Genomic DNA, 124,660 nt, shown 5'->3' with positions numbered 1-124,660 from the left:
CCACTAAACCATATATATATATGGTTTATATATATGGTTTAGTGGAGGAGTGGGATAAGTGGGATGTATATATATATATATATATATATCCCACTTATAAGCTGCCCCGCTTAGCTGCTCAGAGCTGGGAAATACCCTTCGAAAAAAACCCTGCAAAAAAAAAAACTTCGAAAAAAAACCCTACCCCCCAAAAAAAAAATGGGAAAAACCCTACCAAAAATAACAGTAATAATAATAAAAAAGCATTCGAAAAAAAACCCTACCAAAAAAAAAAAAAAAAAAGGGAAAAACCCTACCAAAAATAACAATAATAAAAAAAATCGGAAAAAAAAAAAACTACCAAAAAAATAATAATAATAAAAAAAAAAACATACAATAAATAAATAAATTAAAAACTTCGAAAAACTCTTCAGAAAAAGCCCTTCTAAACTGCTGAGTCCCTCATGACAGGCTGGCCAGAGCATGCACCAAGCGCCCCAATAAAACGTTTCAGTGCAGGGAGGGTTGGATGCCACTAAGCCCAGCACGCCCTTATATTGTGATATTCTAATATACTGTACAATTCATTTCTAGGTTAAACTAAATAGCCTACTACTAACAGAAAAAACAAGAGTGAATGGAGTAGATGAGGTAGGGGAGGACTTCAGGTGGCAAAAAAAAAACTAATGGCGTGGTTGTATCCAATCATCCAACCATTAGGGTTGGAAAAGCCCTACAAGACCATCTGATCCAACCATCCCCCTACCACCAGTGTCACCCACTAACCATGTCCCCAAGCACCACGTCCAACCTCTCCTTGAACACCCCCAGGGACGGTGACCCCACCACCTCCCTGGGCAACCCGATGCTACGTGCAGAAGAAATGGCTGCCGCAGAAAGGGCCTGCTCTTCTGGATGCTTCACAGATACATCCACGATGATAATAAGGCTTCAAACAACTGAGGCAATTCCTTCAGAAAGATGAAGGATAAAAAGTCCAAGTACACAACCACACAGCTTACACAGAGGGAGTTTTTGTCAGTGAAGGGTCTTTCCATGGTTTCTTCGCAGACCTGTATCTAAGACTCATTTATTCAAATGCATGAGCTCTGATTTTTCAGTAGGGTGTCTGCCACAACTTGAGTGTCCCTAATAATGTTTACACCTTTAACACACAAAGCACACAGAAGGAGACTAGTCAGGCACATTAAAGATACCTTCTTAATTGTCTTCGAGTGCCTGATTGCACAAATCCAAGACCTGTTAGGTTTATGAGTCAATGTTTAAGCTGATAAATCAGAAAATTGGATACTGCTGAGACAGATTATCTGAACGCAGAACTGGATGAGCAGCTATGTAAACATTTAGCTGGAGTAACTAGAATGAGCTATCTTAGGATCGTCGGGTTTTATTTTTTGCCTCAATCTCTGGGATATGTCTAGATTTCAAAGTTCCACAAGTAAACATGCCTGAGATTTTGTCTAAATAATAGATGACCATTTTCTAAAATAAAATATGTTATTGTCAAAGCACTCTTATGTTAGTCCCAATTCTGACAAGAAAGATGATTCATCTACTGAATTCATGGCTGCTTAGATATAAAATGTCACAATTCAACCACTATTTTTATGTATATTTCCTATATATATTGTGCAGCTTTGCTAGAAAAGGGTCAGTTTTCCAAATCTGAAGAAAACTCTGAATGATACCTGTATAAGTGGAGATAGATGGGAAAAATAAATCAAATATGGGCAGATTATTTAGGAACACTGCACAGGATACCCAAAATACGACATTACCACAGTCATCAAAGTTGTGGGTTTTTGTTTTGTTTTGTTTTTTGTTTCAGTTTTTTCAGCTGAATGCATTTAGTTGAAGATAGAAAATGAAAACAAAGATTCAACAATTAAAATATGTATAAAGAAAATGAAAGCAACAATTAAAATATGTATAAAGCACACAGAAAGATGTGAAACTCGCAAAGAGAAATTATAAGTTAGCATTTGGGAAGCAATGAGAGTGAATATTAGAAGCTAAATACATGAATGAAGTCTTGGTTCATTGCCAAATGGCCAAAGGAAATATTTTTGTTAAGTGTCAGAAAGAAAAAATCCTAACAGTGTCATACTTTCCCTACTGCTTTGAAATATTACAATTTTCAGTAGCAATGCTAATTTACAAAAGCATTTATTTTCTTTGCTTAATAGAAAGCTGGGTAATGTAGTAATGTTTTATGGATCTAATTGCACATCTTTTATTCAATCATTACCTAGGAAGAATGCTAAATAGCAACAGATAAAGGTAAAAAAAATTAAACTTTCAGGACCAATTAAGTCATGTCCAATAATTTTACAAGTATTGGCTCCAGGATTCTGAGTCATTCAAACTGAAAATCAACCTATCTGTTAGGTCCAGAAAAGGAAGCAAGAAACTGATTTTGTGCCCAATAGAAATGTAAAGCAAGAGGTTATTAGAGCTAAAGTCACATGATGGGAATCTTTGGCAAAATCATGGAAAGTCAAGCATAGGAATCACATGTAAGAATTAAAGAATTGTTGAGTGTCTAATTGTTGAACTGGATTTACTGGAATTTAGGCCTATTGCTTACTGGGGTCAGCATTTTGCCTAGCAAAGTAACTGTATAGATTTTGAACAGCCATGAAGACATTATAAAATTATAGAAGTATTAAAAATAAAAAATCTGCAACAATTATTCATCTGAATTAAAAAAAAAATAGCCAGTAGATCTCAAAAGTAATTATATCTTGAAAATCATCATTGTATGGAGACCAGTTTAACAAAAGGCTTCGATTTTGTTACAGTCCTCATTCCAATCATTCATTGGTTGTAATGAATCAGTCAGTCAATGTTAGCTTATTTAAAGAAAACTTAAAATAATCCCTACTAGATGTTCGTAAATGTAATAACATGGATAGAACAGTAAATATGTATTGGGAGATGTTACTTTTGAAGCACAGCCTCCTTTCTTGAGGGTAAATGGTCTTACTAAACTGTTTATTTTAATGCAAATGAGTGGAAAGGCATCTAAGTACAAAGAATATTTTAGGTCAAATTATAAAGATATTGTAGTGTGGTTATGAACAGCTCAAAAAGATTTGTGCTTATGGTACAAATCTGGAAGTATAGAAGCAGAGGAATATGATGAAACAGTAGTAACGCTGTTATATATGGCATTCATAGAGCTATTTCTGAACTAGTGGTACCACATTCCAGCACAAATAATTGACAAATTGGAAAAGCCAAGAAAATCTGCCTGGCAGTGAGAGACTGAAGAAGCATCTGTTTAGCTTACACAAAAGCTAGATCATAGTGTGCTAGGATTTGCAAGGCAAAAAGATTTTTGAATATTAAAAGGCTTTTTAATCTGTCAGATGAAATGACAGTGAGAACCAGTAACTGGCAGGTGAAATTATACTAATTTGGCATAAGCGTAAGATCCTTTTTCTTTTAGCTGCAAGAAGAGTTGTTTGGTATAATATGACTAAAGACCCACCCCACTCTGTCTCCCAAATTCTAAATTAAGATTCAGCATCTTTTCTAAATCCTGGGCTCTTAGTCATTCCTCAAATTATGGACTCAAAGCAAAGTTCTCTTTATAAAATTTCTTGGCTTATACTGCCATGGAGGTCGTGCTAGAAGATCATAACGGCCTTTCTGGTCTTCAAATCCATTCAATTAAGAAAAGAAAAGAGCTGACAAGCTAATGGCCACAAAATCATAACAAATGATGTGGGCAAAGTGCGAAAAGAATAGAGGAGGTAAGGGAGTACTCACTAAACATTAGATACACAGACACTCTGGGCGTTTTACAGATAATCAGCAACTAAAAGCTGGCTCTTAAAATGCATTCCTTTCTGTGCTCTAAAAGGCAGAAGCATGAAAAGCTACACTTTGATAGTGTTTTTCAGCATTTTGATTTAAAATGAGCTACTAGTTCTGTATACTCATAAAATTAAAGTGAAACAATACTGCTGATGGATGGCTTTCTTAACATCTTCAAACATAGTAACCCATTCAACGATGTGCTGAAGTAGGTTCATTTGAGCTTCTTTTTAATATTCTCCCAGTGCCCAAAAGGCATAATGGAGTGGTTTTTCTGCATCTGGCTAAGACTGACTTTCTTCCAGATACAGCTAATCTGTCCTTCCCAAATGCTATGCAAGCAGCTCATACAAATAGTTCTGAATAACAACGTTTAGTTCTTTTTTATTTATATATTATTTTTTTTTTAGCTGAATATAGCAGCATACTGAAGTTTGTATACAGAAATGTACAAACACATCCATTTAGAAATTACTTTGATTATGCAGTACTGATATACCCCATGAAACCAAAATAGCCACTCTTAAGAATGCATCATTTTTTAATCAGATGGTGTCCCCAGGTCTACAAAGTCTTTAATTCATCTTAATTTCAAATACCTGAACCAGCTGTTAAGGGTAAGAGGAAATTTGTATTTCCAGTGAGCAGATGCATTGTAACGGCCTTTGATGTTGTTTCCTTTGATTATATTAGCAAGAAAGAGCACGTATGTGGGGGAGATGCCTCTGTTGCAAAACAGAAAAGCAAAAATATTCTGTTATCCCTTACTGGGAAAACTGGGTATACCATGCCATGAAGGCCAGGAAGAATTAATGGAAGTTTCTCAGTGATGTGTTGGCAGCACGTTTCTGTTCCTAAAATGATATGAATGACCTGCTTCATGGAATGATGCTATCCATTTCAATAGAAATTGGTGTTTTAAACTAAATTATTGCAGTCCTGCCAATAGGAACTTGAGGAAGAATGAAGTAAATGCATTGCAGGGTTTCAACCCATTCAGATGCAGTTTTAAAAGCTCATTTTTCCGATTATATTTTTAATGTTCAGTGGCAGTATTGAAGGATTAATATAAACAACTACATCTTTCTCTGCATTGATTCACTGCATAAATATAGCCTTTTTTTCTTAAAAGCAGAATCATAGCATCAATCACAGAATGGTTTGGGTTGGAAGGGACCTTAAAGATCACTCAGTTCCAACTCCCCAGCTGTGGGCAGGGACACCTCCCACCAGCCCAGGCTGCCCAAAGCCCCATCCAGCCTGGCCTTGAGCACCTCCAGGGATGGGGCAACCTGTTCCAGTCCCTCACCACCTTCAGAGTAAAGAATTTCCTCCTAACATCTAATCTAAATCTTCCCACTTTTAGTTGCGTTTCCCCTTGACCTCTATCATTATCTGCCTGACTAAAAAGTTGCTCTCCATCTTTTCTGTAAGCCTTGTGAAGTACTAAAAGGCTGCAGTAAAGTCTCTCCAGTCTTCTTATGGGAACATCCCCAGCTCCTTCAGCCTGTCTCCACAGGAGAGGTGCTCCAGCCCTCTGACCACCTTCGTGGCCCTCCCCTGGCCCCGCTCTGACAGCCCCACGCCCTCCTTGTGCTGTGCCCCCAGGCCTGGACGCAGCCCTCCAGGTGTGGCCTCCCCAGGGCAGAGCAGAGCAGAGGGGCACAATCCCCTCCCTCCCTGCTGGCCACCCCTCTGGTCGGCCTGCTGGGCTGCAGGCACACACTGCTGCTGGTGGCGAGCTGTTTGGCCACCAGCACCCCCACGTCCTTCCCTGCAGGGCTGCTCCCGGTGAGGTCTTCTCCCAGGCTGTGCCCAGGTTTGGGATTGCCCCAACCCGGGTGCAGGACCTTGCACTGAACCTCACTAAGTTCACATGGGACCACTTTTCAAGCTTGTCTGCATCCCGTTGGATGGATCCCTTCCTTCTGCTGTATAGACTGTACCACTCAGCTTGGTGTCATCTGCAAACTTGCTGAGGGTGCCCTCGATCCCACTGCCTATGTCATTGATAAAGAGCACCAGTCCCAGGACAGACCCCTGAGGGACACCAGTCATCACTGGCCTCCACCTGAACATGGAGCCATTGACCACCTCTCTCTGGGTGTGACCTTCAAGCCAACTCCTTATCCACTGTATGGTCCACCCTTCAAACCCATCTCTCTCCCATTTGGAGATCAGGATGTCATGTGGGAGCATGTCAAAGGTCTTACAGAAGTCCAGGTAGATTATATCAGTCAGTCTTACCTTGTCAACTGATGCAGTCACTCCATCATAGGCCACCAGATTGGTCAGGCACAATTTGCCCTTGGAGAAGCCATTCTGGCTGTCTCAGATCACCTCCTTGTCCTGCATGTGCCTTGGCATTGCTTCCAGGAGGATCTTTTCTGTAATCTTGCCAGGCACAGAGGTGAGGCTCACCAGTCTATAGCTCCAATGGTTTTCTTTTCTACCCTTTTTAAAAAGGGGAGTGGTGTTTCCCTTTTTGCAGTCACCAGGGACTTTGCCTGACTGCCAGGACTTTTCAAATATGTCAGTGAAGAAGGAGGCAGAGAAGTTGCTGAGTACCTCAGCCTTCTCCATGTCTGTCCTTACCAGTTCACCCTTCTCATCCATCAGACGGGGTTCACTCTCCTTGGCCTTTCTCTTCAGGCCATTGTACCTATACAATCCCTTCCTGTTATTCTTTGCACCCCTTGCCAAGCTCAGTTCCAGCTGTGCCTTGGCTTTCCTGATCCTGTCCCTGCACATCCGGACTGCATCCCTGTGCTCTTCCTAGGCCACGTGTCCCTGCTGCCACTGCCTGTGCATTTCCTTCTTGCGCCCCAGTTTGACCAGCAGGTCCTTGCTCAGCCATCCCATTCTCCTTGCTCGCTTTCTTACACACAGGCATGGGGAGCTCTTGCACTCTAAGAAAAATGTCCTTAAAGAGTCGCCAGCTCTGATCAGTTCCTCTGTCCCTAAGGAGTGTCCCAGGGGATCTCATCCACTAGGTTTTCAAACAGCTGGAAGTTCGCTCTTCTGAGGGTCAGGGTCCTGACCCAGCTCTTTGCCAGGCCCATGTTCCTCGAGATCACGAACTCAACCAGAGGTGGTGCTAACTCTCATGCCCTGGCTAACTTCCAACTGGGGTAATTATAGTTCTGTGTAAATAAACTCCTGGGCAAGTTCAGTAGGATACAGAATCATTCATTTCCTTTTTTTTTTTTTTTTTTTTTTCCACTGACTCATAAGACAATTATGACTCTTCTTTCAGTAATCAGTTTAATTCAGGCTTCGGGGATAATCGGAAAGTAAGATCTTACCAATGAATGTTACTAACATCTTCTGGGGAGTTAGTCATGTAAACGAAGCAGAATTCCACTTATTTTTCATATATTTAGGACTGTGTACAACAAACGTGATTGTAAACCTGTAAGAAATGGATGCACTTCCAAGGAGGTACTCTGAATTTGTTTTAGATTGCGTACCTTTGTCTGAACTGATTTAAATGGTTTGGGTTAAACTGAGGTAATGGAGGCTACATTTTACAAAAGTAAAAAATGGATGCAATGGGTTTTGTATCAATTTAATTTACTCAGGTTTTTAAACGACTTAGAGTTTAACTTGTGCAATTTTCATTTTTTATTTATTTTCATAGCTTTCATTGAACTGCTGTCTGAACTACTGCACACTTTTAAGTGAGGCCTCACATCACATCCTGACCACCACCAGCAGCTTAAGTGGATACCAAGGGACACATCTTTCTGTTATTATTGGCGTAAGCGTTGTTGTAGCCTTTAGAAGATGATTCCTGCTCAGTAGTGTTGGAGATTTCCAGCTAAAACAGACTATATGCCAATTCCTTGATTTCTTATCTATAGTCATAGAATCATCAAATATTGCAAGTTGTTAGGAACCTAACAGGATCATTGAGTCCAGCTCCTGGCTGTGCACAGGGCCACCCAAAAATCAGCCCATGGATCTGAGAGCGTTGTCCAAACGCTTCTTGAACTCCAGCAGGCTCAGTGCTGTGACCACTGTCCTGGGCAGCCTGTCCCAGTGCCTGACCACCCTCTGGATGCAGACCCTTTCCCTAACCCCCAGCCTGACCCTCCCCTGTCCTAGCTCCATGCCGTTCCCTCGGGTCCTGTCGCTGTCCCCAGAGAGCAGAGCTCAGTGCCTGCCCCTCATCTCTCCCTACTCAGAGGAGTCTTTCTTGATGTTATCAGAGATGTTTCCATTGAAACAGCAGAAAAAATCTGCTACTTTTTCAGGATTCAAGTACAATATTCATTATTGCAAGACTACCTCCTTACTACACAAACCAGTAATGTATTTCTTGCAGTGCTAATGTTGATGACTCTTCACCCACTTTAAGAACAGTGTGAGAAGATGGCTGGTATCCACCTAACGCATGAAGGTACTGACAAGGTCTCCTGCAGGCACTGTAACTCATAGTCTTTATGACTACAAATCCTCCATTATAGACTTGGCTGTCCATTCACTTAATTTGGCATAGCTTCCATTTCTTTCACGCTGAGTAGGTAACTTCTTGATACACTTATAATTTGGATAAATGTTCCTCATTTCAAGGCCAGTTTATATGCAATTCCGAGGCAAGAGCTGAGAAATAAGTCATATGAAGTGAGATGTATTCAGCTGAAATGTTCAAGCAGTGATTGTTTATAGCGTATGCGAATCCAAAAGCTCACAGCTCTTATCTCCATGGCAAAATAACTGATGCAGCAGAGATCTTTGCTGGCAAAAGGGATCAGTTTTCACTATGTGCTGTTCACAAGAACAAGAGGAGAACAGATTTTTTTATATAGCTCATACTTGTCCATTATCTGTTGTGGTACTGTATTTAGGAACTTGTTACCCCAGTATAAATATACGGCAAAATAATAGACTTGCAATGGCAGCTATGCTTTCTTCCTTGCCAATTCATCTGGCTGTCATGTAAGATAATCATAACAGTTATACTGTCATAAATGAAACAATGATAAAACAATCTATACAATATTTTTTTTTTATTTTTCTTAGCTGCATAAAATCTAATTTATACAGGCTAAAGCTCTGACAGTTATCTGAACTATTTGCTGTCCTTCAGTTGACTTAAAGCAATTCAGTGGAAGCAGATGTTAAACTTTTTTAAGCTCTTCTTAAATAGCTGCAGGATAATCTAAAAAATAAAAACCAACAAAATGCAAACCCCAAAAAGAATACATACCCAGAAACAAAAGAAATCTTTTAAAGGATTTGAAAGTTTCCTGTCCCTTTATAATTTTTGCATATTTGCAGACTATGATGGTATACCACAACAATAAGCCTCATTCACATGGGTTACCACAATGAAACTACTAGAAATAATCACATGAGGAACAGCTGCAAGAGTGAATTTGTGGATGTGGTGTAAATAAGAAAATTGTAAAACAGAATGCTGGAGTTATTATGAATAATACAGAACTAAAGTCAGACATGTTTCCAAGAAATAAAGTAAACATTTCATGACCAGTCCTGGACTATACAGCAGGCTTTTGCATTTATAACTGGACACAACACTACGTAAAGCCAACATCTCCTAATCAAAATGTTTATTCACATGATTATTTAAAACCTCTCAAATGTGACCAGTGAGTGTTATGACAAAACACACATTTCGTAGAAGCGCAGTTAGAATTTGCTCAGCTGTTAAGCACAGTGGTCTTGTCAGAGGAGCCCTGCACATGAATTGATGCAGACCAGCTCAAGATGCCTACTGTCTGTTGCTTGTTTTTCCTATGAAACATGACAAATGGAAGTCCACGAGTATTTGTCAAACATCCTTTGCATAGCCAAAGGAAAAATGTAATTTTAGACTTGATTTCCTAGGTTTTCCAGATGTGCTGTTTAGTGTGTATTTATATTGTTTTAAATATATATATACTGTCACAAAAGGAAATGAAGCTTGCATTCAGACCTGTTCTTACTTGCTAGAGTATTTATATCTCTTAGATTTCACTCTTGTCTCTTCTAAAGCCTACCAAACAGTCCTTACTTACATTTAACAAACCCAATTTTAATTGCATCTGCAAACAAAATAAGTTGTCAAAAAAAAAAAAAAAGGAAGTATTTGTCTGTATACAAGCTACAGCTGGAAAGCTACACCTTGCATTGGGTTATCTGTAGCAACCGTAACATCCAAGAGCCTTCGAGAAGCTTGCTCAACAATGTGACTAACATGGTTCTTTTCTCATGGAAAAAAAGTGTGTTTGCTGAAATGTTTTGAATTTTTTCTCATAATATGTATTCTATCCATTCATCCATCCATCGTATTTTTTATTTTTTTTACATTAGACCAGAAAAATTCAAAGAAAGAAGCCCTCACATCCTGTGGGACATGAAATGGTATGGGGTGGGGGTGATCATTCCAGGAGGTCCTGTCTCTTCCACTTAGAGTCTTTGCTCTTCGTAGAAAAATCTCATCTGTCGGAAGACGGAATAGCCAAGCACAGTTTTATTTTAGAGAACTTTGTCCTTAGGTTCTCTCCTAAACACAGTCACAGCTGTCTGCTAAACTGATAAATCCTCCAGAAGCTACCATGGCTTATACTCCAAATATACAAGCAGCTGTAAGGAGATTCGGGGCCACAGATTTACTGACGCATTCCAGGGGCTACAGCAGTGACAAATTGTCTGTAAACCTTATGTTTGTTATACAAACAACTGTGTAAACATGTACATCATTTTTGTATTGTACATATAAAATATGTATAAGCAAACATATAAAGCTTTCTGTGTCATTTCTTGTGATGCAAGTTTCGCTTCCATTTTCCAGTGCAATTGCTCAATCCTATGATAACAGGGAGTAAAATCCCACTAAATGCAAATGCTCTGGCTTTAAACAAACCTTGCATTTATTTTGCAAAGAACTTTGTAACGTGTAGGGCGGTGACAAATAGGTCTTTGGTCCTTATCAGCTTTCAGATCTATGTTCAAATAACTGCCAGATAGGATCAAACAAACTGTTCGCTGTCTCTGTTGCTGGCTCAGCCAGCATTCCAGTTGTGTGCTTTCTCACTTTCTCACTTTCTCAGGGTCATCTGCTTGCATCCTAATTTTTAAGAACAGGGGTCATCTGAGTTTATGGAGTACAGATCTGTTTGGGATACCATATGTTGTGCAGTGTCATTCCTATAGTCGTTATTTTCCGAGCCTTCTTAAATCATGCTTCCATTTCTTTCTTCAGATTTTGCATTGTGCTCTAGTTATCTGCATTCATAGTTTCTCATTGTCTACATTATTATTTTAGGGGAAAAAATATAAAAGGAAAAAAAAAACCACCAACATGTATTTCTTCCAATTGAATCCACCCATCATGTTCTTTCCTTCTCTTCCTTTAGTTTGCAAAGTCTGCTTCAACTTTGTTCCTTAGAGCAAGCACTGTTTTTATTGTACTTATTATAGACTTTCCTTCTTGGATTATTGACCACGTAATTAGCCAGCCGGAAATTAATATAAAAACTGTCTGTAACCTGTTTTAAAGATTGGGCATATCACTAATAAATGTAAAGAAGAGAGCCTGATAACCTGGAAGGATTTAGGGAACACTGCTCTAAGTAGATAATCCAGCATTAGGTAAAAGAAACAGACCAGAGAACAAAAAACTGGAGTTTAGGATCAGGAAGAAAAAAAAAAAATCACATACATGCCAAAACAATGTATCAAAAAAAAAGAAAAGAAACAGTATTTAAGCCAGCCCACTAAGTGATAGCCAGTTAGGACTAGGCATAAAAGGAATGGTGTAAAGGAAATTCTGACTTCCAGTTAACAATTCTGCTGCAGCAGTTTTGACTTCTTGTAATTGTAACCTAATAGTTTCCTGGAAACTCCTAGCACGGAAACACATTCAGCCTACTGAAAGGCAAGCTTTGCAAGCCAAACATTCTACTTGCTGCTAAAGTGAACTTAAAATCTGAATTTAGTCCATTTTTAAAAAGCGTATTGCACTGGGTTTCATAGAGATACAGTGAAGTGAAGTAAATGGTCATAGAACTCGGAAATGTGAGCTTAAAAATGAGCAAATTCATCAAGCAGTAAAAAAAAAAAAAAAAAAAAAAAAAGGAATATTTCATAATATTTTGTTCCACCAGCCAGAGGACTTGCTGAAACATAGCAGTCGGCTCCCTCAAGACAGGGGTAGGCACCACTGCTGGTGCTGCCCTATAACAACATGTGTCATACCCACCAGCTCTCCATGCAAGCTGCAGTGCTGGCATGCCATTGCCAGCCTCCGTGGCCACTGCATGCCCCTTCAAACACCGTACAATGTCAGTACAATCAGAGACCATTTTGGCTTTGGCAGTAGCTGGGTGGTGCTATGTTAGATGACGCATCCAGTTGTTTGTTTACGCTGAGTCCTGGAGATGTATCTCTGCAGCCTTGGCAGGCCACAAGTTTCCAGCAGCCTTGGGTGTTGTATGTGACTGCCACATGTACCCCAAGGTGTACCCCTACTAAATTGTACCCCCAGGGACAAGGGGCAGCAACAAGAGGGCAGATCGTTTGGTGTACTTCAGCCTTAGCATGAGGGGATTGCTTCCTGGAGGGGTCTCTTAATGACCATCAGCACTAAAGGAAGCACAGTGCAGCCAGAAGATACAGGTATCTATATTTTAGATACCCAACTTTCCTCTCTGCCTTTGTCCTGCTTCTCTCTCAAGTTGCAGACTGAGGGAGGGTAAAAGTATAACACTGGAACTTCAGCAACGATACCGATCGGATGTGTTTGCACCACACAATCAAAATTAATCTTAGAAATCTTCAAAATCAAGGTGGCTTTTAATCTTTCAGTGAGTTTTCAACAGTTGTGTCTCCACAATGCAAAAGCATCTGTGTTTCATTTTGCGGTTCTCCTAGCTATTGCCAAAAGGTTGAAGTTTAGTTGGTCGTGGAGGTGAAGCTGTCCTCTTATCACAGAATAGCTCTGCTAGCCAGTATAGCCATGTCAATCAGGTCACTGCAACGTATGCAATCCATGACTCTTGCAAGACAAACAGGATTCTGACTTGAACTTTCCTCAATTAGTAATTTCCTTTGGCACTTTGGGATATAGAATCATAGAATCATTAGGGTTGGGAAAGCCCTCCAAAATCACCTGGTCCAACCATCTCTCTACCACCAGTGTCACCCACTGACCATGTCCCCAAGCACCACGTCCAACCTCTCCTTGAACACCCCCAGGGACGGTGACTCCACCACCTCCCTGGGCAACCCGTCCCAGTGCCTGACTGCTCTTTGTGAGCAGAAATGTCTCCTCATTGCCAACCTGAACCTCCCCTGTTGCACCTTGAGGCCATTCCTTCCAGTCCCATCACTGGTTACCTGCGAGAAGAGGCCGACCCCCAGCTCCCCACACCTTCCTTTCAGGTAGCTCCAGAGAGCAATGAGGTCTCCCCTGAGCCTCCTTACAGTCCTCCTGTGGGAGACAGTGTCAAAGGCCTTGCTGAACTCTAGGTAGACTACGTCAACAGCCTTTCCCTCATCCACCAGGTAGGTCACCCAGTCATAAAAGAAGATGAGGTTGGTCAGGCAGGACTTCAAGATGACCTCTTCCATCACCTTTCCTGGCACTGAGGTCAGGTTGACAGGCCTGTAGTTCCCCGACATTTTTCATTATACTTTTAATTCAGACATGCAGAATAAAATAGACCTTTTTCTGTTTCGTACTCAGTAGTCTTTGTTTGGGATTCCCTAGATAAGATGTCCATGTTTCATTTACTTAAAATAAATTATTTTTAATTTTTTTTTTTTTTTAAAAGGAAGGAAAATTACCTATAATAATATTTTAGTATTTGCATTAATAGAATTCTGGGGATTTTTAACACATTTTGCACAGTTAGTTAAGTAATGTTAGGCTCCGAAGTATATTACACATTTAAATTTTTCAATTTTTAAAATGAAACTTAGGTGTTTATATAATACAGCTCAAGATTGTTGCAGATTAGCTCTCAATGGAGTTGTAATAAAAAGATTTATCCCTATTTCTAGTAAATACATCAAAGACTTAGCAGGAGTTAAGCCTACAGTGTGGGGCATCATGTATAAAAATAACCTGCTAAACGTTATTACATGAATAAATCAAACATCGTACAATCATCATACAATATTCAAAGAAATCTAGGAAATTCAGTGATTTGATTGCTACTAAAGTCTACCTTAAAAGTGTTGTCAGTTCTTATATATTGTCAGGGAGTACCTCGCTCCCTGAAAAGTCCTCTTGAGATTAAAAATACAGTAAATATAGTAAAATGTACTGGAAAATACAGTAATAATTGTAAAAAGATATAAAGTTAGGTTATTGGAATTACTAGCAGAATCAGGGTTGACTTAACAATAAATATATCTGGAAATGTAAAATTAATTAACCGTTCAAGTAGTATTTTACCTATAGATGATGTGCTGTAGTTATCAGTCACCTAGAAACACATAATAGGCAAAAATATGTGTTTTTTGTTGTTGTTGTTCTGGATTTTGTAGATGGATTTTGTAAAAGGAGCTGTTTTCCATGGAAAGATTGGTTTAACTACAGTGGATTCTGTAGTTAACACAGAATTTGAGAGAACACCTGCTGTGATGAGAATAACTAGTGCTGGTATTGGAAAACTGTTTAAGTGTAAGCTAAGTCATGTAAAAATTCCAGTTAAGTACATGCTTAATTGTGTGAACACAATTTCTTTCAAGCTGAGTCTTTGCTTATCCCTCTAATTCTAGTTTAAGCATTGTTTTTCTAACCTTGCCCTTCTCAATAACATTCTCCCTTTTAAAGCCTGCAGCACCCATAATATACTTCTCAGTTCTCATTGACTCAGCGGCTGTTAGGGCTGCCATCGAATGTCAGGGTTGCCATAACTGTGGCAGTTCAATTACTTTATTTTCTGCCTACCATTTCCTTTTCTCATTAAAGCTGAGCACGCAGCTTTCAGAAGGAGCTTTTGCAGCAGGCTCTCCGTGGTACTCAGAGGTATGAATGAAATAGCTGACAATGGCAATAGTCCCTGTGAAAGCTTTGCATTGATGCTTGAAAGACTGCAGTGGTTTCCTATTTGTCACTGTTTGTATATCAAAGTGTTGCAATTGGATCTTTAAAGTACTATGTGCTCTGGATCCTATCTATTTACAACACCACTTCCGTCCCGGTGACAGCTGAGATAATCACATCTGCTTTGGTTTGCAGCTCAGACACCATTAGGTGACTAAAATAGTAAAAAGAGAAGGAAAAAAAAAAAGCCAGAAAGCCCACCTTCAGGCTCCTGTCAGGTCCTTGACTCTGTCAGCAGCCGATCCAACAGAGTCCAAGGACACGTCACAGAAATGAAAATAAAAGTGTTTGAAATTCTTTGTTATCGTATTTGAGAGTGCATGACTTTAGCCAGGGCTTCGTGGGACAAGTTGTTTTGTTGCAGGTAACAGCTGAGGCATTGTCAGCTGAGGCTTTCACTCCCCCCCTGAACACAGGAGTACACAGAGCAGGCTGAACCATCATCTAGTGAAGGATCCCATACCTGCAGGAACATATGGCACGAGGAAAGAAACGAGGACTGGCGACTTGTGTGGGTGTCGCTTCTCAAAATGCTACCATTACTTTTTCCTCCGTTAAGAAACATTTTCAGAAACCTTCTGTTCCTAGTGGTAGCGCACGATCTATCTGATGGCTTATAGCAGAGCAACAGATAGCCTACGTCATGCCTGCAAGATGTTCCCAAACGCTGCCTTCTGACATGAAAGGCTGTGCCGAGGAGTAATGCCTGATAAGTGGGTGGGTTATCATGGATAACCTCCAAAAGTTTCCCCTTCTCTTATTATAGGAATAGTACTGGCATATCCTTGGATGATTTTTTTTTTTGCCTCAGCTGAAGACCAAACTGAAGAGCATTTATTTGAAGTCTTCCTTTTCTGGGGTGAACCAAAGTTTGGGAAAGTAAGACAAAATGTGGAAGGGATGGATTTTTCATGGAACTTCATGACAGCTGGAGATGGGGTTAAGCAGGACTGACCATCTCCATGAAATGCTGCATACTCAAAACCTACCATGAGACCCTGAATCTTCTTTATCCTCCAAGGGGATGTGAAGGTTACCAGAAAGACGTTGAACTTAAGAGCTGACTTCTCTAGTAACATACCTCTGGCCCAGAAAGAAAAGTCCAAAACGAGGCAAAGGAAACATGTTGCATAGGTCTGGCCTGAGTGGCATCTGTTTCATGTTCACAGCCCCCCAGATACTTTCCAAAGGACAAACCTTGGCTTCCACTAGAAACTGAAAGTTCCAAAATGGGATGAACACCTCTTAATTTTCACCCCTGTGAATATACTGTGAGCCAAGCTTTATACTCAAGAATGTCATAAAGATTTTGGAGGCTCAAGGCAGTGCAGGGAGGGCTTCTGCTCTCCTTTGTTGCAAATTTAGATAGTTTACACAACACTCATTGGGATCGAGTCAGGGAGTGCAGTGGGATGGAGAGCCATCCTGTGTGACCACAGTCATCTAGCTGCAGTGACTGTATGGGTCGGGGTGAATGTAGTGTTGGAGGTATGGCTTGCATACAGTTTATACATTTACGTGCAGAGGTTGCTTACTGACAGTCCCCGAAATTAGCCAGCTGCCAGGGAAATATCAGAAAAATCCACATCTTGTGTAGAGCAGTGCCAGAGGTGCATAAAAAAAATAAGCATACCGTGGCCTCAGCCCTGGCTGGTTGTTCTCAAACTGAGGTTGCTGTTTCTGCAGCCTCACAATCCTTTAGAAAGGCACCTTTCTGATGGCAGGTTTTTCTGCATTCCCATCTCCAGTGGTAATCCTGTAGCGTTACTATTTTTGGATTCAGCCCCGAAATGCCAGTCCTCTCGCCCACCCCCAGCTTTGCGGATGTGTTAACTCGCCAAGGCCGATGCAGCTGGTAGTGTTAGATATTTCTCTCTAGGAATCTGTGACCAGAGTCTTACTGGAGTGACCGAACATTTCCCTTCACCTAGCTGGACTGACAGTTCACCTGGAGGTAGGGTGAAGGGCAAAAATCAGAAGACACACTCCTGCCTGACACGTTTCAGTGCTTGCGGCCCTCCTTCAGCTTCCCTCCAGCCCTCCCCTGGTCCTGCCTCATCCTCTGCCACATGAGGCCTTGAGGAAGTTCACCTCCTTTGCTGGCAATCAGCCAAGCCAGAGTGAGAGCAGATTTTCCTTTTGCCAACCTTTTACTGCTGTAGATTTTCCTGAGCGCGTACCAGTGCCATTCATTGCCTGTGGCATCGCGTTGGCCTGCACACCTGAGAGCAGGCACTCCGTGTCTTCTCAGAACAATGCTTCCTTCTTTCCCTCATTGTTTCCCTGGGTCATTCATTCCCCCGTTGTGCTGGAGCCTGTTCTCTTACAAAGAATTCCTCAGAGCTGGTGGGGCTGCTGTCATTCCCTCCCAGCCTGCTGTGCACAACCTGCTACTGCTGGCAAACCCTGCCCGAGTGATGTAATCCTTTTCAGATCTTACACCACCATTCAGATGCCAGACATTGTGTCGGCTCCTGTTGTTTGTTACCCTGTGTATAGCTCCTTAATTTTTTGTTTTTAAAGGATTTGAAATTTGATCCACGCTTGTCTTTCTGCTTCTGGGCTTTTCTATTGGAGAGCTCTGAAATCTCTGCCTTGGCCTCTGAGCTAGACTATTGTCCTTCCTACTCCAGTTCCAGCTGGGCTAGGTAACTTCCTTTGTTTCACAAATTCTGGTTGTTTTCTTAACATTTAACCCAAGTCCTCCAACTTTCCAGCTCTGAATCTTATGTTCTGGATCCAACCAGGCTTGGCTCTTTCAAGTCAATTGCTAAAACCCATAAAACTGGCTACTCAGCCCCACATCAGTCAACCTTCTCCAGCACTTCACGCTCTTTATCTACCTCCTAATGAAAATTTCTTTCTTATATGTTTCAATTTACTTTTACCTTTTCACATTTTGTAAAATTCTTCCATAATTCATCTGCCTGGTTTCATGAAACAATATCAAAGGTATTAAATGCTTCGGCTCTGTGCCAGAAACAAAACTACGACCTGGCTGTTTTCCATTTCGCTGTAGTTGTAGTATTGTTGTAGTCATTATGTTCCAACTACCCAGGCAAAATTAATTTTGTAACTAGCAAAATATCTTTTAGTGGCTTGTCTTTTTCAGTGGAACCTCTCTGATTTCTTTTCACAGCCAAATGTCGAGAACTTTTCTATGTTTCCAGGGATTTTTAGCATTAGAGGAGCAAAATACTTCTCCACTGTCCTGCTCTTTCCTTATGTCCTGCCATTTCCTTAGTTTCTTTTCGTGTTTTTCAGTTTCTGTTCATGACAGTGTTTGTTTGCTCAGCAGTGACTCAGAACAGAAAAGTGTGAAAGAGGTCAACCTATTTCAGGTCCTCATCCTTGGAAGGGTGCAGTTATCCACCCCAACAGGAAATTCAAGGCTTCTTTGTGGATGGATGCTATGGAGGTATAGAGGTTATAAAAGATGCAGAGACTTGGGCCAGCATGCATGTGAGGTGGCTTGACCTAAATTAATTAATTTAATTTGGTGGAGGTAAGACTCATCTTTGAACTAAATGCACTGAAAAGAGAAAGGATTTTCAGGCAGTCCTAGGAGCAACCTGGAAAGGGTTTGCCCCTCTTTCTGTACCCTAAGACTCAGTGCATCGGTGGCCATAGCCTGGAAGGATCTCGTGCAGAAATCCTCTCACCAGACCCATGCTAACCTGTGACAGGTTAGAAAAGTGATTTGTTCAGACTCTAGGTGGGTAAATAGCTCCAGATGTATAGCTTGTATGTTATCAAATGAGACAATATCAAGCAGTCAGTTGTCATGTAACACCTGGGAAACACACAGATGTTCCAGCTGTGCTTGTAACACACCTCACACACAGGAGGTCTGAACACTGAGGAACGCTGGGGAGATTTACTGGAATCGTCCTCTGCCCTCTAAATGAATCTGGTTGAAGCAAAGCTCGATAAAGCTGATGATGTGTGCTTTTCAGGATTTTACATCTACCCTCTGACTGCACGGTCTCAGTGATGACTCAGCCTCCTGTTTGCTTCCTCTTGGATTTCCCCATCTTTCATGCTTTTTTTCTCTGTATATAGCAGGGATGAGATGTTATAAGCAGGAGTTTAGATCCTTTTAAAAAACATTGCTTTTGAGTAAAATTCTGGATTAACATGAATTTATAGCATCATATTAATTGGTCATTAACAGTTGATTATTTTTATTTTTTAAGATTTTTTTGTTTGTTTTTCTTGAGAATTGACACTGGTTCTCTTATTCCTATCTGGAAGATACATAAAGTCCTGATTCTATGTTATCAGCAGCCCTTTGGCAGCACTCTCTTCATGTTCGTGCATCTTACTGTGATAATTCCCTTCTTGCAATCTGTTTTGCAGTCCCTTACTCTAAAGAAACAAAAATCAGATTCCTTTAACTTTCAAAGAACAGTCATGAGTCCCTGTTTCCTCACCTGTGCCACTCACTTATGAACAGAATATGGAAAATGCTGTAACAAAATTTTAATTTCAGTCTCTTTCCTCAGGTGACAAGTGACAGGACGTGAAGTTCCTGTCACTTGTCCCTTGGAGCCTCAAGTTGCGCCAGGGTAGGATTAGGTTGGATATTAGCATGAATTTCTTCACAGAGAGAGTGGTTAGGCATTGGAACAGGCTGCCCGGGGAGATGGTGGAGTTCCCATCCCTGGAGGTATTTAAGAGACGTGTGGATGCAGCATTAAGGGACGTGGTTTAGTGGTGGGACTCGGTAGGTCGGAGTGATGGTTGGACTTGATGATCTTGAAGGCCTTTTCCAACCTTGATGATTCTATGATTCTGTGATTCTATGCCTGTTTCATGTAATATTCATAAGTGCCTAAATCACACTTTAAGTGTTTCAGGTAATTTGTCAATTCCACTAATAAATCCTTACGTGACTCTCATTGAGTGAAGAAGAGGTAGGGTAATTTGCCTGCAGTAACACAACTCATGGGTGGAATGAGGATTACAACACAGGATTTCCTGCCTCCCAAATCCGTTCTGGTTCTTCCAGATCAGGCCACCTCCTGCCACCTAAGCAGGTAATTACATATATATCAGTCACACCTCTTATAATTTTCTTATCTTTATTTACAAGCTGTGATTCTACTACTTAACTCTGCTGTACTTCATGCATTAATTAGCTTTGCTTTACAAAAAAAAATAATCTGAGAATTTTTTCCTTTACATGTTCATGAAGTCTACTCCAAGAAAGGTGTTAACCAACCCTTTCACAAGGCTAGACCAAAAAAAAAAAAAAAAGCTCAGTTATCTCAGTTATAATATAATTAAAGGAGTAGCTCTTTGCAGACCAAAAATGGCAAAGCATTTGATCGCCCACAACTATGAGGTCAAATTAGTCACAAGAAAATTATAGCTGCTGCATATATTGTTTGTGTTCAGGCAAGAGAACTGCATGCTTAAACAAAATGAACTTCAACACATTGACATAAGCTCTCACAATTTGTAAATGAGATGCCTCTGCATAAAGTGTTAAGAGGAAGCTGTATCTGTGCCCGGTTGTGGAGGAAGAAGAAGCCAGATCCTCAACTGCAAAAACTTCATTTTGGTTCAAGGGAATGAATGGATGAAGCTAGGCTGACTTAATCCATCTAAAGATCTGTATGAAATATTATTATAACTGTGAAACTTAGATTTGTTTCACTATTTCATTTCTGTGTCATTTTGCAATTCTACCCTCCATGCTAGTCATGCAATATTTCATTATTTGGGTTTGATTTTTCTTTTTCTTTTTTTTTTTTTTTAATTATTATTATTATTTTTTTAAATGCCTCATCCTTTTGACAGTTTGTCCAACCCAAATTGCCCATGTTTCTGAAGAGATGTTGTCTCTCTGCCTCTGTTGGAAAAGGGGCAGATAGCAGTAGGGACGTCAGCTGTGTGCACCAAGACAATGGCTAGCTAATATTCCTCAGATTATCTAAATACGCGCACATGAAGTCTGAACACAGAGTTTCTGTATGGTTTCGACTACTGTGAAAGTGTACAAGACATTTTTCAAATTAATCACTTTTTCATCTGCTGTCTCTGACCTCTTCTGATCTCCACAGAACAGCTGTGTTTTAAGATCGCCAGGAGGCCTGGGCAAAAAGTTCAAGAAAACACAGTAGGATCACTGCTCTATCATTTGTGTTGCTGGTCTGGACCAGTGGGCAGAGCACACTACTAAATAAGAATAATAATGCTGTATAATTGTTTTATTGGTACGGGTGGTTGCATAGGTGAAGTAGGGCAGAGGGTGGCCCTGCACAACACGGCTAATTCCAGTTCTGAAAACATGTGAGTCAGCCTCCCCAGATAATAGGACTGGCTTATGGACATTCCTGAAGTACCTTTTATGATTTTTGGTGTTTTCTTTCCGAATCTCTGCAGCAAACTTGCATTACACTTCTCACATCTTCTTCGCAGTGTCACGGCCTCAAAACTTTTCCTTGGGAAAAAATCAAAGCAGAGAGTCTCAGGAAATCTCAGGATTTCAGTCCTTAGGTTTAAAAGGAGACCACAAAAGATATTCAGTCTCTTAATAAAATTACAGGACACTGCAGTACAACTAGGCTAATATTTCATCTTGCAGCCTCTCCAGTTCCGAGGCAGAATGAGCAAAGGCGGGTGCTGAAACAACCCCTGCTGCCAGCCTGTTTGCACATGTACTGCAGACACGTAATTTCATGCTCCAGGGCTCTAAGTCATGATGAGCAAAATACGTGTGTGTGTGTATATATATATATTTATAATGTAAATTTGAATCTGAATCGGAGTTCACATGAATGTGAAACATGAATGTGAAAGGAGAATCAAACCTGTACATTTGCATAATTTCAAAGTGCCTCTCTACACAAAGCTGAAACTGAAAAGAAAAGAAGCCGAGTCAGCACATAACCTGGCCGTGTGGTTTACAGGCAAGGGGAAATTCTGGTAGTCACCTGAACTGTTGACCTGATGCACAGAAGTAGCATGTTCTGAGCTCTGCCTTTGCAGGTCGGGCGTTGTTTGGGTCTGCATGTGAATGGGATGAAGTGGATGAGCCTCATGGCATCTCAGAGAGAGGCCCAGAGCTGATGCTGCCTAAGGGCATGCTGGTGAGGAAGTGCTTTAGCCCCCTTAGTCACCTGGACAGGTTCCCAGCGAGAGAGAGAGAATTTGATTCTCATTTGCACTCTTTTTACTGCCATTGCCTGTAAAGCTTGTTCTGAGCATGTTCTTGGGATCCAAGCAGAGATACCCAGGTGCCCTTTGGTTTCTTTTTGTCGCTTTTGGCTGGCTAGCATCCGTGTCTTCAGACTCCTCAGCTTTTCTTCTTTACATAACTCCTGTAAATGCCAACACCTCAAAATCCTTCCTAAAGCAGACATCGCAAGCAAGACAGAGTCCTGATTCAGTCACTCTTGAGCATACTGCTTCCCTTGTGTAAATCCTTCTCTTTTTATGAGTGGTCTATTGAGATTATAATTCCTCTGAGACTGGTCATCCACTGTTTCCAGCATCCATTATCATTATAATTAGGGTTTACGTTAAGTGTCTGAAAGATCTAAACATCGCTGGCTGATGAAAATGAATTATGAAGAATTTCACCAAACATGTTTTCATGAAGGAAAAGCCTGAACTAACCACTGATTAAAGTTGCTGCTCACCAAATGATAGCGTGGACACTCTTGCTGATGTTTTGTGTGCAAAAATTATTCCGTGTTAGATTATGCTAAACCTCCAGGCAGCTTTTCTTGCAAAATAGGAAAGTCCATGCGGAGGGCAGGTATAAAACTGTTATTAAACTCTAATTGTGCCTCATTTCTATTGCACAAGGGTTTCTCCACAGAGCTGAGCCTGAGGAAAGGCCACCTGACATAGAAGGAGGATGGATGAGGCATTTGCCCCTGGCGCTTTTGTCACACAGCATACGAGGCCACACCTCCATTTACAGCCTCGTGAACCCACAGCATTTAATTAGGCTCCTCTCTTGCCATAAAGCAGTGTGACTGATTGAAAGACTAAATATTTGGGCAAAGAAACTGTGGCAGCAGGCAGGTCCCTCGTGCCTGGGAAGCAGGAATATGCAGAAGGAATCAACTGAATCACGAGCACTGTCATGGCATGGAAGAGACAAAATAATCCCTGCTGGGTCAGAAAACACTTTGGTTGTGAAAGCAGTTCGTCTGTCAGCAAGTCTTCCTGGGCATAGAAATGATTTAACAGATACACTGCTTTGCATTTTTGTCATGCCATGAATAAAAGTCTGAGTGCTCATTTGTACACTCTGATTTAAGGGAAAAGGGTCAGTTGTCAATAAACCTTTGTAGGAGACAAGAACAGCTGGTGTTGAGTCATCCCCTCAAATAGGTCAAAATCTAGAGTCCCTTTCAAATATATATATATTTTTTTCTTGATTAAATTGTTATTTGTAAATATATTCAAATGTCCTTCATTGCTAGGGTCCATGGGAAATCAGAGAGGATGCTGGCAGAGGGGCCATCATTGCTGCCAAGGCAATGTCGGTACCTGGGTTTTGGTAGCATTGTCAGCTGGTTTCTCACACACTGATTTTCCTGCTGGGTTTGAAAGGATACTGCGCTTCCACCTTTATCTCTGTCCACCGCGAAAAGCTTTCAGATTTTCCCACACTCTAATTAAATTCTTGAAGGTCTTCATTCAGCAGCGAGTGATCTGCTATCCGTTTGGATCTCAGTTCTGCTTCTGAAAGGTCTAAAACACTCTTATCTTGAACCCAGGCCAATGCCTTATTAATTATGCCTGTGGCTGAGAAGATCATCTCGGCTGTTACTATATCAGCAAGGCAAAATGAGGAAATACAATATGTGATGAAAGACGCTGCTTTATGATTTTCCATCTCGGTAAGGAGTTTCTCAGGCCTCACCCTGAATTCTTACCCGAGGTGGTTGCACGATTTCATTTGAATCAAACGATCCACTTATCGATTTTCTTCCTGGAGCTTCTTTCAGAGAAGGCAGGAGAGAGGTTGTATCCTATGAGTGTTTAGAAAGCATTAGCCTTTATTTGCAAAGAACTTTGCTACTTCGTTCACGTTGCTGTTAGCAATCGCCAAAACACTGATGAGTCATCAAGTTCCAGTTCAAAGCCTACACAAATGAGTTTTGCATTATATTAGAATTTGTTCTAGCAGCACAATTAGATCTCTTCCCATTTGCTGCTGGTGTCAGGTAGGGGCTCATCCCATCAGGCTGAAGCTGCTGATGTGCCTTATCTGCACGTGTCATTACTTCTGATTCCGACGGAACAGCCGCTTGATGATCAGTCCAGATGTCCATTAAGCACTTGCTACAACGCAAGCACCAATAACAGACAAATTTATTTCCTAAAACTCTTTCTTCTTGTTGCCAGAGCAGTGCCATGACCTCCAAACACCTCCTTGGTTTAGCTCAGGGACTGTGAGTCACCAAACACGGGCTGGGAGGGTTGCAGTGATGTACGTGCACACACACCATATTTATTGACAAACACACCCCAAGAAAAGCTACTTATCTGCATATAATTGGAGGGTTTGGGCACGTGTTGCCCACACACACACACACACAAACTCGGCAGGTCCTGTAACACCAGGATTTTCAGAGGTACATCTTCATAACCTGTGTGGAGCACAAGGGTACTCGTGACACAGGACAGCCTGGCTAGGTAACACAGATCAGAAAAAACTTGCATGAACTTACAGAAGAAGAGTCTAAGGATACAAGGGATCTGGAGTTCTTCAGGATAATTCACCAGCTCTTCTTTCACTATTTTTTTAACCTAATTTCCTCTATTTTTTTTTTTTTTTTCTTTTAGCCATCGTTCTGCTGTGCACACACCGCCTGGGCTCGAGCCCACTGCTGTTATCATTTCTGCCAACCACCTTTGCCGTGTCTCATCCCCGGAGCTTTTTATGGGCTCTTCCTCCGTCAGTAGCACATTTAAGACCTGACAAGTTGTGTAACTCCAACTGTGCCTCTGTTTTTCCCCTCATCTCTTGCTCCACCCCGTGCTAATTCCTCGCATTCCACTCAGCCTTCTCTTATGACCACTCCCTTCTCTCTCTCTCTTTTTTTTTTCCCCTCTCCATTTAATATCTCCTTCCGTGCCATTGCCCCACACGCACAACAAACACAGCCTCCCACTCCATGTTAACTATGCGTCCTCCCGCTCCTGTTTCAAAACAAACCCAAAATGCTGCAGAGCCCATCTGTGCCGTGAATCATCCCAGCTATAACAAGCACTTTCCATCTGCCTCGGCTCAGCCTCGCACTCGCCGCAGTTTTAAAGTTCAAAGTGCACCATTCATCTCCAAACTCCACTGGGACCAATGGCACCCCCTCTGTTGAATTCTTTGACTCAGGCTATAAAATGTACCAGATACGTTTTTTGCTGCATTTTTTCCCCCATTTTACAGTGTAATTTACTGACACATCCTAAGTGTTGCATAAAATGCAGGTTCTTGAGTATTAAGCCCCAAATTCCCGGGGGAATTGCTCCAAATTGGTGCTTTTCCTGGACATACTGTTTATCTTTCTATGCTGTGACCCTCAGAGGTGGAAGCAGTTTACCTACAAGTAAGCACTGGGTTTTGTATGACATCAAAAGGCAGCCTAGGAAGCCAAGGCTTAATTTTTGCCCACAGATCTACATGTTGCCAGCGAGAGCACTGATGCTGAGTTGAGCCCACAGGCTGCTTTTCCTGCATGGACAAACACACAGGTGCTCACTCATACTGACTGGATAATGGGTTCAAATCATAAGTTATTGAGCCCCCAACCATGCGATTGTGGAAGGACTAAGCTGTGTTGAAGTTTGGAATCAAAGAAATAGGAAAAGGACTGAAAGCACTTTCCTTTCAATATGCTCTCACATATAAAATTAATCGAGTAAGTGTTTTGTCTGGCATTCTTGAATTAAACCAGTATTTGTACCAATATATATATATATTTTTTGTCACCTATATGACATGATTTGTAAATACATACTAACTGATGTATATAATCATGGGCCAGACATCTTCTGACTGAATAAATGTTGCAGCAAATGCATATTGTATATGTACAAATGAGTTTATTGCCTTGGCAGTTTTATTTTTCTTCTCCAAGAGAAGCTTGCTATCAAAGTTTACAGCAGGGACAAAGCAAGACAATAAACTTGAGTGTTAATATGAGCTGATTTGGTATCCGATGATGACTTCCTAGCTTGATTATGGTGCAAAAAATGCACTAGTGCAAGCGGTCGAGCAGCTGTTGGATCAGTGTCCCAGCAGGTGAGCCCTCGCTCAGGCTCTGTCCCTCTTCCTCGGGCTGCTGTCCCTCCTGCTGCAAGATCCACAACAGATGTGTGTCATCGCAGAGAAGATGAATGTTGGGTTTTGTGCTCCCTTTCAGGCAAGGCCTTTTAATTCCTCCTCCCCCTATCAATTTCCGACTGTCGTCTCGTTTTCTTTTGGTGCTGACGAGCGAGCATCTCTGAGTCACTCCTCTGGGCCCCGGCCGGGAGCCGAGACGTGAAATCAAGGCTCTTTGGGCAAGGCTTCAGGCAGCACACAAACACGTCTGGGAAGCTTCATTACCCAGACGTTTGGGGTTTTACTTCCAAGATTATGATGGCTTGAAATTTCAGCACTTGTTTCTCCGGTTTAACGTCCCGCTGAATTCTTTCCTGGTGGCTTAGTGTAAAACCGCCTTGAATTTTTGTGTGCGTGCGCGCCTGGTAACTGCAAAATAGCATCATCTCCCCCTCGTGGTGTGGGGAGAGGCCTCAGCTGGAAGAGAAAAAGCCCAAAATGGCAGCGTAGCTGAATGCAGGCCAAGGAAATCACCATCATGCCAGGAAAGATTGCTTGGCCCCAGCTGGTGATGTCTGCTGCAAGCGGCCTCACGAACAGAGCTCTGTGGTGACACCCCAGCTTGGTCTGGATTTTGCATTCAATTGCTCCTATATTTGGGGTTAGAGCAGAGGTAATCCTGTGTTAGACATCTCACTGGCATGATGGGGTTAGCAGCAGGAGACAGAAAACAGCCCACTGTGGAACAAGTATATAACACAGCAGCAAGAACAATTATAATAAGCCGTATTTCTTGTGGTTCTAATAATTTTGCTGAATTTAAATTGGATTTATCAATACACTGATTTTTCTTACAACAGTTCATCTTTCAAGAAGAGAAGTTTATTATTATTATTATTATTATTATTATTATTATTATTATTATCTGACTGATTGCAATTTAAAGGCTCTAGCTGGGCAAAATTTTATACTATCATACGATACAGATTTTTTTTTTCCATCAAACTTGTCCATTGTTAACATTTTTAGAGAAAAAAAAAGAAACTCAGGAATGTCTGTTTCCTGGAGGCATACTGACTTCTACTGTACGTATCATGCAAGTACATTTCTGGGGTGAACATCCTTTAACTTTGTACGAGCTCTTCTAAGGGATCACTGTATGTCAGTGGAATTACATGACCACAAACATCCTTTGCTATGGGTAATTGCAGCTGGGGGAAAAAAGACCTCATGTGCCAGTTGAAATAAATACAGACAAAGTAATGATACTGGGGAGAATTTCTTAAGGCTTTATTGTCCCTTTGAATCCATTAGTAGAGTTATGCTACCAGCCAGATAACATCGTGACGTGGGTGGCCACGTATTCCCTCAAACACAGATTTGGCTCTGAGCGTAAACGTGGGAGTTTAATAACCTTTACACCGTGGGGAGATACACAGAACGTGATAAGTGCATGTGGATGTGGAGCAAGAGGAGGAAGGTGTCTGGGAAATATCGATAGGTATCAGGGAGGAAAAAAAAGATCCATTAAATAGCCTGGTATTTTTTTTTTAATCTAATTTTCCTAACAGTCAATTTCAACACAGCCACACTAGCAGGCAGCAATGTAAGTTGTCTTCTGCATTTTAAAGGCTTCTATTTTTTGCTATCACCGAGAGTTAGTTGTCTTGGGTAATTTAGCATGTACTCCGCATCACAAAGCTAATATTTGACATAAATTCAATCTGAAAAAGATGACTAGTGCATGGTCTCTACTGTGCATGAAAGGGTACAGGCTGCTATACATAATATGATTTATGCTATAGAGCGCTGTATGTGATATTTTGCTCTTCTAATAAATTCCTTAATTGGGTCTCCTCTGCGCTATGCTTAAATCTCATCATTTCATTGATGCTTACTGATCTTTCCCAGTTTTCCGTGTGGTAAATTAATGCCCTTCAGCTGAATGAGCTAAAATCCAGTGGCAGCTGCTCAGCCAAGGGCAGTTGGACGAGTGTATTTCCCATACTTGAAAGAATTAAGTCTCACCTAAGTCAAGTAAAACACTAACATGGAATATTAAAGAAAAGCTGAGATCAAAGTCAAAAATTAAGAAACACCAAAATCAATTTGCCTATTTTTTTTTTTCTAAGATGTTTGCATTAGGATCTGGTTCCTGGTTATGCTACCATATGCTCTTGTTTTTTTCACAGGATCGCAGCCTTCTTTGAAATAAGAAGCCTGGTTCCTGTGACAGAGGCTGTAAGGATGACATATTTGAGGGAGTGTTTGACTAGTGTTCAAAGACAAAGCTCTCTGATCAGATGCTTGGTGCTGCCCCTTAACACAGAGATGCCAATATCTGTGTGCGTGACGTTTCAGTGCTTAGGAATTGCATGACCAGCTACTAAACTAAAAGTGATGGTTAAGAGTTGGTGTAAAACTATCAGTGTGTTATGTTCAGCCCACAAAGATAAAATGTGAGGAAGAAAGCAAGGCTGCATCCGCAAGTCCAATTAAGCACTTGTTCTCAAACTATTTTTCCTGTGCTTGCAGCATGCATCCCTGCAGGATGTACTGCACCACTGTTGTCTCACCCACGTTCAGAGGGCATGGCGTAAATCTAGAAGGGAGCAGATGCAGCACATTCCTGGCCATTTGCTGGGACAAAATTGGGATAATTGGTGGTTAAGGTGGTTAAGGCTGAGCGGGACCTAGCAATGAAGGAGACATGAAAAGGCCCTGGCTGCAGATGGAGGTGAGCAATGCAAGGAGCAGGAAGCTGTGGCTGCTGGTGGCCACCAGCTGGTGACTTGTCTCTGCTCCAAGTAAGCCAGTCCCATCAATGCTCTGTACTGTGACTGCCTCCCATTCTGGGGTTCTGGCTGAAAAACAAGATGGTGACGTTTGAATTGTGTTTGAGTTACTGAAGCAACAGTTACACACATATTACTATAACTAGACACTGATATGGAGCTCAGTTTTAACCCTGTGTTTGGAGTTTTGCAAATCATCTTACTGACATAGCTAAGTCCATAATAAGTAGAAAATGTTTGAACACTCTAAATTTTTGTAATAGTGTGATGCAAAATCAATTGACAATATCAGAGAAAAAATAATATTCTTGCCATTTTTTTTCCACTGGCTTTCTTTCCTTTACTTTGCACACCCCTCAAGAAATACCTAAAAGTTCCTTCTCTAGCCACTCTCAGCCTCCTCACGCTAATTCTAAGCCTACCAGCTGTACATGGAAAGAACTCATCTAGAAAATGTTCTGTATCTTCTACCTATCATAAAACAAACAAACAAACAAACAACAGTGTAATATGATGAACCCTGTACAGCTTAAGAGAACAGCAGATCTGCTGCGCTACAAAGCATTATTCACTTCTGAGGGAGAGAAATTCTCTAATCCTGGAAAGGCACAGGACCAATCAGTCTGATTTCAGCCCAGTGAATCTCTCTACCTTCTGCCTTTCCTCCTCTTCTCATGCAAGCTGCTATCAGCAAGCTGTGCTGCCACACAAGTCTCCCTTACAGGGGATGGATGGTGCACAGCTTTCTTCTTTACATTCTTCTGTGGCCGAAGACAAGGGTTGGAAACTGTAAGAAGTTATTGAAACCATTAAGGTTAACACTTGTTTATTTCCAGGTATCTGCTAATATTGCTGGTAGTTGTAATAGCTGCATGTGCTACTATGAATGACACAGAAAACCACAGACATCAGGGAGACACACGGACCATCACCCGTGAACCCGCAGAGTCCTGATAGCACTAAGTCAAGACAGCAAATTCCTGAGTGAGGTGTTACATTTCCATCCTGTTCTGCCCTGCCGCTATCCTTCATTCTTTATGGCAGGGGAGCATCTGACTCTCAGAGATTAATTAGTAATTAAGAGTTGGTTCAAAAACACTGCAAGTTCAGAGGAAAACAAAACAAAACAAAACAAAACAAAACAAAAAAAAAAAAAAAAGCAAGCTAATCACATTAGAAAACAGTTAGATATATAAATTCCAGTCTGTTGGGATTTTTTTTTTTTCTTTGGGTAGGAAATTTAAGTAAGTTTCTTTTGAACACACCTAACTGACCCCACTAACTAGATGTAATAAACAAATGCAGATATTTAAGCTGACATTTGAGCAGTGTCAAAGCCTTCTAAGCTTGTTCTAAGTAGATTAGCAGATAAGTGCTAGCTTTCCTATTCTGGGATATGTTCCAAGGCAAACATGAAGACGGACGATTTCATTTAACTCCAGAGTGGACAACACTTTACGTTTAAATAATGCAAATCATTTTCATAATTCTTATGACAAGCTATCAGCTGGCACTGTAAATTGCTGGCACTGTAAATTGCTCTCTCCTTTAATGAAGTCTCTGGTTGCCGCTGTGTCTGAAGGCAAAAACTACATTTCCTTTACTGTTCAATCAGAATGTGAAAGTCTAATTATTAGCACTGGGTATGTAGTTTTCTCAAAAACACACAGTGTATCTCATCTGATCTAATCTGAGACAAACTGACTTAATAAATCTTCTTTGAAACAGGGATATTAGATATTAGACCTTTGGATATTTCATAGATTCAGCAATATGTTTGCAGGCTTACATAAAATAGTGGCAAATAAATCTAGAGCCAGCTTCCAATATCCCAGCAGTATTGACAAATCTGCATATACGTATTTTAGTATGTTGTTTGGAGAAGCTTGCCAGCTACTGCCACTCATTCAGTTTTGTTGTATCTGTCAAGGATAACAAGTCCAAAGAGCTGCTTTCAAAATAGCAATTAAGTATTTGCCCAAATGCATCCTTACTCAGCAAAATACATGCTTGAGTCTCTTGGATGCTCAGTGGTTCTGACTTCCATCTCATACTGGTGCTGAACACTGCAGAGAAGAATCTCTCTAATATGATTACCTTGTGGGAACATAAATCACGGGAAATCTTTGAAGCTGAGGCTCACAGCTGAGTGTGCTAGATGGGACTTTCAGGCTCTCAGTTCTGCTGAGTGCACAAACTTCATCCCATTTCTTCCCGACACACATCTGTGACTCAAGCAGAGCAGAGCATCATCACCTCTCGAGTGCCTAGTATGATTTATTTCAGTAAACTCTGACTTCTACATGGACTTGAAAATGTCAGTGAAATTTAGTGGCCCAATAATTTCAGCCATATTATACCAAATCTGAATGAAATCAGAGGTGGATTTTGGCTCAGCCTATCTTAAATGTTGATACCTACGTATGAGCTAGGTTTCTAACATACTGGTACAGCCAGAGGCCATCTGTTCAAGAGTTGCTGGACTCTAGGGAGCAATTCTTTTCATCCCAAAATAGACCTCATCTGAAAAGCTCTCTAGTCTCCACTGAATGTATGGACTACACCTCTATTAGCTCTAATGTGCATGTACACATGGCTCCTGTGTAGACTCTTACCTTGTGGACTCCCAAAGCTGGGGTGAGCCAGTTCTCCCCTCAGGTCTCATAATTTTCCAAAGGGTAAGGAGTCAGGTGTTCTCCAAGTAATTACAGATTTCAATTTTAAATCATCTTTAGAAAGATGACAGTAATTACATACTACATACCTGGACTAACATGTTTTACATCTGTATAGCTCTACCTGCAATGCCTGAGTGCTGGCTGTGCACTCTGACGAGACCAGTGATGAGCAGCTGCCCCTCAAGCCCCATGCAAACAGGGTGGCCTTCTTCTGCGGCCTCGAGGCATGCTAACATGCATCTTGTGGTCTGCCCTACACACACGCCTTGTGAATCTGCCTGCTTCTGTGCCGCAGCTTGATTACAATAATGTATTTGGCCTGGTTTGGTTACTGTACATTCCCCTTTCACAAAAAGGAAGATATATAAAGGGGGTGAAGCTCTGGGGCTGGCAGCACAGGACGGACATGGGCTTGTTGGAGCGAGTCCACAGGAGGACCACGAGGATGCTCAGAGGGCTGGAGCATCTCTCCTACAAAGACAGATGGAGGGAGTTGAGATTGTTCAGCCTGGAGAAGAGAAGGCTCTGTGGAGACCTTATGGAGGCCTCCCAGTACCTACAGGGGGCTACAGGAAAGCTGGGGAGGGACTCTTTGTCAGGGAGTGTAGGGATAGGACAAGGAGGAATGGCTTTAAACTAAAAGAGGGTAGTTTTAGATTAAATTGGAACAGGCTGCCCAGGGAAGTGGTGGAGTCACCATCCCTGGAAGTCTTTAAAAGATGTTTAGATGTAGAGCTTAGGGATACGGTTTAGTGGGGACTGTTAGCGTTAGGTCAGAGGTTGGACTCGATGATCTTGAGGTCTCTTCCAACCTAGAAATTCTGTGATTCTGTGATTCTGTGATTCTGTAAATATAAGGAGAAAATTCTTTACACTTCTTTTAACTGGGTCCAAGGACACTGAGGCCCCGGAGTGTGTCCAGATCAGTGCTACGAAGCTGGTGAAGGGCCTGGAGCACAAGGCCTGTGAGGAGCGGCTGAGGGAACTGGGGGTGCTTGGTCTGGAGCAGAGGAGGCTCAGGGGAGACCTCATTGCTCTCTGCAGCTACCTGAAAGGAAGGTGTGGGGAGCTGGGGGTCGGCCTCTTCTCACAGGTAACAAGTGATAGGACTGGAGGGAATGGCCTCAAGTTGTGCCAGGGGAGGTTCAGGTTGGCAATGAGGAGACATTTCTGCTCAGAAAGAGCAGTCAGGCACTGGGACGGGTTGCCCAGGGAGGTGGTGGAGTCACCGTCCCTGGGGGCGTTCAAGGAGAGGTTGGACGTGGTGCTTGGGGACATGGGTTAGTGGGTGACACTGGTGGCAGAGGGATGGTTGGACTAGATGAACTTGGAGGGCTTTTCCAACCCTAATGATTCTGTGATCTGGCTGTGAGGGTGGTGAGGCCCTGGCACAGGCTGCCCAGAGAAGCTGTGGGTGCCCCATCCCTGGAGGTGCTCACGGCCAGGCAGGATGGTGCTGTGGGCAGCCTGGGCTGGTGGGAGGTGTCCCTGCCGTGAGGGGCACCCCAAACCCACCCCAGCGCCCTCCTCCGGCCATGCACACGCTGCTCCCCCCCCCCATCCTCCTCCTCCTCCTCCTCTCCCTCCCGGCGGTCCCGACAGGGGGCGCCGGCCGCTGTGTGTCGGCGGCGTTTGTCCCCTGGCGGCCGCCTTAGCCGCGAGTCCCGGGGCCGGCCGCGGCTCCGGGGGCTCTGCCCGGCCTGCGGGGCGCCGCGGGGCCGGGCCGGGCCGGGCTGTGCCGGGCAGTGCCGAGCCGAGCCGCCGCCATGTTCTCCAGCACCGGCTCCAACGGGCTGTGTGAGTACCGGCACACACAGGGGGGCCGGGCCGTGATGGGGCCGTGCTGGGGCCGGGCTGCCCGGCGTTTCTTGCAGGGGAGGCGTAAGGGAGGGGACGTGGGGTCGGGTGGGCTGTGGGGTCGTCTTGTAGATGGTTGTGGCTTTTGTTATGTGACAAAATGTGGCGGAAGAGACGGCTGAACTTTGGTGGACCGATGCTGCTGAGCGGTGTACTGACTGTAGGAAACGGATGAGGAAGGCAGCGGAGCTCCCTTTTATCAGTTTTTAACGTTTCTGGGTGCAAATCTGTGGCTGCATGCATGGACAAGACCTCGAGTGCTAGTGAGTGAATCAAAAACTGGAGTATTTTCAGTATTTTGATTTCACCAGTAAAAGGAATTCAGCTTTGTGTCTGCATGTGCAGGCTACCGAGCAGCTGCATTTCCAGATTTCTAGACCAATGCTGCCAGGCTCACTTCATCTGAACGCTCTTTGATTTTGTATCACAAGGTGGCCTGAACAGACCACTATTGACCTAACAATAAGTCAGTATTAACAATCTGCCAATGGACAGAGCAGTTTTAGCTCAGCTAAGCTTTTCTGGAGTCCATGTACACACTATAGATGTCCTGGTTGTTTTGTTCTTCATTCAGGGTAAGGCCGTTGTTGCATTATTTAGAGTCAGTTGTTAAAGCTGTCCTAAAAATCATATCTAGATCTAGCTATGGTTAGAGAAAATAGTTCTTTCAGTTACATGGATCTTCTCGTCGTTGGTGGCCAAATTTTATTTCTGCTGAAGTACCACTGCTGTGCTGAGCAAACAATGTTTGGCTAACTATTTCTCTATTCCTTGCCTTGAGATGAGTGAGGATGGTCTCTGTACTATGTATGGGTGCTGGCAGATGCTACGCTCTGGTCGGCGGCAGTGCAGAAAAGTTCCTCTCACGTCCTGGCTCCAGAGTTCAGGGAGGTGACGATGGCATCAGCATCCAGAGAGCATTCAGAGCATGCAAGTGCTTCGTCACAGATTCGGATTCACTTTCAAGCTTGACCACTTGTGACGAAATGAGACTTTCTCATAATAACGCTTGAGCAACTGGAGCTGTGTGGCGAAGTCCTTGACCCCGTCCGTGCGCTTTCTAAGGAAACGTCTCGTGATTTGGAGCAGTGTGGTTACGATGAGTTCTTTTTTGAAGTGTCTCTCTAGTGTTTTAGAGCCTAGTTCACTGCCCTTTAAAGTCACGTGTGTAAATAGAGGGGTTCTTGAAAAATGGCACAGGAGACCTATAAAAGTAAACCCTTTCTGCAAGCAGGTGGGCCAGCTCTGGACACAGGTGAGCCAGCTCAGACAAGTAGGTCCTTACTGGGGCTGCTTTGCTGAATTGCTAACAGGCAGTACCAGGTACAGCAGATGACTGTGCTGGGAGCCGCTGACACCTACACACACGATTTTGGTTGAGGAGGTGTAAAAATAGACAGAACTGGTGCGTGCTACAGCTACGAGAGGTGGGAATCGGGAAACGAGAGAGCACCATTTAAAGGGACAAGGACTGTTTGCCCTCGGTAGGGGAAGCTGCTCTGGCTATCTGAAATAACTGAAGGAACTGGCACGCCCTGGGAAGAAAATAACGCAACGTGTGCTTTTACCTCTCTGACCCTCATGGCGCAATGCTGGCGGTGTGCCGAGTGTCCCCGAGGCAGGAGCTGCTCCTCTGCTTGCGTAACCTGCGGGACTGAAGGGTGCTGTGAGCAGGCATCAGGGAAATAATGTGGGACAGCAGCTGTGATATGGCTGAAGGAAGGATGTGTCACAGCATCATCCAGGTTGGAAGAGACCTCCAAGATCACCCAGTCCAACCTCTGACCTAACACTAACAGTCCTCCACTAACCCATACCACTAAGCTCTACATCTAAATGTCTTTTAAAGACCTCCAGGGATGGCGACTCCACCACTTCCCTGGGCAGCCTACCTGTTGAACGTATCAGGCTCGTGTGCACGACAGCATCAGGCAGTACAATACCATCTGGGAAAACAAATGGGCTTGCACATCAGCCTGCTACAGCGCGCCGTGGTTCGAAACGCTGGCTCCAGCCCTGGGAACAGTGCAGCCACACGAGATCAGCGAGCCAGCCGCTGCATGCCGCAAAGATGTGGCTGTGGTGCTGCTGCTGCTGCACAGCCAGCTCGCGTCGGGCTCGCCTGGGGATCTCCGCAGCGTTGTGGTGCAGCCATACCTGACGTTTCCGACGGCGTGTGTGCTAATAGTAGTATGGTAATCGGCGCTGCGGGTGGGAGGAAGAGGAGGCTGCTCGGCTAGATGAATGTTTTGGTTAACTTCAACCTGTTTCACTTTCTATTTTTTTCAAATGTTCCTTTTAAAAACCACGGTTTTCTTTTTTTTTTTTTCTTTTCTTTTCTTAGCTGCTGTAGTTTGTGACCTAGGATACAGCCAGCAGCTACTTAGCAGCAGATGTGTAGGTAACTGGTTTGATTACAGGCTTACCTGCATCTTGTCATAATAGATTTGTCATAATAGGTTTCAACACGATCACAGTTGGTTTCTTTACGGGCTTTCTTCCTGCCAAATGTGCTTCCTCTGCAAGACTGAAATCCTTTGGTCTTGGGGACCTTTAAGCCTTGACCAAGAGTATAGGCTAGCTTTCTTGTGTCCTCTTAAGTGTATGTAGTAACATGACTCACCCCACAACCTCTGCATTAAGTTTATAAGCTTTGTATGAAAACTCATCCCTGCAGCCACACTTCTTGCTGTGCTGTCTTGCAGGCACCACAATGATGAGCCACCAGAGCACGGTGTGAAGCGACAGGCTGAACGCAGCATCCCCTTCCTGTGTCTGTGCTCTGGGTCTAGACCAGACACAAGAGTTGCTCTCCTGACCCAGAAAAGTGTTTCATTCAGTCATGTTACACTTCCAGGCAGCAGTAACATCAGGGTTTTTGCAGGGTCCTCTGGTATTGCTTTTTTTTTTTTCCCCCAAAGGATGAAAAACTGGAAAAAAAGGGGATCAACCAAACTCTGAGAACTCATCACGTGGTGAAGTCCCATCCTTACAGCTGCTGTGCACTCTTATGGCATCTCCCACATTCCTCAAACAGTGTTACAAGTGTTAGTGTCTCTTCTTGTCCTCCCTCCGTAGCGTGCTCTGATTTGCCCCCAGTGTGTGGTTACAGTAAAGACAAGCTTTGCTCCTCTGATCTGGTACGATTGCTCCACTCTCATGAAAGCACACGGTGTCTAGGAAAGACTGAGAAAAGTTATTTTTAGATATGAGTAGTTAATGGTGGGTTTCAGCAACCATTACAATAAAGGCTGAGCAAGGTTTCCATGCATTCAAAGGAAGTGTTTACGCTCTTAATGGTATTTCTGTTTTGATGTGCTAGCAAGCTTGCATCTGGAGGGAAAAGAAACAGGCAAGAGTCCTTGAAAACTCCAACCATTTTGAAGTCTCTCTTCAGGCAAGTGAAGCTTCTTGGAGCTTCTTGGCCAGATCTTGGAGTACAATAGATGAATATCTGCGTGACAGCTGAATGGAGGAAAACCAACAGAGTACAGGAGGGTGCTTTTCTAGGTCGTTCCCTTAGTCGAGATCTCAGGACTCGTGTTGCAGCAGCAGTGCTGTGGTTGCCTGTTGCTTGGGCAAATCGTCACTGAAGAGGTGCTTTGGGACTGGAAACGTATTCCAAGGTCTTTGAAGATAACACTTGATGCATTTTAACTCTTTGGGGTCAAAATGAGTTTATCCTTTTGTTGTGCATCCTTTCCATGGCATGGAGGCACTGTGGTTTTTTTCTACTTGCGTGCATTTGTATTAGTATAGGGATCTGAGTGCTCCTGAGTGGCAAAGCAAACCACTGCCTCCCACCCTGAAACACCTGAAAACAAAACATTTCAGGAGCTGCGCTGTGTATCCGAGAGTGTGTATCGTTCTTCATGTCAATGGACAAGAATAAACCCGTCAACCACGCTGACATTTTGAGAAGCCTGAGAGTAGAAGTTTCCGTTACCCATGTGATGTTCCCTGTGGGTGACTGTCACATTAATGGCTCGGTTGCTTCTGTGGCTTTTCACTTGGTGACGTGCTTAAAAAAATAAATACCTCTCTGCTGTAACAAGGTTTAAAGTGTCTGAGCTGGCAGCTAAAAGGAGGATTGTATCCGAAACGTGTTTGCGCTTTGGGGTTGGGTCCTGGTGGTGGTGTTTGAACAGAATTAAACTGGGAATGAATTTGATGTGATAAAGTATTGTGATGTGTATTAACTGCAATGTGATAGAATGATATGGAAATTGCAGTGAAATCTAAATGCAAGCATAAAAGCTATACAGAAATATTAAGTCCTGGAAGGAAATCCTATGATTTGCCTAACATGTGGGATTTTTTTTTTGTAACTTGATCATTTTGTGAAAATTTTGATAGGATTAATGAGTTGTTGTAAACAATACTTAAACTCGTGAAATAATGTAAATATATTTAATAGTAAAACACCAAGTTTGATCAAACTTTGGTTCAGAAATGTCTACCACTGTTTTCTGTAGGGGTTGCTTTCAAATACCTGTTGTATCCAGGTTAAAAAGCTGACCTTTTCACGTGAAGAAGTATTAACTAAGTTAAGTTAACAAAAAGAGCATTGGTTTTCAAGTGAGTTGTGTTGTGTGCACAGTAACTTTCACAGCTGGAGGCAGCTCCAGCTTGTTTCCCCACTGTGTTTTCAGTACTCTGATGGCTTCACACTTTTTTTTTTTTTAAGCATTAAACTAAATCAGACAAATGAAAAATTGGAAAAAAATAAATAATAAAGGACATCTAACGACTATAGACCTTATTTCTGAGAGCAAGAAAATGCAAAGAAAGAGACTAAATAGAAGGATGGATACTTTTCTTGCATTACAAAAAATCAGCCAGGCTTGCTGCCCTCCCGATATGACACCTGCAGCAGTTCCTGAAGTCACCAGTTAGTGCTTGGATGAGGATCGTGCTTAAATTACATAGCAATAACCCGATTCTTGATGGCAGCAGGATTGTGCCGTGATTAAAATCTTGCCTTTGGTGGCTATTACCATCTTCCTTGCTGTTTTGTTGCAGCCACTATGCCAACAGCTGAGGATGAATGGCTGAATATCTATTTACAAGGGAAGTTGATCAGATAAAAAATGAAGCAATGCACTACTGTTTTCCAATCGCTTGTCCAAATGTCAGAGATTTTTCTCTAAAATGGCTCCTTTTTGTTTGTTTTCTGTCTTTAAGATAAAGCACCTTTATCAAAGAGCCTGTTATTAGTCCCAAGTGCCATCTCAATCCTGTTGACTCTGCTCTTCCAACATTACCAGAAGTTCTTTGCATACAACCTACAAGCTATAAAAGAGGATTTTCAGGTAAGGGTCAGTTAATTTTGTGTGGAAAGAGACTGCAAAATACTCTCTTCTGTGCCATTTTCCCCAGTCTATTTCCCAACTGGTTCTTTATCTGTGTTTACTGTTGCAGAGCAGCTCTCTCTTAGCTGTTATTATGTCACCCCAGTAGGCCACTGCGTGTAACAGGCCATTACCTACTTTTGGTTGAAGTGAGAAAAACTGATCTGAAACCATCAACATGGCCTTTCACTTCTCGCTTTTGTCTGCAAAATGCTTGTTTTTCTGTCGTCTCTCCTTCCAGCCACTGCCAGTTGGGAAGCTTGCTGTGAACCAAGCGTGACTTAACCTCTGTAGTAATATAAGAGTTTTGGTATGAATGACAATATCTTCTTCTGCTTAGTTTTTGAGGATATTGTATTCAGCTGCTCTGGATAATACACCATTTATTTTAGCATCAGAGGCCATAACTTTCACACTGTAACTTCTGCTACAGTAAGTTATGGGAAACTAAAATTTTCCTGTTGAGGAGAACTGCTGCTTCTCATTCAGGAATCCCACGTCGGAGAATTTGTCACGCTCCAAAGTAACCTGCTGATTTGGTTAGCTGCCTTATTGGGTGTTTGTAGCTTATTCCCAGTTCAAACTGGGAAACCTTATCCTTTGGGCATTACACCTTGTAAGACTTTGTTCTGAGCTTAATTAAGGGATCTTTGATACCTTAATTGGAATCCTTAATTGATGTTATGTCAGTTGTAGCATATAGAAGTGACTAGATAAAGTGTTTTAAAAGGAAATTTTGTGGTTTGGAGTTTGTTTTTTGACATTTGTCTTTAGAAGTCTTCTCTTTCCATTTGTCTGAGCTGCTGAAAAAGATTAGTAGCTGTGTCTTATTCAAAGAAACCATCTGCATTGTGTCTTAAAGGGTAAACTTTTGTGAGTATCTTTTGAAGCTATGATATTTTTATTGTGATGCTTTGGGGAATTTATAGTGTGTTGTTTTTTCTTTCCCGAAATAACTGTTTGATTTATTGTCGTAGTAGGCTATCTAATGTGTAATTGTGTCTGTGCATCTCCAAGATCAGGGAAAAAATACCACTAAGCTCCTACCTGCTGCTAATATTCATGATTCAGCATATCAGATATTAACACCTGTTAAAGCTGGTGCAGAGCATAGGAAGTAAAGCCTGCAGTTTGAGAGCGCTTTTGGTTTGGAAGGCGAAGCATGATGCACTGTTGAAAACTAGAAGATCTTTATCTCCATAACGGAGACCCTCCGGAGCAGTGAAGAAGCTGTGTGTGAAATGAAGTTACGTTAGGGTGAGGTATTTTTTAGGCTAGCTGAAGTAAAGAGGAATTAGATGTAGAAGCCTGGAGGTCTGTGAGAGGGCAGGTCAGTTAGTGTGTCGTGAAATGTTCAGCTGGAGGGATGCGGCCCTGCCAGTTTGGTGTTTAGGAGAGCTTCTGGCTAGGTTTTAATGCTGGCCATCTTGACATGGGATGACTGGAACTGTGAGGTCCCACCTCTTTCTTCTTGTTCAGTCCGTTAATATACTAGGGAAATTAGGAGCAGAAGTGTTGGTTGAGGGTTAAAGGCCTTGAGTGGAGAATGCCTAGCAGGCTGTGACTTAGAAACAGGAGTTAGGAGAGCCAAACCTGAGCTGGAAACCAGCAAGGAAGATGAAGCTCAACAAGGATGGTTTCTGGACGCACATCTGCAGCAAAAGGAAGGCCTGAGGAGACTGTCAGCCCAGTCCTCATTGTGGCACGAGGCTGAGGTACTCAAAGAGATACTCAGGCTGATGTATTTAATGGTTTCTGCTAGTATGTTTTGCCCTCGGGCCTCCAAGGCCTCTAAGCCTCCTAGCAGAGTCTGTGGGAGCAAAGGGGTATCCATCATAGAGACAAAGAGTTAGGGGTCACTTACCCAACCTGTATTCTTACAAGCTGATGGGATGTCTCTGAGGGTGCCAGAGGAGCTGGAAATGTAATTGCAAAACCTTTTTCTAGCATCTGGGGAAGTTCATGGCAATCGGTGGGGGTGCCTGATGACTGGAGAAAGGCGTCTTCAGGAAGGAGGATCCAGGTAACATCAGGCCATTTGTCCTTACCTTGGTCCCTGTGTTTGTGGCACTGTCTCTGAGGATTACTTGGAAGAGGTGGAGTTCACCTGACCAATTCCAAGCCTCTGAGACCAGCGTGAAAGTCTAGAGCAAGAAGGACTAAAACTCACTGGAGGAGGATCAGGCTAGAGAACAATTAAACTAATTGCACATGTGCAAGTCCATGGGACTCGGTGGTGTAGTACATCTACAAGTTTTGGAGGAGTTGGCTCATGTCACTGTGAGGCTACTCTAGACTATCTTTGACAGGTCATTGTGATCAGGGAAGGTTCCTGGGGGCTGAAGGAAAGCAGGTGTTATTCCTGTCTTCAGGAAAGGAAAGAAAATAAATTTGGGGAACTACAGGTTCTACCTGTAACCTACCAAAGGAACTACCAAATTCCCTGGGAAGGTGATGAAGCAAATCCTCTTAGAAATCATTTTCAGGCACATAAAGAACAAGCTGCAAGGTTGAGCAGCTGGAAAGCAGTTTTACAGAGAAGTCCCTGAGAGTCTCAGTGGAGACCAAGATGAACACGAGATAGCAAATGCAGCGCTGTGGCTAGAAGGGCTGACAGCATCATGGGCTGCCGTAGGAAGGCCATCACAAGGAGGTCAAGTGGAGCCATCCTTCCCTTCTAATCAGCCCTCGTGAGACCATATCTGGAGTGTTGTCCTTTGTTTTGGGGTTGTGAGCATGAGGTAGAACCGGGTATTACAGCACTTGACTTACAGGAATGTCCTTTCCCACCTCTGCTGCTCTGTGTTTCTGTGAAACTGGAGTGTGTCCAGCAAGACAGCGCTGGAGTATGTGACACAGAAGGAGAGACTGAGAGAACTGGCTGTGCCCAGATCTTGAGAGAAGAAGGCAGAGAGGAGACACCTTATTGCTGTCTTACAGGTAGCTGATTGAGAAGCTGGAGCTGGATATGACTTGGAAGTGCACTGCTGTAGAGCAAGAGGTAACAGACACAAGTTGGAACATGGGAAATCTTGCCTAGATAAAAGGATTTGGTTTATTTTTTTTCTTAACCATGAGGATGACCAAGAACTACAACAGGTTGCCAAGAGAGGTTGAGGAACCTCCATCTTTGAAGATGTTCAGGACTTGAATGGACGTGGCCTCAAGCAAGCTGATCTAATTAGTTCAACTGAGGGCAGAACACTGGATTAGATGGTCTCTGGAGCTCACTTCAAAAATATTTTTTTCTATAACTCTGCAATTTACGTGTTATTTTCTTTTTTATTTGCAAATGTGAAGTAGGGACATGAAAATTTGAGTTGATTAAAATTGCAGGTTTGTTTTAGCAGGTAGACATCTTTCTTGAAAACATTTTATTTTTGAAAAGACTTCCTGAACTCTGTAATGTTCAAGTCCCTTATTTTCCTTCTTACGTGCTGCACTACATTTCTGTTATTTTGACTTCAGTATTACATGTATATTCACTCTGAGCACAAACTCTCTAAAGAATTCTGCGAGGACAGAGAGACTTAACATGACAATGTTTAACCTTCTAGATTTGGAGACTTGTATGTGGGAGAGCAATATGTCTTGATCTGAAAGACACATTCTGCAGCAGTCTGCTCATTTACAACTTTAGAATTTTTGAAAGAAGATACGGCAGCAGAAAATTTTCGGTAAGTTCCAGTTTTGTTTTGTTTTAACAGAAATTGTTTTCTGCACTGTTCAGAATCTTGTCGTATTGGATTAATATTGCAATTTTTATTATTAATATTCTGCATGGACGTATATGCTAAGACGTTGTAAAGTGAATTGGGTTTCCTTAAGTCAGAATTTATATTTGTAACATGTTATGATCAGTGGTTCATTCTAAGTTTGTATCTATATCAGTTGCAAGTTGTCAGACCCATAGAATTTGATTTTGGAACCAAACTCTTTTTTATTTTTCAGTACCTAAACAAATATCAGCATATAACAGCAAGTATCTGGAAATATGCTGTGCTAAAGATTATGTTTGTGTTGATAGAACTAGTGTAGTGCATTTCTTATTTATTAAAAGATATATTTAATTCTTGTTTTTGAACTGTTGAATTCATTCAGTTCAAACTTTCTCTTTCCAGTCCTTTTTACTGGGTGCTTGGATGCTCTCAGCTTTGTTTGATCTTCTCCTGGTAGAAATTGCTCAGTATGTATTTGGCATCACCATCAGCAGCTTGCCTTCTGGTTTGTAAGTAACTCCTAATGAGCTGGTTATTTGAAGCATGGTTTTAAGGGAATATTTGGTGCACATTTTAATTAAAAAACTTTCCTTGTGTAACCTAAACGTAGTCCTCTTTTGTACCAGTTATACCACAAACATTTTCCAACATTTGTTTTGCAGTTGTGGTTAACTTGTTCAAAACACTTGATGATGTATCCATTCTGTTAGGCCCAGATCTACTGTCAGCATGATCGGAAAGTGGCTTACAACGCACAAATTATTGCCATAGTTACTTTTGTTCTGTTCAGGAAACCTGAAAACTGAAATCAGTTTGGTGCTGATTTCTTTCTTAAATAAAAAGATAACTCTAATTCATATATTTATGTTAATTTTTAACTGCATATACAATTATATGCACTTCATACAGGTATTTCATATGTGTGTTTCAAAAACCTGAATGCTGGAGCACATGATTTCATTTACTGTTTGCATGTGAAGTTCTTAAAGCTTTAAGGTGCTTAGTGGTTGAGTTTTGTGTAACCTATATTTGACATTTCTGCAGTTAATAATAGGAGGTGTATGTGCTATGGTAGAACCATAGAGCTTGCAGAGCCTTTGTGGTTAAGTTTCTGATAAGCAAGATGAGCCTGCCTCATAAGACTTGAGTTCCCATGTATTGCATACTCTGAGGTAGCAATAAAAGCTCATGGGGCAAGATTTTTAATACTGAACACTATACAAGGTTTTCTGATCTTTACTTTTTTAGTGTGACTCTTGACAGTAGCTAAAGGCTGATTTAATGAGGAAGAAAAAACATGTGGTTGGTGTTAGAAAAATACATTTCTTGTAGTATGTGAGTATTCAAAGGGAGTCTAAAGCTTGACTAGTGCTGCAGTTACTCACCATGTTTGCTACTTTGATGGTTTTTAGCTGGGACGTAAGCTACTAGTATGTCTAGACAAAGTCAGTGTTTTCATCCGTGTAAAAAGATACTTTGTGCAAGAGCAGAGTGTAATTAATGTGCACATCACACCCACAGGGAGCTAATGAACAGTTCAACTACCATGCTTTTATCTGTGACTGCCAGAGCTGCTGTCAGTTAGCAGAAATCTGTGTCAAAGAAAATTTTAGGTGAAAGAAATGTTTCCTCCATGTTCATCCTCTTTTAATCATACTGACATACTGATCTTGACAGAATGAAGCTGATTTTAGGCGTGTGGGATATGCAACTGTTTTGTGATTGTTAGGCTGTGCAAATATAACGATATATGATACATTGCGTCACAGGTTTTCAGTGTTGTCTGTGTTTTATTACATTAATAGTCACTTTTTGTTGTCTGGCAATATTCACAGTTTTCTGAGATGACAGAAGTGGTGGACAGTTTCACACAGCTACTAGGTTTTAATTCATTTCAGGTTTACAGAAGCTGTTGAGCAAATATGAAGAGGCGCTGTTATAATTCTACGTCTCTCATACAGTGCAACAAACATCTCTTATTTCTGACTACAGAACATTTTTCAGCGTAGCCAAAATGCTAGAATTTGAGAAGAGAATCACTTGTTTATGATACAAAACTCCCCCAGTTTTCCTCTCTTTATATCATTTCACTATTCACATTACTGAGTGACCTTACACTTGCAGTTCGAAAACTCTTCCTGCGCACACTTCGAAGGTAATTGCGATACAGGATCACACTGATGACTCTAGCCTGGAACTGTTTGGAAACAATATAGTACAGTATAACATCCAAGCAGGTACTGAGATTCATGAGGAAGGTGGTGAAGGCTGCCCAGGGGTTGTAAGTTGTGTCTTCGTTCTGTAGCATCATGAAGGCGAAGCAAATGTGGAAGGGCACAAAGCAGACGAGTACTTGAGCAATCAGAGTAACTATGATTCGTATGGATCTCTCCTTGGCCTTAGGCTTCAGTTTGGAAGTCTTGCCACGGATAAAATTGTAAATAATGACGAGGTAACACCCCATCATGATGACCAAGGGAATCAGAAAGAAAAATATCAGTCGGGAAAAGTTCAACATATTTATTTCCCTCAAATGGATGATATCGAGCATTTTCAGGCAGGTGGTCGAATTCGAGGCTTTGTCTGGGTCAGAATGTAGAAACAGCAGTGGGGAAGTTGTTGCAAGGGTCATTATCCAGATGCCAGTGCAAGCCAGCAGAGCTTTTTTTGTGTTTTTCAGTTCCTTGACATGCTTGGGCTGGACAATAGCCATGAATCTGTCAACGCTTATAAAAGCAAGCAACCACAGAGCAATGGCTGGGTAAAACACAGTCAAAGCGCTGATGAGCCGACAGAATGCGTCTCCAAAAGGCCATGTTTCTTTCCCATGGTAGACTATCCGAAAAGGCAAGGAAAATATAAAAATCATGTCAAGCAGTGCCACGTTGATCATATATACAGTTATCGTCGTTCGCTTCTTGGTAGTGCAGCTGAAAACCCATAGTGCGGTGGCGTTCACCAACAGTCCCACTGTGAATATAAAGCTGTAGAAGACCAGTGATGCAATCCTGTATTCTTCAGGGTGGTGATCTCCAGGCATCATGTTGTAACTGAATTCAGGAACAGTTGTTGCACCCCATAAGAACCCTGAAAATAGATCGAGTGGGAAAAATTATGCTCAGACAAGCGGAAACTGTCTTTAAAAACAAAGGGGGATTTTCGTAGGATGGGGTTTAACAATGACTACAGATCCATACCATGCCATGAAGAAAGTTTGTGTACTGCCAGGCTTGTGAGGAATAGTATGGATAAGCTGCTTTTAATGAAATATGCTGAATTCCTTCAGAGGAATGAGAAAGTCAGGATTGCCCAACTATTTAGAATGTGCTTCAGTAGCTGATAATTAGATAGAAACAGCTGTGACTGAAGTAAGAGAGCTATTTTCTAAAGAGACTGTTTTTTTCCAAGTTGTCCCTCTTGAAAAATTAATGACTAGTTACGGAAAGAAATAAGGGAGCGTGGCATGTAGTGACATTTGGATATGCAAAATGAAGTATTTGCTTTGCATTTTATTTGTGTAGGAACTACTTAGATCCCAAAAGAATAGGTGCATGCTGTTGCTCATAAAAGCCATTGGAAAGCTATCTCAATAGCTCTGTAGGTTCGAATAAAGTATTTAATCCCAGGGCTTCAGAGTGAGCCATCTGACATACGGATGAGATGAATGGGTTTATAGCCTTCCCATTTAAAACAAAATAAAAAGATGGGAAGCAGCGCAAACTCCAACCAGCGCCTGTGTGAGCAGCACTTTTTGGGAAGAGTTGTTTGCTGAGGTAGGTATTTGCCAGCTGCCCCAGAGGCAGCAGCGTTGCTTCCTTCAGCCAGGAGTTTGAAATCTGTCATTGTGCAAGCTCAGCTTCTGAGGGCAGAAAGAGCTTGTCCCCTGGTTTACTCTGGAGCTATTTGAGGATGCCAGAACATACTTGGTGGTTGCATGGGTGCTTTTTGTTAACCCACCCTTCCTCCACTTTCCTGTCTCTCGGTTTTATCACCATTCTGTGCATTTGCATGGGAGGGTTTGTCCTGTTTGACCCTTTACCCAACCCTGCGGCAACTTTGTGAAGAGGAGAAGGAAAGAGTGAGTTTGTTTTTGTCCGACCTTCCTACCTGTGACAAACAGCTACGTAACTCCTATAGCAGCATGTAGGCACCACAGCTTTCTCAAGAGAAGAATGATGCATGGTTCCTGTGAGCTTCACCCCCCAGAGTGGAGAATGCATTAAAACAGAAGCTCACTGTTACACCTCCTGTGTTCTGTGCTTTCATTGCAGTGCCTACCAGGTACCTTACACAGTGCTATAGGAACTTCTATAATGGCTTGAACCAGCATCTGCTTGGGATATAGCACATGCTGGTAGCTCTGTTGAAATATTATCGATCATACTGTCCCACTTTTATTACTGTTACTTAAAATTGTCCACATATTGCTAGAAAAAAAATCCATTTAAACTCTTAAAAATGCATTTTAAGAGTTTGGCATCGTTGGAAATGCTTGAGAAACTTCATTTCAAAACAGCATGGCCCCAGCTATTTCAGCAAGGCTGTGTGCCGGCATATAGTAAACATGTGCTAATGTTTAATGCGAAAAAATCTTAACTATGTGTATAGTTAAAGTCCTCATAAACTTAAAAACAACAACAACAGCAAATCCTCACAATCCTCTTCTTCTCCTCGTGATTTCTCTTGTGATTACTACCTATATCAAGATCCTGATGGACTTAGCAGGTAAACTGAGCACTAATATTAGGATAAGTAGAAGAATTGACTCTTTATAGATGAGTGTTAATAAGTAACGTGGGTTTTGGTTTTGCTCTTCTTCTCTTTGGACCTGCAGCGACTGTAGTCGTTTTTAGTCAGGTCCTGCTCCTGAAATGACCTGCAGGTTGATGTTGATGGGAAGAGGGGAAGCTGAATCTGACTCAAGCTTGTAACAGGAAAACCTGTGGCTTATTTGCAGGTTATTTCAAGGTTGTGCCAATTTTGAGATGCATCAAAGAATGGGCATATTGTAACAGCGAGGTCTTACGATTTGGTTTAGTTGTTGAAGTCAGTGTTTCCAAACATTGTGGGTTTAAATGCATGTCAGCATTGGCTTAATGTTTTTATCCAAAATGAACTTTTTAAGAATATATAAATAAGCATGTAGATAAGAAACAATGATGTTGGAAAAAGAAAGGTGAATACTTAGCTATCTGCAATTATACACACAAATGCAACTAGTCAGTTTTGTGTTTTTTTTTCCTCTTTTAGTACTTGTTTGCATGGATTGCAGGTTGATGTCTTCACAGATCAGCCCAAGCAGATCTTCAGGTGCCTGTGGCTGGACAGTTCTGCTCTAGATGTTAGATTTCATAATGGGAACACTTCTATTGATAAAAGCACTTGCTGAAGTCCCTGGAATTGCTGGTGTCCAGGTGTCTGGGGTAGTTTTGAATGACTGACCTGACGTTTGTCCGTACGGTTTCTCAATTTCTCAACCTGCTCTAGTTTCTCAATTATGGCTGAGGTCCTTAATGACTAACACGAATTGTAAAGCCCCTATGGGTGCTACGTACAAGAACACAAACTTTCAGGACAAAATCAGAATTAATTCTTTTCCTCTAGATTTTTACTATGAGTGAGGGAACAGCGATTCTGTTTAAAGGATCGTCTGTGTACCTCTTTGTCCAAACCTCCCATCCCCTTTTATTTTCTCTGTGTATCCCTTACACTTTCACACATTTCCATGAGGAGGATATGGCCTTCAGGGAATCACAGAGAGATCAAGCAACAAGATTATAGTTTAATAAGTGACTATGTTTAATAACTAAAAGCGTAAATAAGTATATTACCAGTAAATAAAAATATTTGTTTTCATTAAAGATTTTTAAATCTATTGTAAAAATCCTGAACAACAGCGCTTAAGGGACTGTTTCTGCAAATGCATTCATTTTGCTTTAAATGTTATTTATAGAATGCTGCTGATAATTCAGAGGTGTTAAGTGCATTAACGACTTACATTTCTATTCGTTAGTCCTACAATATGTGCCTGTGTTCAGCCTCTGAAGAAAGGAGTCTACCTTAGCCCCATACAGAAACATCCGAGTCACTTTGCTGGTACAACATAATGGTTCGTTACTTACCTTTTGTGCACTACAGAGTTTCTTCAGCGATGCTCGTCTCATAGCCCCGAATCTGTAGAAGGTTTGGACTTCCTCTTCTGTGCTCAGCTTCACTATGCTAAAATAGCTCTTTGCAGGCAGGAAGCAGTGACGCAGTCCAGCCAGTTCAGAGCTTTTTTTATTGGTCATGCATAAATGTTGCTTGTGAATATTTCACATATATACGTATGAACTTGCAGTATGTGTGAACTAATAGTTCTGGTGCCTTTTATAACATTTCCAGTGTAGTCAGGTTAGGCTTTTGTACTATATATCCTTTAAAAATTTTTAATTATTTGTGGTATAATGCAAGCATTTGGGGGGTTGATGCTTATACACAAAGGCAACTGCAAGAATATACATCTTGGTTATGTAAAAATTTTGAATAAGCACAGCGTTAAAGTATTCTCTGCAGACTGCAGTCTGCTTTGTGGAAATCCCCATTTTATTTTTATTGCCTTGAACAGCAGTCAGCCTGAAAGTGACAGCAACTCCCTACTGTTGAAATGAGAAGTTTGATTCACTTGAATACATAGCTTGGTTTGTATCTGTACTGACCACGTGTTACCAACATAACAGCAGTGTTTCTGTATTTTATTTGCTCTCTGAAATGTGAACATGCCTATTTAACAGCTTTGCAGAAAAATGCCGTATGAAGAGGTTTTTTAGTTGTTACTAAAATGGAGTAAGATCATTAAACTGTGTCACTACAATAGACATTGGTGACGGGATGGGAATATTCACAATGGCTAACAGCTAAGGAGGGCTGATTCCCTGTGTTTTCTCTCTGTCCTCTCAAAAAAAAGACCCAACCTTTCAAAAAACCATTCAGAGAAGGAGATACTCCAGGGTTTTTGTAGAGTGCTCAGTAGCAGCAAGTCTCTTAGTCTTCAGGACATGGCAGCACGCTATGCTGAGCTCGTTACCTCTGGCTGCCTCTGTTTTCCCCCGCAGATGAAGTGAAAAGAGATGTGTGTTGAGAAAGGGGGCAGCGATGTTTCAGTTTCCCCCTGACGTGCAGTCAAGAATTTTCTAGCATGTGCACGTGGTGCCAGAAGTAACCAAGTCCAGCAGCTCAGAGGTAGCCAGAGTCAGGTTTGTTTGTGGGGCCGTCCTCTTCACTGACTGTAAGAGGGATGTAGGCAGATGATCCTCACCTAGTGCTTAAAGTAACTTTTGGGAAAAATACCCTCTGTCCTGGAGTCATGTAACTTATCTCTGTTGGATGGGTTTGTGGTAGTGCACGGATCGTTGTAACAGCTGAACTAGCCGCGGGGTGGGATTTGGTATAGTTTTCAGTGTGTAGATTAGTGATATCTTTAAACATTTGGACTTTACTTTTCAGGTGAACTGATACTTTACTTTTCACGTGAACTCGGGTGAGGCCGCACCTCGAGTGCTGTGTTCGGCTTTGGGCCCCTCAGTACAAGGACACTGAGGCCCTGGAGCATGTCCAGATCAGGGCTACGAAGCTGGTGAAGGGCCTGGAGCACAAGGCCTGTGAGGAGCGGCTGAGGGAGCTGGGGTCGTTTAGTCTGGGGAAGAGGAGGCTCAGGGGAGACCTCATTGCTCTCTGCAGCTACCTGAAAGGAAGGTGGGGAGCTGGGGGTCGGCCTCTTCTCACAGGTAATTAGTGATAGGACCAGAGGAGTGGCCTCGAGTTGCTCCAGGGGAGGTTCAGGCTGGCAATGAGGAGACATTTCTGCTCAGAAAGAGCAGTCAGGCACTGGGACGGGTTGCCCAGGGAGGTGGTGGAGTCACCGTCCCTGGGGGTGTTCAAGGAGAGGTGGGACGTGGGTTAGTGGGTGACACTGGTGGTAGCGTGATGGCTGGACCAGATGAGCTTGGAGGTCTCTCCCAACCCTTATGATTTTATGATTCTGTACCAAACTTTATTTTTCTGTTCATTTGTTCATTTCAAAGACCTCTCAATGAGTGTTTGGCTGGGCAATCCTGCCTAGTCCATCCTATAGAAATATAAATAGTTCAGGATTGCTTGATATTTTAGGCTAAAGGACTATCTTAAAAAGCTGTATTTTACAGAGAACATCTGAAGGTCTAACCAGTGTTGAAAACTGTTAAGTGGCTTTACCGTTAGCATAACAACTGTGGAGCATGCTCCAGAAGGGTGAGTCACTCATACTGTTTGCAGGTTTAGTGAAAGTTCATTGAAATTCAGTGACACGGATATTTTTAAAAGGTTTAAAAAAGAGCGTGTAGCTTCTGAAAGAAAATAACTAGGCTTTTAAACTCTTGCAGATGAGAGCATTTTATTTTTTGATAACTAATCTACACAACTCCTGATGTCCTTTCAACCTGAGCTGCACCAGGAGTGTACGTGAACAAGCAAATGGCGAGACAGCAGCCCCCAGAGCTAAAGAGGGAGTACCAAATTAATTCCAGGTTTGGATCAAACTAGCCAGATGTTGAGGCTGGGAATGGAAAAACTGTATGCAGTGAAGTCCCTCTTTTCTTGGGGGAGGGCTGAAAGGAGGACATTTTATAGCTGTGCCTAATTTTGTCTGAAGAGTGTGGCTCAATTCTGACTTCTGAGCTCCCTGCAGTGGAGGCAGTGCCTTGTGAAGGCAGCTGGATGTAACTCGGCGGTTTCCATACAACAGCCACGTTGAGATTAGTGGCACCTCAGCCATCTGGCTGATGGCCCATAGCATGTGAACTTCCCTCAGCTTTCCACTCGGGCTTTTCACAGCCTGCAGAGGAGCAGCAGGCACAGCCACCTGGCTCAGGGTGGCTGCAGCTGCAAAGGAGTAAGCACTGGGACAGGAACACCCGAGTGAAGAGTTGCACTGACTGTGGTTTGAGAGAGGTAGCTGGCCCCTCTGCTGCGTTACGTTCCCCTGGTGCCTTGGTGGCTGTTGTAGGAAGCACCTGCTGCTGTGCTGCTGTTTGTGTTTTCTGCTCATTCTGTGCTCGTTTGTCAGCTAGAGATGAGTGTCTGGCACTGGTTTCCCTCAGCAGGGTGAGTACTTCCACTGCTCCTGTTTTTACTGAACTAAACGCTCGGTTCCATCCAGAATTGTTTTTTTTTGTTTTGTTTTGTTCTGAAGTTTGGGGAGAAAAGGTGGTTTTCATTGCATTATTTTGTCTTAAAGCTACTTCTCAGTATTTCAAAGCCAAGCCAACGTGCTTCATGTCTGAGGATAAGGTGGGGTGCACATGTGGTCTGCCACCCTGACTTCACCAACAGGTTATAAGCGTTAAAAGAAATCAGCTTCATCACTTGCAAAGATGTGAAAGTGCAACGCTGCAGGCATTGTCTTCATGCTGTTGCTTTTACAGGAGCGATGTAGTGCTTGCTTTATCTTTCTTGGTGCTTTACTCATGGTATAGCAGTGCGTGTGTTGCCTGTCCACTTCCCATGTAAGTAAGCTTTATCCATCTGATACGGAAAAGTTCTGCACCTGAAGGAGCAGAAAAAATCCTCTCTTTTTCAGCTCGGTATGAAGAGCGGGCTTAAGCTTCTGTTCACCTTTTCCTTCTGAACTTTGCACCCTTTGGACCCACAGAAAAGCAAGAACTGAAGCTTCTTGCACAGCCAGTGGTACAGGAAGAAGCTCTGTCCCATGTGCCAGTTTGTTCACTTCCCAGCTTGACATTGTGGGTGAGCTCACAAATGCAATTTTGGGTTGCCGCTCTCTACCTTGATGAAGTTGTGCCTCGCTTTTAATTCCCATATTGTGTAGTATGGTGAAGGTTAGGAATAGACCACTGCTTAAAAGTTGTAGTGGCACTAAATGCGTGCATTTGTTGCAGTTGTTTCCAGATTTGCCATATACGTGTGACTTTGAGGCTGGTTCGTGCCGTAGCTATCCCTCCTCCTTCATTCAGCAACTTGTGAGTGAGTAAATACTGCGTGCAGCGTTGCTGATGCGATGGGAAACAGAGCTGAAGAGGGCTGCAGCCTGGTTAGCTCTGCCTGACATCATCTGGTTACTGTCAGATATTGCTTTTTCATCTGTATTTAGCTGGAATTTGGTATGATTTGAGGAAGGAGTTCCTGATTTTTCCTTTAAAAAAATCAATAATGAAATCGTCTCTCCATATTTCTCCTAAGGTTTTTGATTTTTTTTCTTCTCCTTTTCTCAAAGAACCAGGATACATCCCGTGTCACTAAATACCCTAAAAGTACACAGTGCATCAGACCTGCAGTCCCTCTGTTCAGCAGTGCCAACCTGTGAAAGAAGCAGTGCTTCCAAAACCTACTGAAAGGAAAATTGCATCTCTTAGCTGTCTGATAGTGTAGTAGACTAGAGACAGCAGTTTGTTGCACAGCAGCAATCTCACCATGTATATAGTCACATATTACCTCATGGCAAATACCAAAGCAGCTCCAAGCTTGTCCATGAATTCACGTTGCTGTTGGCAAGTTTCTTAAATTATTGTCTTTGTGTTCTGCTTTCCACTAATTCTCTGTTGCAGTAGTAACCTTTTCTTTTTCCTTTCCAAATTTTACAGATTTCTCATGACAAATATTTCGTAGTTATTTAAAATCTGCCTGAATATTCAGCTTTTCGGAAAATCTGTGTGTATTGTCAGGAGCTCTGCAGTAGGTCAGTTCAGCACTGTCTTGAAGACCATTTTCAATTTTTCTTTCCGGATTAAGTATATGGGGTGTGATGTTTTTACTCTTAAACTGCTCTTAAAAGTCTCAGGTGCGTAGGAATCCTGTTTTGAGACTTGCTATGCCTCCCAGGCGTAGAATTAATGCTTCAAGAGAAATTTGTTTGTGGAGAGCTGCTTGTGCTCGGATTTTTTATGGAGGCTGGTGCAGAAGCAGGGAAAATCGTTTTGACTCCTCCGGAGTTCAGGAACTCGGACAGCCTCTGCTCAGTTCCTACCCTGGGTACGTACAATCATAAATTGAATGATTTATAAGTGCTACGTATGGTTTAGCGTGTCAGTGAAGCATTTAACCCAAAGTACCTGAAGTCAGAGTGAGCTGCATGAGCTATTTGAATTAGGGTGAGCCCTGTCCTTTCAATGCAAGGACACCTCGCTCCGTAAGGCATTGCCCAGCCCTGGCAGGTAGCTCGCTGTCGTGAAGTGACAGTCTGCCAGCACTTCTGTCTTCCTCCGTCAGTGCCACCTGTCTCTGGCAGAGATTAAGGAGCACGGTAACGCATCGAGGTTGTGGAGCTTGGCGTGCTGCTGTGGGTGGGCTGGAGCTGACGTGAGAGGTGTTGCAGAGGGTGAAGGGGCTGGTGCTGATGGCCCAGACGAGGCAAAGCAGCCCAATTCCTGCCACGTAGCAGGGGGGCTGCACGAAGCAGGGTTGTGCAGCGCTGTTCTTGGAGGGAAACGGAGGGAGAGGTGAGTGTGAACGTGCTCAGAGCAGGACCTGAGCGCTGGGACAGATCCAGCTGATGCTGGGAGCTGGCAAAGGAGGACAGCAGAGCTGGTGCTAGCAGGTGATGTCCAAGAAATGACTGACATTGCACCTGGCTTGCAGACCTGCCCTTCTGTCATATCATTTTGTTTTGTGTTAATACTGTGTGAAAAATACCAGTGCAGGTGTGCTACACAAATACACGGTGAGGGCTGATGACCAGTGTGCCATTCTTTGCTGCTCATTTAAATGCATTTAAGCTTTAGGCTTGGACAACATCGATCATATCCCAGGTATGTTCAGAGCCAGGTCCTGTCAGAGGACTCAGTACTTGCTTACTAACTCTACAACTACAAATCTCTCTCAGTAAGGCTCTGGAACTAACGAGATTTATCCCAACAAGAAGCCTAGCAGAATAAGGCAGGACATGGGTTTGAAATTCAGTAATGTAAGCATTCAGTTTCTGTGCTGTTACAGATGGCATTACGAGAGGAAGAGCCAGTAAAGCTAAGTCTGAATACTTTAATCCTGTACGTCCAAATCACACTGGGTGTGATGCATTTTATTTTTGTCCTAGCACATCTGGTAAATTGTTAAGCAGGAGATCCTGAGTTGTGCCCAGTTCTGAGCTCAAGGGAGCCCAGTGCCAGGACAAGAGGCAGGGGGCACAAACTGGCCCCCAGGAGGCTCCCCCTGAGCCCCAGGCAGCACTGCTGTGCTGTGCGGGTGTGGGAGCCCTGGCACAGGCTTCCCTGAGAGGCTGTGGGGTCTCCTCCTTGGAGACCTTCAGAAGCCACCAGGACAAGGCCCTGGGCAACCTGCTCTGGACGAGGTGCAGTGGAGGAAGGAAGGGCAGTAAAGGCCGAGGGGTGGGGGACAACTCCGTGTGCCGCCTTCTTTCTGCTTTGACAGCATGTGCAGGTAACCATAAGAAATAGAGCAGCTGCCCATAGCTCACGGTGCTCATTGCTGGCTGATGATGGAGTTTATTTCCAAGATGAAAGGGTTTGAAGCATCGTAATTACCGTGTGAGCACTTGGCACGCTACCTTCTGGTAGTGATCTCAAACCTGGCTTTTCTTTCCTGCCAGGCAGCTCATGGCCTGATTCATACACTGCCAGGTGCTGAGATCTCTGGCGTTTGGAAATGGGGTTTAGCCTCCAGTAAGAAACAAGTTATGTGAAATGCATTTTGGCCGATGGTGTGGTGAAGTTTAGTTACTGCATCAATGCTGCCATCTATGGATCTTCAGCTCATGTAGCAGCAGATCTGTAGAACAGCCAAAAAACCAGGTATAAGTAATTCTTTTATACACCCCCAGTACTCTGCCAATTGTACAGGAACACCACTTATAAAGATTGAAAACCATTTTGACCTTCCCGTGGAAGGGAATTACTTCGTGGTACATCAGCTTAGATCATTCTTGTAGCTGTGGAACTGCAAATTCGGATGGTGTTCAAAGAGTTACGTTTCACATCCTGCAACAGGTCTCCTTGCATTTATTTTTTTGGACAAAAAAAATACAATTCTGAGAATGAATTGGTGAGTATGTCCTTACCAGGCATTGTCTGAAGTTACCCTGGAGAAGTGGAGAATCAGAAGACACCTAGTGGAGGAAGAAGAAATTGAACCATATCTGTCATTATTCTCGAGATACGATATAACATAAGGATAAATATTAAAAAATGAAACAATCTCCTTCTTTTAAAGCCAGCAACCCCCTGGCTTGGTTTGATTTTGTTTGTCTGCTATGTCTCTATCAAAATTGGATACAACAGCAACAACTTTCTTACTGCAGCACTTTTGTTGTTCTGGGGGAGTGGGTGTTTGTGTTCTGAAAGTTTAAATTATTTCATGAAAATGCATGAAGCTTTCTTTCTTGCTGGTGGGAGTAGAAGGCCTCCTTTTTAGCTGGATAATTGACCCTTGAAGGTTATTTATAGTCTGCTTGGGGATGGTCAGCTCTAAGAAAACAATCTCTTCTTTTTGTCCTTACTGGAATGGATTTTTTTTTTTCTTATTTTTATTGGTTGGTTTGGTTTTTGGGAGGTGGGTCTTTTTTTTTCTTTTTTTTTTTTTTTACCCCTTCCTCTTTCAGGAAGCTGCAGCACCTTGTTTGTTCCTCATGTTCAACCCCAGCAAAGGAAGACAGGAAAGTGGCAGTCCCCCTGGGATTCAGAAGGAAATCCTGCAGCTAATTGTAGACGTCTGTGCCAAACAGTTCTGAACAAATGATGATTTGGGCTATTGTTTGTGACACGACTCACTAATGGTAGTGCCCCAGGTTACCTGATCTGAAGGAAAACAGTCTTGAAGCAGTCAATACATCCTAAAAATATCGGTTGTATGATATTCATAGAAGTTCTGCTGCGAGCATGGATTGATTGCTGAAGCTGTTTTTATTAGGGATGTGGTATCCTGTAATAAAGCAGGCAGAATATCCCTCACCATCAAGGAATGAACTGCCATCGTGCTAATGGTGGTCCATGAATCTTCTTCCCTCTCCTCAGATCTGTAGGATAATTGGTTTTTGATCGGAGTAGGGGGAAAAAAGGAAGAAGGAAGGATAAATACTCAGTTGGAGTTGTTATTCGTATGAGGAGATACCGTGTCTGTTGGGTGTTCTTGTAAAACTGAGTATAAGATTGTTGTCTTAGGACAGAAGGAGATGAGTAACTTCACAAAGGAGGCCTTGCAGCCACAAATACTTGAAAGAAAATCTCAATGGTTTGCCAAGGAAATGGACAAAAGCTGATTCACTGAGTTCAGTGGTTTTCTGAGAAGGCACAGGTACGTGGTCGGGTCTTTACAAACAAATAGGCACGAGACAAGACAGTGCATATAGGTACAGTAAGAAAACTACTGTGGTTGCTTCACTACAGTATTAAGAAATTAGAATGTGCCTTTTTTTTTTTTTTCAGAGTTAAAGGACTTTGCAGACTATGTATAAATAAGTTTTTGGTATGGCTTTGTTTTAAAGTTTCCTCTTCGCTTTTATTTTATGCTTACTGAATGTACCCGTTTTGTTTAGTCATCACTTTGCTGCAGTCACCTTGGCCTGTAGTTGGAAAAAAAAAGGGAAAAAAGGTTGCTTGGTGGTCTTAATGGGGAAGTATTTTTGCAAAGAAATCACTTCTTTGCTGCAGCTTTTCTATTTCATTTCTGTTTTGTCATGAACAAGCTAAATGGTTTCCTGCCTTGGGCCTTGGAATATTTACAGAGTTGTTGTTGGGGCAAAAAAGCAAAGATGAGCTAAAGCCAGGGACCAACACAAGGTGTGAAAGATGTCCTATCCTATTAATGTATGTCATAAATGTATACATTAGATGCAGAGATAAAAGCTGATCCCCATTACCAGTCGGACCGTTCCCAGTATAAGGTTGCACTTTTAAGGTTATATGCTGCTCAAGGGCCTCTTGAACTAGCTGTCCATCATAAATGAAAAGTTGTCCACTCAGGCTGAGGCTGGAAGGCACCTCTGGAGGCCACCTGGTCCAACCCCTGCTCCAGCAGGGCCACCCAGAGCAGGCTGCCCAGGGCCATGTCCAGGTGGCTTCTGAAAGTCTCCAAAGAGGAGACCCCACAGCCTCTCTGGGCAGCCTGTGCCAGGGCTCCCACACCCGCACAGCACAGCAGTGCTGCCTGGGGCTCAGGGGGAGCCTCCTGGGGGCCAGTTTGTGCCCCCTGCTCTCTTATGCTGGGAAGTCCGTGTTCCTCCTTCGAGTAACTTCTTTGGGCTGCAGTGAAGAGAGGTGAGTGTTGGCACTAATCCCAGTGATGTTCATGCAAATATTCATTCAAAGGAAAGGAGGGACTACAGCAAGTCTCTGTGCATACGTCCATCCATCTTCACATCTGTTTCACAGCCCCTTCTTTGTGCTGGAAGTGTGAGATGGGTAAATGGGAAGGACAAGATGTGTGTCACTCCTTCCACATTGTGTTCAACCAGCGACAGGAAAAGACGGTCACCTTGCTTTTTTTAAGTGTTTTAGCTTAAAAAGGAATCCAGTTTGCTGGTATTCTTAAGCTAAAAATCTTCGACCTTAAGTGCTTAAGTTATGTGCTTCCAGACTATGAGTGGGTTATCACATCCCCCCAAAGATTTTGGGTCTGCAATCTGTGCCAATCACCTCCACCAAAGGAATTTCTGCTCAGTAAATAATAAGTAGTAACAGTGAAAAGAAATTGGGGTCACGGGACAGGATCAGAAAATGAGACCTAGCATATTTACAGTCTCAGGAGAACTGTGAAGACCTTAATACGTGGGGCAGAAGGGACAGAGTAATGGTTTCAAATATATATAGCTATAAATGCAAAGCGATAGGTTATCAGCGTAAGGGAACTTGAGCCACGCAGACTCTGAACTGAGGGCTGTGACTTGCGTTTGGCTAGTGGAAAAAGTGGTGTGTGTTCAAAATACCATTTCCCTATCTTTATTCTCCACCCCTCTACCAGAGCCTTTTAAAGGAATGGGCAAGAAAACACTTGTGGCTTTGCTGCACCTGCTGAAGGTGCAGTTTTCATGCACGGGGGAGCTGCTTCACGTGTACGCCGCCGCTCACAGAGCAAGCCCGTAGCCTCAGCCTGTGCTCTCCTATCTACCACTTGCAGCACAAGTCATCTGACTTCCTACAGGCAGCGGTTATAGGGAGATAATGGTAAAAGAAAAGCACAGAAAAACGTGTATTTCTCAATTTTTGTAGGGATCCTTTTGCACAGGCTGAAGTTTCTGAGCCTTCCCGCTTCTGGGTGGCTGAATGGCAGCACCAGGGCATGGAAAGCAATGGGAACGTGAGGCTGGAAGGCAGAAGAGGGATTTCTCCCTCCATGACTGTACCCCAGGGTTCAGGGGTGACTGCTAGGATGCTTGTGGTTAAAGCATGGGTGCTGTAGAGGCTGTAACCTCAGCCAGAGGAGGGTGGCAAAACGCTACAACCTATCCAACAAGCCCTGTGTTTAATATCTGTGAGGAGAGACCAAAAAGCCCTTATCAGCCCAAATCTCTGCCCTGTACAAAGCTGTGCCAGCTGAGATGTTGGACCTATCTCCGTGCTGCAGCTGGGAATGTGAGGAAATACACAGAGAAGACCCAGCGTCTGTGACGAAGGACCTGTGCACCAGGCAGGTTGCTGGGAGGCCGCTTGCATCTCTCAATGGTTTAGCACCTATCTGCCACCATCGGGGGAGCAGATCAGGGAGGGATGTGTTTGGGTGCAGCAATTCCCTTCATTCTTCTGATGTGTGAGGAAACAGGAATGGTAAAACAGTTTGGTTTGGTTTTATTTTGCCTCTTGGGGAAAGGCTGCAGCTGCAGAGGGTCGCTTCTTACCAACCCTCCCAACTTTTTAACGTGAGACTGAGAGAAGAGGAAAGATAAATTTATGATTATTATCTGTTATATAAAACTTAGTGAATTAAAAACAGACACTATTTCAGTCTGCGACTATATACTTTTTAAACACTACATTAATTTAAAAATTTAGTCAGAAATTGTTTCTCCACATAGCCAGCTTCTCTAGAAGGGAGGTACATAGTAAGAGTGGAAACCTTGTGCTTTTCGATAGGATTTTGAGCACTCAGTTGATAACCCTCACTCCTGCCTGTTTTTATATATTTTTTTTGTTTTCTTACAAGCACTGCTTCCTCCCAGTTTCTCTCAGAGGTAGCACTGCTTCAATCTCTGTTACAAATTTTTGGGTAGCTCACTGGTACATTCTCCATGACCACTAATTTGCTTGTGTTTTTTTTCTGTGTTCTCCTCTGCAAAGCCTTATCATAGAATCAGAATCACAGAATCATTAGGGTTGGAAAAGCCCTCCAAGATCTCCTGGTCCAACCATCCCCTACCACCAGTGTCACCCACTAAGCCACGTCCCCAAGCACCACGTCCAGCCTCTCCTTGAACACCCCCAGGGACGGTGACTCCACCACCTCCCTGGGCAACCCGTCCCAGTGCCTGACTGCTCTTTCTCAGCAGAAATGTCTCCTCATTGCCAGCCTGAACCTCCCCTGTCCACTTTGATTCTACCAAGTTCCACTTTGCAACTCGTCTCTTGTCCTCCTGGTGTTGCAGTTGGAAAAGCAATAAAAGCAATACAGGGTGGTTGTGCACCGAGGAGAGGCTGGTGCTTTCTGGCTCCTTATAAGAAAGGCACAGACACTAAGAAGGCAGATAACTGTTTACTACTAGCCCAGAAAAGCTGATAGCGAGCTGACGTCTCTTCTGATGCTGGGAACCTCGAGCTGATAGAGCCTGAGGCTGACCTGTGAGGGCACAGCACGTGGCGCAGATCCTGTCTGTGGTGAGTTTCACCAGCTCTCAGCTCAAAACATTTCCACGGGGTCTTTCTCACGGCACAGATTCATCCGTCAGCGACAGCAGTGAAGCCTTGAGTGAGGGCTTGCCTTGTCACGCTCTCTTGGACAAAGTGCTCTATCCTTACCTCATTGATAAAGCTACGGCCCTAGAACAAATGGGGTATGGTGTTTCATGTGATGGGACAATACACTTACGATTGTACACCATATTTAGGATTAAATATTCATTGACTACACATACATTGACTAAATATGCATTCAGTACGCATACATTGATTGATTACACTATTAATTGGGTACACCCAGATTAAGTCGTGGTTACCTGTGTGAGGCAGACACTGGGTGAGTGGTTGTGTGGTTCACTAATCCTTTATAAAACACTAATTCTTTATAAAAGTTACTTCTGCAATTTGATTCAAGGCTCATTTTCTGGTACCTTACAGACCAGAGAAGTGCTGCTGTTCCAAGCAAAGGTCATTTAAGACCTGAACCTGTACTTTTTGGGTGCATCTTGCTGATACATCCCGGTATTTCTCCCCATCCCCTCCTTGCTGTCATCGTCCTCTGCGTGGGGTAGTCCCGTTATGAGAAGTTGGGTTGGATGGAGCATAAATCATAGTTCTTATTTACGTAGACCTTTTTCTTTTTTTTTTTTTTTTTTTTTTGAGATACTGACGAAGTTGGACAAAACTGTGAAGAGACAGTGGCGAAAACTTCTTCCACCAAGCGTGTCTGTGGCCACTGAGGCACGCTATTTCCTGTTTTTTGTTTGTCACTAGAAAGTGGCACCTTGTGAAAGAGCATTACAATCAGATTTCTGAGAAGTAACTTTAGGGCTCAAGTCCATCATTTTGTCCTGCTAATCATATCTATTTTGACAGAGGATATAAAGTAGCTAGTAAGAGTTGCTCTGTCTTGGAAGACTGATTAAAATTTTAAATATAAATTCCCCTCCTATATATAACGTAGGCAATGTGGTGAAGAGGCCTCATCTGTATTTAAAATCATAGGATCACAAAACAATTTGGGTTGGAAGGGACCTTAAAGATGACCCAGTCCCACCCCCCTGCCATGGGCAGGGACGCCTCCCCCCAGCCCAGGCTGCCCACAGCCCCATCCAGCCTGGCCTTGAGCACCTCCAGGGATGGGGCACCCACAGCTTCTCTGGGCAGCCTGTGCCAGTGCAAAATACATGATGGTGCTAAGTCTTTATTGATACTTGTTCCAAAAATATTCTAATCATTAGTCGTTTAATTTCAGTAGCGATTTGCAAGCAGCAGCATTGCAAAGGAATATACGATGGTGGTGGTGGTGCTCGGCTGCTTGAGTGGCGATGCAGAGCTGCACGGTAAGTGCCTCCTCCTCAGCAGCAACCATGTCACTAGGATGTAGCCAGGGGAATCAGTTTTTCCAAAATCAGCTTAGGCATGCAGCAGAAGACTGGAGACAGTGCACAGAGGCCTTTTATCGAGGCAGTGAAATCAGTCTGGACACCAGGAGACATTTCCCTGACCTCAGGCTTTCCGTCTGTGGTTGTCTGTGTCTTGGTCTGTCTAGCAGCGAAGGTTTGCATACGGGCAGCTCTCGTGGTGCTCTTGTAGCAGAGACTGCTCACAGCCAAGGCCTTGATGAGGGTACCAGCTGCATGGCCGCAACACTGCAGCAGAAAAGCAAGGCAGGAGGGTGAAGAGATGGCCTGGTTGTGCCCAGAATTGAAAGCCACTCACTTTGCAGCCATTCCTGGCGTTTGTGGTCACAAGTTCAGCTTGCCAGTGGTGGTATCGAAGCTTCCTCTCTAGCTTGTGGGTTGAGGAGGAGTTAGAGATGAAAGATCCTTCATTTAATGCAATTAATGCTAACATCATCAATTATACCAGCACACTCAGATGGCTTGTTGTTTTTTTTCTCCACAGAACTGAGATGCTTTCTTCTAGGCCGTGTTTTTGTTAGTGACATACAATGTATTGCGTTCTTATGGATCTCTTGCTAGATATCCTGTCTGATAATTCACCTTGTTTTTTCTCTAGAACAAAGCCACGAGGAGAGATCATGAGATGTCAGGTATCGGAGATACAGAAACACAGAGTCGTTTAGGTTGGAAAAGATCCTTAAGATCTTCAAGTCCACCATCCACCACCTAACTACCACGTCCACCACTTAACCATGGCCCTAAGCACCATCTCCTTGGTGTGCAAACGTAACAACAGAGAAGTACTTTTAAAAAAAAAAACATATAAGAACAAAAACAAAGGCTTATAAAATGCTTATAGATGGAAAGGCAGAAAGTAGGCTTTCAGTTTGTTTTACCAGAAAATATTGCTAAAACAAACCCATCACTTCAGGCTTTAAGTGGATTTACAACTTAAAGCTCTCGTGGAGTTAGAGTGATAGTGTATTAATACAGCAGAAAAAACAAACAATGGCAACACCCTGTAGTTTATCTAGATTATTATGAACCTGAGACTTTGCCCTCTATCCCTCTTACCATACATAATTAACACTGCTGTGTATTTCTCTTATTAGCTAGCCTGGACACACTTAAAATAGTTGGCTTGTGCTGAGCTGAGTGAAGGAACAAGATTTTGATGAGCATTTTGGTTATTTCAAATAGCTTCCACTGTATTTCTTTTTTCCTTTTTCTTTTATTTTAGGACAACAAAACAAAACACACTTGTCCTACAGTTGCCTCTGCAGCCTAATAAATTGTCAGGAGTTTTCATTTCCATCTCTTTCTGTTAAAAATGCCTCGTGCGTGCAGCTGGCCGGTCTGCCTCATCTCTTCCTGTCCAACTGGACACGGCGATCTGTTATTGTCACATCTAGGCAGAATTACTGTAGCTTCCCATAGTTAGAAATCACAGTGTGGAGGTTTCATCTGGTTCTTAACTGCTTAGTAGCAGCAGCTGCTGCTAAAGCATTATCTGGGCTGATTTGTAGGCTGGCACGTTGAGAATAATCAATTTTCAGCATCTCTATATTTAAAGTAGGCTGCATCAGAGTGCCTTCTGCTTACTAACCACAACTTCCCTCGAAAGTTACATGCCACAGGAAGGATGAAACTGCTACGTCTAGCTTTATTAGAGGGAGGAACATAATTCTCCCTGTGCATGCTATAAGAGTCTATATGTTTTTCTGGAGAGGACGGGATAACCACAAATGTTGCTGCCTTCAGAACAGGTGCAAAGCTTGCTTTTTTAATTTAGCCCTTTCCACAACATCTGTCACAACTGAGGAAAAGAAAAGAGGAAGAGGAGAAACTCTTATTTTTGCACTGAGAAAAAAAATAAATGAATGTAGCTTTTGGGAAAGAAATCTAGGCCATGTCTTGACCTTTTTGTATTACAAAAGAAAGCCAGAAACAGCATAAAAGCTTAGAGTACACTAGTAGACAAATTTTTATGTTACATTGTTTGCTAGTTTTACCACAAGGCCAGTGAGCTTCATGCTGCTTTCTTCTCTGACTTAATCAAATCCTCTTTGACTTAATCAAAGTTTTGACCAAATCTGTTACAGCCACAGAAGGATGCAGACTGGAAGGGCTCTCAGGAGATCGTCTTGTCCAACCTTGGGAGTAGAAATTTAGTCAGGACTGTGTCAAGCCAGGTGATTTTTCTTTATTTTTTCACTTATTTTTCTTCATTTAATGCCTTTAAGCAACGTGATCCTAACTTGGCAGTCGTGAGGCAGGATCCCAGTACTGAAACTCACCTGCATGCTGCTGCGTTAGGTAAAGTGGGTCAGCACACTGCCGATCTCCCTGTGCCTACGTAGAGACCCTGCTCCCTTCTGCCACCCAGCCCTGACACAGCTGAGTTTGCCTTCTTTCTGTGTGCTTGCCTTTTTTTCCTTCTCTCTGCAATTTGGATGGCATGATCAACAGCTTTGAGCTGCCTGCTCACAGGAGAAGAGCTTAGATGACACGAAGGAAGGGGATTTGATGCATGTCTGTGAAATGGTGTGCGATGTGGACAGGGTAAATCAGGAGCCAACGTGTTCAATCGTTTCCAGCACAGCAAGCAGGGGACTTCAAATGAAACTCGCAGGTGTCACAAACGAAAGGAAATGGCTCGAGACACCAGGTGGAGTTAAATTGTGGAGCCGCTTGCTGCAAGGGGCTACAGGCGTTAATTAACATTTTGTCTGGGTTGAAAATGGGACCAGACGCACTGATGGATTGCGGATTGTTGTATGCAAAGATCAGGCATCTACCTCAGGAAGGCCAAAGTCAGACCTTGCAGGAAGCCAAGACAGTATTTGGGCTAGGGGGGGAAGGGTTTGGGTGCGGGGAGGAGAAAGAGGAACTGTGAGCATTTACTACACAAACAGCAATTCCTCGTTTTTTCTTCAGAGAGCGGTTGCATCTCGACTTCTGTTCACTTTGTAGCATTGCCTCAGCCTGCAGGCTACTGCTTCACCAAGAGGGTACCAAGAATCAGGTGATTTGGCATCCATTCACCTCCTGCGTATCAAAACAGCACAGAAATACGCTGCTAAGACGCAAACTGTTGAGCTTTGTCTTGGGTTCTGCTCTGTACCACAGGCCTGGAGGTTGGAGAGAGAAGCAGTGGCACCTCGGGCAATACCTGTTCTCTTCTGCTGGGGCTGTAAGCCACAGGAGGTTGTGTTCGTTATCTCCAGACTTCCACTGAGGTTTCTATATCCTCTAGCCCAGGGTGGCTGGGAGAACCTGTCTGAGCATTTGCAGAAGTAGTCCTTAGCTTTGCCTTCTTAGCTAAAGGAAAGGTAATTTAACAAAGTTAACGTTCTTGTGCTGAACATGCATGCCTGTTGCATGGTTTTTCATGTGATGGACCTTCACTTGGCCATGTGTGCTTCTTCAGTGTGCAACAGTCGATGTCTGTACAGCTTTGTCAGGCTTAGGCAGAGGCAGTTAAGGTGTACCCTTCAACCCCCACCATCATTCCTCGTTTTTATTTCTATGTGCTCTGTCACAATCCCTACCAAATAAAACATGAGAGAAGTTTCAGCAGTGGAGATACCTCAGGCCCATCTCCCAGGGATCTCCCCTTATGACAGGGTGTCAGTGGCAGTCCTACAGATGAAATTTTCAACCCTTTTCAACAATTCAGGACCACTTTTTATTACCTGTGTCCTAGACTACTCTTGCAGTAGGAGAAACACTTGGACCCTGTGCAGTTTCATGCAGGCTCTGCTACGCTCCTGTAAGTCCTTCCCACTCCAAACAGCAACAAAAAAAGCCCTTCATGACAGTAGGCATTGAGCTAAGTGTGCAGGCCTTCCCACTTGAGAGAGTCCTGATTTCGTCAGGCTTTAAGGTGCGTATGTACATAAATGGTCCCCCCTCAATGCCTGAAACTCACACAGGCTCTCCAGCAGCCAGAGGCCTTTTCTCTCAGCACCACAGCCGTGCTCCCATTAAGATTTTTGCATACGTGGAAGTTGGTCATCGCCTACCCGTGAGGAGGCTCCTGCTCTGCACTGTGCACCTCTTCTGCCAGACTCAGGGTGAGGGGTTTGCAGGTTTAGCTCCATTTTATTCACAAACCAGATGTTAATTCTGGGCAGGTGATGGTGAGCTACCAGTTTTGAATCACTTTTTCACTTCCCCCCCCACCCTCCCCTTCATCTGTTAAACTGTCTCAATTCATGACTCTTTTTGCTTGAGGCAGTTTTTCCCCAGATTCATGACCAAATCCATGAGTTGGTACAAAGGGTGATTGAAAGGAGTGTGAACGTAGGGAATAACTTCAGCTGTGTCCCTGCTTGGTTAGTGAGCACGTGAACTGGTCTCTGGACAGAGAGTATGGTTTATAGATTAATGTCTTGGGGCAGAGCTTCCAGGTAGACCTGTGCGATGGGCTGATAGTAGCCAGCAGCTCAACACCCACGCTTCTGCTTGCTCACTCCTTCCTCTCTGGCTGGATGGAGAAGAGAATAGGAGGAGTAAAAGCGAGAAAACTCATGGGTGGAGATGAAGACAGTTTAACAGGTGAGAAAGAAAAACACGTGCAATGCACAAGCAGTTGCTCACCACCTCCTCCGAGCAGACTGATATCCAGCCAGCCCCTGAGCAGTGGACACCTTGGAAAGGAAAACACCCTGCCCCTTTTTTCCCCTACTTTTTCAATATGGTCCTAGATACTTACAGACCATACTATTACCGTGTTGTATATCAACAAATGTGAGATCATCCGAGTCCTACAAGGAAGCAGTACCCATCTGAAGATATCTATGTCTCTTCTGTCAGCTTTCCAGGAGCTTTGAATACTCCAAAAAGAAAGGCTTTGCTTGGCTTCGGTGGGTTTGGTTTCACAACTTAATGAATCTCTCTGTTTGGAAACCCAGAATGCTCCCCTGCTTTCTGTTAGGACTGCTGATCTTCACCTGGATCTAAAATGTTTTCCCTTCACTGCATGAATTTTAGATGTCCCAGGAAATCATTTCTCTCCCATAAGAAATAGCAAAGAGGACTCCGCCTGGACTAACTTAGTGAAGAGGCTTGTGAAATGGTGATTTCTTTCAAGTTGTTTTCCCCATCATGAGCTCCTCTATTTACCCTTGCTTATCTACTGGAATTCGGGAAATGTGGCCTTTCACATGGTCTCATCGAAGTCTTCTCAGCAGCAGCCCTAGCCGTGCACTCCTCAGTCTTGAGATGAAAGGTATTCTATCATTTTGTCATGAGCAGTTTTTAATATCCTGACTGGATGTCACCCTCCAAACAGAGACCAGCCCCTCTTTGTCTGTAGAACTCCAGTCAGGTCCTCATAACGAGTGAGCCACACGAACCTACTTGTCAGCTGCCTGCTTTATCTCTGAAAAGGGTGAGCGAGATCCAGATCTGTACGGCCCAGCCTGTCACACGGAAAAGGTCATCACAAGTTTTCAGCAATGATGGGTCATCATGAAGAAAACTGAGCATCTTGAAGAAAACTGATTGGGAAGAGCTCTAGGTTTCCAGTATTACCATCCTCCCTTGCTCCCATGCAGCAGCTTCTTACCACCTCCCTGGTGATGGCTACCAGCCCCACAGCACAACTGGGAGAAGAGCTAAGACAGATGCTCTCTAAGCTGTTTTAAAGCCGTGTCCCGGGCCAGCTGAAACCACCACCACTACTTTTGGCAGTTTCAGATAAGCACTCTTGAAAGAGTCTCCTCGCTGATAGGAGCTTGCACGAGCTGTGAGTGCTGGCAAGCAGCGAGGGGAAGCAGTGGCATCAGCTGCCCCAGCCATAAATCGTCACTGTCTTTGTCTTCAGGACTGCTCAGGAAGCTGAGCTTATCATGGCTTTTAAAGATCTTTATTTTATTGTTTTGTTCAGTGTGTGAGAAATAGTAAAATAAGGAGAAAAAAGCTTTTTTTTTTTTTCAAACTGGTAGCTAACCGGAACAAAGCACTTCAGCAAAAGCAGTATTTTGATTTGAAGTTAGCTGTTTGTTTTCAAATTCACATCAATGTTCTCCAAGTCTAGACTTGAAAATAACACAATGACTAACATGAGGAAACAGGGACAGGGAAACTCAAGATTTTCAGCAGAGACCTTCATTTCCACGTAAAAGTGAATAAATACTTGCATTATGGGGTGCTGTGATACATATTTGAGTTACATACAAATAGTTAAAAGATAACTTCTTGCCTTTAAAGTTTTATAATCACAGATGAAATGCAGACCAAAAGTAAAAAAAAAAAAAAAAAAAAAAAAAAGACAAAACATTAATAGACTGAAAAGAGTTTGTAATGGTGTGATGTTAATAATACACATATTTTATTTCTACAACTTCTAGGCAACCATGACCAGTCTTCCTGTGGTTTTATCAGGTTATCATTTATTTGCTCCTATAGCAACAAATTCTTAAATAATATTTTCCAATAGTTCATTAAAAAAGCCGACAAGAACAGAGCTGCTAGAGCATACAGAATTAAGCAGAACTTCTGCTGAAAACAAATTTTCTTGCTCCACTTTCCTGTGGCTGCATAGTGTCTTTTGTAACTAGAAACTCAATTTTGACAGTGTAAGTGGCCTGAAATACAGGGTCTTTTGCACTTTCTCTCCCATTATAAAGTAATTACTAATAACGTTTCCATGCTGCTGTTCAGATTTGACCCTTCCATGTTTGCAGGTAGGTGGAGGTCAACACCTAAGGAAGGAATTTCAGAGATGACAATCGTAACGTGCTCTGATGACTTTCCAGTACAATCTCAATGCTGGAGAGATACAGCTGCAATAAATATCATTTATTCTGACATCTGGCATAGCTTTTACCGGTAATTATCGGGCATTTTTTAGCTTTCCTTTTTCATCACATGGCGCAATTACCAGGTTGTGTTGGTATATTAATAAGACAGCAGACAAAAGAAAAGACGTGTGGGCCAGGAATAACGCAGGGAAGGAAACTGTCCCGTTACGGAAGGGCACGACAGCAGGAACCCAAAACCTGCATCCTGGATGTATCTTGGTAGTCAGCCAGCTCCAGGAGGACGTGTTTAACTCATTTGGTCTTTCCTCTGGCACCATTTCAGTGTGCCCAAATGGATTCCGGACGTGCTCTGTGAGGGCTTGGTGGGAAAGCTCGTCCTTTCCCAGCCCTTCCTGCTGTTACCATTTATTGAGCTCAGGTTAACAGGTTGCCTTGTGTCCGTGTCTGGCTTCAGCAGAAGTTTTGAAGAACCGTGTAGCAACGTTCTTTTAACCAAACCACTGTAGTTTTCATATTTTAGTCTCTAGCATCACCTTATTTTATGTGTGCTTATAAATAATTAATATACAACTTTGAAACTCTGTAATACACACCAGAAAGAAAAGTTTTCCTTCAGAAAAAGGGTTTGAGAGATAATACACCTTGAAAAGATGAGGGATTTAACATATGGGAGATATTTAATATTGGGAAGAACCAAAGAGTTCATTAATTTTTCATCTATTATATTTGACAATAGTATCTCTGTGGATTTTCCATTAAGACATACATGCTCCAGGTACTACAAAATACAGTTTTACCTCCAAGGGACTATAAACTAAGCACTAGAGATAGTCAGACTGTACAGAAGTTGTCTGTTTTATCTGGAAGTTTGATTCCTTTGCTTGTGTGGTGGAGATAACAAAACCATTGCAGAAATTGGAGCTCAGCTAGGAGCCTTGCAATTTTCAGACGTGCTAGTTGTAGTCACTCTAGATGGTTTGATCTATTTTTGGTTTGATCCTTTCTCAGACATACAGTTAAGCTGACTCAAGTCTTTGCTCGATTTAATAACATCCAGGAGTACGTATGTGCAGTGTGGAATTTGGACATTCACAATGGTGTGCGTTTCCTGGAAAAAGTAATGAGATCAGTCAAAAGGACGGAGCTAGGAAATCGTAGCTTCGAGTTTTCCTGCTGTCCTGTGATCATTCTTTCTCAGTCTAACACCATTCCTTGATTTCCTGACGGTCTGAGAAACGGAGTATTCCTTAAGCTGCTGTACAGGGAACACAGAGATTTTGATGTGAACCCAGCGTTTGTAAGCCTGCTTCACCGCAGTGCACTCCAGACTTTATTTTTCAGGTAACTTCCCATTGGCGGATTTTGCAAGTACCATCATTTGTGTTTCTCCCACGTCCCGTGAGCTTTCTTCGTGGTGGGACCTGACGGCGCTCGAAATCGATACGCTCACTTGTCGCCTCAGTATTTTCAGTACAGTTCTTTTGTATCCTTTGCAGGCGAAGAAATAGATGAAAGGGTCTAGGCAGCAGTTAAAATTCATCAGAAACACAGTATAATGGAGCGACTTCTGGAAAATTTGCTCTTCGCTGCACTCGGGTTGGTGCTGAAGCTTCTTAATCATGTGCTGTATGATTGCAACGTGGTAAGGGGTAAAGCAGATGACAAACACTATAATTACAAATACGATGGTGTTGATGGCTTTTTTGTTTATCCCTGATTTTTCAGTCAGTGGATTTTCCTTGGCTGTTTGAAAAAGCTTGCAGCTAATTTGAGAGTAACAAAAGAGTATAATTCCAAGGGGAATAAGGTACCCTACTAAACAGGCAGCGAGAAGTATAAATGGTAGATGGGCTATTTTTTCAAAGTTTGGATATTCCATGCATGTAGTCCTTTCATTTTCTTCCTGTGTCATGGGTTGTATAAGTAACGGGAAAGTCTGGCTGAATACAAGAAACCAGATAAACACACAAATACCCTTGGCATATTTAATCCTTCTGATCTTGTATCGGAAGGGGTGGACGACAGCAAAAAACCTGTCGATGCTCAGAAATGTCATGAAGTTTACACCTGCGTAAGTGTTGATGTAAAACAAGAGAGCAGTTATTCGACATAAAGCTTCTCCAAAAGGCCAGTGGAAACCCAGGGCGTAGTAGGCTATCCTCGTGGGCAAGGCGATACAAAACAGCAGGTCTGATAAGACGAGGTTTGTTGAGTAGAGAGTAGTAGAATTGATCTTCTTTCTGTTTTTGAAAATGACCGTGAGGGCGATTGTGTTTCCAAGCACTCCGAAAATCAAGATGAGGCTGTAGAAGACGGACAGGAGTATCCTGGCTGTATCTTTGTGTTCGTATAAGTCACAGGTAGAGCTGTTGGTCTGAGAAGTGGTGGAAGTGTCCATTTCTGCAACCGCTGTTTTTGCAGGAAGCTCAGTAGACCTAACGTGAAAAAACACAAGGGGACATTTTGTAATATGTGTAGATAAACTCCTTCTGCAAAACAACGGTCAACCCGCATTGCAAAAAGCAAGATACTAAAAAACTGAAATGAAACTTCATTGTGGTGAAAGACTTTCAAGCCTCTTTCCAAAAACAAACAAACAAACAGATGGCTCTGTCTGGCTTTTCTATTTCCATCCCCATGCCTTCTCTCCTGAAAAAAAATGAGACAAGGGGCAAAGTAATGCACCAGGGATGCCGTATACTTAGAAAGCGAAGCTTACAGGCAGATGGGCAGGAGGTGGGTGGCTGTTCACAGCAATCTGAGAGGAAAAGGGAGCCTCAAGATACCACGTGATAAAAGAGCATATGATGTCCCCAAGGGTCAGTCAAGCAGACAAAATCTTTGAAATGTGTCGCTGTTAATTTTTAGGTAGTTTTTATTTCTAAGGATTCACTTTGTGATGGTTTAACTTGTTTGGAGAAATATTTTTTTTCAGCATTCCTGCTTATCATACTGGCATAATAATTCAGCCTGTTTAATGCTAGTGCGAAGAATTGGCTTTTGCAGTCTAATTCAAATATTGTTTATATACATCAGTGGATAAGGCTACTACTTCAGTCTCTTACTAATCATGCTGCAAAAGAGATAAATCGCAGGTAAAGTATTTCACGTGTCCTGATTTAGTGCATTTTGGAAATTGTTTAACCTGAATGGTCGAAAATGGCACGGAAGAAATGCAAAGTGGCAGTGACTTGGGGGACTTCCAATAAAAAAAATGAGTTAGCAGAATTTAGAAACAGAAAGGATCCTGTCCTGTTTGTGTTGCCTCCAGTGCAGAATATTTTCGGTTGTGTTGTTATACCTCACGGTTGCACAGCGTAAGCATAAATGGCAGAAAGGATGGGGCATCTAATGTTACTCCTTCAGCAGCTGTTCTGCAAAGCATTACCTAAAGTCTGAAGAATTTAGCTCACAAATCACAGGGAGAACTCTGTTGTTGATTAGTACCATCCTTAAAGTATCTGTCATGTTTATGGTTTTCCTTCTTAGCTGTTCCTCACTGAAACCGTTGCTTGGGTATCTGATCACTGTGAGTTCATATATAAAAGACATGTTGCGGTTGGTTTATGTGGCAAGGTTTTGGTAGTGGGGGGCTGCAGGGGTGGCCTCTGTGAGCAGAGCCCAGCAGCTGCCCCATGGCAGGTCAGAGCAGGCTGTCCCCCTGCAGCCCATGGGTCCCACATGGAGCAGATCTCCACGCTGCAGCCCCCCCATGGGTGGAGGAGCCCCCGGTGGAGCAGGTGGCTGTGGCCTGGAGGAGGCTGCGGCCCATGGAGAGCCCCCGCAGGAGCAGGCCCCGGGCCGGAGCTGCAGCCCGTGGAGAGGAGCCCATGCAGGAGCAGGGGGCTGGGGGGAGCTGCCACCCACCCATGGGGGACCCGTGCTGGAGCAGTTTGCTCCTGGGGGATGGATGGATGGACCCCGTGGTACAGGCCCATATCTGGAGCAGTTCTTGAGGAGCTGCTGCCTGTGGGCAGCCCAGGGGCAGGGAGTGGTCATAAAGGAGCAGCAGAGATGAAGCATCAGGGCCTGACCACAGCCCCCATTCCCCTGCACTGTTTGGAGGGAGGAGACAGGAGAGGGTGATTAGGGAGAAAGGTGTTCGTAGTTTTGCTTTTTTGTTTCTCCTCTCTCTAGCTTGTTAGTAATAGGTCATAAATTACATTAATCTCCCTATGCTGAGTGTGTTTTGTCCATGACGATAATTGTTGAGTGATCTCCTTGTTCTTATCTCACCCCTTGAGCCCTTTTCATCATCTTTTTTTTCTCCTCCTTTCCCTTTGAGGAGGGAGAGTGGGAGAGCAGTTGTGGTAGAGCTCAGCTGCCTGGCTGAGTAAAACCACCACACGCTTCCCACTCCTTTGACTGTGAAGTGTGGTTGTATCTGTCAGTCCTTGCTGGAGAGACTGCATGTGAAAAGAAGTGAGGTGATTTTATTCCCTGTGCCCTCCAGAAGACCTGTAGGAAAGCTTCCAATAGCCAACCAGGCACACTGTGTATGTGTTCACACGCTGATGTAAGAAGGTGATCACCGGGAGAATATTCTTGCGAAAGTCTTTCAACATCACTGCTGCAAGCACCATCGCTTCAGAATTATACAATGCTCTATTTGTGCAGTTATATATGTATATAAAATAATCTTATGTACAGTCTTGGATGCTCTCAGCAATCACTCTAATTGGTCCTTTTGAAAATCTTCAGACCGCTTGTGTCTGTATGACTGTAACGTGTCGGTATTTCTGCAGATATTAAATATTAGTACCAGTTTTGTTATCAGACATCTTTGCCATCTGGATGACTCATACAAACTGTCAGCCTGTGTGTCTGCACTTATATGGATTAAAGTAGCAGTCAAAACAAGATTGCTTCTGCTTTAATGCAGAATATCTGGAGATAAAAGCTGTTGTAAACTGATTTTTACATCCATCTGATATCTTTAATTAAAGCATCTAGGTTATTTCTGAGGATCTGCCTTTCAATGCACAATATTTGCAAACAACTACAACCTGCTGTACCTTAAAGAAGTCTTTCTAGAAAACACTTCTCCTTTTAACATGTTTTAAGCTATACCTTTTATAAAGTATCAATTGCCTTTTTATTTACTTGTGGAGGCACTGAAAGGTTAGTATCTTCTTTCACGTTTTGATGAGATTTATTTCAGGTTGTTCACAGTTAATTTACCTGCAGCACGTATTATAACCCAGTTTGATCAGACTTCTGCCTAAGTTAGCAGGGGTATGTAAGGTTCCCTGTAAACACTAAAGCTGCAGATAATGGATGATGGATCTCAAATTCCTGATTTTTGTGTAACTGTAGACTCCATGTATTAAGATACATGAGTAAGTTATATTACATGTGATTAAGGAAGAAATTTAGCATCCAAATAATATACCAAGTCTATACACTAGCTATATCAAGTCTTGTAGAGGCTGTAGGAAAAAACAGGTGAGTGATTTCCGACCGATAATGTGCAGTGTTCTGATTCTTAAGATACCAGGGAAGCACGTAGCATGTGTCAAGAGATGTGGAGACTGCATTTGGGGTTGGGAGTTAAATCTGATCTGGGAGCACTGTGGCTTGAATACAGGAATTGAATTGGTAGAAATCAGCTCTGTAGCTGTTGTACAGATTTAGGAATGTCTGGGATGTCTCAGAGTGTGTCTTCCATGTAGAAGCATGTAGCATGGTTCATTTTACTTAAGTGTGTAACAGGCTGCTTTTTGCAGAAAATGTCGTGTGGTTTGTTCTGTCTCTCTTATTTGTGTGTTTCTGATTACTCGTTCAGACTCCCAGCATGACATCTGTCTTCTACCCATGTCTTCCTTGAAATCTAGGTAAAATCATTTCTTAAACATAGCAAAGAAAAAATATCTAAGATTTATGATAAGCAGCTCTACAGCAGTGACTACCTACAGCATATTCATGGCATAGTTTTATTTCCTGTTTGCTGTAATGTGATAGTTTTTGTTCATAAATAATATTGAAATATTATATTGAAAAGGAGTCCAGCTAGGAGAGAGCTGGTGCCTATCCATGGTGCTAGCACGGCCATACGTAGGGGGTGGCTCACTCGAGCAGCTCTTCCCCTTTTCCCATCCTTCCCCACTCAACACAAGGCAAGTTCAGGTACGTTCCTGGTTCCTAAGGAAGTTCCCTAGTCGCACGGTGAGACAGACTGGCCACAAACAGATGAGAAGAAAGCCAGAGAACCACGGCTGGTGCACTTCCAGGTCAGCGCGCACGTCATTGCTCCTTGGAAGAGGATGTCAGCAGGCTCCTCGGCTTGCTGTGGGAGTCAGCCCTGGGCAGGGATTCCCTCTGATCCTCTGCTATCCCCAAAATACTTTGCCTGCTGAAGTAGGGCGCACGTTTTACAATACTGGAGATGAGTACTGGTGTTCAGTTTGTATGTAGTTAACGTGGGGGCATTTTCAAGCAGTCACTGTGATGTCTGGCTGCTACATTTCCTGAAATATAGTTCATATTTTTAAAACCAGTTGAGATACTCTATCTGCCTTGGGGCTCAAACAGATGATAAAGTCGCTGCCATATCACAATTTAACGTACATCAGCTGACCTATGGTAACTTCTTGGTACATCTGAGCTCTCGTTGTTGGATGAACTCCATTTCACCTCAGCAGGCATTTCAGCTTTTCTTGTCAATCTTGAACCAGGCTGCTTTTAAAATGGTAATTTCTTCCTGAAAGGTGTCTAGACTATTAAGTAAAACAAGATAGTTTTTGAGTTGTATTCCTTGTGTCAGGTTGCTATTTATTACTTGGCAGCAAGCCTTAGCAATCAGTCTATTATACATACACAGCGTATGTCACACTCCACAAAGTGTATCTGAAAAAAACAGCAGCAGCCCTAACTTGGGTACTGCCTGCATTTTTTGCATTCCTAGAGCAAAAGTGGAGAAGGTTTCCTCCCTACTGCTGCAAACCTCGGACCAGCTGAGCAGGGCAGTGACTTCTTACTGATTTTAGTGAGCTGTGTGCCCTACAACCCTACGAGGACATGGCTGTGCACTGTCATGAATGCAGACACACCACTGAAGCTCACCTTTGGAGTCACTGCCAGAGCATTTGCTCTTCTCTGTTGACAGATTAAACACCCCTCTCCAGTGGCTTACGGGGTTTATTTATGATATTATTTTGAAGTATATATTTGGAGGGGAAAAAAGAATCAGTAATTTACCAATTTAATAATTTTAGAAAATATTTTAGAAAATATTGCCACAGTTTTGGGCAGAGGTACATAAGAAAATCTAAGGCATAAAGTTTTTAACTTTCCTGTCTTTATATGATATTGTAAAGAAGGTTATGTAGGTTTTTAGTTTTTTCTGAGGCTGCAGACATGCAGTCCTCGATGACACTGATCCAGCTCTAGTGCAGAGAGACCACTTACTCATTTAATGTGATCTCCCATGTAATCCAGGTCATGTTAGTGTTTTAGCTGTTTGTGTATGGATTCCGCTGTCCTGATTCACAGCATGTTTTCCACAAGGGTATTTGGTCTTGACTTGGGGATCTAGAGAGGGAGAATTAGCCCTTTGTATTGGAGCGTTGTTTAGTCAACCTCCCTGTCAAAAATGTGGGTGTCTCTTATTTTACTCCCAAATCAATTTGCAGATGCTGTTTTTGTTGAGCCTTTCCTCTTAGAATAAAGCCTGCTTGAGCAAATAGCCCCTGTCCGCCCGCAGAGGTGTTTATACAGCCTCGGTGTTTTGGCAATTCAAGGTGAGCCTCTCAGATGTCTCACCGTAAGGCAAAATAATCTGGGACTTCTGCTCCAACTCCAGTTCAGTCCGCTACAAGAGATGGGGTTCCAGGTGTCCTCAGCACTGTGCCCCTGCTTTTTCTGCCCTGTGGGTTAGAACTGGGGAGTCCTTCCCCAATTCACTACGTCTGTCCTAGGGTAACTCCAGTCTGTGGGCATGGCCACGGTCCTCTGCCTCTGCCTGGGAGAGTTTCACATTAATATTATGCCCAGGCTTACAACCAGTGTGCCTTGTGCCTTCCTGTTCTGTCACTTGCCACTTCCAAGTTTTTTAGCACTGTATTTGCTTGCTGGTCATCGATAAAATATGTTGACATACACCCACCCAGCAATGTTTTTTTTGATGGCCAATTACTTGATGAGATTTGTTAGCTAGCTGGCTTTTAATCCGTTCTCTGTGGTTGCTTGATGTTTTACAGCCATAATATCTACTCAGAAAAAAATCACAGTACCAGGTCAAGCTGCTTATAAAATCTATAGTGTGTTAAATCTGTGCAGGTGCCTTTGTCAGCTGGAGAAGGAAATTAAGTTCTTTTAGGAGATCGGTTTTCTGTGAAAATGTTTGACTGGCGTTAGTTATTTGTTTTACATCTGTAAAACAAAGCACAGTACACAAGAGCCCAGCTCAGGGTAGACTTCCCACAGTGAAGGGTGTTTGATGAATGGAAATGGCTCGCGTCTGGATGTACGTCATCCAAAGCCCGGGTTCTCTGAGCTGTGTCTGTACGATGGCCTTTGCACGTAGGGTACCAGTGTTGCATGTATTCAACTACTAAAGGGCATAAACCTAAGCTATGAGCTGGCAACTGTAGCATTAAAAACTTAGATTACGTGGTTTAAATTGTAAATTTAAATTATAGATTTGTGTACGAATATCTAAGGGAGGGTGTTAAGAAGATGGAGCCGGTCTCTTTTCAGCTGCGCCCAGCGAGAGGACGAGAGGCAGCGGGCACAGACTGAAGCACAGGAGGTTCATTCTCATTATGAGAGGGCACTTCTGCACGGTGAGGCTGACAGAGCACTGGCACAGGCTGCCCAGAGAGGTTGTGGGGTCTCCTTCCCTGGAGATACTCACAACCCTCCTGGCTGCCATCCTGTGCAGTGTGCTCTAGGTGATCCTGCTTGGCAGGGGGGTTCTGCAGAGGTCCCTGCCAACCTCAGCCATTCTGTGAAATGATGTGCAAGCAGTGCTACAAAGCTGTCTCTCTCTAAACTAAGTGAGTTTTCCTCCTGTTATCATCTCCTACTTTTGGTATAGGAACGCCATCTGGTTTTTGTTTGTTTTTGTTTTTAGCAAGAGAGAGAATATATAAAATACTTTAACTGCATATTGTAGCCTAATGTATTACTTTTGACCAGTAAGATTTACTGGCTGAAACTCTAACTTAACGTACACGTGGTCTTCACTGCAGTGTCAGTTTTGTGAAGCAAACCCTTCAGAAAAGGGTTTGCTTCAGCTAAGTTACGTTCATTAAGAAGCGTGCCTGCTAAGTTGCATTGTAGAAAGCTTTGTTAAAATGGGAAGGCTGATATACCTAAGAAAGCTGCACGTACCTAGACATGCATTACCAGCTTGGGAACTACACGTGGTTAATAAAAGCTGAGGCAAGAGACAGGCGTGTCCTGAAGCTTCCTGTTTCTTTCTAATGCTGTAACCCTCACGTTCTTGTAGTGCATTACGTTAATTTACAGTTTTCAGAGCTGTTGAGTTTTGTGTCCAAAATTGCAACGAGTAAGCCTGATGATTGAATCCACAGGTCACCACCCATGGCTAATTTTGGTGAGATAGTTTCCAGTCTAGTGCTTTTATTCTTTCATAGTATAAACCCAAATTTGAGAATCCAAAGTGTGCATTGCACCAATTAAATTCTCTTAATGATGGCTATGAAGAATTAAAATATTCTTTAAACGTCTCTAACAGAATTTGCGGATGCAGACTGTATGGGATCTTTATTGTTCAGCTTTTATCTACTACTCTTTCACAAAGTTGCATGATAATTACTTTTTGTGTCCCAAAATAATAAAAGTTACGGTAAAGTAAGTGAAGTGGAAATAAAGTTGGGTTGAAATGCTGCATAGTTAGTTAAAGGAAAAGTGGAAGATGTGTATGTCTCTAGCTCTTATCTGTTGGATCTGTCTTTCCCAATGTGATCCCTGCTATGAAAGTGTGAGAATTATCCAACCTAAATCATATTTTCCAAAGATGCATGTTAATGTGAAGAGCTCATGCTGAGAAAATTAACCTCCCTTCAGTTTACTTGCTTAAGTCTATTTAATGTAAAACAGAGAGAGCCTAAAAAATAGCAAATAAGCAAGAGAAAAACCTGAGCCACAAGTACATTTCTGCAAGTAGAAGGAAAGAAAGGTCAAAAAAAAATAAATAAAAGGAATTCGTATCATAGGAACTAGAAAAAATGTACACCTTTTTTTTTTTTTCTGCCCAGATGATATGGAACCTATGCAAGTATAGTCTTAATTTTAGGGATTAAAACTTCATGACTTTAGTTTAAATTTATTATTTGTTGCGTGTGTACATACTCCTCAGTCTCTGAGGAGAAAGAGATGGGATTTGAGGTGTTAAAGACTAATTGCCTGGTAAGTCTTCAGTCCCCTTGTCTCTGTTCAGGAGGAGCCATGGAAATGCTAGGCAGACATGCTGTGCTTAGGGGCATGCATGCCACCTCTGTGTTTTATTATAAATAATAGTTGAGTCGCTGCCTGTTGAGCAGTCCATCTTGTTTTGCCAATATTACATAAAAATATATCCTGTTTAATAGGAGGGTGTATAAAAATTGGATCACTTGTAATATTCCTTTGTCTTTGTGGCATGAAGATCAGTAATAGGGAGAAATCTAGTTGGTGATTGCAGTTCAGGAAAAGAATGCCTTCTGAAAACTTGGAAAGAAACATGTGTCAGAAGGTGAGAGAGGAATTAGCTCATAAAATTTAGGATTTCTAAAATATTCTGCTGCACTATTCAGACAGGAGAAGAGTGACTGAGAGCTCTTGAGCAGAGAATAAAGACAAGTAGCGCGTATGAATGAGCAGGCTGTGCATTCACTGCCATAGGACAGATTTGTTTTAAGGCTTTCTCCTAGTATTAAAGTATTTTGCAAGGTTCAGTGAATGACTAAAGAACTGCAGTGTTTCACTTAATACTTGAACAGTAGTTATTTTGCGTTAGTATCATTTAAATTACTTTGTGAATGACTGAAAAAAGCTAAGATAATGCGGTATCAAACATTTTCTGATTGTCAAAATTATTAGAAATGTTATTATAAGAAATCAGTTTTATAAGAAAACATTTGAAATAACTTGCTGATGTTGTGGATCATCTGGCATTTAAATAAGAAATAACAAGTAGCATATTAATATGGCAGTGTAAAATGTTACAGAATTTATTCTACAAGCCTTGTCTCTCCTACTACATGAACATATTCATAATAAGGCAATAAAGAAATCATCTTTCTGGAGTTGTTTGCTGTTCAGTGAAAAACGAAAAAAGTTATTTCTTGTCTGTACTTACATATCCGTGGCTTCTTAGATCCTCTGAGCAGCTAAGGGCATTAGCAGGATGGCTTGACTGTGAAAGTTTACCCTTGCACATTGTTTTCAAGACTGATTACGTGAGTCTCTTTAGTGGGAGGGGTAGACTTTTTTTTTTTTTCATGTGCTTAAAAAAAAACCTTGTTTGTATGCTGGTCCTGATTTGCTGCCTACAGTTTTATGGGATGTGAAAGCATCTATTTTTAATTCTTTTGCAATTAGTCTGTTCAAAGAGAGTAATTAGAAAACGCCTCCCCCCCGCCACAAGCAACGCCTTACTGACTTTGACTTTCATAGAGGGACTTTACCCAGAGGTTTTCTTGACGAATTATTGACGAACCAAAAAATCCTGAGTGAAGAACGTTGTTTATATTACGTCTGCATTAAAAAAAAAAATAAAAGGAAAATCAATAACCCACAACACTAAAGCTTATTTCGGAGCACAGAGTCGTATGATGGGTACAGGCTTTAAAATCGCTTCTTACTGATCAGATCTGAGACAGCATGAGAAAACCTCAGGCGTGGGGCACGCTGATACGCTGTGCAAAAACAGCCATCTCGACAGCCCCTGTGCCTTCCCAGCAGTGTTTTAGGACCGTAATGATGAGGCTGTGCAGAAACGCCCTGTGAAAGTTTGTGAGGGAGCTGAGGAGCCTGGTTGGTGCTAGAGAGCAGTGGGGATGTGTGACTTGGTAAGCTTATTGCGTTTTGAGCAAGGGTACTAATTGTAGTAAGACACTCACGTGGCATGCACGTTAAAATGAATAAACAGCTCTTAAAACACGCGTCGGGTTCTGCTAAAATGACATCGGTAGGTATAGGTGGGAATGGGAAAGGGATGGGATGTCAGATCGTGGGGTAAGCTGTAGGCACCTGCAGCAACCTTGTTTCTGGGTAAGGAGCCTTGATCTGACAGTGAAACCGTGTTTGCTGCAAAGGTTATGGAGATCAGAGATAGCTGGAAAGCCCTGCCATTTGCTGTCAGAGGCGGTGGCTGAGTGGTACGTGGGATTTTCCCCACAAATTCATACTGATCGCTCATGCCTGTGACAGGCAGTTTATCTTGCAAGTGGCCTCATTTTAGTGGCCTGATTCTCAAAAATGAGCAAGTAGGCGTGACCGTGCCGGTCTTGGCGGGTCCAACGTATGCAGAGGTGGGATGCTTTTGGGGACAGCTCGGGCGCTGCTCACAGGGCGAGCTGGTGACACTGCCACGCTGGAGTGTGCGGCGACAGGACCTCGTCTGCCTCGTCAGGAAGCCTGAAGTAAATGCAGGGTTTGTGACACAGTTCAGCTTCACTGAACATATCTCATCTCACAGGAAATATCCTCTCTGTAGGGGAATGAAACAGAGCCTTACCAGTTACTCCCGTGCTTGCTTGGAGCTCGTAGGGGGCACCACACCGTGGTTTTCTGTGGGCACGGCGTGGTGCTCCTCAGGTGGCAGGGAGCTGAAGTGCCTGGTGTAAAATTCCCTGCTCCGCAGTTGTTGTGGGCATCTGTCCTCCAACACCACGCTCAGAAAGTCTGTGCGAAAACTTAACTTGGCTTATTGTAAAGCTTTTCTCTATTGTTTTCAAATTATTTGAAAATTATTTAGCTTCGTCAGAGAATAAAATTTCTTGAAATGAAGCAATGAGACTTTACTTTTCAAAGGGAAATTACAGAGGGAACTTGCTTCATCTGTACACAGAGTCATACTGCAGTGTGGTTCCCTGTCCAGCAGCAAAAATATGTGGTCGAAATGAGAAATTTCTAGATACAAAGGCAGTTGTAGTCTGGGCTTAGGGGCTGACATTAATATCACAACTTCATATTAAAGGAAATGATCATTTCAGAATAGCTGTAGCATTATGAAAATAATACCAAAATGCTTTTCCTGCGCCGATCTGATAAAATACTACTTTTCTTTGACTAATATGCACTACTAGATTGTACCCTTGGAGCTACACTGGTACATCAGCCACCCATCCAGCCCAGCCTCACAGGATGTTAACTGCTTGATCTGAATGATACAGATTGCATTCCTCTCCACCGTTTCTCTTTCTAGCTGCTTGGTTGTTGTCTCACACTACTGCTGTTTCTCCAGCATCTGCCCATCCCAGAATTTGAAGATTTAAACCCCAAAAAGTGACGTCTGTCAAAAAGGGTGATTTGTTTGTGTTTACCTTTGGGATGCAGACTTCTACTGTTTTGCTTTTGGCATGCAAGGAGCGTAACATGTAAATTAGTAAACTAATTTGTGACTTTCAGAGATGGTTACATCAAAGCAGTGCAGTTAATATTTTGACCACCGTGTTATGATGCCAATGATAATTTATTTTTCTGTCTGCTTGCTTAGTCCCTACTGTATTTGAGCAGTTCATAAAAGGGATTGAATTTAGCCTTACAATTCTAGATGTAGAGAGCTACTGCGCCAGGTAAGAAGTGACTTCTGAAATTTATGCAGGGTTTTTATGGATCAACCAGAAAATGAATCCAGACAGCCTGAGTCCCAGTTCAGTTTCTTATCTGCAAAACTTCCCTTCCTTCCAAAACTAACTTTTTTTTTTTTTTTTTTTTAAAGTCTTGGAGAGAGCTCAGGTGTCTTGAACTAATGTCTGGCTGAACCCAGCCCTTTTGTGGACAAATGTTATTTTTCAAGTGACTTGAATTTGAGGAACAGCAAGTGATGACTCCTCAGTGAGTCACAGTCTTACTGTCTGCTCTCCAGTGGCCAAATAAATTGTGTTAGGTTAAACTGGAGAAATGAGATGTTGCTAAGCACCCAAGACCGATGAACTTGTGACACTTAAAATTTTCAATATAGCTGTTCAACTGTTCTTCCTCAGCAAAATACCCATCCGAACCCCTTCAGTGTATTCCCATGCCTCCACGTGCCTTCTGCCTCCCTTCAAGCTCTGTCCCAGACTTAGTCCAAGGTGAGATTCTCAGGGAGACCCTGCCTTTTAGAAAGGTGCAAGCTCCTCTTCCTTGCTGCACTCCGACTTTGGGTAATGCTGTCAGTCACGAAAGCAGATCTACCTGGTAAGCTGTCACCGTCAGTCACTTGGACCGCTTGCTGCAAATAGCTGATGCAAAGCTGCTGCTGTCAGCGGGTAAGCACAGGTACAGAGCTGGGTAACACATCTTTGACGTTATTAAGGACGGTGGTTGTTGCTGTGATGTTATTCTTGATTAGGGTACAGGGTTTGGTGAGCCATGGCTATACCTATCTGTTTCATCAGTATCACCCCCAAAATGGTTGGTTTGGGCCTTCACAGGAATGGCAGTGTGCTACCCACGTATTAAAGAATAGACAAGGATCGTGACTTTTTTTTTTTCTTTATCCTTGTGGTGCTATAAGCTGTATAAGTCTTTGGTAGTCTGCAAAAATTGCTTTCACAAAGGCTGTCTATTGAGAATACCTCACTGAAGAAGCTTTATGTTGCGTATTGTAGCAGGCTGCTGGTATAGAAGTGATCACGTACCCTAGGTCAGCCAGCAGATAGCTGAACAGGACAACAGAGAACATTTCTGTGAAAGAGTAGCAGATGTTATCTTAGGCTTTGCAAAACAAAGGTTGAGAGGCGATGATGATGAACTGATCTTTGTAGAAGGAGCTAAAGAACAATGTTAGCATCTTGTTAGCGGTAAACAAATCGCAAGCAAAATTGGAAGAAAGCTTCTAGCCTGCAGAAAAGGAAGGTTCTGGGTTATCTTGCTGATGGGAAGGGAGGGAAAAGAAAGTGACACTGGTCTAAAATGGAACTGAGCAGTTTATGGAATAAATTGTTAGATAGTTTTGGCATTAAAAATTAAAGCTTTTTTGTAGGAGCAGTAGATGGCTGACTTTTATCTTCACAAAGGGACTGTAAACTGATCTGTTGGTTGGTCGCATGTTTTAGTGAACCCAAAGTTGTAGTGAATCTGTTAACATGTCCGTGGAAAGGAGGAAACTTTATTTTCTCCTCAAGATGTACATTCGCCAAGGGTTGTGACTTGGTTGTCTTGTTAGTTGTTTTCTTTTTCTTTTTTTTTTTTTTTTATATTAATCTTTTTTACATACAGGAGTACTGGGTAACATACCCTACTGTTTCTGCTGGTGTGAAGAAGCTTCAGGCACTGGGGCGTCCTGCTCACGTCTAGCAAGAAGGTTGGGTACAACAGATGGTTGCTTGTAGTCCTGGCCTCCATCAGTTAGAGGATCACAGCTGTCAAGGGCTGTCATATTTCAGGGAGTTACCTGCTTTTAAGGAATGTTTTTTGAGGCTGCTTAACATTTTCAGAATAAAGGCTGCCACCTTACGCATCATTTGGCAGTATCTGGACAGCCTGTAGAAATGCAGAGTGCTGAATAAACGTGGTAACTTGAGTTACTGATAAAGCACACTTTTGTAACTGATATTTGCAGCCCCACAAAAATACGTGGTGGTGAATTTGTCGGGCTGATGTTTTTACAAAGAGCTTAAATTATGTGAAGTAAAGAGAAATAACAGCACCGCAGTTAGCAAATGTAGTGAGTCATTCTGAATAAAATAACCGGGTATTTCTGCAAATTTTAATCCCACAGAACTTCCATTGACAGCAGCAGATATTTTTGCAGAAGTAACGTTTAGTTAGCTGCCCGTCTCTTCCTAAGTTTCAGAACACAAAGTTTGTTAGAGATTGTTTCTCTACCAAATTGTTGAAATCTAGCATGCTGTTCAAAATGAGACCATAGTCGTCCTAGGGCCTGCTGTTACAGCAGGCCTTTGAGGTGGACGTGGTGTCCATACAAAGTGTTCAGACTCCAGAATTTAATCTTTCGGGTTTCAGAGTTTTTTGTTTTTTTTGAAAATGTTATTTTCTCACCACCATGACTAAAATTCACTTCCTAAACATGAGGCAGGCATAAACTGAGTTTAGTCAGCATATGTGTCTGTGTCCCTTCTTTGCACGTGAGCATCTCAAGTGTCTGGCAGGAGCCAGTCACGGCACTTGGCAGGGTATGCACCACCTTGTTCCTGGTGGTCCTGTCAGCGTAAGGAACAGAGGGCTGAGGCATGGGGAGAAAGGCAAGGAGAGGAGGAAAAGAAAGTGACGAAACAGAGAGGATTGAAGTAGTCCTTCAATAAAACTAGTCCTTCAATTTACAGTGCGTGTGAGGTGAGTCAACCTTGGCTGGTCACCAGGTGCTCACCATGCTGCTCTTTCTCTCTCTCCCCAGTTCTTCAGCAGGACAGTGGGGAAAATAAAATGGAAAATGTAGCAGATTGAGATGAGGACAGCAAGATTGCTCACCATTTACCATCACAGGTGAAACGGACTCAGCTTGGGAAAGATTAAATTATTACCGATTAAAATTATTCTAGGGTACTGAGAAATAAAAGCAAAACTAAAAGTACCTTCCCCTCAGTCCCTTTCTTCCCCCTCTCAACATCACTCCTGACTCTTCCACCTCCTCCCCCCGAGCAGCACAGGGGAACAAGGAATGGGGGCTGCGGTCAGTCCCTGACACTTTGTCTCAGCCGCTCCTTCACAGGCAGCAGCTCTCCAAGCACGGCTCCCACACGGCTCCATCCCACGGGGTCCATCCATCCATCCCCCAGGAGCAAACTGCTCCAGCACGGGTCCCCCACAGGTGGGCGGCAGCTCCCCCCAGATCCCCTGCTCCTGCGTGGGCTCCTCTCCACGGGCTGCAGCTCCGGCCCGGGGCCTGCTCCTGCGGGGGCTCTCCATGGGCCGCAGCCTCCTCCAGGCCACATCCACCTGCTCCACCGGGGGCTCCTCCACCCACAGGGGGGCTGCAGCGTGGAGATCTGCTCCATGTGGGACCCATGGGCTGCAGGGGGACAGCCTGCTCCACCAGGGGCCTCTCCACAGCCCGCAGGGGAACTGCTGCTGCCTGCCTGGAGCACCTCCTGCCCTCCTGCTGCACTCACCTGGGGGGCTGCAGGGCTGCTTCTCTCATATTTTCTCACTTGTCTGACTCACAGCTACTGCAAGGTGTTTTTTAGCCTTTTAAACATATATTATCACAGAGGTGCAACCGTTGTAGGTCATTGGCTCAGCTTTCCAACCAAAGGTCTGTTTTGGAGCTGACTGAACTGGCTCTTTTTGACATGGGTGCAACTCTTGATCTCTTTTCACAAAAGCCATCCCTGCAGCCCCTATGTTCCAAAATCTTGCCATGTAAACCAAATATATCATGAATAGATGTTTATATCTGCCCAGTCAAATGCAGGAACAGAAATCTGTCTAGTGCTTAAGCGTTTCAGAAACAACACTTTGGTTATTTTCAGGATAATGGAGTTGTTTAGGCTTGACAGGACCTCTGGGAGCCATTTAGTTCAACTCCATGGTCAAAGCATGTCCAACTAGAACAGGTTACAAAGGGCTGTGTCCAGTTGAGTCTTGAGTATCTCTGTGGATGGAGATTCTAGCTCTGGGCAACATGGTGCAGTACTGGACGATTGTTTTCCTCAGCTGCATTGTTCCAGTATATCAATGCCTTTCTTGTAGTGCCCAAAAAGTGGACACAGAGCCCAACAGTGGACACAGTGGTTCAGGTTCAGGCTCAAAAGTACTGAACTTACCTTGGTCTGGTGACTACGTGCTTGCTAATACAGCCAAAGGCCATCCCTGCAAAGGGGGAACTGATGACTAAGAAGGATTCTCCAGCTTCTTTTCTGCAAATCTGTTTTCTAGCCAGGCTATACTGTTGCAGAGGGTTATTCCAACCCTGGTGGAAGACTTCACAGTTGTTTCTCTTGCAATCCATAAGGTTCCTGTCAGCCCGTTTCTCCAACCTGTCAACCTCACAACAGAAAGCAATCAGATTGACCAGACATGGATTGTCCTTGGTAAACCAATACTGGCTTAGCAGTCACCTTGTCCTTTATAGGCCTGGAATTGGCTTCTAAGAGATTTGTTCTTTAGCTTTACAAGGGACTGAGGTGAGGCTACCTGAATTATCTTCTTGCCCTCCTTGAAGAGGATGGTGGCATTTGCATTTTTCCAGTTATCAGGAACCTGCCGTGACCACCGTGCCATTTCAGTGATAACGAGAACAACCTAACAGCAACATTGGGCATCTCTCTCTGTACCCTGTGCAATACCTGAATGGGTATTTGTCCAATACCTATTTATAGTAGATGTGAGCTTTTTCCATAAAGATAACATTTTATGTCTTTGGAGACATAAGTCTGTCTGTGGTGTCTACTAACTTAAAGTTTTAAGAACAAAATCTATTACTACATTTCCTCAAGCTCCTCTAGGTTGTCAGGCTCTGAGCAGTGCCAGACACTGGACATAAAATTACGCGGATCCCTACCCTGATCTGGGATGGTGCCTTCTGTGTTTTCTTTTGATGTTAATGGTGAATATTAACACTGAGGGCACCTTTTAACATGCTGTAATCTCTTTGTAAAACACACTTATAGTTATGGGAAGTTCCTTTTTGTAATTTCCCAACCGATGATTGAGTGCACTCTTGCATGCAAAATCTCTGTGTCTGAGTCACTACTTATCACAGGAGGAATAAAACCTGAAAAGCGTGCCACAGTTGTGGTACTCCCTCAGGTCACTTGGTATGGATAGAAAGAATCACATTCTGTAGACAGAAATCATTTATAATAACTTTTCCAAGAGGGGAAAAGATCAATCTCTTTTCTTTGTTTTCCTTCTCTCTTCACTTATAAAGCATGGTTTGCATCAGTGAATATTGTTTACAGTGGAAGCAAGTCTGATGAAGAATTATTTTTGTGTGTAGCAGTCGCGTAGCTGTGCTTACCTACTCCTACAACTTCAATAATTTCAGTTTATTTTAAGAAAATGCTGTGTTATACAGGTGTTCTCTGTTTATGTAGGGGAGATCGTGTGTGAAATTGAACATTTTGCACTAGTTCCTGAGTTGTTCTCTGTGCATTTACATGCACCTGACCCTGTCTGAAGCAGATGATACTAAAAAGGTTTTTATGTCCTTCAACTAAGCAATATTTAAGCCCTCAGAGAGGGAGGTTTTCAGCAAGCTGAACGTCAAATATAACAGTCAACATGATAATGAAGCGTCGTAAGCCACTGTCCATTAAGAGTAAAAATATGTGAACTGTGTACTTAATCATCAGGTTTTCTTCATAGATGTGGGTGTTGTAATTGGCAGTTATTCAGGAAATGAAAATTTTAATATTCAGACCACTGTTTCACGTAGCATTACCTCTATCAGTAGGTGCTCTAGAAGGGAAAGGTATTTCTGAGTGAGCGCTTCGAGTTAGTTAGGTGCTGGTTTATGCCGTGTGCAGAAATCGCATTGAGAATGATAAGATCCCTTTCCCATAAAGGCCTGCGGAAACCGTAAGTCTTGAAACTTTCGATAAGCTGGTAAGTGGTGTAAAATTATCCTTTGGAACATCCCACGTCTGTCAGAAGAAGAAGTGAGGAGCCAGCTGGGGCGGGTGCGCGCTTCGCAGACATCCTCACCCCAGCCGTGGGCCGGAGCTCGATGCCTGGGTGCTACCTGCGGCCGTGGCCCCTGCCACGCACTGGCAAGATGCACCAGGTGCAGAAATTATTATTTTGACATTGCAAGGGTTGTTCAAGTGGCAGGGGAGCTGGAGGAACTCGACTTGATGTGATTTTTTTCTTCAGGAGTGGCTGAGTAGTTAGCAGAGCAGTTCACCGGCAAATCTGTGCCAACAGTGCTTTGGGCTGGAGAGGGGTCGGAGTACAGCAGAAGGCTAAACTCTGTGGTGATAATGGCTTATGTACAGATGTGCCAGTCCCCTCACTGGAATCTGAAAGCATCTTCCTTTCCTGTCTGTCTGAAGTGGCCTTTTTCCCCCCGTCTCCACCCTAGGAAGTATTTTCTTCCAGAATCACTCCCAAGCCATGCCTTTGGAGTTGGTTCTACTGGGGTCTCTCCTGGTAAAAAAAAGGTTAAATACTACAGTCTAATCCTGTCACACCTTAAACCTGGGTGAATAATAGGAGCTTAGCTTCGTAAGTGAAGTTATTTCCATGACCTTTGGGGAGATGGATAATCTTTCTGTCTGGATAAAAGGTGTTTTGTTCTGGTGCGGAAGAGTTCTTTTTGTGGGCTGTATTTTATAGAAACAGTTGGGTGTTAGAGTAAATACGTTGCCTTCTCTGCTGCCTCCGATCCTAAACACTTGGAAATAAGATACTTTCTGTCACCTGTTTCTTCTTAGCAAGGATATTCACCAGTTGTAGTTGAATATTTGCTAGTGAATCTATTAAATCTATTATCCTGAATGCCAGAAGTCATCAAATTTGATTTGCTAGGAAGACCTTTTTTTTTTTGCAAGGCAATACTATGTTTTGACTACATAGACAGGATTAATAACCTTTTATTGTTACATACTGATATTACTAGTATCATTCTTATTAACCATCTGTATCTTTCTTTTTGCAGCTTGGGTCCCGTGTTTGCTCTGTTTGTCCCATTTTATTGCTCCATTCCAAGAGTGCAGGTGACACAAGTACTAGGACACTTTTCTATCACAAACAAGACATTGGTCTATATACTGGGTTTACAGGTATGGTATGTACTTGCTTGTTCATCTTTTAGTGACTTAATAATGGAGCAGTTAGTACTTTTGCATGATTTTGGTGCTTCTGCATGTGTGATTCCACATATGTTTAGCTAGTGACTTCCCCATGAACTAAAATATTGAAAAATATGTTTCTAGTATGCCTTTCTACGTGCTGAAGAGTTGAGCATGTTATGTTTTCTTCCATTGTCTTCTTTCTTGAATGTCATGCATAGGACAATATAAAATACAAACGCTGTAAATTTGGGGGGTGCTTAAAAAAATGAGCCTGGACCTGTTGCCAATACATATGTATCTTTTACCTTTCTAATTTGCTTGTAGTCTTGTTTTTTTTTATTTTCCACTTGTCTGTTAGAGCTCAGACAAAGCTATAGAATGCAGTATTTTTCTGTGGTAAGACTGTCAGTAAATAGCCAAGGATTTGGCTGAATTACACTTTTACATAAACTTGTTAATTTCTATCCAAGTGACAGGTTAATTAAAATAATGTAATGTAGAGCACAGCACTCTCAAGTAGTATTATGTTAACTGTGAATGGAAAAACAGAGGTAACTGGTACAGAAACAGTTTTATTTTTTTAAGAAAAAACACAACAGCCTAGAAATGACAGGAGATGTGTGAGCTTATGAGAAATTGTACTCATTTTTATATATTCCAGAGACTCAAATATAGCTCTAAAACTAGCAGTGGAAAGCACCCTCATTATGCGATGTGGTACAGAGTATTTTAGAATGAGTGGTCAGTTTCAGAACAGTGGCTCCTGCTCCTCTTGAACATTTCATTCATTCGTGTTGCTGTTCAGCATTTGGATTCCTTCGATTTCTGCTCCAGCACCCTTTTTTCCTGATCCTTCAACAACCGTTTCCTCTCCCCCCAAATCATCAATACCGATAATTATTCTAGTCCTAGTGAAACCGGTGATAACTGAGCTCTTTTCCTTCGTGTCCCTTGCCTCTTGCTTTCATACGTACAAGATCAGATACAGATCACTGCTGTTGATAATCACTGCATCTCACGGGGTCTTTCCCTCCTGCGTGCAGAACAGGCGCTGCCGTCACACAGAGGCTGAGGGTAATTCATTTGCCTTTCCCTCATTTGTAAACTCTACCCTTATCTCAAGTCAGTCTTTCCACAGTCAGAGCCTAGAGTGAAGGTGTTTTCATCATTCAGGCTGCTTCTCGCAGAGCTATTTTAGTAACTAGTATCAGCCTAATTTTTAGCCCATTTTCCCAGCTAATAATAACCTTCTCCAGGTGATGAGTCACATACAGTTTACTAGAAGAGATGGGAAACCCTGTTGGTGTATCTAGATTTTTTTTTTTAAATCACTCCAACTGGTTTCTTTGATTTCGTGTCTGCAAATATGCCACTCGCTGAGAACTTCATTTCTTTCATTTCGATGCTCGTGCTTAGTCTCTCTGTGGCTACATGTCTAAGAGCTTCACTTGCACTGCCCCACTTGGAACTCTTCTCCTGCTGCTGCTGAGTCATTTCCTTTGCTTCTGTCTGTCTTTCAGACTTGTTTTTCTGTGGAGCCTATAACTGACATCCTGTTATACTTAGTATGCTATATGAAAATAAAATGTATTGTTCTGTAGAAGAAGCAAAATTGTTGGATCCCCGTGTGTTGTGTTTTTTTTTTTTTTCCACTTCTGCTGCTTCTGGAATGTATATTTGTTCATTTAAACTGAATTTTCACAGAAATAAATTTGTGACTTTTTCTATGGTCATGATAAGTATATCGCCTATACAATGTTGCTACATATGAGCTCAGACAACAACAGCCATGTAAATTTTAAATTGCTGCTCTTACCTTCCAGCTCTTAACCTCTGGTTCCTACATCTGGATTTTAGCCTTAAGTGGATTGGTAAGTCTTCCTGTTTTAAAATTTGTGTTGCTTAAAACACTTTGTTACGTATACAATCAGTGCAGTATCTCTGGACTGGAAGAGCCGAAATTACTGAGTAATGTTTTTAATTGTAACAGCAAGTAGAAAGTTTTTGTCTTTTAACTTCCAAAGGTGTAAAGCCCTGACTGGCTGGTGGTACACTGACGTACAGAAAAATGAGCTGGGTAATATTTACTGGTTCCCAATGTTATATGACCCCTAAAATTAAATTTACTGCCACGGACATAGCTTTGACACTACAGCTATAAATGAAGCTATTGTGGAAATGGTAAAAATACCAACTGCAATACCATTTGCTTTTATTATATACTCTATTTACCCAGTTGTTCAGCCTTTTTTAGCAAGCCTCAAGCGTTTATTCCAGAGCGCAGCTTCTAACTTTTTGCTGTGAGGATTTCATGTTTTGCTGTTCTCCTAGGACACGTGTAGGATAGCTGTTTCACACTGTGATAGGGACAGCAAAGTTGTGAAATCACTTTCTTCGTATCATTTAGATAACGTCAGTTGTTAGATACTGATAAACTGCTTTAAAAATTTTGCAGACTTAGAAATTAAGAGCTCTAACTGTGATTTATTGGCTCAAAATACTGTCTGCTTTTCAAACAGTGAAAGTGCCGCCTCTTCCAAATTAGCTCATCGTTATATTGAGACTATCTCATGAAAAACTTAAATTCTGTCCTTGCTATTAGAACCTGCTAATCCGAATTTAGGCAAACTTGGAGTGAAATGCCTGTGGCTACATTACATATTGCTGCTATAATTCAGCGTGTTGGTCTCTTACCATTTCCACTGGATGTTCCAAATATACCATGAGCTGGCAGGAAAAATAACACAAGTGACAGAGCAGTAAACAGTGAAGTCTGCTCAGCAGTTTGGTCTTACCATAAATATAGATGAAAACAGAGTATTTAACAAACCAGGGTTTCTTTCCTGGAGACCATCCCAAGCCTCTGAACCTAACTAAGGATCTGTGACTTCCTCCAAACGCTCTAGCCTTCCTGTTACTCTTCTGGCTCTTTTAATAGCCCTTCCTTTTGAACAGGTGTTCATCAGGGAGGGAAGGAAAGGAAAGGAAATGAAAGGAAAAGGAAAGGAAAGGCATTTTAACCCCCCCCCTTTTCCTGGTGGTAGGAACTGTATGTTTACTTGGTTCTTCAGTCTTTGAAAAAAATGTTCTAGTATTATTTTTCATGTCAGTTCTTATTTTAATTCCCTTTTAATGTACAGTTTTATTCAGGTGTATAATGCAGCTTTCTTCTTCTTCTTCATAAATGATTGTTTTTTAACTGCAGGTTGACAGTCTGTTTTGCATAGGTATAAGTCCATGGGAATAAACTGAGCTTTCCATGTGTCACAGGAAAGCTTAAAAAAGATATTTAATGTTTCGCATTGCTTCAGTCAGGATGAATTAAGTCATCCTCAGGCTTTTTTCCGTCTCTCTTTTTTTTTTTTTTTTTTCTGCAATGAACAGATACCTGCATTCTTCCATTCTTGTAATGCATGCTACAATTTGCAAAATAGTTCATAGAATCATAGAATCATTTCGGTTGGAAAAGACATTCAAGAACATCAAGTCCAACATGAATTTCAGTCATTTTTGCACAGCGTGTCTATCACGCTTCTGTGAATAGGCGGACTCATTTTCTCCTTTGTTAGAAATGACAATTTGGTGTCTTTTGAGAAAATGGAAAAAGGAGTAAAGTTTCACAGTACATTAAGTAGTCTGAAGAAAATTATGAAAAATTATAGGGCCACCTCTTAACACTACAGGTGTAGATACTTGATAATGTATGTATGTGTACAATTACAGAACTGCATGGGTTGCCAAGTCAATGTTAAGTCATTCCGACAAACTACATACTTTGTGAATTGTTACTGCTGTTTTCATTGTCTAACGTCCTATATCTTTGTTGAATCAAATTTTCATGCATTTGTAGCACACATTTAGCAAATATATGAGTACCAAGTCGGCTAGGTGTGATGCATAGTCACTAGTTCAATGCCTATTGTAGGCTGCACTGTATTTTTAGATCTAGAGATCACTTAGCCACTCATATGACTGTACGCAATGCTGTTCTGCAATTCAGCTTTTGCTGCACTTCTGCTTATCTGGAGTATTAAAATGGACGGCACGATTTCTGTATTGTTTTCAGTTTCCCACTTTCTCTTCAGGATGTCCCCATTGTAGGTCTATTGAAATTGTCACATGGCGTATGTTAACACACAATGAACACTCTTAGACTAAATGAGACCTGGCTTTTCAGTTACAGGACGAGGCACTTGAGAGAAATTTCTGTGTTCATCCTTGTTAATGCTTTTAGACTTCTGAAAAATCTCAGGGTATAAAGGAACTCCATGAGTTCATGGTTTTGGTGGTTTTGAGGGATTCATCACGTACAAAAACGCTTCTGTGTGCGTATGTGTTTGCACATATGTATGACAGTATGGGTAGGCACTGATGTAATGTGTCTGGAGACAGGGAATTTTAAACATCACATGTTCTCTTACTAGAATACAAAAGCTGTGGTGTGTCTGTCTGCTGTAAGATCTATCTTTGTAGGTCACCAACTTTGACTCCCTCTTTTATCCTTTAAAAAAAAAAGCTCTTGGGTTCTTATCTTAGACTTCTCATTGAAATACTCTTGCAGGAGTGAACTTTGAGGGGCATGTCAAGGCTCACTCAATTATAACCTACAGTATTTCTGCTTCAAGAAGGAAATTCAGGCTGCTACCATCTTATGAGATACGACCACTGGGGCACGTAGTTCCCTACAGCCATTCACATAACATTGTCACCGTACAGATCACGTGCCAAGGTTTCAGCTAACTGTGTTGGTAGGGCTGTATTTCATAGGGAAAAATAGCTTCCAGGCCAGTTCTGTAATTGTACTGTTATTGCCTCTTTCTTCTTACCTACAGTCATTTGTTTATTTGTTTGTAAGGTGATGTGCACTGCATAAAGTTCAAAATGTGGAATACCCCCTCGGTCTTCTGGGAGCTGCTTTGAATTTATGTAGAGTTCAGCTCAAAGCTTCGGAAATTTAACTAGTGTTAACCTCACAAATTTTGAAGTTTCTAAAAAAAAATCTTTGCAGATTTTACTCAGCCAGAATAGAACAGCCTTCTGAATTGTTTCTGTACCACACTCTCGTTTACTTTTCTCAGGCTGTATGAAAAGCTTTTTCATACTTTAGATATCGGAAAACTGTAGAGAATCGATATTTCAGATATTGCTGAATGTTTAGTTTTAACTTTAGTTCTGATTATTGGATGTTTTAGGTGTAAGTTTTGAATTTGCTAACCTGGTTTTACACAGACTACAGACATCCCTTGTTAAATGCTCAGGAGTGCACTTGGGATCGTTTTCAATTCTGGTTGTTACAAACTGTATTCATCCTTTCTGTTTGTTAGTCATTCAGCTTGGGCATTTTTCTATAGTGAATTCCTGTCAATGATAGATTGGCCTTTGTAGGATAAGACGTGATTGGACTGGGCAAACTTTTAAACTGGACTTCGATTTTTTTAGTCCTTGCCTTATAAGTAATATTATGCAATTAGGATCTGACCAGACCTAAGAATCATTGATTTTCTTCTTCCTCCTCCTCCTCTTCCACATTTTTAAGTGGTTTTCAACAAGCCTTACTGAACTGTTTATTGTTTTAAAAAATGTTTAGAAGGGATTTCAGGAAGTTTTCTGTTGCCCCTCAGTGTAGTATTCGCACTTAAAATACCATCCTTTCTACGTACTTAAAACTAGTGTTAAATACAAGCCAAATTTCTTGAACAGCATCTTTGAACAGTCTGGTGATGTAGTGAGCAGTTACCTCCAAAATTCATATCTTGCCATATAACCTTCTACACCTTCCAGTCAAGTATTTCACATATAGTCTCACATAGATCTGTAATTGGTGTGAAAGTATGTCAGAGTATGGTCTTCCTTGAATTCCTTGTAACTGTGTAATTATAAATGGTGACTAAGATAAACCTGCCTCAACGGTCTTGGGAATCTGGAGAGGTCCCAGTCGACTGGAAGCTGGAAAAAGTTTGTACCAGTTTTCAAGAAGGGTAAGAAAGAAGACCCTGGTAATTCCAGGCCTGTCAGTCTCTCTGCAGTGCCTGGTAAAGTCATGGAGAAGATTATTGTGGGAGTTTGTGAAAAACACTTAAAAGACAACACAGTCGTTGGTCATAGCCGACATGGGTTCATGAGTGAAAAGTCATAGAATCATTTAGGTTGAAAAAGACCCCTAAGATCCTCAAGGCCAACCTTCAACCTAGCACTGCCAAGTCCATGTCTAGACCATGTCTCCAAGCACCACATCTACACGTCTTTTGAATACCTCCGAGGATATTGACTCAGCTACTTCCCTGGGCATCCTGTTCCAAGTCCTTTTTAAGGAACTTGATTTCCTTTTATGACAAGGTTACTCATCTAGTTGACCAAGGAAGGCAGTTTATATGGTGTTTTTGGATTTTAGCAAAGCTTTTGATACTGTTTCTCACAGTATCCTTCTGGACGATGTCCAGCATAGAGCTAGGCAAATACATAACGTGACGGGTGAAAAATGTGAGCCTGAACAAACAGACACAAAGGGTTATAGTAAATGGGGTTACATCGGGGTGGCAGCCATGTACTAATGGGATTCTGCAGGGCTCCATTTTAGGGCCAGTTCTCTTTAATGCTTTCATAAATGATCAGGATGCAGGACTCTATAGACTAACTTTGCAGACAACACTAAATTAGGAGGAGCTGTTGAGTCCCCCAAGGATAGAGAGGCCTTGCAGAGAGGTCTTGAGAAATGGGAGAGCTGGGCATCACAAACTGAATGGAGTGAACAAGAGCAAGTGCCAGATGCCACACCCGGAATGGGGCAGCCCTGGGAATACGTACAGACTGCAGGACGAGAGGCCAGAGAGCATGTTATCTAATAACATGCCTCGTAGTAGTGCTTTGGTAACAAAAAAGAGTCAATCTAATAGGATTGAGCTTGGATAATTGTAAAAATATGAAAGCCATGCACTAACTGTTTTTATGCTATTGATTTATATTCAAACAATATTTGAATTTGAGTTCAGGGTAGATAAAAGTTAAATATTTATCATAAATGAAATCACGGCTTTAATTCATTCTTCTAAGTTTTGAATTATGAAAGGCTACGGTGAGGGCAAAGCATATTAGAAGTATGAAATGTGAAGCAATGTTAAGAAATAGCTAAATGATCCATTACTGTTTTGAATATTGATATCATGTAAAGTAAAATACAGTAAATTCATGGGAACAGTAATAGTACTTGAAAAATACTTTTATTGCTATTTTCGTTATGAGTTTTTTATCCAAATACCTGGCAATAGACTACTTCACAGTGCATTTCTGTTTTGAAAAATTGACATAAAAGGGGAGTGTCCTTCAGAGAGACTTCTAAGGACATCCCCTTTTGTATCTATTTTCCAAATTACAGATAGTTTCATAAGTATATTGTAACTTTCTTGTTGATTAAAAAATAAGTTTTTTATCTTCAAGTTTTTGTCTATATTGATAAAATTCCCTGAGTCTTCTCCAAGACAGACTGTCCCAGCAATATCAGCCTCTCCACATGAGAATGATGCTCCAGTTCCCTAATCGTCATCCTGATCCATCTTGCACTGGACTTCCTCCAGCCAGTCCATATCTTCCTTGTACTGAGGAGTGCAGAACTGGGCACAGTGTTCCAGATGCAGCCTTACCAGAGCTGTGAAGAGAGAGGAAAGATCACTTCCTTTGACCTGCTGGCAATTCAGTTCAGGAAGCTCAGCACGTAGGTTGAGAAGTCCATAACCTGAAATAAGAAATGGAAAAGCAGTAGAGAAACAGAGATTAGGAAATGAGGAAGAATTTTTGTCTTTTTGTCTGCCCTAAATTTAAGACAGGTATAAATATCCATATCTAAGCTAGGAGATGTGCTGAATCCCACACAAAACTAACATGAGGTGTCTGCATGTGAGCAGTGGTCAGTCAATGTTCAGTTGAGTGCCTGTAGGTGGCTGGCCTTGAGATGCATGTCTCCACGATCTGTTCACTGTATTGACTTACCTCCTTTGTCATGGGAGCTTAGACACCTTGCTCGTGTCTGGACAGCTGCATTTAAAGACCTGGCTGAAAACATTTACTCCTGTGTCAGTTTAAGCATCTGAGAAGAAAAATAATTGATTCATCTGGCATACAGGGGATCTTATTGTGGAAGTGAGGGCATATTTGTTTGTGGAAGAGGGGGATGCAGATATTTCCAGTTCTGGAAGAAAGGAGAAAATAGCGAGAAAGGAGGGGAGAAGCTAATGATATCTCATAAGATTCTGTGCCTTTTATACCCGTGACTTCTGAGATCCCGTAGAAACATGTGTTTTAGCTTTTGGTTTGTATTTCACTTTGAAGTTTTCAATTTCTCTCTCAGATCTGCAGAAAAGTTAGTGTGTCCAAAATCTGGCCTGCTTTGTCAGTTTTGCCAGCTGGTTCAGTAAGAGGCATGTTGCTTCTACCAACCTTTCTTAGCCTCTCCATTTACATCGTTATGACTACAGCGCTGCAGTTAGCTTACAATGAGATGTGTCCTAGAAGCATCTACTGGTTCGTTGATCAGAGAGGGAACCTGTGAGAGTAATTCAGCTGTGTGTACCTTGAAGACTTCTGCTGTAGAATGAGTCACATCTCAGCAATGCCTAGTGCTCTTTGTTGACTATGAAACCAACTCTAAACTACTAGCTCATATGTAGGCTTTTAAACTGTAGATGTCTACACTGAGGCAGATAAATCCAATTGTGATCTTGTAGGTAAAGAGATTTGGTTAACGCTATCATGACTATTGCCTGCAGAACTCTACCATTGACCCAGTGGAGCCTACCCATAGGTCACAAATGCAAGCTCAGGATAGATACACTGTGCTGAAATGGCAGTACATCTACGCCTGCACACACACAAAGAATGACTGAGGTCTCATCACGACGACTGAGATCTCATCACTTGGTCAATGAAGATAGTGTTGATGGACAATGAAGAGAAAAAAAAAAAATCGAGGTCTTTAGGAAATATATAAGCCCCGAGTCAACTGGGAAGGAAATGTGATTCTGTGAAAAAGAGTATATTATTAGAGCTTTTTTTCTGTCAAGCTATCACAAAGGGTTGTTTATACTCTTAATGACTACTTCCCAAAGAAACCTCAAACAAAATAATCCACCACGTTACAGTTATATTGCAGGTTATAACTGCAAGCTGAAAATACACATGCAGTGGTTTTATTGCTGGGCAGTTTTCACACGCTCTGTCTTGGTTTCATAAATGATGTGTTTCTCTGACCAAGGTAAATACAGAATCTTGACACAAACTTTAACTCCTTGTTTTAGTCTATTTGGATAGAATTAGGAACATCCTAAGGATAAAGCAGATAAAATAGGTTTGAAAATGTCACTTCACCTTGAGAATACTGTTATTTGCCTTTTTTTTGTTGTTACCTGAAAAAAAAAAATAATCTTGAATACATATAATGAATTTATTTAAATTTCTCAGACCAAAGTAATTTAGCATTTGCTGACGTTAGGTTCTGTCAAGTTCTCACCATTAGGCAAAATAATTTTCAACATAACTTTTGACATCGGTCTGCCTGCTGCGTCTTTGATTTTCTTTTTTAGTGTTAATCAAATAAAAGATGTAAAATATCTCAGTGAGTAGTGGAGCATGTGTCTCTTTGTCAGGTAAAATATTGGAGAGCTTCTGTATCTGGTCTACCTAACAAAAAGGAGAAACCATGGCTACTTCCTTTTTCTTAAAAGTGTACAACTTTGGAGTGACATGGGGGAAGGGGAGGGGAAGCTGGCTTTTCTGGCAGGGGTGGGAAGACGTTAGGAAATTTTGTGTGAAGGACCAGTAGTAAGCCATGATGTTAAGAAACAGAAAATGTAAGCACTCTTTTTTTTTTTCTGCAGCACACCAGGCATATTCCAACTTGTCCATTTCCTCTGCTTAGATTTTGCTTGATATACGGTGGATGAGATTGTAGGTTATGATGGTAGGACTACCAGAAAACAATTTAGATGTGATTCATGTTGCCAGCCAAAAATTATCCATTTTAACAACGTGAAGTTAACTGTGGTATCTTTCCTTGGTGAGTTTTTAGAGCCTAAAACACTCTGAATCTCACCTATTTGTGGGAAGTAGCCCTTTCACCTCATTTACAGCGTTCAAGTTAGCATATAATGAGGTCTTCTTATCTTCACTGAATAAACAAAGTTGGCTTATCTAGGCCTTAAACACTAGAAGCTCACTACATCCGTGACCAAAAAAATGGCGTAAGAAGTGTACTTCGTCAAAACTTCTTTCTTTTTAAAGTGACACATAACAAGTTCTGCATGTGAACCAGCTAAAGAGGAAGTTCTTTGGAAATATTTGACATTAAGATGGGTATATGACACTAAACCAGACTGAATCATAAGACCTATTTTAACTATAAGAGTCTCTTCTTCAGGTTTATTGGAAATATGCAAATAGACAACTCTTCCTCACTAGATGAAACTTCTTGAAAATCTGTTAACACCGAGCACAGAGTTTGAAGTTTCTCATACTTCTGCCTGATACCTTTACAACTGGAATAGTGCATCCAGGGAGAGAGGAAGGGAGTGACATTGAAATCACAGCAAGTCCGAAGGTAGTGTGGTAGATTTCGACAGCGTTCACGTAGTGCTTCTCACAGCTGAGCCCGTCCTCCTGTTTATACTTACGAAGAACTGCAGTCTCACGTGATTGCCTTGCAGAAGTATTGGCCCGCAGTACGTTTCTTGGCAGCTATTTGTAGCAGATATGCAGATAAGCAGATTAGCCTTGTTCCTCCACCAGGTGCTTTTTATCTCAGATTTTACCCTGAACACTATATTGTCGGACTTGTTGACTTTCTAAGTTCACGTTTGGGTTACACAACGAGTTTCTGTCTAAGTTCAAGGAGGGGCCAAGAGGTTAGCGTGCTGCTGGGGAGCAGCAAAGGGCGAGAGGACAGCCCTCTGCAGCAGGTGCATGGGCTGGAGACAGTGAGCTCAGTAAAGCTGGGAAAGGATGTGTGCGTGGCTTGCAGGCTTAATGCTGCAGTTTGGCCTTTCTCCATTTTAGAGGTGCCCCAAAACTTTAGCCTTTTAAAGCCTTTTCTTCTGATTAAATGCTCTCGGATGACTCTGCTTAGGGAAATACAAGAAGGCTTTTACTGGTACCACTGCTGGCTGCTGTTTGCAGTACATTTCCCTTTCTGAGACAAACAAGTCCCGAAGTGCTGGCACTGCTGCTGCTATCCTATTTGCTGTTTTGAGTTTGATCCGAGAATAATTCTGTTTGTGGTTAACGTGTTCAGACACGTGTCAAGATTTGTCATACCTTCAGGGAGATACAGATTTTCCTATCACCACTCGCTTTGTTTTGTTCTTGACTGTCTGAACTCTTTGAAGATTTACTGTGCCCTGAAAACATCAGGCCTGAGCTAAGGGCTGGAGGTGATAAGAGCGGGCAGAGATCAGTAGCTGGGAGGGACACCTGGCAGAGGTGAGGGAATGCTGGTGTGATGTTGGACAAAGTATTCTGCGTGGCAGCTCTCTTCCTCTGAGATCAAATTATACACAGTATTTGCAGCCAGGTTCAGTAATTCTTACTCCCCAAGAAGTAACTTTCCTGGCAGCCATACAATCTGGGTTTTCTCAAGTGAGGAGCCTGTATGTGCTACCTCTCTTGGGACCAGGTGGTTAGCTTCTGAGGGACCTGCTTGCTGGGTAGGTACATAAAATATGACAAGCCAAGAGTAGCTAAATGACAGAAATGATACAAATACTGCTCCACTTACTTACTCTTTGGTGAGTATACTTCTGTCTCAGTTTCCAGTTGACATGCACAAGATTTGGTCATGGGCTTAAAGTCCTCTGGAACATTTTCACTAGAGCTGAGGAAAGAAATACTGAGGTCATCAAGAAGCTTTTGTTCCAGTGCCCTGTCATTCCTGAAGTCCTGTCAGGACATTTCTTCAAATACAGAACATTTTTGTTAAAGGCAACCTTCACTGAGATGCCGGAGGCAGTGGCCTTCCTCTTATCCCATCCCATTTACCTCCTTCCACACAAGAAGATAAGGGGTTAAGGATAGCCTAAGCTTGTTCTTTCCCATTTTAGAACTGTCGCCTGGTTTTGGTGCTATATCCAACACCAAGACCAATCATAAAAGATGATAGAATAAAAAGAAAGCGAGCGTTTCCCAAAGCAGAGCTCTAATGTATTGCTCTAAAAGTTACCATCTCAGTGGATAATTAGCAATAACCTTGTAAGTAATCTGAAAAATATTCCCATCTCAAAGAATATTACCTTTTCCTAAACCATCACCTTTTGTATACGCAGCTTCTGTATGTTTATACAAGTATCAGTGAGATAAAAGTACATATCCTCAGAAAAAAAAAAAATTAAAAAAGGAAAAGAAAAGAAGAGAAAAGAAAAGAAAAAAGAAAAGAAAAGAAAAGAAAAGAAAAGAAAAGAAAAGAAAAGAAAAGAAAAGAAAAGAAAAGAAAAGAAAAGAAAAGAAAAGAATATCCCAGATTTAGAGGTTCTACATTGCTTTTAAAGTAATTGCATTAATTGTGTCTGTCTCATTTATGCATTTTTGGGGGTTCGTATCTCTTCCTGTTCGTTTCACTCTGCTGTCATAGCATAATTCTTGTGGCGTAGCAGCTGATAAATAGTCACAAATACCAAAACATGGCATAAAGCAGAGTGACAGTTTGTACAAGAAGTTTGGCCTCGATGCTGCACCACTTCCAGCTCAGGAGCTTCATGATGGGGTTAAAAATGGTGCTCAGGTGATGCCTGTAGATCAGTCTGGGACACATGGATTTCGGTTGCTCCTCCTGAATATGGAATGAAACCAAGTCCCAAGGCACACATAAGTATGAACACAGGGAATGTGTTGGTTTTTTTTCTTACAAGCAGGAAGAGAGCACCACAAAGACTGTCTTTCTTCAATGTCATTTTTTAATTAACTGTTCTTTTTTTTTTTTTTTTCTCTCCTAGAAGTTAGGTTGGCACGTGTCTGTGTATACTCTTGGATTTAACTTTAAATCAGCTGTTTTGCTTTTGTCTCTGTTAGAAGGTGAAACTTGGGGGTGGGAGCAGAAGCCATAAGGAGGGGTGATTTTTGCTTAGGAACATTTGCAATGCTTCAGCCTCCTCGAGGGCAACCTTAATCTACTCAAGTCAGCATGCAGCACATCCTGACCACTGCCTTTACTAGAAATCAAAATTTTATTTGAAATTTTTTGAAATGGTCGGTTAGTTATGGTTCCAATTCTGAAACAAACAAAAAACCCCAACCAACTTTCTGAGTCACAGGCAATGCAGTGCACAGATTTTAGAAGGTAATATAGTCTGTAGTGGTGAGGAAGTTGGAGGGAAAGAAATCCCCTGTTCTTGACTCTAGACTGAGGTCTCTAGGGGAATACAATAAAATGTTCTTTAAAAAATAGAAGGGCCATCTGCTATCTCTGCAGCTAAATTCAAAGAAAACTCGCTGTGTTTAAAGGCTTTATTTTTTAACTTTCAATTTTTGCTTCTAGATTTCTGGGATTTGCTACAATAGCAGTATACTAAAGGTTCATCGAATTCTTTGTGTACCCAGCTGGGTAGCAAAGCTATTTTCCTGGACTCTTGAACCAATCTTCTCATCTGCGGAACCAACGAGTGAGATTCGAGTGGGAATGGGAGCCACAGTCGACATCCAGAGGCAGCAGAGGATGGAGCTCCTGGATCGGCAGATCATGATGTCTCAGGTTGCCCAAATGAGGCGGCAAAGGCAGCAGCAGGTATTGTTACACACACACTCTGTAAGGGTTATTTTAAGTTTACATAACGGGAAACATTCATTTTCAGGTCCTACATTTTGTTGATTCCTTTTTGATATATTCTTCTCGATTGGTCTTTCATACTCTGTCCTACTGCTGATGGTCATTTAGGTGCTTACATAGTTTTGTATGTTAAAACTGCTTCACAAGATGGAAGCAAACGTCAGGCAATCCTGCAAGGATATCAGTACTTCTGGCATTCTGCAATGCTGAAATTAAAAATGATGCTGAATGGTAAAGTGCTTGCTTCTCCGTGGTCTTTAGGAAGAGCCATTGTTGAAAGCTAGGAAATCATAACACTTCTGACTGTGCTGAGTGTTTGTATTGTTAGCATCCTGTTCAGAGGGATTGAAAATTGTCTACATAGCTTCTTTAATTGCAAGTGTACTTGGGATAAAGCCTGCGTCTGTAAGAAAGTTCAGAAATTGAATTCTCTAGCTATCTGACAGATGTCAACCACAGGGACTTTCTCTTTGCAGCAGTTAATGCTCTTGTTTTATTTCCTTACTTAATAGAATAGCAGAGCCTTTTTATTTTCTGTTTTAGTCAAGGCAAAAAACACAGATGTTCGCATACTTTGTGTTGTAGGGCAGCAAGACAGAGCTGAGAGTGTCTCAGTTCACTTTTTCCTATACCTTACTACTCTTATCAAGCCTAGCAGACAATGTGCACCTTGCATTGCTCTATTGCGAGCATATGTTGCTCCTAATTTTATTACAGCCTAACACTTCGAGGTCTTAATTTAGTTTCTTCTGCCCAAAATGCAGCTAAAAAGTCCTCATTATGTTTGTGGGAACGTAGTGCCAGTAGGTACAGCCATGTTGCCATTAATACGTTGACAGAATTAGAGACGTGTTGGCATAAAGCTTTATCTTTGGCCAACAACTGGAGCATGAATCTTTGTTTCCAGTCCCGGGAATTCTGTTTTCTTTAATTTCTTAACGCGTAAATGTGGTCAAATTGTTTCTGAGGTGGAAAGATTCTCACCTACTTCTCTCTGTTCACACTAGAACATTAATCGGTTTTAACAGAAGAACCGAGCTAGAAATTATTCAATTCTTGAATATCTCTCTTGTATTAGGAAACGCACTGAAAGTGTCTGTTGGGCCACAAGCTGCTGTGACGATGGCGGCTAAGTTTCTTCAAATAAGAAGAGGAAGAAATTACCAGTTGTTAAAGACAGCCTTTGTAATACAATTTAATTGCGAAAACTAGTAGATAAGATCAAAATGGCAAATGTTTTTTGAGTCGATAACATTTCCTTCACATTTCCTTGGGTTATGAACAGCAAAGGTAGCAAAATGTCTTCTCAGACTTGACTTCAGAGTTTTTGCAAAGGGTGGAGGGGTTTAAATAAAATACATGAAAAACTTTTGAACAGCAGTGACTTGCTTCAGCTTAACAATCTGCTGAAACTCTTTCAAGTTACCTTCATGACTGGCCTTTAACTTTAGCGTAGCTTTCAGTTTTCCAGTAGTGCTCGACGGTGAAACTAGTGAGCAGAAAGCAATGGATTCAATGTGTGAACACTTCAGAAAGGTTCATCAGAAAAAAAATGTGTTAAGAAGGCTTTTACCAGGCTTACGACTCGTAGAATTTACTGGATATCAACTAAAGTGTTATTAAAAGTGTCATTCTCAACTGTTGAACTGTAGTGGTAAAAAATGAAAAACGGGTTAATTTCAGCCTCAAAATAATATTCAAAAAATTGAAAACAGTTGAAAACTTGAGAATAATTTTCCAGATAGTTGTACTTGCGCGCTTCTTCTGTCTTTAGAGGCTTGGGAAGGTGTAATTTGAAGGCAGAAGAATTGAGCAGATCCCAGTACAGATGAGATTTAAAGGATAATTTTACCCATGGGAGTGAGGCTGGTGAAGAATGCAGATCAGTTTATTTGGGAGTTAAATAATGCAAGCTGTAAAGTATATTGGTCACGTTATCAAATGCAGCTTTGGATTATATTTTAGGACAATGTTGTGCATATTTTGGCATCTCAATATGCTGTCCATGGGTAGTATCGCATAGGTGAGATAAATTAACATTTTCTCTCCTGCTTTCCGTGTTGTTTGGCAAAAGAAAAGGACTTAAACTTTCCACTGCACATTCCTCCCTTTCCTTTACTCTTTCTGTTTATCTGTGTGAGAAGAGAGAAATCAGCTCCCCTGCATATCAATAGCACGTGGAAGAACACAAGAACATGGTGTGCGGTTTTAGCAGTGCTGTGTTGACCTGCAGAGCGTGGCAAACTCTCTTCTGGTCTTAAAGAGGGCCCTTAAATAGACACTTTTTGTCCTAAGCTTACTCTACAGGTCTTTAGAAGAAGTTCTGAAGAACGTGAGCATGACAAGTCAAGACAAAAAGAGGAAAAGCTTAAAAATAAAAAAGGCAAAGAAAACAATGGAGAAAAAAAAAAAAAAAAAAAAAAACTTTCTCATAAATTGTTTTTCCTATAGCTCTAAGATATTAAAATGTAAGTAATTCTTTTTCTTCTACTGTTCTCTGGGCTCTTTTATCCAAGCCAGAATTTACTTTGGGAAAAAAAAAATAAAATAAGTTCTTAGAGCTCAAATTCTTTGAGCTTTACCTTCCCTAGTCTTTCTCTTGCAGAAAAGTTGTGGTCTGGAGGAGTCTGAAGCAGAGACGTGTGTGTGACTGCTGGGCTGCCAGCACGCTTCACTTCGAGGAGCAGGTTGAGTGAGTGACGGAACCTGACCATAAACCACTGGCTTCATTGCTTGATGTCCCTCATTTTGTTTAGCCCAGAAGTGTGCAGCGGTGCTGTGTCTGTTGTTAGAAACCGAAAATTTATCTTACGTTGCTAGTTTCTCAGGGGAGTGTGGTTACACAATGACTGATTTTTCTCTTGCTTTCTAGTTGCTATGGATACAGTCCTTACCCAGATGGGCTTGAGCAGGTTGAAAACTTTCTGTTCTTTTTTTTTTTTTTCTTTCCACGGATAATCCTGAGAGATGATGAGTTTGTCACAAACGGAGAATTACTGAACGTTACCTCCAGCCACCTTTTGAGGCAGTGAAATAAAACACGTGCCGTGTGTTTTGATACCCTTAAAAATACCAGCTTGCTATTTTGTTACTGCTTTTTAAACTTTAGTTTCTAAATTCTTTGCTTTCCCACTCTTTTCTCAGTTCTCTTTTCTCGTTTAAATAATTTATCCTCGTTTTCCTTTTTTTCCTGTGAACCTGCTATCTTTCCTTCCTATCGTTTTCACGTTTTCATTTCCCTCTATGTCACGTTCCTCCCACATTTTCGTCTCTTCCCCTTTGTCCCCATCATTTCCCATACTTCGTGTTTGCCCCTTTGCACCACTCCTCTTTGCTGTGGATGAAATTTTCACCCATCATGTCGTACCCATCGCTCATCATTTGCATCTCGAAGGGGTAGAAGATGCATCAGATACATCTTGAAGTGGTAGAAACCACTCACCTTTCCCTCGCTCAGGCCAGGTTGTAGTCAAAGTCTTTGGCACTATTTTATCCTTCCAATACTGTAATAAGGATTTGAACTATAATGTAATAAACAGCAGGTATTAGGTGTTTCCATAGTTTCGTATGTTCGAACTGCTTCACAAGACACAAGCAAGCGTCAGACAATCCTGTAAGTCTCCCGACTTTTCTATTTCTTCATCTGTTTCATTTCCCAGCCTTTTTTCTGAAGTTTATCTTTCTGTAAGCCAGATGAAAGGCCTGGTGGGAAAGGGGAAGAAATTGCTGCATCTGTGCTCGCAGGGAGTCAACTTGACTTTCACTTCCCACTGAGAACCTCGGGGGGAGGCTGGCAGATAACCAGGCTGCAAATAGATGAGGGAGGAGCCCGTGCCTAGGTGCTACTGGCAGCACTGCTGGGGCTAAAGGCAGGTGGGTATGTATGGGATACAAAGTGCTCAGCACCTTCTGCTGGCAATTACGTGCCACTTCTTTGAGTGCTCACCCCTGCGCCCATTCTGCGTGTGGGGAGGGTGGGAGGAATGAACCCCAGCCCCTTCACCTTGAAAAAATGCTCTCTGTATCCATAGGACGTTTGCTCCTTCGTTCATGCTGAGCATGTTAAACACGCTGCGTTGCCTGCTTCTTGGTTTCTCTTAACTTTCTTGGCTCAAAAAAAGAGCTTCCCCAGGGTGCTCCAGGCTGTGTGATAAGCCTACAGCCATATATGAAAATCTTTTCTGCCCCTTCCTTCGCTTTTAAGCTTTTTTTTTTGTTCTTTTTCCTCCTTTTTGTTTCTCAGTTCCAACTGCTGTTAGTTTCTAGTGAGACCAGCCAGCCCTTTGATGCATATCACAAGGCATCTCTATGTGAGCTTCTTCTGCTTGCAAAGACCAGACTTCTTCTCTAACAATGTGGCTTCCCCTAATTGTTCCTTCTCTAGATGTCTTCCTCCTGGGACACTGGAGAGATGATCTGTGGGGAGATGCATTGAGTGTCTTTATTGTTACGTATCCTGAAAACGTGCCACTTTCTTATTCTGTGAACTAAGGACTGTGAGGCTGTACTGCTGATTTACCTCCTGGTTATTTTAAGTGGTCAGCTTCCATCCTTGGAAAACAGAATTTAACAGAGCAAAGACTCCTAGGACAAGAATTACTCCTCAGGATGTTGTCCTTACTCAGAATCCCTCAGTAAATGTGCTCACAGGCAGTCGATTTCTGCCTTCTCAGAGAAGTCTAAGAACCAGATCTGGCCGTATCCTTTAGTTTTCACACTGGTGCTGGGAAATACCATTATGGCCAAGTCTTCTCAAATAACTTCAGAGGTTTGAGTACCAAAATGTTTCAAGAAACCTCACGAGACATTCTGTGACCTTTGCACACTGCCAGGTAAGTCCCTGTAAATTCTCACTCTCACAGCCGAAATTTTGGATGGAAAGAGCTTGCTCATAGTGACCCACAGATGTAAGTATCACTCTCAGGAAGGAATCCACCAGACCAGTTTACCTGAATAAATGGGTGAGATTTTCAGCCCAGTGGTATGCAAAGTCTCTTTCTCTAATTAGGTTTTTGTTCCAACTACTCTGTGTTACCTATAACTCCTCTGGGATTTTGTGACATAATTCAATACAAACTGTCTTTTACAATGTTTTCATAAACTTCAAAGGCAACTATAGGTAGGGTACCCATAGGATGAAAATGTTACTTGAGTTCAGATCCCAGAGATATGTGCCTACAGAGTTGACATCATGTTTTAAACAATTTTCTTAACTAGTTGGTGATTTATGGGTTTATTCCAGCCCATGAATGAAGCGTGCATGCTGCAGCAATAATCAGCGTGGCTAAATTTAACTGAGCATTTAACTCATTATTGAGTTGCAACTGTTGCAGCAGTTGATAACCCACTACTATTTGGGTATTTCTAAATAGCCTTTTTTTATTTATGGGTAACTTGTTTCTGGATTCTAGATGTGAAATCATTAAAAATGTTGAATTTCCTGGGTGCTTCTCCAGGTAACGAGTTTATGACTACTTCCTCTACAGACCCACTTTCATTTTCTATCTTCTTTCATGGAAATCAGCAAGTATAGCTCTTCTAGAATAATCTGAATATATGTCAGTAACAGCCAGCTGTCACAGTCACAAGGCTGTGTCACTGTCTGAGACTCCTAGTCCTCAGTAGCCCACCTGCTCACACACTGAACTATCATTTTTTCTTAGACTGGAATTATACAATTCTCTTTCTGTCTGACTCATCGTTTGAGCTGTAGCCTTTAGATACCGGCTAAATTTGATGTAATATTTGTAATCGATTTCCCTACAGAAGCAATGGCTGGACAACTTCCTAAGGAAATATAGTGTCTTACTTCAAAGCAAATAATTTTTGAGAAATAGATTATGTTTCTTCTCCTATTTGTTGTTCTATACTCGTGCTCTTGACAATTTATTTGAGGTAGTCCCTTTTAAAAAGCTCCTGGCATCCGAATCTCCCCAAGCATTTCAAGAGCATTTAATTCTCTGCTGTCTGATCTATGCCTGTTCACAGAAGGCAAGTTTCTTTTTAGTTGTTACTTTCATCTGTATTTTCAAACATGGGTCAGAAGGCGTCCAATTTGGGGGCTGAGATTCTAAAGCTTTTTCTGTTATCCTTCATCTGCACTGAGAGTCTTGTTTGGAAACCATTTCTTCTTCCTAGCATCAGTTTTCATCTCATGTAATAGAGAAGAGGCATGTCTTTCAGCTAGTACGTGACCCTTGTCAGTGTTCAGGTTTTCTGATGGGAACTCTGATAGCAGCGTGTAGAAACTGCAGGCCCGTGTTTCCGACTGTTTGCTGAAGCCTCAGAGGCACAGTAAATGTGTAGGTTTTGCCAAGCAGTATTGCCGATGTGCCACCTTGAACGTTGATTTTGTGTTGTCAACAAATGGAAGCCCATCCTATTTGCAGCCTAAGACAGAACCTCAATCTTCGATCCCCAAACAGGGATTATAATTATTTTTTTTTCCCCTGCGTGATCACAGACTGGCCCGTTATGTACTGGAGTATTTGCTTCTGCTAAGTATATTGGAGAATTTGGTTTTGAGTTTTCTTTGTGCCCAGCGTTTGTTAGCTCAGCTTCTCAAATCAAAACAATTTTGAAACTCTGATTTCTCACTTTTGTTTTGACCTCTACTTATTCATGTTTGAAAAGGCTTGTGCACAGGAAGTGTATGAGAGATTTTCTATCTAATCATCATGCTTCACATGTCACCAGTGAGCATCCAGAGGGCCTTGTAGGAAGGATTAGAACTGCCTCTGCTTTGTGTGAAGTGTCTGAAATGGAGTAACAGCTTGTTTCCCTAAGTCCAGACTTGGTGTTCGTATTGGTGGACCCACCTTCAGCATTTGTGTGGCACACTGAACCCATACACCCTGGTGACCTCACTCAGCAGGTATCGAATGCTCAACATAAGAGCAGCTCCAAGTCCCTGTAAAATTCGGGTGGTGATGATGACTGACAGCTGGTGTAGCCGTGACCAGTTTGTATGAAGAGAGCTGACACGAGCAAGCAAGAGTGAAGCCAGAAAGTCTGCAAATGGAAGTGCTTTGAAAAGGTGGCTGAAGCCTTGTCTCTCCTGCTTATAAAAGATTTAAATTCCCATTTCATAGTGCAGACAAAGTCTGAGAATCCAGCTCAACACTTCCCTGATGCTGGATGAACGAGTCTCAAAATGAACAGGTCTCAAAAACGCCAGCTTTCAGTTTCTGGTGGATATGAAGTTTCTTTCTTTCTTCTTGCCGCAGCGATCCAACATTTTGCAGCTGACCTGCCGCACCACAGCACTACTGAAAAGTGAATGCTGCGGTGATGCACAGCTTGGTGCAGAGCAGGTATTTAACCTCACTGTAACGGGCTGACCACAGAGCAGTCTTGCCCCTTTCAGTGTTTTGCGCTGCCCGGCGGGTTTTGGGAGCACCTCCGCAGCTTTTCACTTGCTGCCAGCCAGTTGTGTGTCTGAGTCATATAACGGCACCCCTTCCTGTCGTGTAGGGCAAGCAGTCTGCAAGGCCAAGTGCCTGTGCGTGCATGAGCACACTAGGAAGCGTTCAAAACTCTCTTACACCTCCCCTGAACGCAGCAGCAGCCGTTCCCACCTTGCCGCCCAAGCTGCAGATGTGGCTGCCACTTGGTGTTTCTGGCTTCTGCTCCTACAGCTACAGCACGTGGTGCCTGTGCTGAAGTCCCTGCCATTGTTTCTCAGGCAGCTTCAGGGGCCAGATTAAGGTGTTCCTCCTAGATTTCAAAGGAAATAGCTGATCAGGCTTCAGAAAAGCCCACATGTGGATTTGTGAACTTCTGTGACACACGAGCTCCTGTGGGAGAATGCAGACATCAAAGTTCAGGATGCAGCAAATAAGAGCTGGAGACAGAGCCTCTTGGCTAGAGAGACTTGTCTGTAGCATAGATTCCCAGAGAAAAGTGAAATATGTTTAGAAACTGCTAGACTACTTTCCTTGGTGAAAAATTCATCCCATCGTTATGGGTGATGCTCACAGCACTCACACGGTTACATTTCTACCCCCTTTCTAAAAAAGAGGTTATTAAAGCTTTTAAAAAAAAAGAAGTTGCAGATGAAATAATCCCCCAGAAGAGTGTTGACCTCAGAAAAAGAGATGGGCTAGGCAAAGCCCACTGGAAATGTCACTTCTGCCACCAATCTGTCTTACACAATGTCCAGATACCGAGGCAGCAGATCTCAGTGTGTCATTCACAACCACACTTTTTCTTTCTTTATTTTATTGGTACGCATACTTCGGAGTCATCTGAAAAGCAAATGAGAGGGTTTTTTTTGTTTTCAGTACATTATATATATTTTTTTAAAGAAATTTTGTATGTAAGAAGATAACATTTATACCAAATGCTAAGTAATGGCGCCTATGCAGAGCAGCAAACTCTAAAAATGTTACTTTAAAAGATGAAATGCAAAGCAATTTCCTTTTTTTTTTTTTTTCTTTCGCTGTGGTTGTTGTGTTAAGAAAAGGTGAACAGGACAGATATCAGGAGGTGTTTCCTGTTTGTGCAAACAGATGGCGAGTTGGCATTAACCATATACATGAGATAACGTTATCAAAATATCTTAACCACATGCATCACTTTCAAGAGGACTTTTATAAAGCATTTTCTTTCAATTCTGGTAAAATAAATCTAATTGAAGTAGACGCACGTGGTAGCTACTTCAGTGGATGCTTGTTAGTTGTCCACAATACATTTTTATTTGTCAAGTTTTGGCTAGGAAGTATTTTACAGAGTATACCATGGCAGGTACATATATGGGAAATGGGGAGAGCTGCCTCTCCTAAGAGAGAAAGGAGATCACGTGAAAAAAATGGTGCAACTCGGCTTTCTGCAAGTTCGTAGGCTGGTATGAATATATTTTCCTTTACAAGGAAAGGAGTATCCTCCTTTCTTGTAAACAGCATTGTCCCAGGCACCACTAAAAAAAAAAATCAAGGATGTGACCTAACAAGGCATAACGTCAATACGTAAAGCAGTGGCGGCTATCCAAGAATAATTCATCGATATGGTATTTCCTTATAACATTTTCTGGGGGGGGAGAGCTGCCGTTTTTGAATTCCCTTAATCGAATCCTGTCCTAAATCTCATCCTTTGGTCCTCTGAAGCTCGTGACTGATTTGTCGTTTTCCTGTAGCAGAAGTCCCAACATCACCAGTGTTTTCCTCATCTCCTTCTGGTAGGGATTTATCAGAGATGGGCTCCTTGGTGCGTTTGTCTCCAGTCAGACAGTAACAACGAATTTGCCATCAACCAATTCACTCATTCTTCATACTGCTAACATCAAAAGAAGCTGCAATTTTCTTTAGTTAAAAAATAAAACCTTAGGAGGAAAGGTGCAGGAAAGGCTTGTAGGATTTTCCTTAAGGGTGTCCAGCTTCCCTCTCTTCAGCTAATTGTTGGAGCATCTTTTTGTCCAGAGTTTTTCCTGATGACGCAAGGAAGATTTTGTTGCAGGCAGAAATGAGGGCCCAGTCACCACCTTGTACAACATGCTTGTATGAATGATGGTTTGTGGAGTGATTTTTTCAGTGGTTGTCTCTCTCTAGTAGAGGAGCAGACATCAGGACTTCTGAAACGCAGTTTCTGATTAATGTCGTGAAACTGAGCTTGATGATTGACAACGAGACTAGAAATTCTTCACAGCATCCCACTGCAGGGCCTGCAGCGTGTGTGCAAGCTGACGGGAGCCTCCTGCCTTGTGATGGCAGTAAGCCTGATGCTGCTTCAACACCATGGGATGAGAAGAGGCCTCCGCGAGCCTCTCATCCTGCAGAACAAATGAGACAAAGGGAAAGTTAAATATGCAATAAATAAATAAATAAATAAATTTTGCTATTTTGAATCTGACAAAATCAGACGTAGAAGATTCGGACTAGGAAAGCAGACCGCAAGAAGAAACCTTACCTGCGTGTGGGTAGCGTGATGAGCGGTTCCTGTCAGCCTGGATGGGGCAGGAGGTGGCGCATCACCACATCGTGACCCCGAGCACACCGACAGGCTCCCCAGGGGGTTGCATCTGCCCGGGCTGAGGGCCAGCTCTGACACGGGACAGCTCCTGACCCTGGGGCAGACTTGTGAGAAAGAGCTGTGGTTGGAAATGTCCGTGAGAAGCCTTGTTGGGGCCTCGCCCACCTCGGCCGGGAGTTGCCTCTGAAGGCAGGGCCTTCCCCTTGGCCTTTGCTGAGCTGCTGCGCGGATACGCCTGTGCCAAGCCACATCTACCCCCGCCGGGTCCTGACCCCACTGGTGGGACTTGTAGGATTGATCTTAGACCCGCCTCATGGCAGGCCAGATTCCTGGCTGACCGTGGCTGCTGTCACTGGGCCTGTGCTGCTCGTCTGGTGTGGCCTCTCTGCTGGCGTGTTGTCACCTGGGCTGAATACCAAACACTCAACTATTTAGTATTAAACCTAATTATTCTCATAGTAAACAGACAAACCAGAATCACAGAACTGCCTGCCTTTCCTTAAATGGATCAGACTGACAGAAACTTGTCACGAAGCTCAGGAAAGGAGCTGACATCCTGGGCCCTCGATCACCCTCACTGCTTAATTATTATCCCCTTTCCTGCTTTTTTTCAAGTTTGCTGATCTCCAGCAGGGACTCTCAGGTGATTTAGAAGCATTGCTCAAATGAATTTATCACATTGGTTATCGCCGTGTGAAATCTTCCTGACGGTTCTCAGAATAAGTGGCTTAGTGTGGTCACAAAGTGCAGAACTCATCACAAAATTGTGAAGGGGAGGGCTGAAGAGTAACTTCTGTAAGGCAAGGTAGAGTATTGATCTGGAAATCTGCATATTTTTAACTGGAATTTGAGAGCTTTAGTTAATTTAAGGGATTTTTGGATGCTCACTTTGGGTCAAATTAAAAATCACAGTTCTTACTGTCTTTCTGTTGTGATAGTTAAGATTATCTGAAAGTCACCATCCACACTGGAAATCCACAGCCTTGATCTCTACTTTCTGTGGATCTGAGACAGTAGCAGTGCTTCCTAATGTCTTCTTATCTTTACTCTTGGCCATGGTACCACCTCCTGCTGCAGTTCCCCAGATCTCTGCTCTTTTACGTTGTACAAGCCTGTCATTTAATTAGAAGCAAGCCTATGAAGGGAAGCAATTTCCCTGCAGTTAAGAATCAAGAATCTTAATGTGCATGGCTTAGATGCCCTCTGTGAATACTCGGTTGAGAAGCAGACCATCCAGAGTAAGCTGGAATTAATCCTGAACATCGGTGGTCACAAAACATTAAGACTTTCAGCCTTCAATACTTGTATTTTGAATATTCTCAAGTCGTTCGTATAGGCAAGAGCTGGTGGGTTATGTTTGTCACCATTTCCAAAGGTAATTGAAATATTCCGAGGACAGCTGGAAAGGATGTTTCCACAGCCGTGTTGGTCTGTCTGTCTGTCTGCTATCTCTGGGAAAGGGATCGCAGGCTTTGCGCGGAACCGTTCTTAGTGCGTCAGCCCGTATCTGCAGCTGATCAAGTTTTCCATTATAAACCTTCAAAACTAAGCAGTTACCGTATTAGGGAGTCTGGGTTTTGTACTGCAGGCAGTGCATTTCGTGCACACTGATTTAAAATGTAAGTTTAGGAGAAAGAGGCAGCCAGGCCTCTTTGTTACGTGTCAGCAGCACGGGGCAGGGTGGATGCAAAACCCAACTGGAACAGGCAGCTGAGAGCACAGCTGGAAAGGCACATCTATTTCAGTCTTCAGATATACCAACATACTGATAAATTAATACATTTACTGTAGATTTTACATTTCATATGCATTATTCTCTGTGAATTCTGGTGCTACAAAAAAAAAAAAAAAGCCATGGTCCTGCTGGCTTTTTTCAATTCGGCAGTTTTGCTTGAATCACCCCTGGAAGCATTATTTTCTCCCCTTCTGGTCTTTCAAAAAAGAAGAAACACAGGCAAAGCAGCCTGAGTTCATTGTTCTTGCTCAACTGTAGAGCTTAGTGGGCTTCCAGAAATTCAGAATTAATGAATTAAAACACAACATAACTCTGAGCTAGGGGAAATTATAGATGGGGAAGTACAGGACATGTGATTTTCCAATACCATGGAGAAGCAGTGCATCAGTCTCAGTAGTAAGTCTGAGATCCCTCTCCGGGCTTAAACTACAAAATAATTCTCCTTTTTACTGTGGCTGCTTGGCTAACGCAGGGCGTGAAATCCTTCAAGATAAAAGCTCGTGATGGTTAAGCAGATGTGTTACACGGTGTACAAAGTAGAAATGTAGGTGGGTAACAATTTTTTTAATCTCCAAATCACTACGAGTGGAAACTGGATTGAAGACTGGTTATGACTTCTAGCTATCTCGCATCTTCACAGGGAAAAAAGTGCTATAACATGAGGGACTGGAACATTTTGCAAGCGAGTGGGTCAGATCTAACGAGTCCCCAGATGCTTCGTCAAGCGTGCTATTGCACTGCCCCCTGTGGTGTCTGGGCTGGCTGGGTCTCCTTGTGAGAGAATGGAAGAAAGCAAAGGAAAGGGCAGGAACCCTAAATAAATGATTTTTTTTTTTTTTTTTTTTTTTGTCTGGGATCAGGTTTTGCTGCTGCTGCTGATGATCTGATGGAGCAGAGAGCATTTAATGCTCTAGGAGTACATAAAGGCAGGAAGAGCCCTAGCTGCGAGGAGAAAAGAAAAAAAAACTCTCTTAAGAGGAAGGTCTTCTGAGAAACGACAGTACAGAACTAAAATAGAGCAACTAGAGGAAGGAAGCCCGTGTCCTATATATACAGAAAGGGAGGGGGATCTTCTCCATAGTAACAGAGGGAGCCGGCGAGGAGGGAGAGCACAACACCAGCTGCATCGCAGAGAACAGCGCGGGATGGGGTTGGCTGCTCTTCCCCACTCGCAGGTCCTGCTGTGATAGGAAATCCCTTCAGAGGTGTTTGTTTAAGGTCATGAAAGGAAGGTGGAGTACTCCTGGGCACTGATAACGCTTGTGCTTCGTGTTCCAAACCTCTTGCTGTTACAGGGCTTTAAGCTTGGCCGCTAAAAGAAAGTTTCGGTTCTGTGATTGACGCCGTACTTACGCTACTGCTGTGCATCTGTGGGAGTACCGTGTGGTTACAAAATGTTTGGGCGCTGCAGTACGGCCAGATTTTGCAGTGGGGTTTGATACACTGAAGTTAGGGAAGACCGAGAGTCTCTAGCAGTAGTATTGATGTCACAGAAGTCATCCCTGGCATGGAAAGTCTGTCACAGGTAGCCTGCGAGCTGGGCGTGTGATCAGCACCATGTGTTCTGAGTTTCCTGACGTGGTTTTGTGGAAGCAATGAAACGCATTTTTGCTTTCCCCCTACTTCCTTCTTTCACTCCTTTCCCCATGCAAGGCACTCGCAGGACCCTCTGATGCATCTCTTGCCAGGCAAATCCCTCTTGGCAGAGAGAGCAGGGTCTGCAGCCTCAGAAACCCATTGCTGTAGTACACCAAATTGTTCATGATGGATGCGAAACGTGAATTATGAGCAAGAAATCAGACAATCCTTTCCTCCTTTTATTAGCACTCTTCCTGAGTTTACAGTGACTATTTCCAGCAGCTAGTAAAGCAGTAACCAGCCCAATGTTGGCTTCACAACAGACTACAGCAGCCCTTGTTGTTTGAAATAAGCATTTTATGCAGATGTTTGCCTTTTGAATTACATGAGGCGTATGATCTTCTTGTTTAAAAGGGTCTAGTTCTTTGCAGAGAGACTGATGGCAGTGTCTGGTTTCAGGGTGGGATGATTAACTGGAATAGACTGTTTCCTCCTCTACGTCACAGACAGAATGCGAATTATCAAGATCATCGTCCGTCTGATCAAGACACACCTCCACCTACCGAGGTTTCTGAAGAGCAGGTAATTTTTTTTTATATTATTTTATTAAGAAATGGTCAGGGATCATCTCTGATTTTGTATTGTCTGTTGACACAATTTCTGAATCGTTCTCTACAGCAGCACAAACTAGAATCTAAGGTAACAGTCATGGTACAAACTAGAGCTGCAAATCAGCTTGGGAATTTCTGCTTTTATGAGCATCTTTCTGTCTTTTGTATTTAAAGATTAGACAGTTTCACTAGTGGGGACTACCCAAATCTGATAAAATACATGTTCCAAAAAAAAGGAAGAATGACAAGTAGATTTCACCATTTTCCCTGTAGGTATACAGCTTTTTCCTTCACTGAGGTCTCCAGCTTAATTTTCCAATTCAGTCATGGAGCTGTTTGGAAATAAAAAAGGTTATGCTACCTGTGGACTGCAGCACAAGTTTGGTGTAAAACTTTGATGTTTCCGTACACGATCTGGTTGAGAGAGGAGTTGTGTGTGTGTTCTGCCTAGTGGAAATTTAGGCTTTTGTCAACAGGTTTGGTTTGGTGTGTGGTTTGGATTGGCTCAGTTTTGTTTTCTCAGAAGAGAGGATGATTTACTAGGAAGCTGAAGAACTGAACATTAGGCTTGTTTCTCTGTTCAGGATTTATTGTGTGTGATCAACTCCAGTTTTTAGCCCATCTGCGGTTAACAGCATTGGCCTTTTCATAGTCTAACATCTCTGCTGTTCCTGAACAAGATTAGGTTTCAAGAGTGAGTTTTTCTCTCCCTTTTTCCCATTTTAAGGAGATAAATCAACACTTGCTAGTGCCATGCTGTTATTTCCAGTTATTTTAGAATGAGATTGCTCCAAAGAGAAGTCGTTGCTATGATCCAATTCCAGTTTTGGTTCAGTGCTGGGTTATGTTCAAAGTTAACTTCATTGGTGACTACATCAGAAAAGGAGGGGAAAAAAAAAAAAAAAAAAAAAAAAAGAACCAGCCAACACAACAAAAAAAAAGTTTTGGGGCTTCTGACCCCAAAACTGACCCAGGCTCAGATTCATGAAAGCACTTCAATATACGCTTGCATTTTCTAACACGTCGAAGTCAGAGAGATCACCTGGCTGCTGTCATTCGAAACACTGTGCCCTGCAAGGCAAAACAAAATCCAGGCACCTTTGATTTCTCAGGATTGCTCTGTAAATTAATTGTCTCAGAGTGGCAGCAGTGCAAGGTTGGTGTCTGTTCCCCAGGTTCAAATTTGCAAGCGTAGGCAACACTTTTGGTACAAAAAATCTCTGCCTGTCTTGTGGGTTTTTTAGTACCTTAAATTACCGTTACCAGCGTGCAGCTCAGCTTCCTGGAGCTGGATTCAGTTCCTGTGATTAAAATACGCTCAGACAAAAACAGCTTTTTGTTGTTAAAATTTATCCCTCGTCGTGCTCGCTGGATATTTCTGTAAATGGGAACGTTGCAGCTCCATCCGCCACTTATTGAAAGTTAAAGTTAGAATTCGTGGCCACTAGCTTTTTTTTTTTTTTTTTTTTTTTTCTTTCTGAGGTGCATTTCTGTGGTTAGCTTTTATTTCCATCGCTTGGCCTCTTTCTCATAAAGCCCATGGCCTTAGGTGAAACATCTGAGATAGGAAGCGTTAGCAAGGTAGCGGCTCTGAAATCCAGTTTGGTATCGCAGAGAAGTCGAAAGTAACAGCTTGTGCCTCTCTCTGCAAGAAGGTGAGAAACTGACGCTGGGGAGTGAAGGGGAGAAGGGGCGAAACGCACCAAACAGGCACCATGCTTGATATTTTGACAGCCAAGGTAACAGTTTTCAAACATTTCCTAGCAACTCAACAAGCCACCAAGGCAGAAAAGATGAAAAATACTGAATGTTCTGGGGCTGTGTTGGAGGACGGGAAGGTTGCCTCCAGTTGCACCTTTCCTCTGGTGTGTGAAGTGCTGGTGTGCCCCAGGAAGGCTCCTCCCGAGACACGAAGGGCCTCGGCCGTGCTCCCGCTCCCTCCGTGCAAGCCTGCCCGTGGAGGAGCAGCTCACAGCCCGCAGCTTCCACTTTCGGGAGCTGCGGTGTCTGCTCGCAGGCCAGCGTGATAACAGGGCAGGAGGGAGGCTGCTTCGGGCTGCCAGCGGCCGTGGTTAGCTCTGCACGCTGCACCCCAGCCTCTTTTTCCCCTCTATGGGTGATTAAGTATAAAAAGGAATTAGTTACATAGCGACTTTCGGTTATACCTAGTGGAGAATTGTAGGTTTTTAATGCAGTTTAAACTGAAATGTAACCCTAGATTAAATTTGATTATATGCGCGTTTTTTTCCCATTTAATAATTTGAGTATCCCTTAGCACAAACCAAAAATGTTAGGTGTCTGTTCGTGATACTGCAGAAAAGGTTGATCAATTGGTTCTTGATTACCCAAATCACTCCCTTAATATGCCCATGTCCCCGTAATTCTTCCATCAGATGTCATTGATTTGTGCAGTTTTGGAAATATTTAGAATCCATGAATTTTACCAAACCAATTTAAGTATTGCATTGCCTCTGCTGTAGGGATAGCTTTCAGGTTCATTGTACAAACCACTGGGAGTGAATGTGCTGTTGGTTTTTATGCATTGTTTTTTATGACCTTTGGAGAAGTGGGGTGTTTTTTCAAGGAAAGTACAGCAAAGTATGTACAGGCAGGTTTTCCCAGGTGCTGCAAAATCCCACATTTTGGTCAACATTGGGTTCTCGAGGGCCTGTGCTTCTCCAGAGCAGTGAGCCCTGAGATGGTACCAAAATACAAGCAATGCCAGCCAGGCAGCAAAGCTTCCTTTCCATTTCACCCTTCTCTCAAAACTAGACCAGCTAGGAAAATACATTTTCAGCAAAAGGTTGTTTTTTTAGTAAACTATCACAAAGCAGCCACCTCTTTCTCTGACAGTATCTTCAAGCGTGCTGTCCCAGATGTGTCTTTGTGGTGTCGTGTACCTGTGCTTGCTTATTCTGTAGGAACAGACTGATTAGAGGGAAAAGGTGATCCCTGACACTGTCACAAAACTAATGCACACTCAGTACGAACAAAACTCTGTTTTTTCAGTGGTTTGATGTCATTTCTCTTACAGGTCGCACGACTTATGGAAATGGGCTTTTCCAGGGGAGATGCTCTGGAAGCTTTGAGGGCTTCAAATAATGACTTAAATGTAGCCACTAATTTTCTACTGCAGCACTGATGGTTTTCTGTGCGAAGGAACTCTCCTCGTGGGGTTTGTACGCGTCTGAAAGAGGATCAAAGCCACCTGCTGGACAGACTGACGAAGGTCGTCCCTGCAAGCAGCGTCAGGAAGAAGAGGCTGGCTCTGCGTGACCGCTGGTTGAAAGCAATGTTCATGAATGATGTGAAATGTTCCCAAGCCTTCAAATCAATTGGTGGTTTCTGTCCTGCTTATCCTTTTCGAAATAACTTTAGTTTCTCCTTATTACTGGATATCACCTAAATTTATTTTTTAAATGGAGTAGGTGTTTTTTTTTTTTTTTTCTTGTAAATCATTGTTAGACATGTTGTCAGACTTAATGACTAGGGAAGGAGGCTCCAGCAACCACCACAACTAGATTTACTACCTGTCGAGAAAAATTGTATTTTCTTCATTTACCAGTCTAATTTCTCTAGCTTACCTGTTATTTTACAGTACTTGTTTTTTGACTACAATAATAAGATGTTTGAAGATCACTTCGTTTTCAGTTCAGGAAGGGGTTTTGGGACTATTTGTCATTCTTCAGGAAGGTTTATTAACGCCTGTAATATTTTATTTCCTGAATTCCTTTTTAAATAAAAGTTGTCATTCAGCACATGATGCACAGGTAGGATATGAGGACGTTCGTGTGCGTGTTGCAGGCTGTGGTCAGCGACCACTGTAAATTGAAATTTTACCAACTGAGAAAGTTGCTGCTCAGACACAGGGCATGAGGACACTCACTGGAAGCAATAAAAGTGGATCGAATGGTACAACAAAGACAGAACTGAAATGATTTGAACAACTTTTACGTCTAATTCAGACAAACTTCTGTAACGATGGATGTGTGCTCAGTCTCCTCTGTGCCAGTTTCATGTTTTGAGCTGGCTACATGCTGTCTCAAAGGGAAAATATAAAAAACTATCTTTTCTATATAGTTTTAGTTTTCTACTTTTGAAGATGTGGGTGAATCCTCGCTCTCTCGAGCAGCTACTCTTGGTCACAGAGAGGAATACCAACCTTAAGGGTGGTTCAGAGCAGCACAGGAGCTGACAGGACGTAACGCCAAGGTAGTACAACGCTGATTTTGAAGTTTAAATTCATAATTAAATGTACTTGGCTGGACTCTCAGACGTATGCTCGGTATGAGCAGCTGAGGAGTTTTGGGAGGTGGGCTGGAGAGAGGTGAACACCTCCATAAAACCAGGCGGGAGTGGTACTGTTTGGGAATGAGGTGAAAGAACAGAGGAGAGAGAAGAGCGTTTCGGAAATCCAAATGAACGTGTGTGTGCCAAAGCACAGGTCTCTGCGGTCATACTCGGCCTGGAAAATACAACGGGAAACCACAGGACGAGATTTATAGAGAGGGAGATACCTTTCTTATTTTTGTAACTGACTGATAAAACTGAAAAAAGTCCTTTGGGCAGCCAAGTGCTTATACAGAAATGGCATCAAGTTTATTCATCTGTACGTGCGTGGCATTTTTCTGTAGTTACATCCAAGTCATTTACATATCTTTCAGTACTTTCCAGTGGGGGAATTGAGAAGTTTTTTGGAGTTACTGTGTGTTTTCCAGGGCTTTGATGAACCCACTTCAGGGCTGGCCTTGCTGCCGTGACATGTTTTTTAGGCGGGGTTTGCTTTTTAAGTGGAAGAGTTTGGTTTTGTGAAGCTGAGTGGCACTTTTTGTGTGTAGCCTGGGCACATCTCTCTACCCAGACAGCTGGAACCTGGCTGCCTTAAAAAGGTTAAATGTAAGAATACCTGCTAGAGAAACCTACAATGATCTGGATAGGGAAATCCATTAAGTATTTTTAAACAAATACATGTTTTAATTGTGAAACATGCAGATTCTTCCTCCACAAGTATTTTTTGTAAGTAGCAATAGAGGTTTCGGAAGGGAAATTTTGTCTGCAGGAAATTCAGGTGCATCCCAGGGTAAGTTCAACAGGACACGTGCCCTTTCAGACATTGCCTTTCTCCCTTGCGACTTTAAACTATGTAAAGAGGCATCCAGGACATGGTGGTGGATGTTCTCCAAGTCTAAATCCTCTCCCCCCCTGACCTGTACAGAGGGTATCCACATGTTGTGCGGAAAGCCCCTTTTTGCTGAGCGATTCCCAGAGCGTGGTCAGACGTGAGGAGCACAACTCAGGTCTCGGTGATGTCGGCTGAAAACCCCCCTCGATATCTGCGAGAGCAGATTGTGCTCAAAATACTTCCAGGGTTGTGATTTCCAAAAAATAAAATAGAAGTGGTAAAAGGAGGGGTCCGATGCAGTTGAGCAGAGTTCCCGTTTCGTAGGAGAATGCAGAAAAAGCCTCGTGCACTAGAGCTGGAGAAGAAGTCGATTTCCACTTGCTTGTGAACCTTTGGTGGACCATTTCTGTGGGTGTGAGGAGTGTGCTCCTTCCAGCTGACACGGTGCTGCGTCCAGGACGACTTGAAACGCCTCGTTCCTTGTTGATGTGTGACACAAACCTGTGTGTAGGCAGCGAGAGGACGCACAACACTTCTGCGGAGAGAATTTTAAGCCCGTAGGAGACTCGGGCTGACTTTAGTAAAGCCACGAGGTGGTGTTTTGAAGTAACAGCAGCTGCTTTTCTGATTTCTCTGACGGGCTGGGAATGTTATCTGCTGAGACAACATCGGAATCGTTTACCGGGGACTTTCCTAGATGGTTGTGATACTTTGAGATACACCCACGGGGAGCTTTGTCTTTGTGGAAACGTGCGTGATAAGCTGCCAGCTTCTCAAGCCTGAACGTTTTGCTAAGATGCAGAGCGATTGGGCTCTGCACCTAACGCATTTTCCTGTCCCCAAATGAGTGCTAAAGGTCACTAAGGGTACTCCTCACCTGAGCGAGTGGGCCTTGTACCTCCCCGTCCTAGCCATAGCTCCTGCCCTTGTGAATGCCTGCTGAAGAGGTCTCGTTACTTTCGGCTGAAACTAAGAACCAAGCAAGCAAAACATACAGCAGGGAACTGGACATATGGCACAAATTGTGGCTTTTCTGAATGTGAGTGTATGCATATATACGTGTGGGTGGATGGATGGATTATATATACAGAGAGAGAGAGAGAAAACGTTTATTTATCGCTTTGACTAATTGAACTGCAGCTAAGCGTTCGTTCAAGAAAATCAGAAGCCAGTGTGCAAGGATTGGGACCCAGCTCCTTCACCACGGGCACGTGGAGTGTGTGCGCAGTCGTGAGGGCATCCATGTTTGGAAGCACTCAGGACCACAGCTGGGCTGTTGTAGGTAAATAAACTGAAGGTAAATAAATGCACAGCGTTCATCTGAACTGCTTCTTGCTTCCGTACATGGGTGTGTTTAATCTCTTGTACGTGTTCTTCCACAAGGAAAACCTAAATGAAATTAGCTTTCATTCATTGGGCAGCCACAGAAATAAGCATTTTAAAGGACTGAGTATAAATCCTGTTTTACGAGGAGGGCCACACGAACACGCAAACGCCGTATGTGTTTATGTGCAGACGCATGAGCCTGTTTTATTATCCACGTAAACGTGCTTATGCAGAGCATGCTGTGCTTGCTTTAACTTTCAGGAGGATTACGCTCCTACAAAAGGATGCTTTGGGGAAGCACACGCAGCCTTTCATGGACATTCAAAGAGGTCACGCGCTACCAAGAGCTTCCAGTGCAAGCACAGGGCACGAAGCAGACGGCGGCGACCTGGAGAGCGGGTGCAGGTGGTGGCAGTCTCCACAAGGTGGCCGTCCAGCAGCTGGCGTGTGATTGCAAAGGACTCTCCAAGAGGAAACTGGAAGTTTTTGGGGCTCGGTCATGTTTGCAGGAGGCTGTAGCCAAGCCTGAGTGGCGGCGTTGGAGAAAGCAGGAATATTGGTGCTTCGGAAGTGGGGGGAGAATTCGGGGATCGTGGCTGAGCTGAAGGCAGGATTTGGCCTTTAACAAAGAGAAGCAGAGACTGTAAAGGGCTTCTGAGCTCAGCGAAGGAGAGGGGGAGCTGAGAGGAAGGAGAGGGCTCAGCAATGGGTTCAGAAGCACAGAGCGTGGAGCGCAGCGGGGAGGAAGGAGAGGCCTGCAGAGACGGGGGCGGCGGGGCGGCATACCAGCAGGCACAGCGAGGATTTTGACTCACGAGGGGTTTTGAACCGCCAGGCTCACAGCACACGAAGGGAATTTCACTTTGCATCACGTAGGCCTGCCGGCTGCACGGCTCCACGCAGATCCGCCACTGCCATGCGACCACAAAATGAGTGTGCTCCCTGCCCCGGGATAAACCCAGCAGCTTTCCCTTCTCTCTCCAGGTCACAAGGCTGCAGCCTGGGCTGGATCGAGACGGCGCAGCAGGAACTGTGCTTGGAAAACCATCCGTGAGGCTGATGAAGGCTGCACAGCTGCCCCAGCCTTCCCAACCACCGCATTTATTACATCA

The 124,660-nt window shown here is 42.6% G+C and overlaps 3 protein-coding genes across 4 annotated transcripts; 1 reads left to right on the top strand and 2 right to left on the bottom strand.

Moving 5' to 3' along the window:
• The first annotated feature begins 33,362 nt into the window (after positions 1–33,362).
• Positions 33,363–121,688, top strand: UBAC2 (UBA domain containing 2). 2 transcript variants are annotated; one of them, XM_032182369.1, is made up of 9 exons: positions 33,363–33,444; positions 38,689–38,816; positions 42,413–42,532; positions 42,977–43,083; positions 89,277–89,400; positions 91,236–91,283; positions 102,923–103,168; positions 116,949–117,071; positions 120,135–121,688. In XM_032182369.1, the coding sequence occupies exons 1-9, from the start codon at positions 33,414–33,416 to the stop codon at positions 120,240–120,242; spliced, it is 1,035 nt and encodes a 344-aa protein (XP_032038260.1). In that variant the 5' UTR covers positions 33,363–33,413; the 3' UTR covers positions 120,243–121,688. The 2 variants fall into 2 exon arrangements, with proteins under 2 accessions (XP_032038260.1, XP_032038253.1); XM_032182362.1 differs by lacking the exon at positions 33,363–33,444 and adding an exon at positions 36,454–36,551.
• GPR18 (G protein-coupled receptor 18) lies at positions 44,652–45,617 on the bottom strand. The gene has a single exon (XM_032182382.1). The coding sequence runs from the start codon at positions 45,615–45,617 to the stop codon at positions 44,652–44,654; it is 966 nt and encodes a 321-aa protein (XP_032038273.1).
• On the bottom strand, positions 67,876–79,925 carry LOC116486261 (G-protein coupled receptor 183-like). The gene is made up of 2 exons (XM_032182349.1): positions 79,866–79,925; positions 67,876–70,995 (listed from the first exon to the last, which is right to left on the bottom strand). Coding segments are annotated over exons 1-2 (1,107 nt in total). The 5' UTR covers positions 79,868–79,925; the 3' UTR covers positions 67,876–69,890.
• Positions 121,689–124,660: the final 2,972 nt, after the last annotated feature.

The sequence above is a fragment of the Aythya fuligula genome, chromosome 1, assembly GCF_009819795.1.
Source record: "Aythya fuligula isolate bAytFul2 chromosome 1, bAytFul2.pri, whole genome shotgun sequence".
Taxonomy (NCBI): domain Eukaryota; kingdom Metazoa; phylum Chordata; class Aves; order Anseriformes; family Anatidae; genus Aythya; species Aythya fuligula.
The sequence above is the reverse complement of the archived record's forward strand: the minus strand, read 5'-3'. Positions and strand labels throughout refer to the sequence as shown.

Bases quoted from the DNA above. Each gene is read 5' to 3' on its own strand.
- UBAC2 (XM_032182362.1), top strand. From the start codon at position 36,515: ATGGCATCTCCCACATTCCTCAAACAGTGTTACAAGT. The intron at 91,284-102,922 runs GTAAGTCTTCCT...TTTTGCTTCTAG, and splicing joins TTTTAGCCTTAAGTGGATTG to ATTTCTGGGATTTGCTACAA. The intron at 103,169-116,948 runs GTATTGTTACAC...GTCTGGTTTCAG, and splicing joins GGCGGCAAAGGCAGCAGCAG to GGTGGGATGATTAACTGGAA.
- GPR18 (XM_032182382.1), bottom strand. From the start codon at position 45,617: ATGATGCCTGGAGATCACCACCCTGAAGAATACAGGATTGCATCACTG.